This window comes from Engystomops pustulosus, chromosome 1 (genome assembly GCF_040894005.1).
Source record: "Engystomops pustulosus chromosome 1, aEngPut4.maternal, whole genome shotgun sequence".
NCBI lineage: Eukaryota > Metazoa > Chordata > Amphibia > Anura > Leptodactylidae > Engystomops > Engystomops pustulosus.
The window spans coordinates 267,762,816-267,906,994 of NC_092411.1; the positions used below are offsets into that span (position 1 = coordinate 267,762,816).

At 43.7% G+C, this 144,179-nt stretch overlaps 3 protein-coding genes across 3 annotated transcripts; all 3 read left to right on the forward strand.

Annotated features, from left to right (window-relative positions):
- Nucleotides 1-5,723: 5,723 nt before the first annotated feature.
- Nucleotides 5,724-25,133, forward strand: MAN2B2 (mannosidase alpha class 2B member 2). The gene is made up of 19 exons (XM_072126117.1): nt 5,724-5,913; nt 7,410-7,556; nt 7,872-7,977; nt 8,177-8,349; nt 9,581-9,696; nt 10,269-10,446; nt 10,697-10,892; nt 11,439-11,629; nt 12,750-12,903; nt 13,182-13,303; nt 15,964-16,232; nt 16,499-16,690; nt 16,949-17,198; nt 17,313-17,423; nt 17,509-17,701; nt 18,670-18,807; nt 19,929-20,038; nt 23,476-23,593; nt 24,893-25,133. Exons 1-19 carry the CDS (start codon nt 5,794-5,796, stop codon nt 24,976-24,978), a joined length of 2,970 nt encoding a protein of 989 aa, XP_071982218.1. The 5' UTR covers nt 5,724-5,793; the 3' UTR covers nt 24,979-25,133.
- A 607-nt stretch (nt 25,134-25,740) lies between these two features.
- On the forward strand, nt 25,741-96,962 carry LOC140126676 (uncharacterized). The gene is made up of 6 exons (XM_072146440.1): nt 25,741-25,814; nt 29,881-30,080; nt 79,846-80,223; nt 83,023-83,118; nt 84,456-84,565; nt 96,404-96,962. Exons 1-6 carry the CDS (start codon nt 25,741-25,743, stop codon nt 96,533-96,535), a joined length of 990 nt encoding a protein of 329 aa, XP_072002541.1. The 3' UTR covers nt 96,536-96,962.
- LOC140112977 (immunoglobulin superfamily member 6-like) lies at nt 33,794-45,504 on the forward strand. Its single transcript, XM_072132619.1, has 4 exons — nt 33,794-34,165; nt 35,015-35,116; nt 41,258-41,335; nt 45,153-45,504. Exons 1-4 carry the CDS (start codon nt 33,976-33,978, stop codon nt 45,179-45,181), a joined length of 399 nt encoding a protein of 132 aa, XP_071988720.1. The 5' UTR covers nt 33,794-33,975; the 3' UTR covers nt 45,182-45,504.
- Nucleotides 96,963-144,179: the final 47,217 nt, after the last annotated feature.

Sequence of the window (144,179 nt, forward strand, 5' to 3'; positions counted from 1 at the left end):
CCAGCCTGATGTTGCCCCTCTAACTGCATTGCCTCTTCTCCATTTGCCCTTAGTCAAGAGGCAATTGATGCATTTCATAGCCTTAAGCTGAGAAATCCTGTCTACCCCGGCCCTAGGCACATCCCACTGGATCAAACTTATGTTTTATTTTGCACTGAGTATCTAGGCCACCCCAGAGGTGTCGAGTCCAGGAACGTGGTGGCCTCCCCAGTGACCCACTATTAGGCCCGTTTAGACTCAGTCGTGAGGGGAGCCCCTCATGTGTCAGTAGCTGCAGTCATGAATCTGCTCAGCAAGGCCAGTGAGTTGATCCTAGATCACTCAGTTACAGTGCAAACCCCACATACCTTGCACAGTGTACTCACCCAAGTACAGCCCAAGCATCTGAGCAAAGGCCAGACAGCTCAGACTCCAGTGTGCACTCCTGATGCCCCAGGACACACTGATAAGGTGCACACTCTGAATCCTTCATTCTATCGCCAGTCTTCCAGGATTCAGAGAGGGGGGAGAGAAGGGTGATTAACCCAGATGTTGAGTTTTTTCTCATAGATGGCTCCAGGTCTGCAGGAGAGGACAGACGGTTCTACACTGGATATACAATGGTCAGTGGCGCACATGAGGTAGTACAAGCAGAACCACTCCCTCCACACAGGTCAGCGCAGGAGGTGAAGTGACGGCACTCAGGGAAGCGCTACAGCTGGGGGAAGGTAAAAGGGCGAACATCTATACTCAAGGTATAGGTCTGGGGTCTAAACACGACTATGAACCCTTATGGAAGGCTAGAGATTTCCTCACCTCTGCAGGGACCCCCGTTAAGCATGGCACGCTGGTTATAGTGCTCATGGATGCTCTCTTACTTCCACAAGAGGTGAGGATAGTAAAAGTTAAAGCACACACAATTTGGTAACTCCACAAGCCAAGGGCAAGTATGTGGCTGACGGGATGGCGAAGGCAGCTGCACAGATGGAGCCCGGAGACCGTCCTGATGTCTCAGCGCTGAGTTCTGAGCTAAAAGTTTGATCCACAGGTGTTCCAGTCCCTGGTGGCCCGAGTGTCATCAGAAGTGAAGGAAGTGTGGAGGAAAGCTGGAGCCCAGATGCCTATGGGACCTGGATGCTGGGAGAGAGGGTGTGCCTGCCCGGAGCCCTGCACCCGACAGTAAGTCAAGTAGCCTACGGACACATACACATCCAAAATGGCCATGCTAGTGCTCATAAACCGCAAGTGGTCCCGGGCGTTACTACCCCTGTCACTAGACTAGTGAAAGCCTGTATAGTCTGTGCCCGCCACAACCCGGGTAAGGTGGAAAAGACCCCACGGAAGGTGACACCCAAGCTGCTGTATCCCTTCCAGAGACTGCAGATGGATTTTATCCAGCTACCAAAAGTGGTACGTAGGAGTACGTGCCTGTGTGCATTGATCTCTTTCCAGGGTGGCCAGAAGCTTCTCCCATGACCAAGGCTACTGCCAGAGCTGCAGCCAAGAAGGTGGTGAGTGAGATTTTTCTGCAGGTTTGGACTTCCAGAGACCAAAGAGTCCAGTCGCACAACCCACTTCACTGGACAGGTAAAGACTGAAACCTTGTCCCTCCTGGGTGTAGAACAGGCCCTGCACACCCCATACCCCTTCCCGAATTAGTTGTGGGTTTGAGAGAATAAACAGCACTCTTAAGTTAGAGATCCATGAGGCCATGGAAGCAGGGAAACCATGGAGCGAATGCTTTCCTGCTGCCCACCATACAGTTAGGACCACCCCCAACAGAAAGATGGGATTGTCCCCTTTGAAGTATTTTTTGGCTATGCACCCAGACTAGGCCCCTACTTCCCATAGACCCTATAGCTGATGGCAGGAAACCAGGTGGAACATGCCACACAGTTGAGCCAGGCCTTGGAAAAGGGCCGCAAAAGTGTTTCTGATTCCTTTTTCAGATCCAGACAGAGACCTCAGGACGCATAACCTGCAGCCCGGAGACTACGTGGTGGTAAAGAGACACCAGAGAGAGAGTCTGGAGCCTCGCTACGATGGTTCTTTCCAAGTCCTGCTGACCAGTGCCACGTCTGTGAAGCTAGAGGGAAGTCAGCACGCTTTCCACGCTTTCTATTCCATGCTTACTTATTCTTCTTACTAGCTGGTCTCTTCTGACTGACTGTATGCTCAGGGACACCCCAACCATGACTATCACTGTATCTGTAGGGATGACCAGGATGACAACGTTTATATGGATACAGTGGGAGCACCAAGGGGGGCCCATGATGAGTACAAGGCCCACAATCAGATATGGGCAGGTCTAGAGTCCATTATTCCCCAGAGAGCTATGAGTAAAGATGTTGGTTGGGTTAACTGATTGTATTGTAATCAACAGAGATTTGTGATTGTATCCGAGATGCTTCCCAGAACCGCACGGCTTTGGACATGATCCTTGCTGAGAAGGGAGGAGTCTGTAAGATGGTGGGAGTGGCTTGTCGCATGTACATCCCGGATGACATCGCCCCCTATGGATCCATTACCCATGCACTTGAAGAGATTGAAGGACTGTCCAGGGAACTCAAGAGAAACTCTGGGGTGGACACTTTGTCCTTCACTTTGTAGTTGGGGGATTGGAAGGGTATCCTTTAAGTGGGGGTGATATTGGGGATTGTGATTTTGCTCTCGTCACTTATTGCGAGCTGTGTGGTCCCCCTCATCAAGTCCACCATGTCCCAGATGGCCGTCCAGGTGGTAAGAACCATGACAGGAGAAGTCCCGGTGTGGAGGATACCGTCTTGTTGAAGAACCAGCTTGTTAATAAACCCATAAACTATGGAAACACAATGATGTAATTTGAGTATGCAGGCCTGTAACCCCCGAGTGACTGGCCTCCAGGGGATCTGGTGAAGAGTTAACAAGTCCAGCAGGTAAGGGCTTAGCCTACCTGTATGTACCTGGAGTTTGAGGAGGTCACCCTGGACAAAGTTACAGGCCATGCAAAGCTCAAAAGGGGGGAATTGTTAAAGATATTACACTGGACTCGGACGCCATCTTACGTATTGTCGGACATTTTAAAGATTCAGCATTATTTCACATAACTTTGTGAAATAATAACTAAGTTTGGGTTTCATTCCTCAGCAAGCACACAAAGACTTAGTGCTCGCTAGCACCACCTAGTGGAAGGTATCCAGGTGGACATCTGGACATTTGGTTTATGTGAAGTTTCAGTATTTGCATGTAGCCAATAGTATTAGACTCCTTTGTGTGCTTACATCCAATAGTGTTACATTTCCTGGGTGAGAACACCCAATTATAGTTGCTGCTTTCCTAATTACACGCCTTATGTAAAGTGCCTTATGGTTTTCTATAAATGTCAGTCCCACAATAAAGTAGCAGTCTTGTTGCTAACTTCCTGCAAGGACAGGTCTTGTCTTTTCTTTCAAGTTAGTCACATTCCAGCGCTGGACACAGACTCATTTAATTTGAAAGTCACCTTACAATGATTAGGGGTTTGAGCCCCAGATATAAATCTATAAGAATGACGTTATTCGGATAAAGCTTGGGGAAGTAAGTGACAAGTACTGGCTCTGTTGAACATAACGCCCCCTTCCCCTGGCTGTAAGTCTATATTTGCATCAGTGGCATCTGCAACACCCTCGCCGATGCAATGGCGAGGGAGTGTTTGCGAATACGTCCCACCTGCATGTGCCCACATCACACTACATGGTCCTGACAGGACATAGGGGTATTGCAGTGGTTAATCCTGCCTGGCAAGGCAGAAGTTAAGTATTTTGTATGATGCAAGATGCTGTTGTCCAATGATATGTGTTACATCCTGTGCTTTGTGAGCTGAGATGTGATTGGAGGAGCAGCCACCACCTGACCAAAGGGAGGTAATAAAACTCCCTTGCCAGGAATGTCCTGGGTCTCAGATTCTGGAGAGAAAGAGGACTTTAGGAGAATCCTAGAGATCAGTGAGTGAGTGAGCAATCTCTGTCTGGCCCATACCAGAGCAGGAAGAGCCTAGCCCCTGCCTCTGAAGTGTGGAGCATCCGACTAGAGTTAGTGTAGTGAGGAAAGGGGTATTATCTTACCTTTAAAGGTGATACCTGAAGCCCTACAGGACAAGCTGAAGCTTCCTACCAGGACACAGCTGCCTTCCCAGCCTGCCCTCTACATCCAGGCTGGTGAACTATCTCCTGAGGCGCCCTCCAACTCACATCTCAGCACTCCATCTACTTGTTAAAGGCACGTTGCTGCGGTTCCTGCGGTTCAAATAAAGAACTGTAAGTTGTTTTCTTCAACTTCTGTCTCCGTCTGGTCCCTGCTAATACGGCTGCCTTCATCACCGGCACCCTGTCCATCACCCAGAGACTCACACTCGAGACATTAAGGGGTTGCCCCAGGGAGATCAGCTGTAGCAGCCTCTCCCTCATCATTTCTTGCCAACACCACCCTGCTGGAGACCTGCCAGGCTGTAGGACAGCCCTCCGGTTCCCAAGCACCGTGACAATAGCGTGCTTAGGCCGCAACCGCCAGCCACTCCGGTACTGCGGGCCCCGGCTGACTCCAGGCCTCACCGCAAAGGGCTAGGCCCCGGTGGGGGATGTTGCACATCTATTGTATCTTCATACAAGTCATTAGGTTTATTTTGAGAGTAGATTTCTTTGGTCACAGATGAAGGTATATAGTATAAGTATATAGTTATCATTATTTTGATAGAACAAGTGATGTCACCACTGATTGGCATCTACGGATCTGATGTCCTTTGGTAACACCGACCCAACTGGCCAAAGATATGACAACTGCCACAATGGCAGCCAGGGGGGTAACTAGGAGAGAATGGGGCCCCCTTACCCCTTTAAAATATGCATGTTACACTCATATATATATATATATATATATATATATACTTATACACACATACGCACAACATATAGAGCATATACACATAACATATATGCCCACATATAGTGCCATATACAGACGTACAGCATATACACATCACTTATATGTTATATATATATATATATATATATATATATATATATATTATGCTGTACAATGGTGCACATATTTCATTTATTAGTGTCAGGTCTGATGCAGAGCCCCCTGACACTGTGGGCCCCAAAACGGCTGCTATGGCTGCTACCACTGTAGTTACGCCCCTGATGGCAGCTGTACAAAGAAGAAAACACCGCACAGGCAGGTACCACCACACCCCTGGTGCACTGAGAAGCTCATGATCAAACAGTTAAAATCTCAACAAAACGAACCTTAAAAGTTCCATCCCAGTTTGCTTTTCCTATCATTTGTATCAAATCGGTGAAACTTTGCACTCATTTTCCTCAATGTTATATGTAAAAAGTTGCATTTGATCCATTTTGGGGGATTCTGCTGCACATGGCTCGAGAAAAAAAAACCCTTGCAAATAAAGGGAGCCCGCAGCGCCCGCTTCCATAGGGTGACTTATTTAATGACCTTTTATTCACCGTTACCACAGAGAAAACCTCCAATAGTTCAGTGTAACCTATTCCAGACCTTGTCCTTCACCATGATGTCTATTGTACATAAAACATAAAAATAACACTTAATTTACCCTAAAATCTGTTGTTCTTTATTGCTTTTATTATGGCTTCTATAAGGTGGACTAAAGACTGTTACTGAGTGAAATTTTGCTCCTTATTATATCCAGCCCTCACCTCACAGACTTTACTTCCTCATAGTGAAAGTAAAACGCCTATGAGCTCTTTTTCCTCCTCTGGCTTGCCGTACACTCCTATATGATACAATGTAGCAGAGCTGATTCCAGTTTCTGTCGGTACAATGTTGCAGCTGCTGCTCCTGTTGTGGTCCCTGGTTGGAGCTGTCACCTCTGCAGACCCCATCCAGGTGTTTGTCATCCCCCACAGCCATATGGACGTCGGTTGGGTGTATACAGTGCAGGTGCAGTATATATTCTGGATCTGCTATTTCCTGGATTGAACGTGTGGAATAGGGAAATCAGCTGACACAGGGCTCAGATCATATGACACAGGCAGATGAGGGGTTTCCTCATAATGAAAAGTTATAGAATGTTATTCTTTGAGATTTTCAAGAACTCTGCTTGCTGTCACACAACATTGTATACTAACAGAGAGCGAGCAGCAGTCCTGGTAATGAGATGAATGTGCAGCTGTGAGACGCCTAGTTAAAGTTTGTTTAAAGAAAAGTTCTACAATTTTCCTTTGATACTTTCTGTATCAATTCCTCAAAGTTTTCTAGATCTCTGCTTGCTGTTCTTCTTCATTGTTTGGTTCCTGTAGAAAGCGGTCCCTGGTCATGTGATCTCACATCACTGAAAGGCTTGTTACAGTAATCAGAGCTGTGTATTACAACAAGCGCCTGTGTGACATTACGAGACCAAGAATATAATGAGCCGTGCATATGTGTAACATCACATGACCAGGGATATAACAAACAGCGCACCTGTGTGACATCATATGACCAGGAATATAACGAGCCGTGCACTTGTGTGACATCACATGACCAAGGATATTATGAGCCGTGCACCTGTGTGACATCATATGACCAAGGATATAACGAGCCGTGCACCTGTGACATCATATGACCAGGAATATAACGAGCCGTGCACTTGTGTGACATCACATGACCAAGGATATTATGAGCCGTGCATATGTGTGACATCACATGACCAAGGATATAACGAGCCGTGCACCTGTGATATCATATGACCAGGAATATAACGAGCCATGCACCTGTGACATCATATGACCAGGAATATAACAAGCTGTGCACCTGTGTGACATCACATGACCAAGGATATTATGAGCCGTGCATATGTGTGACATCACATGACCAAGGATATAACGAGCCGTGCACCTGTGACATCATATGACCAGGAATATAACGAGCCATGCACCTGTGACATCATATGACCAGGAATATAACGAGCTGTACACCTGTGTGACATTACATGACCAAGGATATTATGAGCCGTGCACCTGTGTGACATCATATGACCAGGGCTATAATGAGCCATGCATCTGTGTGACATCACATGACCAGGGATATAACGAACCGTGCACCTGTGTGACATCACATGATCATGGACATATTTTTTTTTCTCTGGAAGTAAACATGAAGCTTCCTATAGATTGACAACAATTAAGGTCTAGAAAATCATGTGGAATCAATACAGAAAGTATATTGGAAAATTGTATAACTTTTCATTCCACAACTATCCAACTATTAATTATTTGTAGAAACTGGAACCCCCCTTTAAGGATTCTATCCTCTGCCAACAAGCAGAATTCTTCCAAATTTAAGCTCGAAATATAGTAAACAATTTTGGAAAATAACAGGAATATTTGGAGATTGCTGGTGTTTTTGGAAGAAATCCAGATTTCTTGTTACTAAAATGAATAGCATTGTGATTTCAGGAGAGCATGCACGCTTATGCTGGCAACGTCTACACCACCGTAGTGGCCGAGCTGATGAAGGAGAAGCATCGGAGGTTTATTGTGGTCGAGCAGGAATTTTTCCGCTTGTGGTGGGATACGGTGGCAGAAGAATTTCAGAAGCAGCAGGTAAGGTAGGGGTTAAAATAATGCTTCTGCACCCATCTTTGAATGGCTATGTGCAGATATGTCTCTCTTAAGCTCCCCCTAGTGGTGGCTGCAGATGTATGGGAATTGGAATTGGAAACGTACAATGTATTTGGTATTTGAGGCCATTTTTGGATGGGTCATGGGTGCCCAAGGATCATTGATGCACTTGGGGTTATAATAACTTCTATTGTACATATTTCTGATTTAATTATGATGGGAGTCAGATAACATTTGGCAGTCTCTTACATGTCTGTGTAGTTTCTTCCATCCTGATATTTCGTCTCTTGTGCCCAGGTCCATCAGCTGGTACAGGAGGGGCGTCTGGAGTTCATTATCGGTGGCCAAGTGATGCACGATGAAGCCGTCACCGCACTAGACGATCAAATTCTACAGCTGACAGGTACCCGCTCCATACACCATGGGGTGGGGGCATTACCATAATTCATGGAGGTAGTCACCACTTACAACCAATGAGGGTGTTGCTTTCATTCTGTGAAGGATCTCGGGATCTGATTGGTTGGCAGTGGTCTATCTTTTTATACAACCAGATAATAATTGATTGTTTATGGGTTACTATTAACTAATCTTTCTCTACGCAGAGGGCCATGGCTTTTTATATGAAACATTTGGGGTAAGACCACAGTTCTCGTGGCACGTGGATCCCTTCGGAGCATCCGCCACCACTCCCACCATATTTGCCATGTCTGGATTCAATGCTCACCTTATTTCTCGCATTGACTATGACAGTAAAGCTGCCATGCAGGATTCCAAGGTATGAATGTACAACTGTAATTTATGTCCTGACCTATATACAAAGGTGATGCAAGAAACCGAACTTCCATGTATGATTTTAGGAATCCTTTTACCAACAATATATCACAGTTCTGTGCTGGAACATTATTATAAATGTTGTCATTTTGTTATAGAAATGGTTCTCTTTAAAGTGAACTATTGATGATACAAGACTGCAGACAGTTACATTTATATTCAAGGATTGCAGCTGAACTAGGAGCACTCTTGTGCACTTCAGTGTACTGCTACACAGCCCCTCCACCGTGCTGTAGAAGCTACTGTTTGAATACTACAGCAGTTAGTCAGGGGGGATGAGCTGTGTTGTGTTCAGTAAAGAGATCTAACACACCTCTGCACCAGAGTGCGCCAAGTCCAGCTACAATCCCGGAATACACATGCATATTTTACAGTTCTGCTGCTACTGACAACACGCTTAGAGGTATGATCACACTGGGAAAATACCTAACACTTTCTGCAATTTTTTGTACGATGACAACCGCTGACAGATTCTATATAAGGGATTTCTGGGATATTTATATTAACACGTCATCAAAATCAGCAAGGATCCATTTTCACAGGAATAAAACTGAACCTTTTCCTGAATTAGGTCATCATTCTTTTTATTTCTCATCTGTTGAATCGTGATGTCTTATTACAGTATCTGCTCAAACCTAATGCCCGATGAGAGATTTATACTGTAGTATCCATACATACTCATGTCTTGTATAACTTGTAACATCCGTTTATGATTTATTTAAGCTTTTCAGCTGGCTGCTGATTTATCTACCGTAATAATTGATATACTTTAATACATTTGCTCTTATGTCCCGTTCTGTTCGTATTCGTGCAGAATATCGCCACCTGTGGCCATTTTTCACATGTCAGAACGCTGCCCCCATGTGGCTAGTTTTCATAGTCTTGTTTCTCTTAATCACTATTGTGTGAAACCCTTTGAGGAAGATATTACATCTATATTCTCCATGTTTAGGAAATAGTGTTCTGTACCCCCCCCCCTGGGTCTCTTGTGGGTTTCCGGGCTGCGGGCCAGACTGTCCTTCTGAACTAGTCTTGTTTCTTCTATAGAAAACAAGTGATTTCTTAGTTTGTTTGTTGTAATTGCCAGAAATGTTTTTTCAGAACAAGCCCCAAATCCAAAGTGTTCTGCAGCAGGAATTACTGTGTGGATTTGACTCTGTTTCCTCTTTTTGCAGAAGCTGCAGTTTGTTTGGCGGGGGTCTCGCACCTTATCCGAGAAGCAGGAAATCTTTACTCACGTCATGGACCAGTTCAGTTACTGTACCCCTTCTTATCTGCCATTTTCCAACAGGTACACTAAAAGAATCACTTTTTGACAAATCTGGGACCAAGGGCACCCTACCTGACACCCTACCGCTGCTAGACCTGTCCACCAACTACACCCAGCAGGATAGCCATACACAAACATCCAACTGCTCTTTCTTAATTACCTTAATAGAGCATCTTACCCTTCCCTCTCCATCCCTCACTTTTGGTGATGAAATGGTCTTCCACTTAATTTCACTTTATCTCTCTAAAATCGGTGCTAAATCTGTCTTGGTTTCCCAAGACATATTATCAGTGCCCTAAGGTATCATATAACAGCTACCCAAAGAAGTGGATGTAGAGCATATTAGAAGCTGAGCGAAATAAGCAGAGTAATTGGCACAGATCTCCTACTGCAGCTAGTAGTAAGTTTTCTGCCTAAGCACCTTGCTTTATATTCATCAGTACTGGTTAGTAAAATACCATATCAGGTTTTCTCTATCCACCTCTATGGGTCTATGCGCAGCCTGAAAATACAACCAAAGATAAGGCCTTATGCATTTTCACCCTGGTGATAGAATGTTGAATATATAATTATGGTTCCTCTCACTATTCTAGATCGGGATTTTACTGGAATGGAGTTGCTTTGTTTCCTGATCCACCAAAGGACGGTATTTATCCCAACATGAGCCTCCCAGTTACCAGTGACACCATACACCAGTATGCAAAAACCATGGTGGAGAATATACGGATGCGAGCTGCCTGGTTTAGGAGCAATGATGTCTTGTGGCCCTGGGTAAATAAGACCTTTGTCCACTTCATTTCCTTCATAATATTTTGAGAAAATTGCAAGAAGGAATCATAGTCCCTCCCCTCTGCTCTGATTGGCTGCTGGAGTATTCAAGTAGTTTCTCAGACACTGTGATGTAGCAAAATGCAGAGAGCTAAGAGCACAGCAGTGTTAAGTGTATAACAGTTTCACAATTTCTATGGTTAATTTATTATGTTGCTGTGTCTTTAACTCATTTTCCTGTTTTGTGTTGCAGGGATGCGACAAGCAGTTCTTCAATTCTTCTGTCCAGTTTAATAACATGGATTTATTACTGGAATATATCAACAGCAATCCAGAGTTCGGAGTGACTGTGCGGTATTCTACACTGGGGGATTACTTCCAGAGTATTTACAAAAGGAATATGACCTGGGAAGTACGAGGTAGTCAGGATTTCCTCCCTTATTCTTCAGGTACGTAGCCAACTACTACATTGCCCATAGATGGATAGATATTAAAGGGGTTGGCCACTTTTCAATAAATCTCTTCCATTAGACATGTCTCTGCGTCTTTGCCTCCTTTGAGAGCTTCAGCCTTTCCCTGTTCTCACCATGCTTCCCTCTGCATATATACACAACTTCCTCTCTCTCTCACTACTCTAGGCCGTCCTCATGGCGTCCCCCAATGTTTCTTTCTTCTCACAGTCTCTCTCCTCAATTATATCTTCCTGGACCTATGCAACTGGGATATTTCTGTTGTGGGCACCCACCACAATATAAGCAAATTGGAGGATCTGCACACAGTACAAAAGTAAGTAGCAGGACTGCTGACTCACTTGATGATAATGGTACATGGGCTACTTATGTAAAAGAGTGGCCAACCACTTTAATATACCATATCTGTACATAAGTATACAGACTCTTCTTTGATGTTAATGAAAACTATGCTGATTTTACTGTAAGTATAGAAGATGCACATCTTAATCGGTGACCATATGACTGTTCTATGTGTGTTTCTAGAGGTATTTCAAGCTTGGACTGGATTCTATGCATCCCGTAATGTCTTGAAAGGAGTAGCACGCCGGGCGAGCTCTTTGCTCTATGCTGGGGAGTCTGCATTTACCCAGTATCTGATGAAGCATCCATCAGGCGCAGTGTGCAAAATGTGGGCAATGGAACAACTGCGGGCTCTGAGATGGGCTGTCTCCGAGGTAAAGCTGATGTTGAGACTTGAATGTTATTTGATAACAATCTGATTGGTGGGACTCTCACCGCTCACCAGAACGGCACACAGCACTCTTATCTCTTCCATTCACTACATGAGTGCAAGAGATGGCCAAGAACTGTGCTCAACAATTACTGACACTCCCATAGAATTCTATGAAGCCTCATCCCTGACCTGCTGCTCCATTCATTAGTAAGAACAGGAACCCCAGTCAGACCCTCATCAATCACATTGGGGCAGATTTACTTACCTGGTCCATTCGCGATCCAGCAACGCATTCTCCATCGCTGATTCGGGTCTGTCCGGGATTCACTAAGGTAGTGTGTCCGATGTCCACCTGGTGTCGCTGCTGCGCTGAAGTCCGCCGGAGTTCACTGGAGTTCACCGAGCTATGCTTGGTGCAGGTAAGTGCGTGTCAAGTGACCCCTTTTTTTTTTTTTTTTAAATCCGGCGGTTTTTCCTAATCCGTAGCCCCCCAATTTCCGTCACATGCATGCCGCCGCCGATGCGCCACAATCCGATCGCGTGCGCCACACCCGGGGTAATTCGGCGCATTGGGCCCTTAGTAAATGACCCCCATTGTTTTTCCCTTTCCTGTGAATAGGGGATAGCAATTAAAATTGGTAGAACTCCTTTAAATGGGTTTTGCCAGAAATAATTTGAATGCCCTATGCACAGCATAATCTGTCCTGTGCTTAATTGATTTCGATGGGATTTCTATGAGCCGATGCCCGTTGATTCCCACTTCTGGCATTGATTCGCTGACCTTTTGATCAAATATTTATTCCGTATCCTGTGGATAAATATCCTGTATGAAAAACCCTTTTAAAGAATATTAGAACCTTCGCACTGTTCATGTTACTGTCTTTATGCAAGTAATCAACTTCCTGATATGTCTTCATAAAAAAATTCCTAATATTTTGCTACTCCTGTGCAACTGCTTCACCTGGGTGTCTGTCCTGCTGATTCTGATATAGATCTTACAGCATGCTGCCACAATCCTCATTCAGATGTTGTCCTTTAATTGGACTCGGGGCATAGTCAATGATTTTTCAATATATGAATAAGTAATGTATATACCGTAATATTTGAGTTCTGCTTTATAGGTCCAGCATCATGACGGCATCACAGGCACTGAATCTCCAAAGGTTGGCGATATGTATATAACACACTTATGCCAAGGAATGACTGGCGTACGGAAATTGATGAACGCCATCATTATGGACCAGTTCAGCTACGAGAAAAATGAACATCAAGAAGGTATTCTTATTCTCTGGATATAAAATGTGTAATGTGTTGTATAGGGTATAGTGTTGTAGACAGGGTACATGTGTATTAAGGATTTGTAGGAGGTGTAGATGTAACCCAGTGATATAAACTAAGCCACTAAGAGTTTTTCACTGTGGAATCAGTACAGCAGTGTTACATGGTAAGTCACGGTAAGTACACACAATATTCAGGCTACTGACTATAATATGGGAATAATGAAAACTTTAAAAGCTATCAAATAAATATAGAGAAAAACTTCTGTCTTGCAGGTCTCTTACATATTACTGTCTATAATCCTCTGGCGTGGAACCTGACCACGTATATTAGCGTGGCGCTGAATGCCTCGATAGTAGCAGTGTATGATGAGCTGGGTCAGCTAGTGCCAGCACAGGTATGGATGTATATATATATATATGGGTTTGTTTCCTGCCCGTCACATCAGGGGCGACTTCCAACTTCCTACCACATAAACCGACTTCCTTATTAAGTAAAACACTTGTGTATTTCACTCCTACAGTCCTCGTCTGCTGATGTTTATCGCTCTATTGCTTTAATTGATAATGGAATAACTTTGTGATGGAACTTTGTGTGTATTAGTTTCCTTTGTTTATAAAATTTGCAGTGACTGCCATAATATGGGCAGCTATTCTTATTTAGGTAGTTTAGTGTAAGGTATTTTTTTTTTTTTTTTCAATGAGTAGGTCTTTCTTATTGCTAAATTTATTTATTTCGTTTTTTTTTATACCCTTTTTTTTACTGGGACCGCCCTCTGACTTTAGACGTCAGCGGGCACAGGTACCGAGTCGACGTTGCTGCAGTTTTCTACTACTACCTCGCTAGCAAGACCCAGTTTCTGACACCCGGTGACCCTAGGGATATGCGTTTCATTACCGCTTCTCCCTTTTCCGCTCCTCACAGCATCGCTCTGAATGAGCTCGATGTATAGCGGAGCGGTGCGGGCAAGGCCGCCGCCTCCATAGTCTTGGCGGTCACGTGACTGCCGGTTCTAAAGGAGTTAAACAGAGCTGCTTGGTCTAATTAGACCCAGTGCAGTTCTGATCAGCACCACCAGTAACAGGTGATTATTTCCTCTGTAACTTAGGCTCTTATAGATGCCTCAGTTACAGGGTAAAACTTGTAGAAGAGAGAAAATAATGTAAAAAAAAAAAGTGAAAATGTCCCCCAAGGGTCTTTTATGACCTCATGGCTGACATATAAAGTAAAAAAACACACACAAAATCTAAACTATTCATAAAGATACAATGACATTTCCCTATTTAATAAAAAAAAAAAAACCCTGCTACACTACAAAAAGCATCGCCACAGTCGCCCCGTTTGCCCGAGACTATACATATTGGGGCAGATTTACTTGCCCGGCGCGTTCTCTGCACTGGATTCGGGTCCGGCAGGGATTTATGATGGTAGTTCCTCCGCCGTCCACCAGGTGGCGCTGCTGCGCTGAAGTCCGCTGGAATGCCTCGAAATACACCGGCCTATCCTGGATGAAGGTGAGTGAAATTTTCGCGACACAATTTTTTTTTTTAAATGCGGCGTTTTTTCCGAATCTGTTGGGTTTTTGTTCGGCCACGCCCCCCGATTTCCGTCGCGTGCATGCCGGCGCCGATGCGCCACAATCCGATCGCGTGCGCCAAAATCCCGGGGCAATTCAGGTACAATCGGCGCAAATCGGAAATATTTGGGTAACAGTCGGGAAAGCGCGAATCGGGCCCTTAGTAAATGACCCCCATTATATATCATTTTGAGTTCATTTGAAAATTAAAAAAAAAAAAAGTACTTTAAATTATAAAAAAAAGTCTTTTTTCCACTTTTAACCCCAAGTAAAAAAAAAAAAAAAAAAAAGTTTTTAACTTGTATTACCTTTTTAACTAGCTCTATGTGTCCCGATAAAAAAACACAGCAAAAAAAAAAAGTTATGGCCCTTAAACCAGCGCAATGCCCGGTGACTGGAGCCTTTTCAGGCTGCGTCACTAAGGGGTTAAATCTCTGCTTCTTTGCTGCTATTAATATATAACGACTTCAACAAACTTTGCATAAATCCGCAGTACAAGTGACTACACCTTACAAGGTAGCTAAAAGAGGTGTGGATTTCCTTATCCGAATCTGGAAAATGTATTTGCATAATTTCCCAGAATTCCCTAGTGGAGGATTAATGAGTCTCCATATGCCTGTAAGGCAGCCTTAATTGGGAAAGTCTTCGTTAGGTGAACTCTAACTTTTCAACCCTACACAAAAATTTGTAATATTTCAGAGCAGCTTCTCCTGGTCCATTCACTTTGGCTCTTATCATCTTCCATCTTTTCCTCCGCTTTGCTTTTCACTCTGTAATTTCTGTGAAGTCTACCTTACATGCAACAAGACAGAAACTCAGTGAGGTGTCAAATTACATGCAAACTCTATGGAGGAGGGAGGGGGATCAGGGAGTCACAGCAGCTAGCTCTTCAACTTGGCAATGACCGTTCCGGACAGGGCTGCATAAAAAAAATTCTAAAATTGAAAAGAAAACTGAATGAGCAATTCTCGCAAGTTGTATCCTGAAGTCTGCAGTAGGGAGATTTATATTGTATATACTCGAGTATAAGCCAAAGTACCTAATTTTAACGCAAAAACTGGGAAAACCTATTGATTCGAGTATAAGCCTAGAGTGGGAAATGCGTTAGTCACAGCCTACATAGCCAGTAGCCACTGCTCCCCAGTATACAGCTAGTGCCTGCCCCCTTAGTATATAGACGACATCATGATGTGTACGATGTAGCAGGGACCCGAAGATGGAGCTGGAGTTTCAGAAAACAGAAGAGGACCTGCAGGGGGCGTCATAAAGGTGAAGTAAAGAGGTGTTTTTTTTATAGTATAAGCTGAGTAAGGATTTTTCAGCACATTTTTTGTGCTGAAAAACTTGGCTTATACACAAGTATATACAGTACTTTAAATCTCAGTCTTTAGCAGTTTCTAATGTAATGTGGGGATGGTTCTTTTATGTGCTAATAAATGTTACATCAGCAATGTTCATTCCCTTTTATCATTCTCTTTTAGATACATAACTCCAGTGATCCCGGACATGCTTTTGACTTGTATGTACTTGTTACGCTCCCGGGTCTTGCCTATCGGAGATATTTGTTGAAGACTGATAATGCGGAGCCCAGCGGGGAGATCATCACTGTGGAAAGACAGATCAAGTTTAGGAGGCAATCAACAGGAAGCACCAAAAAACCCGACAAGATCAGGACGATGCCTTTGTCTAATGACTGCTACACTCTATGGATAGACCTCAGCACTAACCTGCTAGTCAGCATAACGGATCGGTAAGATGCTTGTGTCAAGACTAGAGATGAGCGGACCCCAACTTTAGGCTCGGTGTCCTCTGATCGGCAGCTCGGTCCTAACCCAGACATGTACCTTACCTTCTATAGTTGTCTCAAAGTTGGGTCCTTAGCCGTCAGTACATGTAATCATCAGTGCATTAGGCATTTGGTTGTACATTTGATGTTTTGTTGCCATCTTGGATACATCCTCAAATGTTATGTTAGGCTCCTTTTAGAAAATCACTTTTTTGAACCGTTTCTTGCAGAGAGAGAAACATCACCCTCCCAATAAGTCAGAATTTTATGGAGTACCATGCAAATGGAGATACCGGTGCCGGTCCAATATCTGACAACTATATGTTTTATTCTGATGGAAATGCTGCTCATGTAACAAAGTCTGTAGGACTGGAGATTGTGTCCGGGAAACTCGTGACAGAAATCCGACAGTACTTTTACAGGTAATGGATTGTATATGGTGCCTTTATGGGCTATACAGGACAGAGTGACCTTGTATATGTTCCTTGTGGGATCCATTGTTCTCCTGAACTGGTAGATAAGAAAATGATGAGAATTTGGTCCACAGTTTGGGAGGATAGGACCGACCGAGAGATTGATCAGGGGATAGGACCAATCAGGATCTTCGAGAAACGTAGCATTGGTTACTACACCATTGATTATCACTGATCAGAACTTCCCATGTATCATTCTTGTTACAGAGAAGAGAACCAGAAGAATTACATCTATGCAATATTCTCCAGACTCTACCAAGTCCCTGATGGCTACGACAAGACACTGACCTGCCGGCCCATAGAGCAGCAGTACAGAGTTGGACCTTTGGAAGTCAATCGGGAAGCCATAATCAGAATACAAACCAATATTCAGAGCAATAAGAGAATTTTCACTGATGACAACGCATACCAGATGCAAGTGCGGGAATTCAAGACCTTGAGCAATTTAGTCGCTAGGGTAAGAGGTGGGATGGAAGGAGTAAACCCGCTAAGTACTCAAGATCTTGATCAGCGATGGGTCAACCATGGCTGTTATTGTAAACCTGATATGAAAGTTGTTTTTATGTTTTAGAACTATTACCCGATGGTCCATACAGCGTATATAGAAGATGAGACCACAAGACTTGTCCTCCTAGCTGAACGATCACATGGAGTCTCCAGTCAAGACAATGGTCAAGTGGAGGTATCATGGGAAGCGCTTACCTTGCACGACTCTCTGTTGGAGATACGAGCAGTAGTTTTATTCAGTCTTTGTGCTTGTTGTGTAGATTATGTTGCATCGAAGATTGTGGAACAACATGGAGTGGGACCTGAACTACAACCTTACACTGGATGATACATCTGTAGTCAGGCCCACCATCTGGCTCATGGTGGGATCCAGAGAAGTTACAGACTCTTTGTACCAGAGGTTGGGATTGTGTTTGGAACAAAAACCGGTGGTGATGATGAGTCCATTATCAGGTACATTTTTATTAAAAAAAAAAAAAAAAAAAAAATTTCCATCACAGCTTCAACCATAGGGAATACTTATTTTTATATTTTAATACAAGAAAGGGGCAACGAATTTGAGCAAAAGTTAGTTTTCTTTTTTTTTTTAATGCAATTTTGTGTAGTTGTAAACATCATTTGATTGTTTGCTAATTGTTCTGAACCTATTGACACCTCTGTCTGTAGGATGTGATGTTGGCAGGGCCCCATAGCAAACATCTGAATGGGTTGTTCCACTTCCCCCTTAAAAAAAATATAAATATCTGTTTGCTAATACATGTGAGTTACAAACACATACATTTATACACTCCTATACAGGCAGTCCCCGGGTTACGTACAAGATAGGTTCTTAAGTTGAATTTGTATGTAAGTCGGAACTATATACTATATAATTGTAGGTCCAGCCCAAATGTTTTTGGTCTCTGTGACAATTAGATTTTGGGTTGTCATAAAAACAAGATTAAATCTTAATTGCAGACAACTGTGATAACTGTTACAGCTGTTTATTGTAGCGTAAGGCTAAAGTACAGTAATTTACCAACATCCAGAGGTCCGTTTGTAACTAGGGGTCGTCTGTAAGTCAGATGTTCTTAAGTAGGGGACCCCCTGTATACGCAATCCAAATGTTCATAAACATGCATACATACATCATGTACACAAAAACATACAGTACCATATACCTCCATTCAGTATATACACACCCAATATCCCAGATGCAAGGACCCCCTGACACTGCGGGCCCCATAGCAGCTGCTACTGCTGTAGTTACGCCCCTGGTTACACTGTTATACAGCCTGGGCAGTGTCAGAAGGGTAGAAACCTACTGCTAACCTATAGGCACAGTCTTTAAGGTTCTAAATAGGATAAAAATGTTTTTCTTTGTTATTATGAAAACATGTTCACACTTCCTAATGAGCTTATATGCATTAATATTTTGACAGGACGTGGAAAAGCTAAGAATCAAGTAGTGGCTGATGTTCCCGTTACTTTACCACCCAATATTCACCTTCAGGTCCTGAGTATTCCTGGATGGAAATACTCTTCAAACCACACAGAGCATATGCATAATGTGCATAGAGGTATGATGTCCCTAATATTCACCCCGGCCAGTGCTCACACACATCTCTGGAGTCATTCAACTAAAGGGAGTGTCTACAATAGACGAGGGGCGGGGCTTAACACTCTACTTGTCCTGCTGTAGGGGAGAGGCTCCTGCTGCAGGGAATCTTACAGTCACATAGAGATTTCTTTATTTTTTAAACCATGATACAAAACAAATAGGTTTAAATGAAAGGAGGAGAGAAACCCCTTCCCGTCGATGCTGTTTTTCGTTTTTGCGTTTTTTTTTTTTTTTGCAGCTTTTTTTTTTAATTTATTTGTGTACAATAAAGGGCTTATAAGGGCTTGTTTTTGGTGTAACAAATTGTACTTCCTATCTCCTATTTCATTTTCCATGCCGTGTACACGGAAGCTGGAAAAACATTTCAGTAGTGAACTTGAAAAAACACTTTTGCACCATTTTTTAATGGGCTTTTTTGTACCAAAAAACTGCCAAATTCTGACGCTATATGGAGTCTGTCATTGGCAATGATCATCGCCCCTCAGTCACAGGGAATCCATATCACAGCAAAGATGATGGCGCCCATATGCCGTCGGCTGTTTTCCTAAAAATGGGAGAACTACTTTGGGCATTTTTTTTGTGGTTTTTTTTTTTTTTGTGTGCCTTCCTCTGGATCAATACTGTATAATGTAGAATTAATAGGTTGGACTCAATGGACTTTATTTTCTATTCTTATTTACTATGATATTGTTACTCCATAGTATAACATTGTTTCATTAAAAATCAATTAGAGACACTCCCTCCCCTCTTATTACCGTATTTTTCGGATTATAAGGCGCACCATCAAATTCCTGCTAAAACGTCTAGGTTCATATATAAGGCGCACCGGATTATAAGGATGAATGACCAGCAGGTGGCAGACCTGTGCACAGTTCAAGGCAGCTATTGTCTGTAAGTATGGTTCATATATAAGGCGCACTGGACTATAAGGCACACCTTTTGATTTCTGAAAAAATCATGGGATTTTTTGTGCGCCTTATGGTCTGAAAAATATGGTACTGTCTTCTACAGGAAGGTTGTGTAAAAACCTAATAAAAAGTGATCTGTTCTTGTTTTTACTCTTTCTATTTTCCTTCCCAGCTAAAACACAGAGCGATACAGATTTTAGCAGAGTACTGTTAAGAATGCATCACCTCTATGAAGCGGACCAGGACCCCATCCTCTCCAAACCCACTACCATTAACCTCAAGGTACGGAGTATAAGGGTCTATACAACATAGGGGGATCACAATTCCCACTCGGTCCCTACACTTCTACTACCCCCACTGCTTAACACCCCATTTATACCTGAATACCTGCCTGTGATTGGGCAGTGGGGCACCCCTCAAAGGGAAGACGACTCAATGCGCTATAGTACAGGTCACCCAAAAGTATTGCAGATACTCCCCATCCATACATTACCTCCAACAAAAGCCGAAATAAATCATCTGTGCAGTGCTTAAGAGTAACAAAAAAACAAGGAAATTCACTTCACTGCAAAAGGAGACCTGTCAGCAGAACTTCCACACATGTAACTATGCAGATACGACAAGACTACATCCAACTAATGTGTCCTGCAGTTTCCAATTTCACTAGAGCAGCAGAAGACCCCTGCCTGTATACATTCTGCACGAATATTCTCCATGACAGTCTAGCCTTTCAGTGATAAATATATCTATCTAATCCTAGAACTTCTGCTAGCCCCATCCACCAGGACATCATCCACAATGCCCCACACCTAGAACTTCTGCTAGACCCATCCACAATGCCCCACACCTAGAACTTCTGCTAGTCCCATCCACCAGGACATCATCCACAATGCCCCACACCTAGAACTTCTACTAGTCCCATCCACCAGGACATCATCCACAATGCCCCACACCTAGAACTTCTACTAGTCCCATCCACCAGGACATCATCCACAATGCCCCACACCTAGAACTTCTACTAGTCCCATCCACCAGGACATCATCCACAATGCCCAACACCTAGAACTTCTGCTAGCCCCATCCACCAGGACATCATCCACAATGCCCCACACCTAGAACTTCTGCTAGACCCATCCACCAGGACATCATCCACAATGCCCCACACCTAGAACTTCTGCTAGACCCATCCACCAGGACATCATCCACAATGCCCCACACCTAGAACTTCTGCTAGACCCATCCACCAGGACATCATCCACAATGCCCCACACCTAGAACTTCTGCTAGACCCATCCACCAGGACATCATCCACAATGCCCCACACCTAGAACTTCTGCTAGACCCATCCACCAGGACATCATCCACAATGCCCCACACCTAGAACTTCTGCTAGACCCATCCACCAGGACATCATCCACAATGCCCCACACCTAGAACTTCTGCTAGACCCATCCACCAGGACATCATCCACAATGCCCCACACCTAGAACTTCTGCTAGACCCATCCACCAGGACATCATCCACAATGCCCCACACCTAGAACTTCTGCTAGACCCATCCACCAGGACATCATCCACAATGCCCCACACCTAGAACTTCTGCTAGACCCATCCACCAGGGCATAATCCACAATGCCCCACACCTAGAACTTCTGCTAGACCCATCCACCAGGACATCATCCACAATGCCCCACACCTAGAACTTCTGCTAGACCCATCCACCAGGACATCATCCACAATGCCCCACACCTAGAACTTCTACTAGCCCCATCCACCAGGACATCATCCACAATGCCCCACACCTAGAACTTCTGCTAGCCCTATCCACCAGGGCATAATCCACAATGCCCCACACCTAGAACTTCTACTAGCCCCATCCACCAGTGCATAATCCACAATGCCCAACACCTAGAACTTCTACTAGCCCCATCCACCAGTGCATAATCCACAATGCCCAACACCTAGAACTTCTGCTAGCCCCATCCACCAGGACATCATCCACAATGCCCCACACCTAGAACTTCTGCTAGCCCCATCCACCAGGGCATAATCCACAATGCCCCACACCTTTATTGCCTGACTTTCATGGGTCAGTTCCACTTAAATTATAGCTTCATGGAAATCTAATGAAAATATTATTAAAGATGGAAGCTGGTTATTTAAAGGGGTTGTCCACTTTCAACAAATAATTGATGGTTTGTGTAAGGAAAAGTTCTACAGTTTTCCAATATAATATCTGTATCAATTTTCCATGGGTTTTCTAGATCTCTGCTTGCTGTCCCGCTTTTGAAAGCTTCCTTCCAGTTGATAGAAACCTTTCCCTGGTCATGTGCTGTCACACAGGTGCATGGCTCAGAGAGTAATCAGATCAGTGTGTTATACCGAGCTGTGCACCTGTGTGACATCACATGACCAGGGAAAGGTTTATATCCACTGGAAGTAAACGTAGAAGCTTTCTAACTTGTATAACACATTACACAAACAATAGTAATTATTTGCTGAAAGTGTACAGCCTCTTTAATAATGGGGGAAAGTTTGCTTAATAAACCCACAATATGTTTTTCTTATCAACCCAGGTATTATCTGTTATTAAGTATAGTAGGGAGGTAGTTTTGTGTGGGTTTCCTCTGGGTCTTCCGGTTTCCTCCCACACTCCAAAACATACTGGTAGGTTGATTAGAATGTAAGCCCCATTGGGGGCAGGGACTGATTTGGCAAATAAAGAATTATTAGTATTACAATCCAACATGGACATGTACACTTGAAGGGACCCTGTCACCAGGAATGTATCTTTTAGCTGGTGACAGGTTACAATAGCCTATGTTATGCAGATTTTTTTAAAATGCCAGCATTCAGCTGGTCAGCATTCTGAATGATTACAGTAGTTTATAATAGTTTATTTCACATTACCTGGCTCCCTGCCAGGAGTGTGTAGTGAGTCCCGAGGTAAGGGGCAGCTGCAGCCTGTGTGTGCCTGTACCTATTACTGAGATCCCCACCGATCAGTTCAGCTATCACTGGACAACCCCTTTAACAGTTAACGGTACTGGCACTGATTGTTGGTGTCACTGGTGGGAAGGGGGGGTGGTCCCAGGTTCGGGTTTTATTATTTAGACGGGTCCACTCATCACTAGTAATAAGTAAGAAACTGATAGATTTTACTAAGAGAGAAAATTCAAGGATCAGGACTTATTAGTAACTTTTTAAAAGCAGGAAGGATATTGCATGTGAGGTCACCCTGGTCTCCTCACATCTGCTTGTCAGACCATCACCTTCTCAGACCGACCACACAAACTGCTGCTAATTGGGGGCACATGGATCATTTCCAGTTATCGTAACCTCCGCATTAGTTTAGACGAGAGCTTGTAAAGTGTAAAGGTCGCATTTCTGGTCCGCGGGTTCACAAAGAAAGATCTGTACCTATATTTTATTTGCATTGGCAGAATCTGAGAATCCTTTTACTTTTTTGCTTAAAAAGCAGACTGAGGGCTTATTTTTTGTGGGATAATTTTCACTGGTACCATTCTGGGGTAGCTGCAAGTTTTGATGATATTTTGATATTATTTTTTTTATTTTTTTTTTTTTTAATTTTATTCAGCGTTCACTTTGTGCAATGAAAAGCATCTTTTTTTTTTTTAATTCTAAATGATGTTTGCGACCTCTGCAGAATATGGCGACGTTATATAAATGCAGATTTGTTATTATTCTGTTTTGTGTTAGTTTCTTCTTGAAGGACTGGGCACGGTGCGGTTAGTGGAGGAACGCTCTCTTACCGGAACCTGGGACTTGGCCACTATGGAGCGGTGGAAGTGGAAGTCAACACAGAGGAAAGATAACGGTGCGGGAAAATATAAATTGTTGCATATTAATTTTTTTTTTTTTTTATCTTGTTCAGTAGAAATACAGATCTCATAACCTTGAAAGGTGTTATAAAACCCATCTCCACCCATTCACTCCTTCCTTTGAAGCCCCCTCTTTCCGTAGATCAAAGCGCGTTACATTAGAACCCATTAGCAGACCACAGCTGTAGATATACAGTATATACATTTCTGTTTTGCAAGCAAATAATCTGCAGTTGAGTTTTATCAAAAAGCTGGATGTTAGGTATATAAGGAGACAAGGCTTAAAGCTGCCGGGACCCAATGCTCAGTCTGTCCCAGACCACTTTGTATAGGTCTTCAAGTTGCACCACTTAAAGGGAATCTGTAACCACATTTTTCACATATACAGCTAGTGACAGGTTCCCATAGAGCCCTATTAACTAACTGACACCCTTCTTTTAGCTAAAAATTGCTTCCCTCACATCCCCATAAAATCAACTTTATGTTCTCTAACCTGGAATCAGAGGGGTGTGTTGTGCTCAGCCAGTCCCTCCCATCTAATCCTCCCAATGCCATATGTCTCCTCACCATTCAGCACTTCATGTCATGTGAAAAGTGTGATGTCATCTAAGGTCCTTTACTGTAACATGTAAAAGTCTACCCCACGTATGGATCTGATCATATGAAATCACAGCATGCTACCATGGACTACTCTTCCTCATGAATGCATGGAGGCTGCTGTGATTGCATGTGATCAGATGCATACATGGGGTACATTTTGGAAATGTTACTGGGTAAAAGAAAGAACCTTCGATGACATGACCCTGGTCACATGACATGAGGTGCTTAATGATGTAACAGAACTCTCTCTGTGTTCTAGGAAGGCACCGTGTAATACATTTGACATAGCTTATTCTACCCCTGATGATAATTAAACAGAGCTGTATATGTTTGTATATGTGAACAGGCAGTCCCTATGTACTAGTTCCATACAGCAACATATCCTAGCAGTGAGACCTGTCAAGGAGGACAAGGAGACAGGGCAATACAAGTAAAATTTAATATGCAGGACTCCATTAATATCATTGGACTCACATCAGGTGAGTTGTATATAAGTTTACAAACTGATTTTTTTTAACATTGCAGCCGTGGAAAGGAACTATTTATGGATATAATTATGGATACAATGATGTCGGATCCTAGTTTTGTATGAAGTATGCCCTTTAAGTAACCCCAAATTTATGAAGGAATGTTCCCTAGCAAAGGGAAATTGTAATAATATTTAACTCAAAGATTGTAATTGTTTTGTTTTATAGATAACAGTTCTAAGAAGAACTCGGAGGACTTTACTGTTACAGTTGCACCAAAGGAAATAAGAACTTTTTTTGTATATTTTCAGTAACCACCAGTTCCTGTGCTTCGCACAAATAGTTTAAGAGGAGCTTTCCACTCACTTGACGTTTCGGTGTTAAAAAAAAAAAAAATGTATTCCGCATGGTATAAGAGTGCTGGAGCATCTTTTCCTAGAACCTCCACTTTTCTGGAGCTGGGTGTTACCATTAGATGACGTGTCCTTACAAGCTTTCAAAGTATCCAATCAGTGCTGATAGTGTCAACATCGGGAGCGGTAACAGTAAAGGAACATTATTATGGAAAAAAAAACATGTCCAAGAATTCTTATTTTGGGGGAGTAATGCTACTAGTTGCTAAACTTAAATTTTTTTATTGTCTTTCGCACTACTGTATCTCTAGCTTTATAGAACAACTACCATCATATTTGTTATCCATGGCCTTCTTCCTTCTAAAAGCAACTTTTATAATTATGCTAATCAACTTTAAGGGCTCTGGGGTGGTTACTAGAGCAGATTCACAGACTATTACACTGTCTCTCCCTCCTCCATCTTCCTGTATAATCTAGCAGATGTAGGATGAGGGGGGAACTGCTTTGCTCATTGTAACAGCCTGTGAAGCAACAGCATGGTGGGGCTCTGGTAAGGCCCTTCAGACTCTGCATAATTATAAGAGCTCTTTTTAGAAGGATAGAGGCCAGGAATAACAAATATAAGAAGATTATCATAGTCACGGTGCCTGGATCTATGAGAGTCACTTTTCCATAGACATTTGTGAAATTTGACATCTCGGAAGTTTCTATTGAGCTAGCAAGATGGAAGTGATCAGAGATTTCATAGAAAAAGTCAATTTAATTTTGAAGGGAGGGAGTATAAATAAGCAGAAAAGGTAATGGCCACTGAAGACTATAGAAGCCGCGTCCTTCCTGGAAAACTTTCACTTCTTATGCCAAAACTTGAGTGACCAATGAGATGTATAATATTGTAAAAATAAAGTAAATTGTACATGGTATATTTAAGTCAATGATGCAAATACATTTTTCAATAAAGTTTTGACTTTTAGAATTTGATTTTTAATGTGTTTTTTTTGAATTCTTTAATAAGAAAGGACTTTTTATTCAGTGACGCTAGAGGACTTTTATCAAAACTGATATTTGTAGTGTGAGGGATTAAATCATAGCATCTATGATTCAAGCAAATTGGAGGACGTCTTCCTATCATACAGGTCTGAGATAATTCCTTTATTTATATAGTGCACGCAGATTACGCAGCGCTGCACAGAACTTGCCAAATCAGTCCCTGTCCCCATGGGGCTCACAATATAATCAACCTACCAGTATGTTTATGGAGTGTGGGGGGAGACCGGATGACCCGGAGGAAACCCATGCAAACACTGAGAGAACATACAAACTCTTTGCAGATGTTGACCTGGGTGGGACTTGAACCCAGCGCTGCAAGGCAGAAGCGCTAACCATTGAGCCACCGTGCTGCCATAGTAGGATTTCACAGAGCGCCAAGGTAGATGGAGCCGGTAACTACTAATTTGTTTTAGGGTTTCATCGCTTGGGTTTCAAATCAAATATGATCCATCTGTTTAAACAACCACTCCTCCATTTACCTGATCCTAAGAATGGTGGTCCCATATGTACGGAGTGGTGGGTCATTCTTGCACATTTAGAATATGAGATTGCCTGGTCTTCCCTTTCCACGTCCAATCAAGATGAACAGGACAGTGATGCTTGTATGTGATTAAAGGGGTTGTCTGGGGGGCTATAAAATAATGAATCACTTATACTCCCCTTCTCTGGATGCTCCACTTCTCCAACAGAAGTGTCTGTCACATGCCTAGCCCTGAATCCCCCTCCAAAGCTCTCAAATTTAGCTCCTTAGGAACTTTTGCCATTATAGTCAAGGGGGCTATAAAAATAATAAACCACTTACTGTATACTCGCCAACAATGGAAGTGCCCATCACTACTAGTGGCCGGCGGGGACATCCTGACCACTGCTCTGCACTTGGATGGCAGCAAACAGACTCTGGCAGTGACGGGCACTTCCACAGGAGCACCGGAGGAGGGGGGTATATTATTATTTTTATAGCCGTCCCTAGACTATAATCACGGATAGGTAGTGTTTTTCCAGGAGATTATTTTGGCGCCAACCACTCAGAATCAAATCTTTATATACCCTTAAGTTTCTTTATTGACTTGGGTAAGACGCGTTTCGAGCCCGACCTGGGCTCTTCATCAGTTACATGAGGCATACAGTATAACAGGGATGTCTGTCTTATAAACCTCTCCTGTTGGCGGGAAGATGATCCCCAGCTGACGTCAGTATTATGTCAATAAATACAACATATAGGGGCACATTTACTAAGGGTCTGCATACCGCATTTTCGGCGGGTTTCACGACTTTTTTCGTTTTACGTCGCATGTAACTGAGTTTTTTGGCGCACGCAATCGAATTTTGGCGCAATCCCGCCGACTTTCATGCGACTCAAATCGGGGGCATGGTCGTCGGAAAACCCGACTGATTCGGACTAAGCGCGGGATTTAACATTCAAAATTGTGTCGCAAGCCATGCACTTACATGCACCAGGAAGAAGAAGGTGAACTCCGGTGGACCTGATCGGGGAATCGAAACATGCAGGAAATTGGGAGCCGCATCTCCGAATCCTCCTTGGACAACGCACCTCGGGGATCGCGACGGGTAAGTAAATGTGCCCCATAGTGATTTGCCCATTGATAAAACTGACCCATAGTAATTCCCTATATCTCAAAATAAAAGCTATAGAAAAAATCCATAAAAACGTATAATAAACGCTAAAAACAGTCTCCTGTTCCCTAAAGTATTGATTAGTTCATCATATCAAACATCCCCCTTACAGTTATTTTATATGAGCCCCCCTTCACACCCTATAGAATCATGAGTGCAGCCCCCACTCACCCCCATGGATTTCTTCCCTACAACCTTATGTTGCCCCCCCCCCCCCCCCACATGCAGCTCTGGGCCCCGGCACTTGCCAAGGTATGCCCAGTGCTGGTGCCGACCCTGGATTTAGGGCTACTGTCACCTGACATGCCAGGTGTGTGTGGTATTGTAGAATAAGGTTCTGAAAGTAACTACATAATCTATTTGGCTTCCGGTTTCAACTACACTGTAACCACAACAGCACTAATTTTACTAATACCTATAAAGGTCGTCTGTAGCAGCTGACAGACAATTATCTTTGTTCTTGCCAAACTGCAAACATTTAAATTGGGTTATGTGCCTGACATGAAAGATGTGTACAAGTATGTGGATATCATGTAGAAAACGGTGAACCACTGTACTATACTCTGCCTGTGCTGGAATTTCTTATTGACCATGTAGCATTGGAAGAGCTCAGAAGGAGGAGCTCACTTCACAAAGCCCACAGTGCAAGGCTTTATGGGAATTTCAGTCTTTGCCTCAAATAAATTGCAGGAAATAAAAACTGAATGCAGGGACATGAAAACGGGTACGATTTTAATCATAACTGTTCTACAGCTTGCAGATGTGATTTCCCTTTTTTTGCTTAAAGATATTATTTGGAAAATAATATAATAAATAATAGATAAAATAATATACTTCCCATCATTTCCTAACTATGACTTTGCTGTTGGTTTAGCTGCTGGATCCCTCCCTCTAGAATAAAGTTCCCGATTTAGTTGCAGAGATTTTTTTTGGTTAGATTTGTTTTGTACTTTTTCCTACTGACTTTTCGACACTTTCTACTGAGGCACCGGTACCTTTATTACAGACCTTTTTCTGATCTGCAAATGAGTGGACAAAGAGTCAAATTCTGAATAGAAGTGTCATGTTTCTCCAGCCTGCCCACCTCCTTCTTTTGATTTGACAGCTCAGTGTCTATGTCTATGTATTCCTTTGGACTGGGACTCACCAGAGGATTTTGTCAAGGAGCCAGGTAAGTTAAAACACACAATTGTATTGTAATGCAAATGCACAGAGAAGGCAGAACGGCATTTTTGTAATTTAGGTTTAATGGTCTACTGCAATCTGTCTTTAGGGAAAATTAGGTCCTTACTTATAGGTTCCCTTTAATATTTTTTACGATGCCACCTAAAGAGGTCAATAGCTTTTTCAGTAATCACAATGAACCTCTACACTAGTAGCTTTACCTAAAGTTTATCCAAAGACCCTAGCCACAGGTACGTACTGGAAAGTACTAGCCACAGGAAAGTACTGACTATTAATCTTGACTCTTGCATATATACGCTTGAGTATAATTTGACCCGGGTATAAGCCAAGGTATCTAATTTTAACACAAAAAACTAGGAAAATCTATTGTCTATAAGCCTAGGGTGGGAAATGCATTGGTCAAAGCCTCCCCCCAGTATATAGCCTGCAAGCCAACCAGACCCCAGTAGTATATAGCCAGCCCAAGCCCCCAAGTATATAGCCAGCCCGCCCATGTCCCCCAGTGTATGGCCAGCCCGCCCCCTGCCCCCAGTGTATAGCCTGCAAGGCCATAACCCCCAGTATGTAGCCTGCCAGCCTATATCCCCCAGTATGTAGCCTGCCAGCCCATATCCCTTAGTATGTAGCTTTCCAGCCCTTGTCCCCTAGTATATAGCCAGCCCTCTGCCCCCCAGTATATAGCCAGCCCCCTGCCCCGAGTATGCCATGCGCATAAAAAAATAAACTCTGTACTGACCTTTCCGATGCCCCCAGCAGGTCCTCTTCTTGATTGACATTGACCGGTCATCTCGCACTAGCGATAACCTTCCTAACACAAACAAGTATTTGTAGTCTGTAACCACGAGGAAACCTAGGTCTTTAAACACAAAAACCGGTCTATAATAAAGGCTGTTTACATATTAATTTTAGATACGTGGGAGCTATAACAACATCTCTGTGTTCATACCCTTTAATTCCTAAGCAGTAACAGCCTTTTTTATATGGAAACCTGAATAGCAATGTAGCAGAAAATAGATTTGTACTTCTACAAAGATATAAAAAAATCAAAGGGGAAAAGGTGTTGTATGACACCAGGAAGGAGGTGGTTACACGTGTTCATCTCAACTGCATCTACTACGGTTTACAGAACAGCAAAACCTCAGGGCGCCTCATCATAGTCATGTGGATTTACATTACTTTCTACCTGTTCCTTCACAGTGAGTATTTTCTATGATTGTTGTTAGGGGTTAATATGCCAAATGTTTCCGTATATTTTATCCGAATACAAGGGCAGGTTGAGGAGATCCTATCCGGTTTTACTCAGCTCTTCAAGCCTTTACAGTATTTGATTTGCAGCTGAACTCATTTATGATTGTGTCTATATGTAATAACTAGAAAATTCAGAAGCCGCACAGTTTCAATCAAAGGGGCTCATTTTCCCAAATCCCACCAGGTCTTTTGACCTATTGTTTATTTCATTGACCCAAACCCTGGATTTTGTTTTATACTATTAAAAAAAACTATAAACACAGTTGAAAAAAATTACAGTAAGTAATAAATCTGAAGACTGCCTACACAATTTATAGAAAAGGAAACTGTCTCAGGTTAACCTACATTCTAGAATTCTCTTAAGTTAAAGAAATTCTAGTTCTGTGGGACTTCATACTTGCCTACTTTAGAACCTCCATTTATGTACATCCTATAGTACAGTGATGGCGAACCTTTTAGAGACCGAGTGCCCAAACTACAACAAAGACCCAATTATTTATCGCTAAGTGCCAACACAGAAATGTAATTTGTGATTTATACTCCATTCTCTGTCACAGTTTTCATTGATACCAGCACCTGAGGACACCAATAAAGCAGAAAATAGTCCCAGGTAGTCCTGTCACTTTAAAATAGCTCTGTGCACAGCAAGTCCTGGGCTGTCTGGGACTGCATGAAGATACCTGGAGTCATCTCTGGTGATGGCCTGGGTGCCCACAGAAAGGGCTCTGAGTGCCACCTCTGGCACCAGTGCCATAGGTTAGCCACCACTGTTATAGGGGAATGTTCAGATGTGATGGAAAGCAGATACTAATAATATAGTATTAGAATAAATTGTGGTAAAATCTATTTATCAAGCTACGCCAAAATTTGGGAGTAGAAGGCTGTCTGAAATACCTTGAGCTACATTTATCAAGGGTTTCAAATAATTTTTAGGCATTTTTCTGATTTGTGTGAAAAGGGACCATGACCAAGAGAAGCTTCTAACATGGCCTTGTCGGGATAAGTTGGCGTTCCAAAATGTGTATTTGGGCGTAGCAAACGAGACCAACTAATAGGTGGTGTAACGTATGACTTGACAGTCTTATACTTCTCCAGATTTATCATCCACCATCAGCACAATGATAACTCTGGTGCAGCTTAATCATACTTGGCGCTGGTCTAATGTTCTACGAATTGATAAGTCCCCCCCCTCCTTTGTGATCAACTAATTGTCAGGGATCCATTCTAAGAAGTAGTGGCTGTCCAAAGTGGAGAAGCCCTTTCCAAAGGTTCATCAGGGGTATCCATCTCCTTTTTCACAAAGTGCATTATGTATAGTAAAAATACCCAATGTTCCAGTGAATCTTTTTGCATTCGTCCCCACGCATGTAAAATAGCCACCAATATCTCAGGCTACTCTGTATGCAATGGGGGAATTTATTAAGACTGCTGTTTTGAACGTCAGAGTTAAAGTGCCCCCCCACCCCGGTGGCGGTCCACCCCTGTATCTACTAAGAGGCTTTGGTCTCTTAGTAAATATGGGTGCAAACTCTGCCAGTTCGGACCAGCAGAGTTTTTTTGCTATAGTCTATACTAAATATTTGCCTGTCCTGCTCCCCGCCCCAACACGCCCAAAGTGGCATGCGTTTCGGAAACAGGAAAAGTTTCAGGGAATGGGAGATTCATGTGCCTTCTCCACCAAAAAACTGTTGGAGAAGGCATAATGAATCTCCCTCAATGTGGTTTGGTAAGTTCACACACTCCCCTATGGTCTTCGGTGGACTAGAAGTGATAACAGGACTACTAGTAGTGTAGATTTGTACCGTGTTAGCCATGGGGAGCAGAAGAAGAGTGAAGAAATCAGGCGATACCTTTTTGAGGCTAACTGAGTATATTTGATGGTGAGCTTTCGAGAATACTAGTTCTCTTCGTCAGACATGATGTTATGCATGAAACAGAAAATTCACAGCATTTTATACACACTAAACAGTGATCATCAAAGGATATTAAAAAAAAAACTCTAAAACAACAGGGACATCTTATTTACAACAGGATGGCAATAAAAACATTAAAAACCTGTGGGGCGAGACACATGAGCCCTGGCTCTTATCTGCTTGTGGCCTCCAGGTCAGAGGTAGGAGGTCATGAAGCTGAATGTTAAGACCACTTTGCAAGGTGTTGAATCTCCTCATTAATTTATACTCCCATTCTTTCCTTTCCCTCTGTGTCTTAAAATGTCCCATTAAAACAGTAATCTGCAAATCCTCCATAGTGTGGTCCTCTCTGGAGAAATGTGCAGCCACTGGCAGATCTTTCCTTTCATTTTTATATCAGCTCTGTGTGAGTTCATACGTTGATGGAGTCTCTGACCTGTTTCTCCAACATAAAGGCCTTTGTTGGACACTGCTAACACATAATAAGGTAGACCACATTAGAGGACCTGCAGGAAAAGGTCCCCTTGATCTGATGTACCTGCTGTGATTGAGGTACAGGCACCTGGTCACCCGTGTGAATGTGCTGGCACGTTTTACACCTGCTTTGCAGGCAGGGTGAGGTACCATTTTCTGATGGGGGTCTCAGGGCACTCCGGACAACCAGTTAACAGGACTACCACAGGGAAGTTAAGCTAAATTAATATTAGCTTAGACAGTTCTAAACTGGTGTAATACTGGTGCTGTACTGTACCGATTCAATTGGTGTAGTTTAAGAGGCAAAAATGTGTGGTTGAACACATAGAACAGAGGAAACTCCATCCATTGTACCTCACCTTTGTGAAGTCACTAGAAAGACTTGTACTTGTGCTGTATGTTCAACCGCTCCTGGTTTGGGCTCAAAATAACTGAAGGAAATAACAAGTAAAACTGAAGTAAACTGGTTCTAAGATTGTCTAGTCTAGGCTAACATTGCGATTATTTGGCTTAGTTTGCACTTAAAAAGGCACTAAACTTGTTTGGCACACACGTATGACATCAGAAAAATGTGTACATGCTCAGTAATCCCAGCAGTGCTCTAGTGAAGAATATTGTGACCACCACATTGTTGACTAATCAGTAGTGGGGATAGTTACTGTTCCAGATCATTCCCACAGTATGACCAGATTCAGGAGTACTTGGCCATCGAGGAACCATCTGACCTGGTCAGATTAAAGGCGTTGTTTTAAGAAAACCGTGCTTTACATTGTCTCTTCCAAGACATTAACCAAAACAGTGAAACACTGTGAGAGCTACTCCTGCACTGTATGTTATCTAAAAGGCCACCATATGGTACTAGATATACATTGGTGGTCACCACTTTCACCTTTAAAGGGTTGAGGATCGGGAGCTATATCATTGACATAGCGACTATATATTGAAACAGATCATCTCTGATGAGGTAACTCCTTTGGGGCAAACACATAGACAAAAAGTTTGGAGGGGGCTCCAAATCACAACTCTAGGACCCAGACCTCACGTGACTCCTTATCTTGGCCACATATTGGATGTTTTGTCACATATGGGCCATTTCATTAGTGCACTCTAGAATTTAAAGAGACAGTTGAAGAAGTTATTAAAGGGTAAAAGTTTATTTGGGTGGTGATGGTCCCTAAGCTGGTGAAGACTCTGAATATGGAGAATATGGAGACCTCAGTCTCAGAAGTCTACTAAAACTTTGTCTCTATCATTCCGTTCTCCTACAGATACGGCCATAGGAGCGATAACCGTTATACAGAATCCATATATACTAAATATAACTAGTGGGGACACAGCCAGAATAAGCTGTCACTGGACTAGTGGAGATGTTCCTCGGGTCAGAGTACAATGGAGAAAGTATATATCAAGCCCTGGAGAAGATAATGGGACTGTTCTATGTTCTCTTCTGAGGACTATGGATGGTAACAATCCAGAAGAGAGAAAAAATAAAATAATTTGCAAAATGACCACAAATACAACAATACTGACCATAGAGGAAGCCACCAAGGAGGATGCCGGGCTGTACGTCTGTGAGTTCACCATAGAAATTCCAAAACTGATAAAAGACACAGGGGATGGAACATGGTTATATGTCCAGGATAAGGGTAAGTAAACAGAATTGTCCTATAATTGCCCTATACTATATAAAAGTGCACAAGCCCCTTCAAGATGACCTACTGGTCTATGGATGTCATAGTTGCTACCTGTGGATATTGATGCTGAAGCTGCTGTGACCTAATGGTCATTGGGACATCTTAAAATTTGGATCCTGTAGAACTATTGCTTAAGACCTGGGTCAATTTTAATTTTTTTTAAATTTTTTAGATTTTTGTTTGACGTTTTAATATTGTACAAAATATTTCAATATTGTGAAGCAATATCTTGTTTATATTGCCATATTTTGATTTTTGTATCTTTTTTTTAATATTTCCATGTAAGGTGTCATTTTTTGTAGGATGAGCTTTAGTTTTCATTGATACAATTTTGAGAAATGTGCAATCATTTTATCGCTTATCATCACTTTTTATTTATGATTTATTTTTAATGGTGGGGGAAAAGGAAAAAAAAAAGCAGTGATTTTAAAAATATTTTTTAGATTTTTTTTCCCCCTCTACTATGTTCACCATATGGAAATTATTTTTAGATTTTAATATTTTCCCACTTTCAGACAGAGGAATATCGAATGAAATTGTGATTTTTCTTTGTTTATTTTATATATAAGCCAGGGAAAGGAAACAGTTCTCATCATATTTTACTCCAATGTCAGGTTGTATAGTAACGTCTTTCTCTTCTGTTACTATTACCACATATGTATTACAATGGCTAATGTTGAAGGTCAGAAAGCTTTTTATCCTCAAGATCCCAACATAAAGCTATTTCTGTCTCCCCCTCTAGTTTTTAGTATTAGAATGAGAAATTATATTGCGGAATAAAAATTCTCTTTTTCTTTCCAGTTTTTGTTCTAGATATCAGATTTTTCTACCTGACTTTACTCCTCATTATTCCCATACTGATAAGCGGGTTCTGCGTCTACTACAAGAGGAAGAAGAAAAAAGGTAACTGACACCAAAATATTGTCACGTTCTTTACTTTATTTTCCCTTGATACACAGGCTGAGTCCTCCTAATACAAGGTGGGTGTTTAATGCATATTGCAGCAAACACCCGCCGGTGACACCACTAATCGGTGCTGGAAAAAAGCCAGTAAAAAGCAAGCAAAGAGTGGGTGTTGCCATATTGCCTTAGATGTGTCTCCATGATAGCCTCGGGTCTTAGTATGTTTTCTGGCCATTTGTTAAGGTGTGCCAGTGGCACTTTGTAATATATAGTCAGTAAAATCACCATATACTGAAATACTGTAGTGCGGAAGTACATGGTAGAATCAATCAGACAACCTCGGGTTAAAGTACCCTAAGGGGTCTGAAACATAGTAAAAAAAAAATTTAAAAAAAGTGAAAAAAATGTAAAAAATAAAATTAAAAATTCAAATCGCCCCATTTCTCTCGAACTCACATAAAAAATAAATAGTGAAAATCATAAACCTGTTAGGTATCGCCGTGTACCAAACTGTCCGATTTATCAAAATATAATAACTGTTATTCCTGATGTTTAACCCCCTACCGGAAAATAGCTGCCAAAGTCAAAAATGCTACTTTTATTTGCCATTTTGCAACATATTAAAAATGTGATCAAAAGGCCTTACAGTCCTGAAAATGATGGCATTGAAAATGTAATCTCATCTTGTAAAAAAAATAACATCACAAACGACTTTGTAGACTGAAATATATAAAAAAAAAAAAAAATCATTCCCGCCACAAGATGGCAAAAATAATAATTTTTTTTTACAGGAGGTTTTAAGTTTTTGTAAAAATATCTAAAAATTTTTATAAAATCTGTATAAATTTAGTATCCCTGTCCCAAAGAATATAGGAAAAAAGTCATGTGGGGCACACAGTGAAAGACGTAAAATCCAAGTCCACAAGAAAATGGCGCACATGCGTTTTTTTTCACCAATCTCACTGCATTTGGAATTTTTTTCCCGCTTCCCAGTACACGGAATGGAATATTAAATACCATCACTACAAAGTTCAATTTGTTACGCAGAAAACAAGCCCTCACACAGCTCTCTACACGGAAAAATAAAAACGTTGTAGATATTTGAAGGAGGGGAGGAAAATATGGAAATGCAAAAACAAAAAAGGGCCTGGTTGTTAAGGGGTTAAACATACCTCTTTTCTACTCTGGGGGCCTTTGTTGCTTCATTCTTCTTCCCCATTGGGACACTGTTTAAATGGCCATTGACGTCTTTAGGAAAGCTGTTTGTAAGTCTCCTACACCGGTGGTGGCAAACGTTTTACAGTCCAAGTGCCCAAACTACAACAAAAACCAACTTGGTTATTGCAAAGTGCCAACATGGAAATTTAAGCAATAACTTGTTGCTCCCTGCTTTGTTACAGCTTTAAATCGTATATTGGTGTCAAGAAGACACCAATACAGTATAAAGAGAGAGGGAAGAAATGGTTATTATTGTTCAGGGCCCCCTGAACAGGAAGAATTGTGGGGCCCAGAGCAGGAGCTCCAATGATCCAGCATTGTCCACACCTTCTCTCTCCTCCCATAGTCCCAGGCAGCCATAGATGTGTCTCTTAAAAATTGCCCTGATCATGGCACATCCTGGGCAGCCCGGGACTGCAGGTGGTCAGCTCTTTGCTGGGTGCCCAGAGAGAGGACACTATGTTGACTAATCATGAGTCAATTTTTTTCTGGTTGGAGGTTTCCTTCAAAGTTGGAGATGTATGACTGTAACTTGTAGCATTACTAAGTGATGTGCTGATCAGTTGCACTAGAAGAAGCCCTGACCTAAAAGCAAACACACCTGACCTAGAATTTATCTTCATTGTGGGTTTTCAAGCAATGTTTTAGCTCGCAAAAAAATCTTATATTTATACAGGACTGAGGCCACAAATAACTCAACACAGGTCAGCGTAGAAGTGTGATATCACAATGCAAACCAAGGGTCAGTATGAGAAACACTTGAAGAACACCTTCACATGGCCGCAAGCTAACCACATCTCTGAGAGCATAGAGGGGGCTATACAGCAAACCTCCGAGAAGGGACGTCAGGAAGATTCCACATAGTGGTGTATTAAAGACACAGATACAATTGATTGGCAGCACAGACAGGTCCACACTGGTCCAGCACAGATAGGTCCTGGTGCCGCCTGAATCATCAGAGCCATGGGTTCACAGCCGGGACTTAGACTATGGAGATGACATTGCAGGAAGTGGCAAATGATCAGCCGACACAGAGAAGACACAGACAAGATGATTCATTATTGTATTATGCTTGACACACATGTATCTTTGTTGTTTCTGTTAAATTGTCTAAAATTTGCAACTTTTCACTGTCATATTTGCTGTTGTTTTTCAAGTGCACCTTGTGCTTTATGTATCTTTGTTTTCCAGATGTTCTGTGCGACTTATTATTTATGTATCACTTATTTTTGCAACTTTTTAGCCGCAAATCTGCACCTGGTCCAGGGCAGGTGCAGAGGAAGGATTTTTTTTAATGGACCCTGTTTTAACATGTAAATTGAAATTATTTCACATGCTTTAAAAGCTTAAAATTTTACACATTACCCCGTTGGGCATTGAAAATCTGGGTTGTTTTTTTTTTTAAATTCATACTTTTTTTTGCATTTACATCTTTATGAAATTTTTGGTTACTTCTAAGGTCACACGTGGCGTTAACACATGCATTTTCAAATACTTAGAAACAGATTTTCCTAATTACATTGCTGTTAACGTGGCGTTTACAAAACACGTGTGTTAACACAAATATTAACACAATTGTTAACATCATGCTAACAAACACATTTATTAACACTATGATAACATGCATGTTAACACATGTATTTTGTAAACGCCATATGGACAGCGATGTAATTAGGCAAATCTCTTCTTCTCAGCTGTTGTAATGCATTTCAAAACTCATAAAAATATTTCATCATCTCCCTGGGGTGTAAATAGAGTGCTTAAAAATGCAGGCCACGGCCTCAAATCCAAAATTTACATTTGTGGCCACTCCTGTATATAACCCCCTCACATGGCTTGTATCCCCTCCTGTATATAACCCCCTCACATAGCTTGTGTCCTCTCCTGTATATAACCCCTCACATGGCTTGTGTCCTCTCCTGTATATAACCCCTCACATGGCTTGTATCCTCTCCTGTATATAACCCCTCACATGGCTTGTATCCTCTCCTGTATATAACCCCCTCACATGGCTTGTGTCCTCTCCTGCATATAACCCCCTCACATGGCTTATGTCCTCTCCTGTATATAACCCCTCACATGGCTTGTATTCTCTCCTGTATATAACCCCCTCACGTGGCTTGTATTCTCTCCTGTATATAACCCCCTCACGTGGCTTGTGTCCACTCCTGTATATAACCCCCTCACATGGCTTGTATTCTCTCCTGTATATAACCCCTCACATGGCTTGTATCCTCTCCTGTATATAACCCCTCACATGGCTTGTATCCTCCCCTGTATATAACCCCCTCACATGGCTTGTATCCTCTCCGGTATATAACCCCTCACATGGCTTGTGTCCACTCCTGTATATAACCCCCTCACATGGCCTGTATCCTCTCCTGTATATAACCCCCTCACATGGCTTGTGTCCACTCCTGTATATAACCCCCTCACATGGCTTGTATCCTCTCCTGTATATAACCCCTCACATGGCATGTGTCCACTCCTGTATATAACCCCCTCACATGGCTTGTGTCCTCTCCTGTATATAACCTCTCACATGGCTTGTATCCTCTCCTGTATGTAACCCCCTCACATGGCTTGTGTCCTCTCCTGTATATAACCCCTCACATGGCTTGTGTCCTCTCCTGTATATAACCCCCTCACATGGCTTGTATCCTCTGCTGTATATAACCCCCTCACATGGCTTGTGTCCTCTCCTGTATATAACCCTCTCACATGGCTTGTGTCCTCTCCTGTATATAACCCCCTCACATGGCTTGTGTCCTCTCCTGTATATAACCCCTAACATGGCTTGTGTCCTCTCCTGTTTATAACCCCTCACATGGCTTGTGTCCTCTCCTGCATATAACCCCCTCACATGGCTTGTGTCCTCTCCTTTATATAACCCCTCACATGGCTTGTATTCTCTCCTGTATATAACCCCCTCACATGGCTTGTGTCCTCTCCTTTATATAACCCCTCACATGGCTTGTATCCTCTGTTGTATATAACCCTCACATGGCTTGTATCCTCTGCTGTATATAACCCTCACATGGCTTGTATCCTCTCCTGTATATAACCTCTCACATGGCTTGTGTCCTCTCCTGTATATAACCCCCTCACATGGCTTGTACCCTCTCCTGTATATAACCCCCTCACATGGCTTGTATCCACTCCTGTATATAATCCCCTCACATGGCTTGTATCCTCTCCTGTATATAACCCCTCACATGGCTTGTGTCCTCTCCTGTATATAAACCATCACATGGCTTGTATGCTCTCCTGTATATAACCCCTCACGTGGCTTGTGTCCTCTCCTGTATATAACCCCTCACGTGGCTTGTGTCCTCTCCTGTATATAACCCCCTCACATGGCTTGTGTCCTCTCCTGTATATAACCCCCTCACATGGCTTGTATTCTCTCCTGTATATAACCCCTCACATGGCTTGTGTCCTCTCCTGTATATAACCCCTCACATGGCTTGTGTCCTCTCCTGTATATAACCCCTCACATGGCTTATGTCCTCTCCTGTATATAACCCCTCACATGGCCTGTATCCTCTCCTGTATATAACCCCCTCACATGGCTTGTGTCCACTCCTGTATATAACCCCCTCACATGGCCTGTATCCTCTCCTGTATATAACCCCCTCACATGGCTTGTGTCCACTCCTGTATATAACCCCCTCACATGGCTTGTATCCTCTCCTGTATATAACCCCTCACATGGCTTGTGTCCACTCCTGTATATAACCCCCTCACATGGCTTGTGTCCTCTCCTGTATATAACCTCTCACATGGCTTGTATCCTCTCCTGTATGTAACCCCCTCACATGGCTTGTGTCCTCTCCTGTATATAACCTCTCACATGGCTTGTATCCTCTCCTGTATGTAACCCCCTCACATGGCTTGTATCCTCTGCTGTATATAACCCCCTCACATGGCTTGTATTCTCTCCTGTATATAACCCCCTCACATGGCTTGTGTCCTCTCCTGTATATAACCCCCTCACATGGCTTGTGTCCTCTCCTGTATATAACCTCTCACATGGCTTGTATCCTCTCCTGTATGTAACCCCCTCACATGGCTTGTGTCCTCTCCTGTATATAACCCCTCACATGGCTTGTGTCCTCTCCTGTATATAACCCCCTCACATGGCTTGTATCCTCTGCTGTATATAACCCCCTCACATGGCTTGTATTCTCTCCTGTATATAACCCCCTCACATGGCTTGTGTCCTCTCCTGTATATAACCCCCTCACATGGCTTGTGTCCTCTCCTGTATATAACCCCTAACATGGCTTGTGTCCTCTCCTGTTTATAACCCCTCACATGGCTTGTATCCTTTGCTGTATATAACCCTCACATGGCTTGTATCCTCTGCTGTATATAACCCCCTCACATGGCTTGTGTCCTCTCCTGTTTATAACCCCTCACATGGCTTGTATTCTCTGCTGTATATAACCCTCACATGGCTTGTGTCCTCTCCTGTATATAACCCCCTAACATGGCTTGTGTCCTCTCCTGTATATAACCCCCTCACATGGCTTGTATCCTCTCATGTATATAACCCCTCACATGGCTTGTATCCTCTCCTGTATATAACCCCCTCACATGGCTTGTGTCCTCTCATGTATATAACCCCCTAGCGTGGCTTGTGTCCACTCCTGTATATAACCCCCTCACGTGGCTTGTGTCCTCTCCTGTATATAACCCCCTCGCGTGGCTTATGTCCATGTGGATTTGAGACATTTGCTACAAAAAGTCTCAAAAAGAAGCAAAAATTTGCGCTGCCAGGATAGGATAAACTGAATCACAAGTAAAAAGACAGGATCATACATAAGGTGCAAAAATGAGCTCCCAAATGTCTCAATTGTACATCAAAGTAAGAAAAATACTATGATACGTCTCCCCCATTGACTATATTTCATTTTTTAGAACTCTTTCTGGATCATGTGTATGGGAATATGAAAAGGAATGCAACAAGGCCGAGTAAGAAGCAGAATACCCCGAAAAGTAAGTTATAAAATTTCTCAAACGTACAGTATATAGATGAATTCTGCCTTGTAGTCACATGACCGCTGTAGCCAATCACATGCTCAGTACATTCTCTCATGGTGGGTTATGCTTGTTTAGGATATGAGATACATTGAGAGAACGTAAGAAATGAGCCCATTAAGAAATGAGCGGACCCAAAGTTTCTGATGGAGCCAAAGTTGACTCAAAGTTTTTCAGTGCGATTTATTGCCGGATTGGCGGCCAATCTGCCAAATTCATGCCCCCTAGCCAACTAGCTATGAGAAACCTCTGGCCAATCATAGCCATGGCTTGTTGGCCAAGGGTGTCATCTAGTTGCCAGATATGTCCAGGATGTACAGGACGCATCCGAACCCCGGACCCGTTCAGAAACTTTGGGTCTGCTCATCTTCAGCCCCGAGCAAAAAAAAAATCTAAGTTAGTCAATTATTTTAGGTACCTTACAATGACCCACAAAAAACTAGCCCCAATCCCTGATGAAACTGTCATTTTTTCGTCATTTTTCAATTTTTTTTTTATTTTCCTTCCCAAAAGATAAATACAAGCTAAACTGGAATAAATTACATATCCACCCAAAACAATGCCTTTCCAAAAAAAAAAAAAAAAAAAAAGCATGAAAAAAAATGTTAGTCCCAAAGGCCCCAAACAGGCCAGTTTCTAAAGGGTTAAGGGTGGTTAAGTGGTTAACACTTAACTCCTTCCTGTATCTCACTATAGATTTAGAGGAATGGTAGGAGGTGATGTATAGTTCAGCCCTGACCACAGTTTGTAGGTGGTTTTACAGTGTGAGTATTGCACAGAATATACAGGCAGTCCCCTGGTTACATACAAGATAAATTCTGCAGGTTTGTTCTTAAGGCAAATTTGTATGTAAGTTGGAACTGTATATTTTATAATTGTAACCTTAGCCAAAAAAATTTCGGTCTCTGTGACAAAATGTTGGATTGTCATAAGAATGAGGAGTAACAATAAAGCTTCATTACAGACACCTGTGATAACTGTTACAGCTGTTTATTGTAGCCTAGGACTAAAGTACAGGAAATTACCAACATCCAGAGGTCCGTTTGTAACTAGGGGTCATATGTAAGTTGGCTGTTGTAGGGGGCCGTCTGTACTGCAGTCTATTAATGTATGTAAGTGATCAGTGGGTTACACAGTTGTGCCATTTTCTCTTGGCCTTTTGTTTATAGTCCAATTAACACATCCAGGCCCGTATGATCACAAGCATACTAAATCTATATAGTTTTTATTATGCTTTAAAGCGAACCTGCCACCAGTAATGTCATATTTAGCTGTTGACAGGTTCCAATAACCTATGCTGTACTGATTTTAAAAATGCCTTTGTCAGCATTCTGAATCATTTCAGTACTTTATAAAACCTTATTTCACATTACATGGCTCCCTGCCAGCAGTGTGTGGTGAGTTGTGAGTGGGGTAAGCTGCAGCACCCTCTTAGTTTCTTCTCCTCTTGAGCAGGCAGGGGAGAGGGGGATGGTGTGTAGAAGAGGAAGAATGCATGTAAAGATTTAGACATGGGTTTCAGCTTTCCTTACCCCGGGACTCACCATACGGCACTGGCATAGAGACAAGTAATGTGAAATAAGGTTTTCCAAAGTACTGAAATGATTCAGAATGCGGACAAAGGCATTTTTAAAATATTGGAACCTGTCACCAGCTAAAAATGACATTTCTGCTGACAGGTTCACTTTAAAAGTTAAAAATTAAATTTATCTTTTGAAACAAATCTCTAAATCACCATATATTGAAACACTGCCTTTTAATACTTTGTTATACAAAGCTACGCATTTTCATTTCAACACCATTTTAGAAAAAATGTTTTCCAAGTTTTTACAGGTGTTGAAATTTTTAAAAAGTGGCGATACAGACATTTGAACATGGGGATATTAAACATACAGTATGTTTGTTCTTCTAGGGAGGGGGTCTTCTGTATATTTAGGTTCTTTTTGGTGAGTTTGGTGAACTCCTTGGGCGACTGCCTGGGTGCCCACAGAAATGGCTCCGAGTGCCACCTCTGGCACCCGTGCCATAGGTTCGCCACCACTGCCCTAAAGTGTTTGAACCTAATGGGGTCTGATTGCTCACACAGTATACTTCAATACAACTGCCTCTGGCAGGATGTAATAGGGACCAATCCAAGACAGCCCTGGTAGCCTAACAGTGCCAATAGATTGTGTTAAATAAGTTGGCTACTTTTCAATCAATCTCTCCCATTAGACAGGTCTCTGCATAAAGGCACATAGGCAATTTATGTTAAAGAGTGACCAACTACATGTTATTCAGGATGGTGATAGGTTTACAATCATGTCTACCTAAATAGTGGGTAATCGACCTGTAAGTAATCACAATGTAGTCATTCTAGGATGTCCCCTCTTGCTTTCCTTAATTAAAAGAAAAGCAAATAATAGATACTGTTTCTGCAATGAAAAGGTATACAATTTTCCTATGTTCTTTTATCTGTATCAGTTCCTCTAGTGACAGATTTCTAGATCTGCTTTTTGTCTCTAGGAATCTTCATTCGTTATATCCCTGGTCACTGGTCATTTGATGTCACACAGGTGCACAGCTTGTTTTATTTCCCTGGTCATGTGATTTCATGCAGGTGCACAACTATATACATTATAACACACAGCTCTGATTATTCTCTGTGTTATATCAAGCTGTGCACCTGTGTGACATCACATGATCAGGGACATAACGAACTGTACATCTGGGTGGCATCACATGAACAGGGATATAATGAGCCATGCACCTGTATGACATCACATGACCAGGGATATTATGAGCCGTGCACCTGTGTGACATCACATGACCAGGGATATAATGAGCCGTGCACCTGTGTGACATCACATGACCAAGAATTTAACAAGCCATGCAACTGTGTGACATCACATGACCAGGGATATAACGAGCCATACACCTGTGTGACATCACATGAGCAGAGATATAACGAGCCATACACCTGTGTGACATCACGTAACCAGGGATATAACAAGCCGTGCACCTGTATGACATCACATGACCAGCGATATAACAAGCCGTGCACCTGTGTGACATCTCATGACCAGCGATATAACAAGCTGTGCATCTGTATGACATCACATGACCAGCGATATAACAAGCCATGCACCTGTATGACATCACATGACCAGCGATATAACAAGCCGTGCACCTGAGTGACATCACATGACCAGCGATATAACAAGCCGTGCACCTGTGTGACATCACGTAACCAGGGACTGTTTTTTTTTACCCACCGAACGTAAACACTAACGTTTTCTGTTGAATTCCAGAGATCTAGAAATCTATCAGGAATTTTTACAGAAAGTACATTGGAAAATCGTATAACTATTCTTTCCCCAAACAATGTCAATTATTTATAGAGAACCCATCACCTCAAATAATACCTTACAGAAGACAGTAACGGTGTTTCCTTGGTTCCTGAGTTTCTTCTGTTCGTTACAGCTTTATTGACCCTCTTTTTTTCCATACATCCAGTGAAGGAGGTGGGAGCACTTTTGGATCCAGTCAAGCTTCCCAGACTCCTCCCGGCTGCTCTTCTTGTTAAACCTACCCCCCTGCACGCCATTGGCACTGCCCACTGCACCTGCTTGTTGGTGGCGGGATAACTGGGACCCTCACTTGTCATGAAAACGGTGGAATCCCTTGTACCTCCGAATAAATGGAGTGATTAGTGGCCTTGATTCCTAGTGCACTGCACCCCTGGTACCTAAAGGTGTTCCTTATATCCTTAATACAAATATTTTTTTTCTTGCAGAGGAAACGAAGAAGAAGACGTCTTCATAGCACACGATCACTGGATACATTGCCTTGTACTTCAGCACCGACCATGGAGCAGTAACTTGTACATAGTATACAGCTACCGACCTCACAGCCTGTACTACGGAAGTAACAAATCCTGAAGAAGGAATCCATTGCTTGCTCCAAAATCTATAGAAACAATGAGGTGAACTGAGACAATCGTCTACAATGTCAGCAGTTGTGAAGGAATATGTATTCATATAAGGGAACTGGAACCTCATCTGATGAAACCTTCAGTCAAAGACCCATGCGGATGAGTGGATGTGGCCAACAAGAGCTTTGTCTGAATCAGCTCATCCGTAAAAGGCAAAGTCTTCTGATGTGCTCTGGAAATTGATCTAGTAAATACTTCTAATTTTTTTTTAATAAAAAACAAAAAAAAAGTAAATGGACAACTGAGTGTTACAGTTGGGGGGTTGTCTTTACACCATCTGATATGACTGTATGACTGTAGTATTAGCCCAGCAGCCCAGAGGTTGCTGTTGAGTGAAGGACGAGGTGATGGGATGATGGTGGTTGTAGTAACAAGGCGGATGATTAGAATCCTCCTCTGTGCCCAGTTCTGATGTTCTTGTGTCTCGGTGGCTAGCTGGGTCCCTCTCCTGGGTGCTGAAGTTGCCAATGATGAAGGGTCCACATTGATGTAGGATGATAGTGGCACAAGTGTTTTTCCCCCCAGTGCCAGATATAGGAGCACATTTAACAGCTTTGCGCTAGTTTTCTGTCGGACTTTGCACATTCTTTCTAAAACAAACTGCTTTCACGGGTATTTAGGAAGTGTCCGCACCACATTTGTGTCACACGCGACCCTTTTGTGGTGCAGCTGCACTAGGCACCATGCGACACAAATTAGGGGGCCTACTGATGGCCAGTCGGACCATGCGTCAGATTTAACATGCAAGTCCAATAGGAGTGTGTCGCACCCACCATGTTAAAGATAGACCAGAAAAAAAGTGGTGCACTCTGTTGGGCCAGTTCAGGGAGCGCCAGATTCATGAAGAACGTCAGAGACTGGTTATCACAACCAAATCCAATACCAAATAGCCTTGTGCAATATAATCAAATATGTCACAGAACCAAAGCAATGCACAAAAAACGGCCGTTTTTTGTGCATTGCTTTTGTTCTGTGACAGATTCATGAAGAACGGGCGCCAGAAATCATGAATCTACCCTGAAATATACACAGACAAGCCACACTTAGGGGCATATTTAACAGGACCTCTGCGCACCGCCAGTGGCGCAGAGGCCCTTAAATAATCGCAAATGCTAGCTTATTGCTAGCTTTTGCGATTATTTTCCCAAATCCGCCAACCAGGTGCCATGATTAAGGGTGCGTGTAGCACCTGAAACGCGTAGGCTTAAATCCCATAATATGTAATAACTGGTGTTGCCATTGGGTTGTCATGTCCTACATTTTTAATCGAAAAAATAAAGATGGAATGAAATTTTAATCAAGTCACGCCGGTGCCGGAGTGAATTTGTTCTTTCTATAATGCTTTATACTTGTCATTCTCTTCTCTTTGGAAGCTGCTTCCACTCTCCTGCATTTATTTACTAAAGTGGCATCCAATATGTACTATCCACCATTCCCAGTTGTTGGCACATGTGGAGATGTGACATGAGGTGGGTTGAATCACTTGCCTCAGGCAGCACCACCTGGAAGATCATAGGGGGCGTCATAAAGGGTGCATCTATCTCTTACAAAGCAGGAACTGCCACTTAAAAATAATGGCCCACGCTTATCAAAAACAGTGCAAACTGCACGAGGTGCACGGATTTATGAATTCTTTATGAATTTGGCACCCCTTTCACTGCTCCAGTCGGACACTGTATGATAAATGTGTTGCACAGTTCGACTGTGCACCGCAACGCTACTTTCAGTGCATAATTTTGTCTTGCATCAGGTATAGTGCAGACACTTTATAAATACATGTGCAGGCAGTTTGCACTGCCTGATGTCAGTATATGTGGGAGACCCCACTTACTGAGAACCCACTTACTAAAATATTGCCTCATACATTTGGAGGGGGCAGCAGAGAGTTTATGTTCACCCCTGGCTGTGGGTTGTGGATTTCTCTGGACCTCTCTCCTCAACTTCCCCTCTCACTTCCTCGCTCATCTCACTACTGCAGACTACTCTGATTAAAACTACATCTGATGGTTGGTTTTACTGATGGATGTAGCTCCTTCCACGTTCTGGAAACATCTGGATGACCAGCCAATCAAATCCTTCCAGCTCTCAGCCAAACCTGCAATAATATGAAACAGCCACTAGGAGTCCCCCTAGGGACAAATAACATTTCCATTACATTACATATCAATACATACCAGTACATTAATCATATCAGTATTATTATATAATATTTAGTAATCATTTCTGGGTCATTATAACTGTATCAGACAGTGAAGGGATAAATGCAATGCAGATAAATGCCACATATTGTTTCATGATGGCAGGTTGTCTTTAAAACCCTTTTTTTTAAAATGAAATTTGGATGATTAACGGAATATAAAATAAAATGAATGTTTCATGTAATTTTTGTCCCATTATTTCAAAAGAACAGTTAGAGGGACACATTAGGGCAGGTTTACAAACACAATGGGGCAGATTTACTTACCCGGTCCATTCGCGATCCAGCGGAGCGTTCTCTGCGGTGGATTCGGGTCTTCCGGCGATTCACTAAGGCAGTTCCTCCGATGTCCACCAGGTGTCGCTCCTGCGCTGAGGTCCGCCGAAGTTCACCGGCCTATTCCTGGTGCAGGTAAGTGTGTGTCCAGCGACATTTTTTTTTAAAATGCGGTGGTTTCTCCGAATCCCTCGGGTTTTCGTTCGGACACGCGCCCCGATTTCTGTCGCGTGCATGCCGGCACTTGCCGATGCGCCACAATCCGATCGCGTGCTCCAAAAACCCGGGGAAATTCAGGGAAATATTCGGGTAACACGTCGGGAAAACGCGAATCGGGCCCTTAGTAAATGACCCCCAATATATTAGATTTAGAGGGGAGATTTATTAGTAATGTATGAAAGCAGAACTGTTCTAGATGCCCAGGCAACCAATCAGAGCTCAGCTTTCATTTTCAGCTTTTCAATGCTCTATTGGTGCTGTGGAGTGCCATTGGCTCTGTCGTGGTGGATATATGTCTTACAGGATTGTCACTAAGAAGTCATTTTAACAATTTATTCACAGAAAGGAAAAAATGTCTGCATCTGCCTTGTAATAGGGTGAGTTTATTGGATCTATAGTGACATACTGGTCCTCACAGGGACATTTCCTTATTACAATAGGGGAAATACAAACATGACAGGGGTCGTGGTATATTATGGGGTCAACTTAACGTGTATCCTAACAACAATTGCTGTCTGATAAGCTAATAGAAGTGTCTTCACTAGGAAGTTTTGGGAGAGTGATCAATCTGATACACCCAATAGACTTAGGAAGGGACCAGGAAAAGTTTGCAAACAAATTGGGCAAGAACTGAACTGAAACTTACAATAAAAATGTCATATAGTATCACACTATCAGTATATTCCTGTAACATAACAATAGTAACATGTATGGAGCACATAATGCAGGGCTGTCACATATACTGATACCCCTGATGCTCTCCGACCACAGCGCACTACAATATGACAGCGCTGATCAGTGTCACACAAGGGCTTTGTACTGCGGGTCTGGTGTCCTGATAGATTTCCGGTAACAGGAAACCACTGACAAGGGGGGACATTAATCATAGTGGGTCTCAGCTTCGCCTATTTTTGCGCCTGGTTTGTTCTTGTTTTTTGGCTTGTGATCTATGATGGATCTAGTTCTGCCTTAGTAAATGCGTTTTGGAATTGTCGCATGTCCGATTCATTTGCGCCTAATTTTCCGCCAAATTTGTCTCTAATTTTTGCCTTACCAAGTAAATCTCATTGGGGCAGATTTACTTACCTGGCCCATTTGCGATCCAGCGGCGCGTTCTCTGCGGTGGATTCGGGTCTTCCGGCGATTCACCAAGGTAGTGCCCTGAAATTCACCGGTCTATTCCTGGTGAAGGTAAGTGCAAGTCCTGCGACACTTTTTTTATTTTTTGCAGCGTTTTTTCCGAATCCGTCGGGTTTTCGCTAGGCCACGCCCCCCCCCCCCCCGATTTCCGTCGCGTGCATGCAGGCGCCGATCGCGTGTGTCAAAATCCCGGGGCAATACAGGGTAAATCGTCGCAAATCGGAAATATTCGGGTAACACGTCGGGAAAACGCGAATCGGGCCCTTAGTAAATGACCCCCATTATCTCATAATAATGGAATGAGATTTAACAAATGTGACAGAACGTTCAGGGCTTCATCTCAGAACATCAAAGCCTCATTGTGATGTAACTGCAGGGACTAAAAGTTACAGATATTTAAAAAAAAAAATAAAAATAAATCTTGCTCAAATGAGTCTTTGCCCTTTTTATTATAATGTACAGGAAATGGAGTCTGATAATATTCTTAGATCTGTACAATAAGACAATAATCACTCCCAGAGATGATCCCATAGACAATGATGAAGTCATTACTGGAGAAATTTTACATTTTAAAACTGCTCCGAAGTATTTTCCATGTTGCATAGAGAGAATTTTACATTTGGCAAACGAAAACCAATGTTTTTAGTAATGAAAAGTGACGTTTTTTTGAAGTGCAGCTGCTCAGAATAGGTGCATTTTTGCGCCTTTTTAGGTGCAAATTAGTGATAGTGATAGATGCCGAGCAAACATCTATATAGCAGGCACTCAGATAAGTCAGATAAGGCGCACGGACTCAGAACCACTAAGTGCTGCACTTTGCCGTGCGCCAGAAAATGGCGCATAAATTCACCAAATTAACTAACTGCGCCAGATTTTTGCGCACAAAAAACGTCAAAAGCTGTCTAACAAACTATGATTAATGTCCTTCAAGATGTAATACTGCTTTCTTACATATATTGCCTGGAATGTATCATATCCCCTATGGTATAACAGTATCTAATGATTCCGCTCTCTAGAACACTGACAGGTCTCTGAACATACAAAATTTAAAACAGAAACCCAAATAATACAGATCTTTTGAGCTATCTTGGGGTAATCTTCTTGTATTTGTTATCCTTGGCTTCCTTCCTTCCAAAAATCAACTTTTATAATTATGCTAATTAGCCTGAATGGGCAGAATAAGAGTCTGAGCTGCTGGGGGGACACGATATAAGGGGGAAACAATGTGGGAGAGCTGCTGGGGACACAATGTAAGGGGGAGAAGGAGGGCACCATACTTTGTTGAAGTTTAGTAAGGGGTATGGTAAAAGGTGTGGCATAGGGAAAGAAACATTTGTGGAGCACTGTGTGTTAATTCATAGTTTTGATACCTTCAGTGTGAATCTACAATTTTTATATATATGTCTTCACGGTGACTCAGTGGTTAGCATTACAGCCTTGTAGCACTGAGGACCTGGGATCAAGTCCCAAGGTCAACATCTGCAAAGAGTTAGTATGTTCTCTCCGTGTTCTCTCCGGGTTTCCTCTGGGTCCTCTGGTTTCCTCCCACACTCCAAAACATACTGGTAGGATGATTAGATTGAGTGTCCCATGGGGACAGGGACTGATTTGGCAAACTCTGTGCAGCGCTGCATAATCTTTGTGTGCTATATAAATAAAGAATTATAATTCATAGTATATATATTATAATCTGTAAAAAGGAAATCAAATCAGCCAAAATACAAAATGAAAGACAGGTAGCTAAAGATAGCAAAACAAATCCCAAGAAATTTTTTAAGTATATCAATCCAAAAAAAAATGGGTCACAACAGGTTGGACCCCTTTATTCTGAAAATGGGGCATCGGTGACTGGAGACCAAGAGAAGGCGGAGATACTTAATAGGTTTTTTAGCTCCGTTTATACAATAGAAGAGAGAACTTCTGACGTGAGTGGTGCCAGTGCGGGTCATGGATCGTGTGATATATTAGATTGGCTGAATGTAGACATGATCCAATCTAAGCTCAATAAAATCAATGTGTACAAAGCTCCAGATGGGTTACACCCCAGAGTTCTTAAAGAACTCAGTTCTGTTATTGCTGTACCGCTGGCTAAAATCTTCAGGGATTCCGTAATGTCTGGTGTGGTGCCAAGTGACTGGCGCAAGGCAAATGTGGTGCCAATATATAAAAAGGGCTCTAGAACTTCGCCAGGCAATTACAGGCCTGTAAGCTTAACTTCCATTGTGGGGAAAGTGTTGGAAGGGTTAGTAAAAGACTACATACTGGAGTATGTGACATCAAATAGTATAATAAGTGACAGCCAGCATGGGTTTACTAAGGATAGAAGTTGTCAAACTAACCTTATCTGCTTCTATGAGGAGGTGAGCAGATGCCTGGATGGAGGAGCAGCTGTGGATATTGTGTTCTTGGACTTTGCAAAGGCATTTGACACTGTCCCTCATAGACGCCTGATGGGTAAAATTAGGGCTATTGGTTTGGCAGAAATCATTTGCAATTGGATTGAAAACTGGCTGAAGGATCGTATCCAGAGAGTTGTGGTCAATGATTCCTACTCGGAATGGTCACCAGTTATGAGTGGTGTATCTCAGGGTTCTGTGCTTGGCCCACTACTATTTAATATATTTATTAATGATATAGAGGTAGGAATTAATAGCACTGTGTCTATTTTTGCAGATGACACCAAGCTGTGTAGTGTAATACAGTCTATGGGGGATGTTCATAGGCTGCAGGTGACTTGGACAAACTGAATGTTTGGTCATCCACTTGGCAAATGAGGTTTAATGTGGATAAATGTAATGTTATGCACCTGGGGGCCAATAATCCAAAGGCAAAATATGTCCTTGGGGGAGTAAATCTGGGAGAGTCCCTTGTTGAGAAGGACCGGGGGGTACTAGTAGATCATAAATTGAATAACAGCATGCAATGTCAATCAGCTGCCTCTAAAGCTAGTAGGATCATGTCATGTATCAAAAGTGGAATGGACTCTCGTGATAGGGATGTAATATTACCACTATACAAGGCACTGGTTCGGCCACACCTGGAATATGCTGTGCAGTTCTGGGCACCGGTCCATAAAAAGGAGGCCCTGGAGCTGGAGAGGGTTCAACGTAGAGCCACAAAAATGATAAGGGGTATGGAGGGTCTCAGTTATGAGGAAAGATTAAAACAACTAGATTTATTTAGTCTGGAAAAGAGACGACTACGAGGGGACATGATTAATTTATATAAATATATGAATGGTCCATACAAAAAATATGGTGGTAAGTTGTTTCAGATCAAATCAAAAGACGAGGGGGCACTGTCTCCGTTTGGAGAAACCAAGGTTTAATCACCGGGGACGACAGGGCTTTTTTACTATGAGAACGGTCAATCTGTGGAATAGCCTGCCTCAGGCGCTGGTCACAGCAGGGACGGCAGAGAGCTTCAAGAAGGGTCTAGATGCCTTTTTACAGCTAAATAACATTGATTGTTATGCTATATAGGATTGTTTTCCCTAAATCCCTTCCTCATCCAATCCCTACCCTTCCAAGTTGAACTTGATGGACAAGTGTCTTTTTTCAACCGTATAAACTATGAAACTATGAAATATATTATTTAGGAGCACAGTGTGGGGCATACGTTTTATCCATAGATTTTATAAAGTAAGTGATGATATTTGCAAGAGTGGAATGTAAAGATGTGCTTTAAAAGTCAAAAGTGACAAATTCTGCCACGATAACTCACAGGCGGGAGAAGTCATAATGAAGTTCTGGACCAGATGGAGCAGATTATTGCTAGATGCCACAATAATCAAGCATACGTAATGTGAGTTTGGGTGTCATGAATTATTGTTCTTTGGTTGGGGTTCGGTTTGCAAAGACCATGAAATAAAGCCATCTTTTAGCTACATCGAGTGTGGTGTGTACCCTTCCTACATCCCTGTGCTGTCATTTATACATGTGCATTATAAGGATGCAGTGTGCAGTGTAAGGACGTAAGTTTAAAGTCAAAAACACCCGGGTGCCAACATCTGCAACGAAAATTTGAAGGCAGGAGAAGTCGTCATGAGGTTCTGGGCCAGATGGAGCAGATTATTGCTAGAGGCCACAGTATCCAGCATATGTAGTGTTAATACGGGTACCATGAATTATTAGTTGCACTGTATTTTGGAACTTGACCTACCGGAAAAATTGAGGTCTCAATAGAAAAGGTAACTTCTGTTTTGTTCTTTAACCCGGTAAGAAGTGTTAACAAAAGTTATTCTATCAGACTTGGGTCTCAAAGGTTTCTGTAATCTATGGGGCTTTGTGGAATCCATATTAGTTTTGCATTCTTAGCAATAGTCAGCAGGTGGCGCTATAGGTCAATAGGAAAACATTTTCTACTTTACTTTGTAAATCAGGCCAAAAACTAGTAAAGAGAATTAAAAACTTTTATGTGGTCATGACTTGTATTTACAGAATGTGTTTTCTTTGAGTTCCAAGAAAAGTGTGTGAGAGTACTTGCAAGAATTTTAATAACCACCCAGCTTTCCAAGAAAGAGATAGAACTTTCATGTAAGAACTTGCAGAACATTTGTGTCAACTTGTGCAAAGGAAAGGGTCTATGAATTGTTTTTCTCATATTGGGCATTTATGAGAATCCTTGAGGAGTAAAATGTACCATTTCTTGATCTTTAGGGATGGGAGCAACTGGGAGTCCTGCTAACTGTTCCTGTTATTGAGTATTCCCTGGGTACAGGACTGGAATTCTAAAATGAGTATTTGCTTCAAATACCTGCGGAGGTACAGAAATGATCTCTTCAAGGTGACCAGTGCACCCCATTAAGAGCTCTGTGGCCTCTTTAGTAGTCAGGTGGTCTGTATCCGTTGAATCTACTTCTAAGACCGGGAGAAAATAAACATTACCCATTTAACTCCACATTAAGGCACTTTAGTTACAATAATACATAATCATACCCATAACATTATCCCTATCACCATTATGAACACAACTATAAGAAATGATGACACAAGACTTCCGGATGGGCAGAAAGGTCGCAGCTAGAGATGAGCGAACATGCTCGTCCGAGCTTGATGCTCGGTCGAGCATTAGGGTACTCGAAACTGCTCGTTACTCGGACGAATACTTCGCCCGCTCGAGAAAATGGCAGCTCCCGCCGTTTTGCTTTTTGGCGGCCAGAAACAGAGCCAATCACAAGCCAGGAGACTCTGCACTCCACCCAGCATGACGTGGTACCCTTACACGTCGATAGCAGTGGTTGGCTGGCCAGATCAGGTGACCCTGGGATAGACTAGCCGCTGCCCGCGCTGCTCGGATCATTCTGTGTGTGGATGCCGCTAGGGAGAGAGCTGCTGCTGGTCAGGGAAAGCGTTAGGGTGTTCTATTAGCTTACTGTTAGGCAGGAGTGATTCTACAAGAACCCAACAGCCCATCTTAGGGCTACAATAACGTTCTACTTTTTTTATTTTAATTTGCATCTTTTACCATTTTGTGAGGAATTAGCAGGGGGACTTGCTACCGTTGTGTTTAGCTCTTAGTGGCACACATATCCATAGCAAAGACCGAAGTGGGAAAATTCAGTAGGGGTTGGATTTCTATTAGGCAATAACTCAGTGTCATCTCATCTGGCATAGTACTGTGCTTCCTTTGATACTTGGCTAGAAAATAGCCATAGGAGAATACAAACAGCTTCTTGAAGCCTACAGTAGCGTTCTATATATTTGATTTCTGGTTGATCTGCTGGTGGCTGTAGTTTCTGCAGTGCATGTACTTGCCAATTCTGAGCAATTTGTAGTGAGACTTGCGACCGCTGTGTTCTGCGCTTAGTGGCGCACATATCCATAGCAAAGGCCGAAGTGGCAAAATTCAGTAGGGGTTGGATTTCTATTAGGCAATAACTCAGTGTCATCTCATCTGGCATAGTACTGTGCTTCCTTTGATACTTGGCTAGAAAATAGCCATAGGAGAATACAAACAGCTTCTTGAAGCCTACAGTAGCGTTCTATATATTTGATTTCTGGTTGATCTGCTGGTGGCTGTAGTTTCTGCAGTGCATGTACTTGCCAATTCTGAGCAATTTGTAGTGAGACTTGCGACCGCTGTGTTCTGCGCTTAGTGGCGCACATATCCATAGCAAAGGCCGAAGTGGCAAAATTCAGTAGGGGTTGGATTTCTATTAGGCAATAACTCAGTGTCATCTCATCTGGCATAGTACTGTGCTTCCTTTGATACTTGGCTAGAAAATAGCCATAGGAGAATACAAACAGCTTCTTGAAGCCTACAGTAGCGTTCTATATATTTGATTTCTGGTTGATCTGCTGGTGGCTGTAGTTTCTGCAGTGCATGTACTTGCCAATTCTGAGCAATTTGTAGTGAGACTTGCGACCGCTGTGTTCTGCGCTTAGTGGCGCACATATCCATAGCAAAGGCCGAAGTGGCAAAATTCAGTAGGGGTTGGATTTCTATTAGGCAATAACTCAGTGTCATCTCATCTGGCATAGTACTGTGCTTCCTTTGATACTTGGCTAGAAAATAGCCATAGGAGAATACAAACAGCTTCTTGAAGCCTACAGTAGCGTTCTATATATTTGATTTCTGGTTGATCTGCTGGTGGCTGTAGTTTCTGCAGTGCATGTACTTGCCAATTCTGAGCAATTTGTAGTGAGACTTGCGACCGCTGTGTTCTGCGCTTAGTGGCGCACATATCCATAGCAAAGGCCGAAGTGGCAAAATTCAGTAGGGGTTGGATTTCTATTAGGCAATAACTCAGTGTCATCTCATCTGGCATAGTACTGTGCTTCCTTTGATACTTGGCTAGAAAATAGCCATAGGAGAATACAAACAGCTTCTTGAAGCCTACAGTAGCGTTCTATATATTTGATTTCTGGTTGATCTGCTGGTGGCTGTAGTTTCTGCAGTGCATGTACTTGCCAATTCTGAGCAATTTGTAGTGAGACTTGCGACCGCTGTGTTCTGCGCTTAGTGGCGCACATATCCATAGCAAAGGCCGAAGTGGCAAAATTCAGTAGGGGTTGGATTTCTATTAGGCAATAACTCAGTGTCATCTCATCTGGCATAGTACTGTGCTTCCTTTGATACTTGGCTAGAAAATAGCCATAGGAGAATACAAACAGCTTCTTGAAGCCTACAGTAGCGTTCTATATATTTGATTTCTGGTTGATCTGCTGGTGGCTGTAGTTTCTGCAGTGCATGTACTTGCCAATTCTGAGCAATTTGTAGTGAGACTTGCGACCGCTGTGTTCTGCGCTTAGTGGCGCACATATCCATAGCAAAGGCCGAAGTGGCAAAATTCAGTAGGGGTTGGATTTCTATTAGGCAATAACTCAGTGTCATCTCATCTGGCATAGTACTGTGCTTCCTTTGATACTTGGCTAGAAAATAGCCATAGCAATAGGATAGCATTGTTTGGTTTTAAAAACTCAAAAAAAAACAAAAAACACAAAAAAAAAAAAAAAACACAAAAAAAAACAAAAAAAAGTAAAAAAAAAAATAAAGTTATAACTCTCATTTTAAAAATGTTTAACCCGAGGGCTAGGGGTAGAGGACGAGGGCGGGGACGTGGGCGTCCAACTACTGCAGGGGTCAGAGGCCGTGGTCCTGGGCGGGGTGAGACACCACCTGCTGATGAGGGAGCAGGGGAACGCCGCAGAGCTACACTCCCTAGGTTCATGTCTGAAGTTACTGGGACTCGTGGTAGAGCACTGTTGAGGCCAGAACAGTGCGAACAGGTGATGTCGTGGATTGCTGACAATGCTTCGAGCAATTTGTCCACCACCAGTCAGTCTTCCACGCAGTCCACCCATGTCACCGAAATCGCCACTCCTCCAGCTCCTGCACCTCAGCCTCCTCCCCCCCAGTCTGCCCCCTCCCAGGAAAATTTGGCATTTGAACCGGCATACTCTGAGGAACTGTTTTCTGGACCCTTCCCACAGTCACAAACCACTTGTCCGGTTGCTGCTGAGCAATTTTCCGATGCCCAGGTTTTCCACCAGTCACAGTCTGTGGGTGATGATGACCTTCTTGACGTAGTGGAAGTGTGTAAAGAGGTGTCCGACGATGAGGAGACACGGTTGTCAGACAGTGGGGAAGTTGTTGTCAGGGCAGGAAGTCCGAGGGGGGAGCAGACTGAGGGATCGGAGGATGATGAGGTGACAGACCCAAGCTGGGTTGAGAGGCCGGGTGAACACAGTGCTTCTGAGACGGAGGAGAGTCCTCGACCTGAACAGGTTGGAAGAGGCAGTGGTGGGGCCAGACGGAGAGGCAGGGCCAGAGCTGGTGCATCAGCGCCACTGTCAACTAGTGAAGCTCCCGTGGTGAGGGCTCTTGCGGCGAGGGCTAGATCTTCAGAAGTGTGGAGGTTCTTTACGGAAACACCGGATGACCGACGGACTGTGGTGTGCAACATTTGCCAAACCAGGCTCAGCAGGGGTTCCACCACTACTAGCTTAACTACCACCAGTATGCGCAGGCATATGAATGCTAAGCACCCCACTCAGTGGCAACAAGCCCGTTCACCTCCGGCCGTGCACACCACTGCTCCTTCCCCTGTGTCAGCTGCTAGTCAGCCCCCTGCCCAGGACCCTGGCACAAAAACCCCATCGTCGCCTCCACGATCCTCCACAGCATCCACCAGCGTTCAGCTCTCCATACCCCAGACGCTGGAGCGGAAACGCAAATATAGTGCAACCCACCCGCACGCCCAAGCCCTTAATGTGCACATCTCCAGATTGCTTAGCCTGGAGATGCTGCCCTATAGGCTAGTAGAGACCGAGGCCTTTCGCAACCTCATGGCGGCGGCCGCCCCTCGGTATTCGGTCCCCAGCCGCCACTACTTTTCCCGATGTGCCGTCCCAGCCCTGCACCAGCACGTGTCAGACAACATCATCCGTGCCCTGACCAACGCCGTTTCTGACAAGGTCCACCTGACCACGGACACGTGGACGAGTGCTGCCGGGCAGGGCCACTATATATCGCTGACGGCACATTGGGTTAACTTGGTGGAGGCTGGGACCGAGTCTGACCCTGGGGCTGCTCATATACTGCCGACGCCGAGGATTGCGGGGCCTACCTCGGTCCAGGTGTTTCAGGCCTACTATGCCTCCTCCTCCTCCCACCCCTCCTCCACCTCCTCCTCCGAACTACCATCCGTGGGCACGGCGCCATCAGTCGGTAGCTCTAGGCACAGCAGCAGTGCCGTCGCTAAGCGACAGCAGGCGGTGCTCAAACTGCTGAGCCTAGGCGACAAAAGGCACACCGCCCAAGAGCTATTACAGGGCATCACGGCGCAGACTGATCTGTGGCTGGCACCGCTGAACCTCAAGCCGGGAATGGTTGTGTGTGACAACGGCCGTAACCTGGTGGCGGCTCTGCAACTCGGCAGACTGACACATGTGCCATGCCTGGCCCATGTGTTAAATCTGATAGTGCAGCGTTTCCTCAAGACATACCCCAATCTGTCTGATTTGCTCACGAAGGTGCGCCGCATCTGTGCGCATTTCAGGAAGTCCAGCCCAGATGCTGCCACTCTCAGGGCAGCGCAGCGCCGCCTCCAACTGCCCGCTCACCGACTGTTGTGCGACGTGCCCACGAGGTGGAATTCAACACTGACCATGTTATCCAGAGTTTACCAGCAGCGCAGAGCGATTGTAGACTGCCAGATGTCAACTTCCACCAGAACTGGTAGTCAGGTCAGTCAGCTTCCTCAAGTCTACAATGAGGAGTGGACGTGGATGTCTGATATCTGTCAGGTGCTGAGTAACTTTGAGGAGTCAACACAGATGGTCAGTGGCGATGCCGCCATCATCAGCCTCACCATCCCGCTGCTTGGCCTGTTGAAAAACTCTCTGGTCAGCATGAAGTCGGAAGCTTTGCGCTCGTCACAAGAGACGGGGGAAGAATATTCCCTTGTTGATAGCCAAAGCACCCTGAGGTCTGTTTCTCAGCGCATATCGGAGGAGGTGGAGGTGGAGGAGGATGAGGAGGAAGAGGAGGAGAATGTTGGCGAGACACAAGAGGGGACCATTGTTGAGTCCTTCACTGTTCAGCGTGTATGGGCAGAAGAAGAGGAGTTGGAGGAGTTGGAGGAGGAGGAAATGGACAGTCAGGCCAGTGAGGGGAGTGAATTCTTACGCGTTGGTACTCTGGCGCATATGGCAGATTTCATGCTAGGCTGCCTATCCCGTGACCCTCGCGTTCAAAGAATTTATTCCAGCACCGATTACTGGGTGTTCACTCTCCTGGACCCACGGTACAAGCAAAATCTTCCCACTCTCATCCCTGGAGAGGAAAGGAGTGTGAGAATGCATGAATACCAGCAGGCCCTGGTGCACAAGCTGAAACAGTATTTCCCTTCTGACAGCGCTAGCGGCAGAGTGCGTAGTTCTGCGGGACAAGTAGCGAGGGAGAGTAGGCGAGCAGGCAGCTTGTCCAGCACTGGCAAGGGTACGCTTTACAAGGCTTTTGCCAGCTTTATGTCACCCCAGCAAGACACTGTCACCTGTCCCCAGTCTCGGCAGAGTAGGGCTGATCTTTACAGAAAGATGGTGAGGGAGTACGTAGCTGACCATACCATCGTCCTAAATGATCACACAGCTCCCTACAACTACTGGGTTTCAAAGCTGGACATGTGGCACGAACTGGCGCTCTACGCCTTGGAGGTTCTTGCCTGCCCTGCCGCTAGCGTCTTGTCCAAGCGGGTTTTCAGTGCAGCTGGTGGCATCATCACCGATAAGCGTACACGCCTGTCGACTGACAGCGCTGACAGGCTGACGCTTATTAAAATGAATAAAGGCTGGATTTCTCAGAATTTCCAATCTCCACCAGGTGAAGGAAGCTCAACCTGAATAATTGATCCACTCCTCCTCCTCCTCCTCATTTTCCTCCTTCTCCTCCTCTTTGTACAGTAAAGCAGAGGAAACTGGCTATTTTTTGACAGGGCCCACTGGCTCTTGCTATAGTACTTCATGCATTTAATTTTTCTGGAGGGCCACCTACCCGGTCCTCTGTTTGAAACAATTTTTGTGAGTGCCACATACAGGCACTCAATCTATTCCATTTTACTGCAGGGCCACCTACCTGCTCCTCTGGTTTGAAACATTTTTGGGACTGCCACATACAGGCACTCAATCTATTCCATTTTACTGCAGGGCCACCTACCTGCTCCTCTGGTTTGAACAATTTTTGGGACTGCCACATACAGGCACTCAATCTATTCCATTTTACTGCAGGGCCACCTACCTGCTCCTCTGGTTTGAACAATTTTTGGGACTGCCACATACAGGCACTCAATCTATTCCATTTTACTGGAGGGCCACCTACCTGCTCCTCTGGTTTGAAACATTTTTGGGACTGCCACATACAGGCACTCAATCTATTCCATTTTACTGCAGGGCCACCTACCTGCTCCTCTGGTTTGAACAATTTTTGGGACTGCCACATACAGGCACTCAATCTATTCCATTTTACTGCAGGGCCACCTACCTGCTCCTCTGGTTTGAACAATTTTTGGGACTGCCACATACAGGCACTCAATCTATTCCATTTTACTGGAGGGCCACCTACCTGCTCCTCTGGTTTGAAACATTTTTGGGACTGCCACATACAGGCACTCAATCTATCCCATTTTACTGGAGGGCCACCTACCTGCTCCTCTGGTTTGAAAAATGTTTGGGACTGCCACATACAGGCACTATCCAAATTAAATTGTCTCCATAGCAGCCTCCACACGTTGTCTCCATTGCTACCTCCAAAAGTCGTCCATATAGCTGCCTCCATACATCGTCCCTTTATCAAACGAGGTGTGTCAGGCAGAAATTTGGGTTGTTTTCATGGATTCCACATCAAAGTTGTTAACTTTGTCGCCACCCTGCTGTGTTATCCACAAAATATACTGGCAAACTTTTACCATTTAGGGATATTATTTCAGCGCTTCTTGCGCATCTGTTTACATTCCCCTCACCCGGCATATCCTAAACTTATAAGAACGCTACTACACTTGATCTTATACAAAAGGTTCTTAGAAGTGCTGTTTGGGGAGTAGCCTAGAGACAGGGGCTTGGATTGGCGAAAGCTCGCCTGGCAGCGGAACGCCAGCTCCATGCGCATCATGCGCTTCTTGCGCATCTGTTTACATTCCCCTCACCCGCCATATCCCAAACTTATAAGAACGCTACTACACTTAACTTGGTGCAGGCTGGGACCGAGTCTGACCCTGGGGCTGGTCATATACTGCCGACGCAGAGAATTGCGGGGCCTACCTCGGTCCAGGTCTCAAAGGCCTACTATACCTCCTCCCACCCCTCCTCCACCTCCTCCTCCTCCGAATTACCATCCGTGGGCATGGCGCCATCAGTCGGTAGCTCTAGGCACAGCAGCAGTGCCGTCGCTAAGCGACAGCAGGCGGTGCTGAAACTGCTGAGCCTAGGCGATAAAAGGCACACCGCCCAAGAGCTATTACAGGGCATTCCACATCAAAGTTGTTAACTTTGTCGCCACCCTGCTGTGTAATCCCCAAAATATACTTGCAAACTTTTACCATTTAGGGATATTATTTCAGCGCTTCTTGCGCATCTGTTTACATTCCCCTCACCCGCCATATCCTAAACTTATAAGAACGCTACTACACTTGATCTTATACAAAAGGTTCTTAGAAGTGCTGTTTGGGGAGTAGCCTATAGACAGGGGCTTGGATTGGCGAAAGCTCGCCTGGCAGCGGAGCGCCAGCTCCATGCCAAGATCCAACTAACATAGTTTTAACTGCAGCACCTTTAATCTACTACTAGTTCACTGCCTCCATACATGGTCCCCTTATCAAACGAGCTGTGTCAGGCAGAATTTTGGGTTGTTTTCATGGCTTCCATGTTAACTTTGTCGCCACCCTGCTGTGTAATCCACAAAATATACTGGCAAACTTTTATCATGTACCGATATTATTTGAGCGCTTCTTGCTCACCTCCTTTGGTTCCTCTCTGCCACCCATTGGTTTGAAGCCTGAGTCCATTTAGGGTATGTCGCCATGACACTCTCTAGCCTGCTGCCGCTGCCTCTGCATGCCGTCCCCTATAGTGTCAGGGTCAATTATTGGATGTTTTAGATGCTATCTAGCTTCATTCTGTCACTCTGTCATGGCCATGCTGTTGCCCATAATTTTGGCATAATGGTGCGATTAAGCAGCCTCAGAGGCATCCATGCATGCTGCCCCTGCTGTTTCCTGTCCATTTCCGTGGTGTTTCCATCCTTTTCTGAGGTTCCCAGGTGTTTGGCCAAGCTTCCCTGTGCAGAGCCTTGGTCCCCTTGAAAAATGCTCGAGTCTCCCATTGACTTCAATGGGGTTCGTTATTCGAGACGAGCACTCGAGCATCGGGAAAAGTTCGTCTCGAATAACGAGTACCCGAGCATTTTAGTGTTCGCTCATCTCTAGTCGCAGCTATTTTTATTGCTGATATTAATAATTTAATATTGTCAAAATCAACCGCAATCTCTGTTAGTTTCTTTGGAAACCATAGCTGCCCGAAGCCGTTTGCCCAGAAGTCGAAGCGCTGATTCGGGAGTCCGGTTGAGCAAAGTCCACATCAATTCTCTTTTCTGCCACTAGGAGCTCCATGTACTCCTACCCGGAGCTCCGACCCCCACCCAACAGGAAGAGGGCTCACTCAATGCCATCCTTCCACCCCGACAGAAACATTCTAGCCCTACATCATTTGTGCAAACACCATCCGAGCACATCAAGGGGGGGATCATCTCCCAATTCACTGTGACACACTACCACGCCAAACAGTGTCGGGTTTCCTTAGGCCCACCAGAGGAAATCAATTTGGGGGCCCACTCTTCATTATCCCCCAGTAAATATTCCCTAGCAGCCTCCAAATTGTGTTGTTTTCTGATGGACCTATGGGGTTCAGTATTGGGTTGAGCCAGGGCCCACCGGAGGATCCTCTGGTACTCTGGTGGGCCAGTCCGACACTGCCTATTAAAGCCTGTCATATGCTTATGCGAAAGGAAAGTGTCTCATACTCAGATAGATGAACTCCCAACAGGACAAACACTCTCAGAAAACACACCCAAAAGTTGCAATCGGGCCCAAGAGGCCTAGGGGGCCCATATGGTATACTGTTACATCACTGACTAAAGCAAACGGTCACAACACCTGACACTGTGTTCCCTTTCCTTAACACTTTGACTGGGCCTAATATGTTATATCTAATAGTACTGCCCTGATTGTGGTCCTGCAAAATCTGTCTCTTGCTTATATAGACGAAAATCTAGAATGGTATGCAATTTTCCACCTATGTACTTATTCAGAGGAGCTGCAGTCTAAAGGAGAAAGTCTCAAAAACTCCTCACCGTTATTAACAAAAATACAGCATTTCACAGATATAATTCCTGTTATTCCATACAATAGTCCATACAATATTCTGACTATGGTTATATTCTCCTCATGAATAGCTTCTCTTGTCTGCACACTGCAGTGCTCTCTGCCTCCTGTTTCTCCCCTGCATTACAAGACCAGCTCAGACACAGGCACTTCCGGCCAACAAGCAGCAGTGTGCAGAGACTTACTACCTACAGGCAGATACGGTAGAGCATAGCAGTACTGACTGTGTGTTTTATAGGTGTGGTAGCAGAGCTGAGTGTGTCATTGTGTCTTATATCCACCTCATGACTCTGCTCTGTCTCATCTCTCTTGCTATGTGTCAGATACTAGTGAGTTTTCAGAAGCTAAATAAAAGTGATAGATAAACCCTGTGCAACATCCCCCACCGGGGCCTAGCCCTTGAGGTGAGGCCTGGAGACAGTCGGGGCCCGCGGTACCGGAGTGGCTGGCGGTTGCGGCCTAAGCACGCTATTGTCACGGTGCTTGGTACGGGGGAACCGGAGGGCTGTCCTACAGCCTGGCAGGTCTCCAGCAGGGTGGTGTTGGCAAGAAATGATGAGGGAGAGGCTGCTATAGCGGATCTCCCTGGGGCAACCCCTTAATGTCCCGAGTGTGAGTCTCTGTGTGGTGGACAGGGTGCCGGTGATGAAGGCAGCCGTATTAGCAGGAACCAGACGTAGACAGAAGTTGAAGAAAACAACTTACAGTTCTTTATTTGAACCGGCAGGAACCGCAGCAACGTGCCTTTAACAGGCAGATGGAGTGCTGAGATGCTTTTGGAGGGAGCCTCAGGAGATAGTTCACCAGCCTGGATGTAGAGGGCAGGCTGGGAGGCAGCTGTGTCCTGGTAGGAAGCTTCAGCTTGTCCTGTAGGGCTTCAGGTATCACCTTCAAAGGTAAGATGCTACCCCTTTCCTCACTATACTAACTCTCTTCAGAGGCAGGGGCTAGGCTCTTCCTGCTCTGGTATGGGCTAGACAGAGATTACTCACTCACTCACTGATCTCTAGGATTCTCCTACCCCAGAATCTCTCTGAAAGTTCTCTAGAACATTCCTGGCCAGGGGTTTTATTACTTCCCCTCTGGTCAGGTGGTGGCTGCTCCTCCAATCACATCTCAGCTTACAGAGGACAGGATGTAACACAGATCATTGGATAATAGCATCTTGCATCATACAAAATTAACTTCTGCCTTGCCAGGCAGGATTCACCACTGCAATACCCCTATGTCCTATCAGGACCATGTAGTGTGATGTGGGTACATGCAGGTGGGACGTATTCGCAAACACTCCCTCGCCATTGCATCGGCGAGGGTGTTGCACCTGTACTATGACAATCTAAGCACATTGTCAGGGACCATAGCACAAAGAGATCATGAAGTGTCTAATGCCTGCCCACACTGACCATGACTGGGTGATAAAACTGAGTAAAATTGTAAAGTAAGGTTTTAAAAGGATCTTTTAAAAATTTCATAACTTTGTTTAATGGGCAAACCCCTTTAATGACAGGACTGAAATTACACAAGATGTGATGGTTTAATGGCCATAACCATATTTTGTGTGGACCAGAAGATGGCAAAATCAAAAATATATGGCCATTACCTTATTTTGTGTGGACTGCCGAAAAAAGATTTACTGCAATGTCCCTAGACACATAGGGGCAGATTTACTTACCCGGTCCATTCGTGATCCAGCGGCGCGTTCTTTGCGGTGGATTCGGGTCCGGCCGGGATTCACTAAGGCAGTTCCTCCGACGTCCACCAGGTGGCGCTGCTGCACTGAAGAGCATCGGAACGCACTCAAGTTCACCGGCCTATTCCTAGTGAAGTTAAGTGCAAGCTCCGCAACACTTTTTGTTTTTTAAAAGCGTCGGTTTTTCCGAATCCGTTGAGTTTTCGTTTGGCCACACACCCCGATTTCCGTCACGTGCATGCCAGCGCCAATGCACCAAAATCTGATCGCGTGCGCCAAAATCCCGGGGCAATACATGGAAAATCGTTGCAAATCGGAAATATTCGGGTAACACGTCGGGAAAACGCGAATCAGGCCCTTAGTAAATGACTCCCATAGTCTGAAAAATAGTAAAAATTAATTTATCATTAAAAAAATTGAATCACCCCCCTTTCCCTAGAACTGATATAAATATAAATAAACAGTAAAAATCATAAACACATTAGGTATTGCTGTATCCGAAATGCCCGATCTATCCAAATATAATGAGGTTTTTTCACTGCGTTTAACCCCCGTAACGGGAAATAGCGCCCAATGGCACTTTTTTGCCATTTTGAAAAATATAAAAAATTATATAAAAAGTGATCAAAAGGTTGTACAGTCCTAAAAATAGTAGCATTGAAAACATTATCAAAAGTCACACAAAATGGCACCACCCACAGCTCCGTACACCAAAGTATGAAAAAGTTATTATCGCCAGAAGATGGCAAAATCAAAAATGTTATTTTTTTTGCACAGGAGTTTTTAATTTTTGTAAATGTATGAAAACATTATAAAACCTATACAAATTTGGTATCCCTGTGATTGTACCGACCCTAGGTATAAAGTAGATGCATCATTTGGGGCGTACAGTGAAAGACGTAAAATCCAAGCCCACAAGAAAAAAACACAAATGCTTTTTTTCAACATTTCCTCTGCATTTGGATTTTTTTTCCAGCTTCTCAGTACACGGCATGGAATATTCAATACCATCACTATGAAGTGCAATTTGTTACGCAGAAAACAAGCCCTCACACAGCTCTTTATGTGTAAAATAAAAAAGTTATAGATTTTTGAAGTTGGGGAAAAAAAAGGATCAGGACGTTAAGGGGTGAAAGGGAACCTGTGACCAGGGACCTCATTTTCACTAATGACAAATTGTAAAAGCCCATGACACCTGCAGTGCAAAAATGTCTCTCTGCCTTTTCTAAGCATTTGCATTACAATATAATTGAACTCTTGCACCCTGACAAAATCCTGGGGTAGTCACAGGGGCTGGGCTTTGTTGCATTTAAAAAAAAACATGTGACTTGTTTGAGCTACAGGCTGCCTCCATGTTTGTGCTCCTGTACAGCTCATCCCTCCCCCACTGATGTCAGGCTGACCAGACTGCGACCTCTGAGAAGGAGCAGGAGGTGAAGCTGTACAGGAGCACAAAGGTGGGGGCTAAGCTCTGAGAAGTGAGTAACACAGATCAGGTCACATGCTGTTTTTTGAAATGCATCCAAACCAAAGCCCAACCCCTGTGACTACCCCAGGATTTTGTCAAGATGCAAGAGTAAGTTATAACACACAATTATATTGTAATGCAAATGCTTAGAAAAGGCAGAGAGGCAGATTTGCACTGCAGGTGTGAAGGGCTTCTGCAACCTGTCTTTAGTGAAAATGAGGTCCCTGGTGACAGGTTCCCTATCACCAGGAGGAAAGGCTGTATGCAAATTAACACCTAAGGGGCCTAGTGGTAGATGCCCTTTAAGTTTGGGGAAAACTGGAGGGGCTTTCATTATACAAGTGTCTAAAACAAGGAAGTAAGTGCCCACAAAGTTCTGTGAGCTGTATACAGTGTATCCTGCCTTGATCAAGTCAAATGATAGCACCTTCAGATTTCATTGGTGGACCTGGCCCACAAACCAGTGTAAAGCCTAAAGACTAGAGTGAATTTATGTAATTTTTTTAAGATCCCTCTTTGCTGTCAGTGAATGGAAATCAGTAAAAACCAAACACTTCCAGATTTACACACACAAGTTGTAAAGTGAAAGTACCGCGCTTAGACATATTCTACTTGCGGAAAGGTGAAACCATAAAATTTCCATAAGTTACATGTGAGAAGAGACAAAGTAAATGTGATGAATGGTTTTAGCCACATTAATACACAGAGCAAGCGGATGAGTCCAGGAACATCTACAGATTTTACTTCTGACTTCTTATTATTTTGGTTCATGGTTTTCTGATTTGTATTTTAGTTGTGAATTGTGATTTAACATGGAAATCGGAATAGTGAGGTGAGCTGCCTAAAAATATTTTGTAAAGGGAGCCCGCTATTCAAATGAACCCACCCAAAATAAATACTTCATTAAAAAAAACTATGATAGAAAAAATTGCCCTTATCCCTAAATAGTTCCTCTCCACGGCTGCAATGCTACAAAATCAGTTTGTAAACTTACATGCAACTCACCTGATATGAGTCCAGTGATATAAATAGGGTCCTGCATATTAAAATTTACTTTCATTGACCTGCTCTGTTACAGCATTTGGCACCTAAAGCCATGTGACCAGGGTGACCAGGCTGCTGTCATTTCATGTGATTAGATACATACATGGGGCAGACGTTGTAGATGTAACAGGACCTTAGATGACATCACCCTGGTTTTTCACGGTTATTACCCCCAATTTTATCATAAACTTACAAAGGAGTTTACGTTCTTTGTTAAGGGGAGGAGCAGAGGGAGGTTTTTTGATCTAAAGTTATGGTTAGAAATTCCTCCCCCCCCCCCCAACCTCATAAACCAGGATGGTACTTCCTTCCTAAGAAAAAATATTTTCCTATAATTCCCAAGTGGCTATAAGCCTCCACACGTCTACAAGGCAGCCTTAATTGGCAAACTCTGTAAGAAGAACTCCTTCTAAAGATACTTAAAACTCTGATACCTCCTTTGGGTAGACCCATAGTGATGGGAGTGGGTTCCATCACCTTGTTTACAAGACATTCTTACACAAGGCAAGATAAAGCGGCTGCGCAGTGTGAAACGACTCTCTATTACCCCCCGCCTCCATGTCCATCCTGTGACTGCTTACGTATGTTTTACTGAAACGATGATAAAAAGAAAATTTTATTCAGAGAGTGATGCTCATGTTTTCTGTTCTCTTTTGATGACATCACCCTGGTCACATGACATGCTGAGGAGAGATGTAGAGGAGGAGTAGATGGGAGGGACCCGACAAGTAGGACATACCCTCTCTGATGCCAGGGAATACATCATAAAGCCATACCTCTCAAATGTCCCAGTCCTGGTTTTCAGCCGCTCTCCCGGGCCGTTGGGAGATTGTGCCTGGAGGTGGGATCAACACCTGCTACCTCTCCTGTCTGAAGGAGCAATTTGAGATGGTAGCTCCTCCCCTCAGCTGGCCCTGCCCCTTCCTCCAGGTCACAGCCTGGGAGAAGTGGAAGTGAGACTGCTGCAGAGGCATGAGGGAAGGTAAGTAACACTTTTTTTTCTGTTTAATACCCTAGCACAGCTCTGGGACCACATTAAGTGAAAGATGGAGTACAGGGGGCAACAAAAGAGCAGGATGAAGGACCGGGGGCCATAGGAAGGGAAGGATGGTGTACAGGTTGCCACAAAAAGAGCAGGATGAAGGACAGGGGGCCATTAGAAGAGCAGGTTGGAGGACAGGCGGCAACAGAAGGAGCAGAATGAAAGCCAGTGGGGCGCAATATGAGGGGGATGGAGGACAGGGGGCCACACCATGTAAGGAGAGGTAGGAGTACAGTATTATATATAAGTTTGGGGAGATAAATACAAGTGGAAAATGAAATGTAAAGGGAGGATAAAATTAAAGAGGGTCATTATATTTTGACGAGTTGCATTAGGGGGTATTATATGGGTCCATAGTTAGGGGCCTTATACTATGTGGGGGCCATTAAGGTCAATATTATACTATTCTTGCGGGTGGGGCAATGGGCAGGCAATGGGCGTAGTTTCAAAAAAGGGCTAGGGACTTCTTGTCCCTATTTCTTTCCCCCAAAAGGTGTGAGGTATGCATAGAGCTAATCTATGTGGATGTAAGGGATACAAATCTTAGCTAAAATAAGTATGTCACTTAGATGATAGGACTGTCAGTATCTGTATTTGTAAAAATGTGGTGAAGGGTTCCTTTAAGAATTAGAGGCCTAGTAATGTACATGTTGAATACTGCAGAATTTATCTGGCAAGATACAAAATATTTTTTATTTTTTTTACTATTTTTAGGCATTCCAGCGTATCCTAGCGCATAATGCAGCTAGCACCTGGTTTTTAAGAGGATGGCTCAGCCATGAGTTCTCTTATTCTCCCCTTTCCGCGCCACAATATAATAATAAGCGATGTACAGTTTTCAAAATGTTTTCCTGCTGCTATGAGATGAATCAGAACTTTTCCAACTGATCCAAGGATTGTCCATAAACAAGGCCTACCATGACTATAGGTAAATCACAGCCTGATAAGGGTGACAGCTCACCAACTCCTTGTTGGTGTTTTCATGGTAGACATTGAAGGGGTTTCTTCAGAAGACTTTAGCAGGATATAGGGTTCTGTTGAAGCCGGGGCTCCGCTTTGTTTTTCCAGCCTGGTATGGCTTTAACACTCAGGATCAGAAAAACTCCAATCCTGGGTATTTAACCACTAAGAAGCTGTGGTCACCTATCAACCGCAACATCTATGTGGCTTGAGAAGAAGGGGATAATGGAGAAGGCCAGACACGTACAGAGTAGGGGGAGGCCAGCATGACAGGGCCTGGAATAAGGGAATGGTTGCCAAGCGGGGAAGCCTAGGTGGCGGGAGTTACAAAGGGGAGGGTAATAAGAAGCTAGGAAGAAGTAGCCAAATCGAATCGCCATTTTAGAGTCCCGCCCACTTGCCCATAGGTGGGGGGGGGGGGGTGTTTGGGTTAGTCTAGTAACTTGTCACGGCAGCGGAAAGGAGAAGAGGAAGGCCCTTGGAGTTGGTGGAATTGGAGAGGAGGAGGAGAAAATAGGGATAGATTTTTCCCAACAAAATGAAGTTTGTTACTGCCATCTGGCAGTTCTGGGCTCCTGCTGGGTGGTGTCCCAAGGAGTGGCTGCAAGAGGGATTTTCAGAAGACGTCTACAGGGGAGGTGGGTGCCCCCTGAACGCGGGGTAGCGGTTGGGGGTAATTGAGAAGAGGGGGGCATATTGGCCATTTATTTGGAGCTCCAAGAACCTCCTTCTGGGGTGGATGCAGGGAGTAGCATGGATATTGCTAGGATATTGACAGGGTAAATGTATATTGTTATGAAAATGTTGTTATACGTTGTTTTGTAAATAAAGTGGCTGCGGTGGCCAAATTTATCCAATTTTTGTGTCATGTGTTTAAAGGGGAGCCAGGTAGCAGTTAAGAGATGAGAATAAGATATTGACAGTGCCCAAAAAAACTCCTGCAACATTGCTGTGTAAAACCTACATAGGACAAAGAATATGATGTGTTATGCGTTGTACCTTGAAAACATTTGGGTAGAGTATTAAAAAAATATATATAAAACACTCCTTACACGGTGATATATCAGCAAAACTAACGGGGAGCTAAAAGTGCCTCAAAAGTACTCAAAAATATACAATTATAGAATATGTGAGCTGAGGTCTACAGTGCATGAAATTCTCAACTCTAGCCACAATGTTCCACCCTAACTTTTCATGTGAATAACCTAAATAAACCGCTCCACACGTCAATCAATATCATAAAAACACCCTTCCTGACCAGCTACAGAAACTAACAAAGTACAAGGTTTCATGGGTACAACTACTTAAAGGGAACATGTCAGCTCCTGGGGTAAAAAAAACTAAATATATGGTGTTTGTACGCTAAGAGTCTTCTAGCGTAACATTCTTGAGAAAATCTTCAGTTCTGGAATCTATACAAAGCGGATGCTTAAGGAGGATGAACTCCTTACATGTTCCTTACATTACTTGGATATTATTTCACTAATAATTGTGTAAGGAGATTAGTCTATCCAGGGTTTGTCTGTAAGAAGATAAGTCATTAGAAACTTTAACAACTTCTCCTTATCTATCAGCTTTTATATCAGCTAAAGCAAAATAAGCAAATTCAATGTAAAGCAAGCAACAAAGGGGTTAATCCTTAGACTACATTAAAAATAACATTATGTGATAACACTGACCTACATCTAGGCAGCATCTTATCAGATGGGGAGGAAGTTTCCCATACGCAGTCTTGTTACTGTGATTTTGCAGATGATAGTAGACGTGGGAGAGTAACCTTGTCAACAGGACCAAGACTACAAAACATTTTGAGGTGTCAGTAGTGGCCGGGGACGGAAGACAGAGAGACGTGACCTGTTACTTGTTTATCTGATGTCTGTATACTCAGTACTGTGCAGACAGGGCTACATACATTCACCGCTCCACCAGCTGTACGTGTTGTACGTTTTTTGGTCTTTTTACACTATGAATGTATCTTAAAGGAGATTTCCAGACCATAATTAATTAGTTATTAGTAGTTGATTGGTGGATGAAGGCACTGGGCACTCACTTGGTGATTCATTTTTTTACAATACAATCGGAGACAGTAGGGTATCCTTTAGCCCCAACTTGTATTGCCCTTACACCACTTATAGTACCTCTTTTATGGAGCTCTTCTCATTATAAAAAAGGTGGCATTTAAAGACGTGGTAACCTTCTGTTGGACCACAATTTAAATCCCCCCTTTTTTCAGACCCCCAACTAATGCTCCCCTTTCCGTAGCCCCCTAAATGAGGCTCCCCTTTCTGTAACCTCCACAACTTATTTTACCCTTTCTGTGCCCCTCTAAATGATGCTGCCCTTTCTGTAGCCTCTTCCACTTTATGCCTTCAATACCCCAACCTTATGCCCCACTTTAGGTGGCCCTCCCACTTGATTTTCCCATTTAGGTAGGTCCTCCACTCTCCTGTACCACCCCACACTCTCCCTTCAACCATTTCTTGCCTTTTTTTGTAAAATAAAAAGCATATACTTACCTCTCCATGTTCCCCTGCAGCAGCCCTCCCTTGTCTGCTGCCGCTATGTGTGGCTCTGAAGATTGCAGATGCAAGGACATCATCTCATTGGACCTGCCGAGCAATGCTGCATGCATTAGTGGCAAAGGCTCAATATTGATGACAGGTGCTCATGGCATCAGAGGATGCAGATATGTTAGGGCAGCACGGTGGCTGAATGGGTAGCACTTCTGCCTTGCAGTGCTGGGGACCTGGGATCACGTCCCACCCAGGTCAACATCTGCAAAGATTTTGTATGTTCTCTCCGTGTTTGCATGGGTTTCCTCCGGGTCCTCCTATTTCCTCCCACACTCCAAAATATACTAGTAGGTTGTTTAGATTGTAAGCCCCATGGAGACAGGGACCGCTATATAAATAAAGAATTATTATTATTGTTGGCTGTCACATAGAGACCTTGTGTGGACCCAATTCGTGAACCTTTAGCAGCCACTGTGGAGTGTGCTATGGCAATAGTCCTGCCAGTGGATGTAGCTCTTATTCACATCAATGGCAGCTGAGAGTTGTCCCGCCACCACCATCACTGATCAACTATTACTAATCCATTCCAAGGATAGATCATTATTAGTTCTGGGCTCTCCCCCATAATCTCATCTCAGAGATCTGCCCTTCTCTCTCAATGCGTATCTCACAAGAAGATTAAGAGATGACAGGGAGAGGAGGGGGATGAAGATGCAGTAAATGGTAAATGAAGGTAAATGTCCATCTAATGTATATAGTTTTAGAATGAAATGTTGATGATCATAGACATCAGTGATGCCAAGGCAGCGGTTTCTGAGGGAGGCTCCAACCTCAAGGGGTCCTTAAATAGGTTTTGTATTTAGGGGCTTTCAGGTAAACCACTTGTGATGTTCTGATGTAGTTAGTAAGTAAAAAGCATAGTCCACACAGCTTACTAAAAATGTCTAAAAATAAAATACTCCAGTAATAGTGTACACACAGGTACATCAAATATCTACATCTAGCACTATTGCAAGAAAGATGAATCAGAGGAGGGAAGTAACGTAAACTACAACACAAACCAGAACAGGAAGTCTCAGTGCAAAGACAAGCGAAATGTCCCGAGTGTTTACTGCATTCACATCATGAAACTCGGAATATGACCAGCTCATAATTATGTCACCAATGCCGATTATATTTCTCGCATTTCTTCATATGGCTGGTGGTAAGTGATTACATTATTGCCCACAACATGTAAATAGATAGATATATTGATAGATAGATAGATAAACTTTTGTAGATAGATAGATATGAGATAGATAAATACATTTATTAGATGTATCGACATGTCAATAGATAAAGGGGGACATTATTCCTAGTTTGTTAGACTGTTTTGCACGTTTTTTGTGCAAAAATCTAGCGCATCTCGTTTTGCGCCAATTTCTGGTACACGGCAAAGTCCGGCACTTAGTGGTTGTGAGTCCCTGCGCCTTATCTGACATAGTGAGTGCGTCCTATACAGATGTTTGCACGGGATCTATCACTAATTTGCGCCTAAAAAGGTGCCGAAAAGGCGCAAAAAATGCACCTACGCTGAGCAGGTGCACTTTAGAAAAAACTCACTTTTCATTACTAAAAACATAGATTTTCGCTTCCCAAATGAAAAATTCCCTCTATGCAACATGGAAAATACTTCAGCGCACGGTAAATTGTAAAATTTCTCCAGTAACGACTTCATCATTGTCTATGGGATCATCTCTGGGAGTGATTATTGTCTTATTGTACAGATCTGAGAATATTATCAGTCTCCATTTCATGTAAATTATAATAAAAAAGGAAAAGACTCATCTCAGCAAGAATTTTTTTATTTTTTACATCTCTGTAACTTTTAGTCCCTGCAGTTACATCACAATGATAGTTTTTTTGGGCAGAGATGACGCCCTGAACGTTCTGTCACATTTTCTCAGTCTCCTTTCATTATTGCTCACAAATTAGATCTAACAATATGAGACAAATTTGGCGCAAATGAATCGGACATGAGACAATTCCAAAGTGCATTTACTAAGGCAGAACCAGATCCATCATAGATCAGGAGCCAAAAAAGAGAACAAACCAGGCGCAAAAATAGGCGAACCTGAGACCCACTATGATTAATGTCCCCCAAAGAGATAGATTGATGATAGATAATATAAATGTAATGTTAAGTTTAAAGCTTATATAGATCCGGGGTTAAATTATCCACAATGATTCCTTTTTCCTAGTTGATTCATTTACATATTAGTTCACAATGAAGTTGCCATTATGTTATTTAGGAGTGATCCTTACAGGTTGTCAGTGATGTAGCTGGTGATTTTCAAATTTCAGTACAGGCGGTCCCTGACTAAACAGAGATCCACCACCAGGATGAAAGATTGTAAACCAAGCACGCTTACATGCTGCTGTGTGCCCCATCTTTCAGGATCTGCAGTTTTTTACCTTCTTATGAGCTTGTTTTTACAAAATAGGGCTTAAAAATTATGCTAATACGACTGATGGGTTCCAGGCTCCATAGATGTTAATGAAGCCCGCCCCCCCCCCCCGCATCATTTTAAAGCATTTTTTAAATAAAAACAAGGGCATAAGAGGGGGGACACACCTGCATGTAAGTGTACTTGGTTTACACTCCTTGATCCTGGTGGTAGATTTCCTTTAAGACACTGACTTACAGAGAACCCCTAGTTACAGACGGACACCTCTGCCCCCTGTGACCTCTGGTGAAGCTCTCTGGATGTTACTATAGTCCCAGACTGCAATGATCAGCTGTAAGGTGTCTGTAATGAAGCTTTATTGATAATACTTGGTCCCATGACAACACAAAACTTTGAAATTCCAATTGTCACTGGGACAAAAAAAAAATTGTCTGGAGTAACAATGATAAAATATACAGTTCCGACTTATATACAAATTCAACTTAGGAACAAACCTAAAGAACCTATCCTGTACATAACCCGGGGACTGCCTATATTAACAAATATACTGCAGAGCATAAGTACGTTAACACCTTCACCTTTTTTGCATTTTGCTTTCCACTTCCCGCATTCCACATATCCTTTTTTTTATTTTTTCATTTACTGAGCCATATAAGGGCTTGTGTTCTGTGGGACAAATTGTACTTCCCATTACTAACATTATGGGGCAGATTTACCTAACCGGCCCATTCGCGATCCAGCGGCGCGTTCTCTGCGGTGGATTTGGGTCTTCCGGCGATTCACTAAGGTAGTTCCTCCGACGTCCACCAGGTGTTGCTGCTGCGCTGAAGAGCATCGGAACGCACTGGAGTTCACGATCCTATACTTGGTGAAGGTAAGCGCGTGTCCCGAGACACTTTTTTTTTAAAAAAATGTGGCGGTTTCTCAAAATCCGTCGGGTTATCGTTCGGTCACGCCACCCGATTTCCGTTGCGTGCATGCCTGCGCCGATGCGCCACAATCCGATCGCGTGCGCCAAACACCCGGGGCAATACAGGGAAAATCGTCACAAATCAGAAATATTCGGGAAACACGTCGAATCAGGCCCTTAGTAAATGACCCCCTATGTATTCTGTGCTGTGTACTGGGAAGCTGTAAAAAATTGCGAAATTGACCAAAATACGCGGCTGCCCCATTTTTTAGCAGGCTTTGGTTTTTACCGATACAAATTACTCATCCCCTTTTTGCTTTAGGTCAATACAGTTGGGCAGATAATTTTTCGCAGAACAAGATAATGTTTTCTATGATAATATTTGGCGACTTTTTAAGTAACTTTTTATTGGTGGCAAAATGGAAAAAAGTGGCAATTTGGACAATGGATTGTTTGGTACAGTTATTTATATATAAGCGGTCCCCTACTTTAGAACACCCGACTTACAGGCAACCTCTAGTTACAAACGGACCTCTGGATGTTGGTAATTTACTGTACTTTAGCTTTAGACTAAAATAAAGAGCTATTAAATGTGTCGGTAGTTAAGCTTTATTGTTAATCTTGGTTCTTTTGACAATCCAACATTTTTTAAAATCCAGTTGTCACAAAAACCAAAAAAAAATTGTCTGGGCTTACAATTATAAAATAAACAGTTCCGACTTACATACAAATTCAACTTAAGAACAAACCTACAGAATCTATATTGTACTTAACCCAGGGACTGCCAACATGTTTCTGACTTTGTTAAGAGCAGATCCTGCCGAGGGGGCACACACCAGTATGTCAATGCGCTTGGTTTACAATCCTTCATCATGGTGGTAGATGTCCTTTAAAGGAAATCTAATGAAGGGTTTGAAGTTTATTAACCCCTTTCAGCAGACGTGTGACATACTATTACATCACACGTCGGCTGCAAGTGAATGGAGAGGGCTCACGGGTTGAGCGCTCTCCATAGCCGATAAGTCTTTGCTGCATATTGCAGCAAACACTTACTGACAACTACCACCGATTGTGGGTGTTAACCTGTCCGTCGACGCTGGCAACCCTGCTGGAGGCTTAAAAAAGATAGCGGCGCCCATCTTGTTGAAGATTGTCACTCCCCGTGACGTCATCGGAGGGCGGCAATTGGTTGCCATGACAGCCTTGGGTCTTCCAAAGACCTGAGGCTGTCTCGTTTTAACCCATTTTGGTGGAACTGTTGGAAATTGGAACTGTTTATAAGTAGGTTTGGGGCCCCGGTTCTGAAAATTACATCCATTTTCCACTATCAGCTCTACTTTTGGAGATCTGGCATTGCCACCTTACGTAGAATATGCTGTCCAAACTAGTGATCACTCAATATTGTGCTAAAGACATTTTGGAAATGAATGTCATAGTTTGTGGCTGTAGACTACAGATTTTTCCATCAGGCCACTCATTTCCATCATCCATCTTACCGTTCTTCCATTGTACTTCTTGATGGAAACGCTCAACATCTCATAAACTAGATCTGATAGAAGGTATTTTTGCAATAAGCAGCTTAAAAATACCCAGAATCAGGTGAAAAACTCCAGGTATGACATAAAAATGTCTTATTTGTACCCCAGTGTTATCGAACAGGATCTGCAAAGTCTACTTAGTGTCCCATCTGTAGGATGAATGTTATAAAGAAGATTGTACAGTGTCCTATCTGCAAGTAGCAGGTCATGGAGTAGGAGCATCTGATTTGCGCAGTTCCTTTTAAAACATTCAGATGGGACGCATTATAGCCCCCCCCCCATGTCCATTTCTCCAATGTAAAAATATCTGTATCAATGTAAAAAAATCTGATGTAAGTTACTGTGCCACAGCATTATAGAATCTCCGATTATCAATGTATCGAACAGAATTGTGAATGTAGCTCTGGAGTAGAAATCACGGCTGTAATTCAGGATCAGTAGAAGATGAACAATGTAAAATTTTCTAAAAGTTCTTAAGTTTCGATTCAAAAATATCTGCAAAGTATTCACAGGTCAACAGATGCTTTAAGGGCACAAAGCGCATTGATGGCTCTGGTTTTCCATGACATTACAGAAACTAAGTGGAACATTTGTGGTTTACGCTATAATGATGTATATTTTTAGATTATGTGTCTTGTGGATTGACGCATTCGCTTTTTATTAAAGAGAATCCCACAGCTTGTTTAATAATAATTCCTAATCCACTTTTATAATTAACATTAGTTGTTCCACTCACTTTTAAAAGTTGATAAAAGTATACCATACTGCAGTGGTCCCCAACTTTTTTTTGTCAAGGGACCAATGACCAGGGACATACATTTTCTCCAGGGACCAGTGGGTGGGGGGATGAGGTCTAGTTTCATAGTTTCATAGCCAAAAATGTATGTTTACATGCCCCACCATAACCCCCAGCATGCCTAGCTTATATTGTTCCATTTCCTGAAGAAATGCCCCCCCCCCACTTATATTGTCCCCTTTCCTGCAGCATGTCCCCCTCCTATGTCCCCTTTCATTTAGCTTCCCCCATCCTCTGCTTCCAATGTCCCCTTTCCAAGCTGAACTCTCGCTCGCCGTCAATAGAGCAGTGCATTAGCATGGAAATTAAGTAAAGGAAGAGAAGACTGCTGCAGGGGAACAGGGAAGGTGAGTATTTTTTTTTTTTTTAAAGAGGTCGCAATGGCCCGGGACCTGATGTTCCACATCCCAGTCTTGGGCAGCAGCCCGATGGTTGGGGAACACTGCCACACTGTTTTCAGAGAAGACCATAACAGTGGAGACCCCAGAGCAGAAAATGGTAATAATAAAGAGACCCCAGAGTAGATAATAATACTGGAGAAGACAAATAATACTGGAAACCCACTAGCGTAGACAAATAATAATGAAACCCCCAGAGCAAACAACGAATCATACTAGAGACTCCCAGTGCAGACAAATAATACTGGAGACCCTATGGCATTCTAAGTATACTGGAGACCCCCAGAAAAGACAACTAATAATACTGGAGACCACCAGAGCAGACAAAAAATAAATGAATCCTCTCCTTTCCTGGCTCCTCTTCTGCTCCCTGCACTGCACTGCAGCTTCTTCTCGCCTCTATGTGCCCCTCTGCTTGGTGTAACCCAATGGTTGTATGCAGCGGCATCAGGAGCAGGAGAGGACCCAGGAGCAGTGCCAGGTAGCGGTGAGTGCAGCAGAAAAATCCTCACTGCTTCTGGTTTCTCACTCTGCTCTGGGTCTTGACTCTTGATGCTGGTGTCAGGACTCAGGAGAAGCAGGAGAGGACCTGCAGTGCAGAACATTTGTCAAGTACTTACTACTACTGGGTCTTCTCCTGCTCCTCGAGATATTCTGCTCTGTTCTTACTGCATTCAGAGCGGACTGACAGGAGAGGAACCAGGAGCAACGAGGACTTCTCAGATGCACTCTCCACTACTGGGCCTTCTACACCAAAGAACACTTCCATCAGTTAGTGCTCATTGGACTTGGACTATCAGCAGGGTGTGGGACGCAACTCAAGGCTTGACAGGCCACATGTCTTTCAGACCATGGGTTGTGCACCTCTGTTCAAGGCTTTTAGTTCAGGTGAATGTATGCTGAACTTTATGTACATGCTCAGTAGTGAAGCTTCTTTGCTACAGATGAAAGGCACTGGGAAGGAGTGCTGGTACTTAGAGCTGCTAGAGTGACCAGGAAAACAGGATTGTGGAGTTTGAATCGTGGAGTTGAAATTGTCACGTTTTGGGTGGAGTTATGGAAATTGAGGAATCAGAGTTGGACTTCACAGCCCTGATATATCCTGCTCCTTCCACCAAACTTGCATTGATCCCGATCTCTGTTCCATGTGCAGATAATGATGATGACTCCCTGATTCGATGTAATTTTCTGGCAGGGAGCCAAATAAACTTTTATCAACTTTTAAAAGTGAGTGGAAACAGTAATGATAATTATAAAAGCAGATTTGGAATTAGTTTTAAATAGCCTATGGGAACCTAGAGCCTCTTGGTGAATACGATTGCCGGGGGCAAGAAGGGGGGGGGGGGGATGGGGGAGGAATATAAAGCTGGTGTTTTAATGAGTCCCCCCCACTGTCTCTAATTTTTTGACAATTTATGACAACTCTGAATATTACCATGTTATTTTGTTCTTATTATTTCTTTATGATATGCTTCTCCTACAGATACGGCCCTGGGGGCGATAACCGTTATACAGAATCCAAATATACTAAATATAACTATTGGGGACACAGCCAGAATAAGCTGTCACTGGACTAGAGGAGATGTTCCTCGGGTCAGAGTACAATGGAGAAAGTATATATCAAGCCCTGGAGAAGATAATGGGACTGTTCTATGTTCTCTTCTGAGGACTATGGACGGTAACAATCCAGAAGAGAGAAATAATAAAATAATTTGCAAAATGACCAACAATACAACAATACTGACCATAGAGGGAGCCACCAAGGAGGATGCCGGGCTGTACGTCTGTGAGTTCACCATAGAAATTCCAAAACTGATAAAAGACACAGGGGATGGAACATGGTTATATGTCCAGGATAAGGGTAAGTAAACAGAATTGTCCTAAATGTAATGTCTTATCTATAATTGTGTGCATACACATCTATGACCAGCTACACCATGTATTGCATGTATTGTCAACAAATAAAGGGAAATAATGCAAATGCCAGACTTCTCATCCCTTAGAACCAAAGGATCACACATTGAAATGTATCAAACTGGATCAATTATTGGGAGTCCAGAAATAATTTTTTAAACTTATGTGCTTAAGGGCTGTATCTTGTAATGCATTGTACATAACATCCTTTTCCTTTATTAGATTGAAAAAAAAAAGACAATGGTGGCCTCAAAACACGTAAAGCTTAAAGAGAACCCGTCATGCAAAATAACCCCCCTAAACTAAATATATTTTCATAAACTGCCATTAGAGAGCATTGCCTCTATCCCTTCATTGTCCGTCTACATGCCTGTAAACTTAAGCAATGAGGTCCTAAAGCTGTATGCAAATGACCTGTGAAATGTCCAATGAAGCATTAGCATATTCAAGCTGTCCACTCTATTCATGAGTGGGAGGCACAGCCACACCCCCAGTGCATGACTGACAGCCTGTATAATGGTGTGAGGCTGTATAATGATGTGCTTCCTGGTGCTGGTGGCCACGCCCCCTGCAGCCTGTGTGTGCATGTGTGTGTGTTTAGGAGAGATACAGCAGCTCCAGGCAGCCATGTTACAGCAGGACATGTCAGATTCATGTGTAGCTGATGTCTGTGTCTCTCACCTGTATATTAGGAGGATGCAGCATGTCAGCAGATGCTGCACAGACACTAGCAATGCTTTACTATACATTACACACAGACATGAGCAGGGGGAGGAGAGGGGAGGGGTAACAGGGGTGACATCACTGCCTCTGACCATGTGACCAGCCTCATTTATATGATAAAAAATAGATGATTTTACAATGAATAATGTATGAAATAACTAGATAAAGGCTGGGATGGGATCCTTGTGAGCTGCTCCAACAGGTAGAGGTGACAGGACCAGTGGCAGAGACCTGATGACAGGTGTCCTTTAAAGAGAACCCGTCAGGCAAAATAACCCCCTAAACTAAATATATTTTCATAAACTGCCATTAGAGAGCATTGCCTCTATCCCTTCATTGTCCCTCTACATGCCTGTAAACCTAAGCAATGAGGTCCTAGAGCTGTATGCAAATGACCTGTGATATGTCCAATGAAGCATTAGCATATTCAAGCTGTCCAGCTTATTCATGAGTGGGAGGTACCGCCACACCCCCAGTGCATGACTGACAGCCTGTACAATGATGTGATGTGTAATGGTGTAATGCCTCTGACCATGTGATCAGTTTCATTTACATAATAAAGAATAGATGATTTTATAATGATTAATGTATGAATTGACTAGATAAAGGTTGTGATGGATCCTTGTTAGCTGCTCCAACAGGTAGTGGTGACAGAAATAGTGACACAGACCTGATGACAGGTGTCCTTTAAAGGAAATCTACCATTTGCTTTTATGCATTTCGAACCAAACATTCCTTGATAATGCTGTAGCTACACTGATGCAGAAACATATCTTGGTTAATCCCATTCAGGACCTTGAGAAAGCTGGATTTCATGCTGCTCGCAGTTCATAAATACATTAAACGGAGCTGTCTGCACTGACCAGAAAGGACTAATCAACCTGAGCTGGATCGCAGTGATTGATTACATCTGCCTGTCAGGCACAGCACAGTGATTACATCAACCTCTGGTGCAGTGTATTACTAATGTAAGAGGAAAGCACCGAGCCCCAGTTCACGGATGGCACGGACTTGCCACATCGTCACCTGATCTCCGATCGTGGGTGTTAACCCCTTACATACTGCGGTCATGCATGACCATGGCATGTAAGGGGCTACTACAGTACATCACACTCCCCTGCGATGCTTACCATGGGGGTCCGTGGCTCCGATGGCAGCCGATAAGTCTGATAAATGAGATTTTTTTCTACATTAGTTTTTCTTCATTAAAATTGTAAAAACATATTTAAAAGACTATTTGAATGCGCTATCACCGTAATCGTAGTTATCTATAGAATAAAGATAATAAATTATTTTTCTGGTATGGTGCATGGCCCCCAAAAAATACAAAAATAAAAAATACAAAAAGGAAACCAACATTGATGATTTTCTTTTCCTCCATACATTTAAGAGTTACCGTATATACTCGAGTATAAATGTGCTGAAAAACCTAACCTCATCTTATACTCGAGTCAAGAAAAAAAACAAACAGTGTACTTACCTTGTGACGTAAAAGAGTGGACAACCCCTTTCAAGCTGATATCTCTAAGGCTCTGCACAATGGGGCAGATTTACTTACCCGGCCCATTCGCGATCCAGCGGCGCGTTCTCTGAACAGGATTCGGGTCCGGACGGGATTTATGAAGGTAGTTCCTCCGACGTCCACCAGGTGGCGCTGCTGCGCTGAAAAGCATCTGAACGCGCCGGAATACACCGAGCTGGACCAGGTGAAGGTAAGCGCTTTCCAAGCGACACATTTTCGGTTTTTAAATGCGGTGGTCTTTCCCGAATACGTCGGGTTTTTCCTTCGGCCACACCCCCCCCCCCCCCAATTTCCGTCGCTTGCATGCCAGCGCCGATGCGCCACAATCCGATCGCGTGCGCCAAAATCCCGGGGTAATTCAGGTACAATCGGCGCAAATCGGAAATATTCGGGTAACACGTTGGGAAAACGCGAATCGGGCCCTTAGTAAATGACCCCCAATGTATTATCTACGCCGCTCCTGATATGCAATTTAACTTAATAAATATTTCTTTTTTGTAGGTTCATCAAATCCCTGGTTTGCACTTAGTGGCCTCCTCATATTTCCCCTGGCGGTTCTCATAACATACATTGTGTGCAGAAGAAAGAAGAAAAAATGTATGTGGTTTACAGTATATATATAGTATATAGTATAGTTTATATTGTATTTATATAGACGACTTTAGGAGAATTTAGCTTATTCAACTAGCTTCTTCCTTTTCCAGTCACAGGAAACACTATTTCCCAGCATTCCTAGTTAAATGGGCATTTTTCATGGTGGGATAAAGGCCTTGGTCAAGTTCTTGGTTGACAGGAGGTCAATAGTAGATGGAAAAATAATAACTATAGAAATAGATTTACTGTATTTTTATCCAATATTCGGTAATAGGATCTAAATCACCACCACCAAAAAATCCTCAATGCAACTTTTTAGAGACTTTTTGTCCCAAAAAACCCCCGACAAGACCAATGGTAATTAACCCCCAGATTTATATGACTTATATTCCAAGAGTTATATCCCACATAAAGGGAGATTTATTAGTTCTTCTACGCCAGAAGCCAAAGTGTAGAAACACTGAAATAATTTCTAATTCTTGCTCGCTGGGTGTGGAGGGGGAATAGAGAGGAGCGGCCGTCTGCGTGCTTTTTAATAACGTGCAAAACATTTGTTTGAAGGTTTTTATGCAAAACTATGCCCGATCGTACAATGGTCATACACCCGACATATACATTATGGGGTTATTTATCATTAGGCGGCTCCTTGGGACAGTTCTATGTCTATTGGCCCTTTAATAAATGTTCTTATGATCTATTTTCTGTCTGTGATTTTATTTTCAAAAAGTCCCCAATAAGGCTCAAAATGCATAAAAAGTCCCCTTTTATGAGACTTTTTGCAAAAGCTTCAAGTCCTGAATCTGGCTCAGCACAGTGTTGCACTAGCAGTAGTTCTATGTTAACTCCAGATTAATGAAGAGGTGTATATAGTCCTGTGAGACTTTTTAGCCGTGAATAGTCTCAAAAACCCTCAATTTGACTACTTTGAGAATTTTTAACGCCAAAAAAAAGCCTAGGAAAACCAATGATAAATAACTCCCTATGTGGCCTAAACTTTTCTGGTCGCAGTGCAAGAACCGGAGTATGATAAATTCCACCCACATTTTTTTGGCAGGGATTTCTGGCACCAAAATCTAGAATCCTCAATCCCATTAACTTCAGTAGAAAACTATTATGAGTCTGTTTGATGTGGGCAGCCTTTTCCTTGCACAGTTTATGAAAACCACAGTGAGGGGAAATGTTTTGGAAGAGGTTTTTGGGAAAAGCAATACCTTGCATGGCAGAAAACTTTTTGCCCATTTGCTGCATGCTCTGAACTTTTTAAAAAAGTAGTAACGTGAAAGGCGCTCATTTTTCTCACCGCAGTCCTACATTACATACATGTGTTTCTTTCATTCAAGCTAAGAAAATCCCACAGAGGAGGAGGCAAGAACACGTGGAGCTTAACCAAATGCATCACGATGCCGACGAAGCTGAAGAAGATAGCAGCTCCTCAAACTCAGTCCAATGGGTATTTATAACAGCTTCCAAATTTTTTGAAGAATTTGTGTTAAATTTCTCAAAAGCCAGAATGTTCTTTTTTTCGCACATTTTTGCATATTCCTTTTTTCTGCATAGTGGGCCACCTCTATTAAAGCCGCTGCGCCAGTTTTCTGTCAGACTTTGCATGTTATCTTCAGTGCAAACTCCTTGCACATGTATTTATAAAGTCTGATACCTGATGCAACACAAAATTCTGCACTCAAGGGGGCGTTCCGATGCCTGTGCGCCACATTTATCTACAGTCCTACAGAATTGTGTTGCACGCCCTATGTTAAAGCTGCACCAAAAAAAGGTGGTGCACTCTGCCGGTGCAGTGCAGGGGGTGCCAGATTCATGAAAATCCTATATCTGGCACCCCCTGCACACTACACAGGTAACTGCACATAGTACAGACTGCACTGTTTTTGATAAATGTGGACAGTATGCCTTATAAGTGGCCATAAAAGGCATCTTGAGACACTAATGGGATTTTCTGGTCATTTCATGCATTCTACTACTAATGACCTATTCATAGGATAAGTGATTAGCAGGTCTTCGGTGGGGTGTGACAGTCAGCATCTACACTATGGTCAGAGGTGGAAAAATACAGTGTATCAGCAAGAGGGCAAATGTACAGGCACAGCTCTCATAGAAGTGAAGGAGATTCCAGTTGCAGGAGATAAATCCCTACAGTATGTCACTAGAGGAAACATATTGGGTGTAATGTTATAAGTTTGGCATTTTGCCTCTTAGTAGTTCCTGAACTCTTCTCCATCAGGTGGGACCTGTTTAGACTTGGCGAACCATGTAGACCAGGTTTGACATGGTGAAGAATGTAGCTATAGTCTCCCCCAGTTTTCTGGCAGAGACTACAGTACATAAAGTGGGACAGGGCCTTCACGCCCATGCCCAACCCCTGCCTGCCCTGATTACGGCCCTATCACACCCAATATGGCATGTGGGGCAGAAAAGCAGAAAAACTGGTGGGATGGGGCTTATTACATGTATTCTTCGCTAAATAACTGGCAGAGAAAGCATAGTATAACCCCCAACCCAGGGGGATGGTGTGGAGTGGAGTGAGAATGCATCAAGGAGGCATAGGCACACAAGCACACAGGCTGCTTCAACTGAAACCCCTCCCCCTGAACTCAGGTAATGTGAAATAAAGTTTTATAAAGTAGTGGCAGAATGCTGACAAAGGAATTTTCTAAATCATCATAGAATATGCTATGGGAACCTGTCACCAGCACATTCCTGACTGGCCTCCTGTAGATTTGTACAAGAGGCACAGCTACACCTAGCACCAGGATAACATAAATGCTCTTGCAAACTAGACCCCAATCCCATTGCTTGCAACCTTTAGTTTGCTGTGATGTCTGACTTGATGAACTGATGAATTCTAAAGCTTTGGCGCTAAATAAACAGCAATTTCATGATTGTCTTGTATTACTTTTTATTTCTTTACTGTATTCACCTTGCAAATAATTTAAGTTTAGTCCTATACTACAGGCTGTTACAGTTGTCTTGATACCAGACATACATAGTTTTATTATTTCCTTATTTCAGTGTAGAAATCTTTAATGGAAAAATGCTATTTTTGTGTTCTTTTTAAATTTCATTTAGTTACTGCTAGAGATGAGCGAACACTAAAATGCTCGGGTACTCGTTATTCGAGACGAACTTTTCCCGATGCTCGAGTGCTCGTCTCGAATAACGAACCCCATTGAAGTCAATGGGAGACTCGAGCATTTTTCAAGGGGACCAAGGCTCTGCACAGGGAAGCTTGGCCAAACACCTGGGAACCTCAGAAAAGGATGGAAACACCACGGAAATGGACAGGAAACAGCAGGGGCAGCATGCATGGATGCCTCTGAGGCTGCATAATCGCACCATTATGCCAAAATTATGGGCAACAGCATGGCCATGACAGAGTGACAGAATGAAGCTAGATAGCATCTAAAACATCCAATAATTGACCCTGACACTATAGGGGACGGCATGCAGAGGCAGCGGCAGCAGGCTAGAGAGTGTCATGGCGACATACCCTAAATGGACTCAGGCTTCAAACCAATGGGTGGCAGAGAGGAACCAAAGGAGGTGAGCAAGAAGCGCTCAAATAATATCGGTACATGATAAAAGTTTGCCAGTATATTTTGTGGATTACACAGCAGGGTGGCGACAAAGTTAACATGGAAGCCATGAAAACAACCCAAAATTCTGCCTGACACAGCTCGTTTGATAAGGGGACCATGTATGGAGGCAGTGAACTAGTAGTAGATTAAAGGTGCTGCAGTTAAAACTATGTTAGTTGGATCTTGGCATGGAGCTGGCGCTCCGCTGCCAGGCGAGCTTTCGCCAATCCAAGCCCCTGTCTATAGGCTACTCCCCAAACAGCACTTCTAAGAACCTTTTGTATAAGATCAAGTGTAGTAGCGTTCTTATAAGTTTAGGATATGGCGGGTGAGGGGAATGTAAACAGATGCGCAAGAAGCGCTGAAATAATATCCCTAAATGGTAAAAGTTTGCAAGTATATTTTGGGGATTACACAGCAGGGTGGCGACAAAGTTAACAACTTTGATGTGGAATGCCCTGTAATAGCTCTTGGGCGGTGTGCCTTTTATCGCCTAGGCTCAGCAGTTTCAGCACCGCCTGCTGTCGCTTAGCGACGGCACTGCTGCTGTGCCTAGAGCTACCGACTGATGGCGCCATGCCCACGGATGGTAATTCGGAGGAGGAGGAGGTGGAGGAGGGGTGGGAGGAGGTATAGTAGGCCTTTGAGACCTGGACCGAGGTAGGCCCCGCAATTCTCTGCGTCGGCAGTATATGACCAGCCCCAGGGTCAGACTCGGTCCCAGCCTGCACCAAGTTAAGTGTAGTAGCGTTCTTATAAGTTTGGGATATGGCGGGTGAGGGGAATGTAAACAGATGCGCAAGAAGCGCATGATGCGCATGGAGCTGGCGTTCCGCTGCCAGGCGAGCTTTCGCCAATCCAAGCCCCTGTCTCTAGGCTACTCCCCAAACAGCACTTCTAAGAACCTTTTGTATAAGATCAAGTGTAGTAGCGTTCTTATAAGTTTAGGATATGCCGGGTGAGGGGAATGTAAACAGATGCGCAAGAAGCGCTGAAATAATATCCCTAAATGGTAAAAGTTTGCCAGTATATTTTGTGGATAACACAGCAGGGTGGCGACAAAGTTAACAACTTTGATGTGGAATCCATGAAAACAACCCAAATTTCTGCCTTACACACCTCGTTTGATAAAGGGACGATGTATGGAGGCAGCTATATGGACGACTTTTGGAGGTAGCAATGGAGACAACGTGTGGAGGCTGCTATGGAGACAATTTAATTTGGATAGTGCCTGTATGTGGCAGTCCCAAACATTTTTCAAACCAGAGGAGCAGGTAGGTGGCCCTCCAGTAAAATGGGATAGATTGAGTGCCTGTATGTGGCAGTCCCAAAAATGTTTCAAACCAGAGGAGCAGGTAGGTGGCCCTCCAGTAAAATGGAATAGATTGAGTGCCTGTATGTGGCAGTCCCAAAAATTGTTCAAACCAGAGGAGCAGGTAGGTGGCCCTGCAGTAAAATGGAATAGATTGAGTGCCTGTATGTGGCAGTCCCAAAAATGTTTCAAACCAGAGGAGCAGGTAGGTGGCCCTCCAGTAAAATGGAATAGATTGAGTGCCTGTATGTGGCAGTCCCAAAAATTGTTCAAACCAGAGGAGCAGGTAGGTGGCCCTGCAGTAAAATGGAATAGATTGAGTGCCTGTATGTGGCAGTCCCAAAAATTTTTTAAAACAGAGGACCGGGTAGGTGGCCCTCCAGAAAAATGGAATAGATTGAGTGCCTGTATGTGGCACTCACAAAAATTGTTTCAAACAGAGGACCGGGTAGGTGGCCCTCCAGAAAAATTAAATGCATGAAGTACTATAGCAAGAGCCAGTGGGCCCTGTCAAAAAATAGCCATTTTCCTCTGCTTTACTGTACAAAGAGGAGGAGAAGGAGGAAAATGAGGAGGAGGAGGAGGAGTGGATCAATTATTCAGGTTGAGCTTCCTTCACCTGGTGGAGATTGGAAATTCTGAGAAATCCAGCCTTTATTCATTTTAATAAGCGTCAGCCTGTCAGCGCTGTCAGTCGACAGGCGTGTACGCTTATCGGTGATGATGCCACCAGCTGCACTGAAAACCCGCTCGGACAAGACGCTAGCGGCAGGGCAGGCAAGAACCTCCAAGGCGTACAGCGCCAGTTCGTGCCACATGTCCAGCTTTGAAACCCAGTAGTTGTAGGGAGCTGTGTGATCATTTAGGACGATGGTATGGTCAGCTACGTACTCCCTCACCATCTTTCTGTAATGATCAGCCCTACTCTGCCGAGACTGGGGACAGGTGACAGTGTCTTGCTGGGGTGACATAAAGCTGGCAAAAGCCTTGTAAAGCGTACCCTTGCCAGTGCTGGACAAGCTGCCTGCTCGCCTACTCTCCCTCGCTACTTGTCCCGCAGAACTACGCACTCTGCCGCTAGCGCTGTCAGAAGGGAAATACTGTTTCAGCTTGTGCACCAGGGCCTGCTGGTATTCATGCATTCTCACACTCCTTTCCTCTCCAGGGATGAGAGTGGGAAGATTTTGCTTGTACCGTGGGTCCAGGAGAGTGAACACCCAGTAATCGGTGCTGGAATAAATTCTTTGAACGCGAGGGTCACGGGATAGGCAGCCTAGCATGAAATCTGCCATATGCGCCAGAGTACCAACGCGTAAGAATTCACTCCCCTCACTGGCCTGACTGTCCATTTCCTCCTCCTCCAACTCCTCCAACTCCTCTTCTTCTGCCCATACACGCTGAACAGTGAAGGACTCAACAATGGTTCCCTCTTGTGTCTCGCCAACATTCTCCTCCTCATCCTCCTCCACCTCCACCTCCTCCAATATGCGCTGAGAAACAGACCTCAGGGTGCTTTGGCTATCAACAAGGGAATATTCTTCCCCCGTCTCTTGTGACGAGCGCAAAGCTTCCGACTTCATGCTGACCAGAGAGTTTTTCAACAGGCCAAGCAGCGGGATGGTGAGGCTGATGATGGCGGCATCGCCACTGACCATCTGTGTTGACTCCTCAAAGTTACTCAGCACCTGACAGATATCAGACATCCACGTCCACTCCTCATTGTAGACTTGAGGAAGCTGACTGACCTGACTACCAGTTCTGGTGGAAGTTGACATCTGGCAGTCTACAATCGCTCTGCGCTGCTGGTAAACTCTGGATAACATGGTCAGTGTTGAATTCCACCTCGTGGGCACGTCGCACAACAGTCGGTGAGCGGGCAGTTGGAGGCGGCGCTGCGCTGCCCTGAGAGTGGCAGCATCTGGGCTGGACTTCCTGAAATGCGCACAGATGCGGCGCACCTTCGTGAGCAAATCAGACAGATTGGGGTATGTCTTGAGGAAACGCTGCACTATCAGATTTAACACATGGGCCAGGCATGGCACATGTGTCAGTCTGCCGAGTTGCAGAGCCGCCACCAGGTTACGGCCGTTGTCACACACAACCATTCCCCGCTTGAGGTTCAGCGGTGCCAGCCACAGATCAGTCTGCGCCGTGATTACCTGTAATAGCTCTTGGGCGGTGTGCCTATTGTCGCCTAGGCTCAGCAGTTTGAGCACCGCCTGCTGTCGCTTAGCGACGGCACTGCTGCTGTGCCTAGAGCTACCGACTGATGGCGCCGTGCCCACGGATGGTAGTTCGGAGGAGGAGGTGGAGGAGGGGTGGGAGGAGGAGGAGGCATAGTAGGCCTGAAACACCTGGACCGAGGTAGGCCCCGCAATCCTCGGCGTCGGCAGTATATGAGCAGCCCCAGGGTCAGACTCGGTCCCAGCCTCCACCAAGTTAACCCAATGTGCCGTCAGCGATATATAGTGGCCCTGCCCGGCAGCACTCGTCCACGTGTCCGTGGTCAGGTGGACCTTGTCAGAAACGGCGTTGGTCAGGGCACGGATGATGTTGTCTGACACGTGCTGGTGCAGGGCTGGGACGGCACATCGGGAAAAGTAGTGGCGGCTGGGGACCGAATACCGAGGGGCGGCCGCCGCCATGAGGTTGCGAAAGGCCTCGGTCTCTACTAGCCTATAGGGCAGCATCTCCAGGCTAAGCAATCTGGAGATGTGCACATTAAGGGCTTGGGCGTGCGGGTGGGTTGCACTATATTTGCGTTTCCGCTCCAGCGTCTGGGGTATGGAGAGCTGAACGCTGGTGGATGCTGTGGAGGATCGTGGAGGCGACGATGGGGTTTTTGTGCCAGGGTCCTGGGCAGGGGGCTGACTATCAGCTGACACAGGGGAAGGAGCAGTGGTGTGCACGGCCGGAGGTGAACGGGCTTGTTGCCACTGAGTGGGGTGCTTAGCATTCATATGCCTGCGCATACTGGTGGTAGTTAAGCTAGTAGTGGTGGAACCCCTGCTGAGCCTGGTTTGGCAAATGTTGCACACCACAGTCCGTCGGTCATCCGGTGTTTCCTTAAAGAACCTCCACACTTCTGAAGATCTAGCCCTCGCCGCAAGAGCCCTCACCACGGGAGCTTCACTAGTTGACAGTGGCGCTGATGCACCAGCTCTGGCCCTGCCTCTCCGTCTGGCCCCACCACTGCCTCTTCCAACCTGTTCAGGTCGAGGACTCTCCTCCGTCTCAGAAGCACTGTGTTCACCCGGCCTCTCAACCCAGCTTGGGTCTGTCACCTCATCATCCTCCGATCCCTCAGTCTGCTCCCCCCTCGGACTTCCTGCCCTGACAACAACTTCCCCACTGTCTGACAACCGTGTCTCCTCATCGTCGGACACCTCTTTACACACTTCCACTACGTCAAGAAGGTCATCATCACCCACAGACTGTGACTGGTGGAAAACCTGGGCATCGGAAAATTGCTCAGCAGCAACCGGACAAGTGGTTTGTGACTGTGGGAAGGGTCCAGAAAACAGTTCCTCAGAGTATGCCGGTTCAAATGCCAAATTTTCCTGGGAGGGGGCAGACTGGGGGGGAGGAGGCTGAGGTGCAGGAGCTGGAGGAGTGGGGATTTCGGTGACATGGGTGGACTGCGTGGAAGACTGACTGGTGGTGGACAAATTGCTCGAAGCATTGTCAGCAATCCACGACATCACCTGTTCGCACTGTTCTGGCCTCAACAGTGCTCTACCACGAGTCCCAGTAACTTCAGACATGAACCTAGGGAGTGTAGCTCTGCGGCGTTCCCCTGCTCCCTCATCAGCAGGTGGTGTCTCACCCCGCCCAGGACCACGGCCTCTGACCCCTGCAGTAGTTGGACGCCCACGTCCCCGCCCTCGTCCTCTACCCCTAGCCCTCGGGTTAAACATTTTTAAAATGAGAGTTATAACTTTTTTTTTTTTTTTACTTCTTTTTTTTTTTTTTGGTGTTTTTTTGTGTTTTTTTTTTTTTTTTGTGTTTTTTGTTTTTTTTTGAGTTTTTAAAACCAAACAATCCTATCCTATTGCTATGGCTATTTTCTAGCCAAGTATCAAAGGAAGCACACTACTATGCCAGATGAGATGACACTGAGTTATTGCCTAATAGAAATCCAACCCCTACTGAATTTTGCCACTTCGGCCTTTGCTATGGATATGTGCGCCACTAAGCGCAGAACACAGCGGTCGCAAGTCTCACTACAAATTGCTCAGAATTGGCAAGTACATGCACTGCAGAAACTACAGCCACCAGCAGATCAACCAGAAATCAAATATATAGAACGCTACTGTAGGCTTCAAGAAGCTGTTTGTATTCTCCTATGGCTATTTTCTAGCCAAGTATCAAAGGAAGCACACTACTATGCCAGATGAGATGACACTGAGTTATTGCCTAATAGAAATCCAACCCCTACTGAATTTTGCCACTTCGGTCTTTGCTATGGATATGTGTGCCACTAAGAGCTAAACACAACGGTAGCAAGTCCCCCTGCTAATTCCTCACAAAATGGTAAAAGATGCAAATTAAAATAAAAAAGTATAACGTTATTGTAGCCCTAAGAAGGGCTGTTGGGTTCTTTGAGAATCACTCCTGCCTAACAGTAAGCTAATAGAACACCCTAACGCTTTCCCTGACCAGCAGCAGCTCTCTCCCTAGCGGCATCCAGAGACAGAATGATCCGAGCAGCGCGGCCAGCGGCTAGTCTATCCCAGGGTCACCTGATCTGGCCAGCCAACCACTGCTATCGACGTGTAAGGGTACCACGTCATGCTGGGTGGAGTGCAGAGTCTCCTGGCTTGTGATTGGCTCTGTTTCTGGCCGCCAAAAAGCAAAACGGCGGGAGCTGCCATTTTCTCGAGCGGGCGAAGTATTCGTCCGAGTAACGAGCAGTTTCGAGTACCCTAATGCTCGACCGAGCATCAAGCTCGGACGAGCATGTTCGCTCATCTCTAGTTACTGCCAATACTGTACATGTTTTTACAGCTGTCACTAGGCTCCTGTACTTTACAATGATCTAACCTGTGTGTTGCATGGGTCTCCTGTGCCAGGTAGAGCAGTTGTTCTACTTACTTGTGTTACAGCTTTGATTGGGATGAGCTCTGATCCAGGGTGTTTAATTATGGTGATTTCCTTTAACCTGGGTGGCTTAGAGGTTAGGATTACAGCCTTGCAGCGCTGGGGACCTGGGTTCACATCCCAGGGTCAACATCTGCAAAGAGTTTGTATGTTCTCTCTTGCGTGGGGGTCCTCCGGTTTCCTCCCACACTCCAAAACATACTGGTAGGTTGATTAGATTGGGGACAGGGACCGATTTGGCAAGTTCTGTGCATCCCCGAGTAATCTGTATGCGCTATATAAATAAAATAACTATTATTATTATTAATCTATTTACAACCACTCCTGTATTTGCTGCATACAAATATGGCTGTTTCGACTTCTCCTCAAATTATACAAAGCAGTGGTTTTTACAGACAGGCACCCTGAGGAGATGACAGACATGGTATGTTACCACTTCCTCTATTAGAGCCAACAGGATTGTGTAAGCGTGGAATTACACAGTATTGGTGTAGCAGTTTTTAGAGTTTGAATGAAGAATGGATACAAGAGAAAGTAGAATGTATATTCCTAAAACTTCATCAAAAACTGCACATCAAAAACACAAAAAGGGGGAATTTATGAAGCACTGCATCTTAAAATAATAAGTCACTAAACAAAGAATTCTTAGCTTTTTTCAAATTTTTATGCAGCTCCCTCTTCATTATAATAATAATAATAAATAAATAATAATAATTCTTTATTTACGGTATAAAGCGCCTACAGATTACGCAGCGCTGCACAGAGCTTGTCAAATTGGTCCCTGTCCCCAATGGGGCTCACAATCTAATCAACATTAGCATGGTTAAACAAAAAGACAAAATAGAATGGATGCTCACCTCCAAATCCACATGGCACAGTAAATCCTCAACCAGTCTTAGGTATAGGATGCACGGGTACAACCACTGGCCACTAGGATTTGCTAATAAAAGAAATGAGAGAAAGGGGCAGAAAAGTGCTGGCCCACTCCACCACTAAATGCACAACTCCTTCATGCCTGCTACTATTAGGAGGAATAGGTACAATTTCTGACCGTGCCTATTTCAGAGCTTGTATGCCAATTTTTAGTCATACAAACCCTTTTAATCTGCCCCTGTGTGTAAATGGAGGGAGTGACATGAAAAGTAACTCTACAGTGTTTCAGTCTTCATTTAGAGCAAACAGGATAGTACCATTTCTGTGAAAGCACAAATCACAAAAATAAAGTGCCTTTAAATTCATGGATTGAAGGGTTAAATGTGGGATAAGTCATTGTGGCACCAAATAATATAAAACTGGTCAAAAGAAAGATTTTATTAATGGAATATAATTGGCTAAACAGATGTGTTTTAAGATGGATGAGGAGAATTAACCTGATCGTATAGGTTGTGCATTCCAGTGAAATACTGCAGCTTGAGAAAAGCCTTGCAGACAAGACTTGAGATTATGGTGGACGGTAGTTTTCTGACTATTGGCGAGCATGAATATGAACAGGACTCCAATTTAAGCCAGAGATGAGGGAGTTAATTTAGGAAGGTGAAACACTGTGGAAAACTTTGAGGAAGAGAATAAATAGTTTTAATCGTATTCTGTAACATAAGGGGAACCAGTGTAGTGACTAGTGAAGGGTAGGGGCGTTGGTGTGATGGCTGGACAGCAGGATGTATCTGGCTTCTGCATTTGGGATGGATTTTCGAGTTGAGAGATTAGTGATGGGTGAACTGAAAAACAGTAAAATACAGTAATAAAGATTAGAATAAATTATTGATATTTGAGGTTTTTTTAATTGTTTCTACACTTAGTATATGGCAGAGTCATATTAATTACTCTGCTAATTATTAAATATAGTGAGCAGGGAAAAGATCCAAGTCTAATATAATCACACACCACAATGGAACCATTGGGTTTGGGCCGGTTAGTAGATAATGGAAACATATGAATATCAGTTTGTTATTCTAGACAAGGTGTTAGTTATCATAGTATGTGTGAAAGAGGAAGAAAACTTAGTAGACTATAGATCGAGTCTAAATATTTCAGTTATGGGAGAAGTGACAGGTAGAGAAAGTGATTGGATGAAGGGTAATTGCATGGGGGCCATTGATGTGGATAGTAAGAAGAGAGGAAGAGGGTGTGCATCTGACCCTATTGCAATTCAAACCTGTATAGTCTATGGGAGAAAATTTATTACATATACAGGCAGTCCCCGGGTTACATACAAGATAGGGTCCAGAGGTTTGTTCTTAAGTTGAATTTGTATGTAAGTTGAAACTGTATATTTTATAATTGTAGTACCAGACAAAAAAAAAATTTGGCCCCGGTGACAATTGGAGTTTAAACATTTTTTGCTGTAATGGGACTAAGGATTATCAATAAAGCCTCATTACAGACTCCTTACAGCTGATTATTGCAGCCTGGGACTATAGTAAAGCATCCAGAGAGCTTCACCAGAGGTCAGAGGGGTCTGTCTGTAACTATGGGTCATCTGTAAGTCGAGTGTCCTTAAATGGCACCTACCACCACAAATCTACCTATAAAGGTAGATCAGGTGGTAGGTGGATCAATGGGACGTGAGGATAGCCCTTTTAAGGGCTAATCCTCGCATCCCCGCACTTTTTTGGAAACTTTTATTACCCTAATTTTTATTACCCAAATTTTCTTAGGTTACACGAGGTTACACGAGGCGGCTACTCCACGCCCCGGTAGCCACTTTACCCCTCCTACTCACCATCTTCGGCGCGCAGCTGCTCGTAGCTGCGCGCCCTCGTCTGACGATCCTGCCGTCTGCGCATGCGCAGAACAGCAGGCCCGCGCCTGTGCAGCCTCGGCTTCGGAGCAGCGACCGCGCAGGCGCGGGCCTGCTGTTCTGCGCATGCGCAGACGGCAGGATCGTCGGACAAGGGCGCGCAGCTACGAGCAGCTGCGCGCCGAAGATGGTGAGTAGGAGGGGTAAAGTGGCTACCGGGGCGTGGAGTAGCCGCCTCGTGTAACCTCAGATGCGGCTACTCCACGCCCCGTAGCCGCATAAGAAAATTTACATATTAGGGTAATAAAAGTTTCCAAAAAAGTGCGGGGACGCGAGGATTAGCCCTTAAAAGGGCTATCCTCACGTCCCATTGATCCACCTAGCAACCGATCTATCTTTATATGTAGATTTGTGGAGGTAGGTTTCCTTTAAGTAGGGGAGTGCCTGTATTTGATAATTCTGTGGACAGTGGACAGCCGTATAAATCATCATCGTCATCTTAGGAAATCCCACTAAAAATTATGTTTTTGTTTTACATTTTAGGCAGTGTCAACGCTTTATGAGTCTTTTGATTATTTTGCAATGAAGCCTCCAGATAATAAAGCAGCCGCCTCATCTACAAGCAACTCGGCCCAGACTGGAACCAAGGAGGAGGCTTCACTTACCGCTATGTGATACTTACACCGTGTTTGCACATTGTTGGGAAGCTGCAGTCTATTATGAGTGGGTCAAGAAGTAGCTTGGGACGACCAAGGATCCAAAATACACAGAATTACCAGGAACTGGCATCAAAAGTTCAAGTTCTTTGCTCTTGAATAGCTCAACATATGACACAGATTTTCTTACATTACACCTAATGGATGACAGAAACCAGTAGTAGGGTCAACCTACTTACTTATTGGACCCCTGTGCAACTGCCTGAGGATTGACCACCCCTGGGGTGGATGAGCAGTTCCATGACCATCAATAGACCACTCCGTTTATAACAAGTCATGTTTGTTTACTAACAAGATGAATTCACTTGGACAATTCTCTTCATGGTGGGAATATTTAGCGCTGATATAACTTGAATGTATTATGAATGTGAATATAAAAATCAAATACCACTAGTACTCAAGGTTCTCTCAAGGTTCTATATATATATTTATTTTTATTTTTTTTTCTATATAAGAAAACAGGACCCAAAGACACAAACATAAAATGGAGCGATGGGAGTAACCTACCATTAGATACCCCCATTTTCCATGAGAACAAGTTGAAATCGATCTGCCAGACCCTAAAGTGGTTTTCCAGGGACAACGAGTTAGTCCCTATACTGTGGATAGGGGATAACTTAATGATCTGTGAAGGTCTGAGTGTAAGGACCCCAATGGATTACGAGAATGTGGGTCAGTTGTACCCTAGATGAATAAAGCAACAAGGAGGTCCAGCCTTTCAGCCAACATTTTAAGGTTTGAAAACCAAAAAAGCCCAAATATGCAGTCTCACACCGCCCCCAAAATTAAAGAACCAACAAAACCAAAACAAAGAGCTTTAAGAATAATAAATGTACTTTATTAACATACCAAAAATAATACAAGTAAGCAATTTCCAGTGAATGTATCTAGAAGTATGAACATAAGGAGAATCAAGGTGTCCCAGATGGAATGTGGGACCACCACAGAGTACCTATGACCCCCCCTCCTCCATGTGCCCCAAAATCTGCCAAAAAACAATGTGTTTATTCAAATAAATACTTCGTCAAAAAATAGGACTGGTAAAGGGAAGATAGACCCAAATGCACCTAGGTAACTTTAAAAAAATTGGAGGTACCATCCGTTATAAATAAATGTCAATAGTGCAGGTCACACTTACCCAAAGGCATGGTAAAGGTAGGCAAAGAGGCGGTCAGAGGGGAGGCCAGAAGATACACCCCGACGCGCGTTTCGCACTGATGCTTGTCAGGAGGTAACATTTTATGGTTTGCCTAACATTAATCTAATATCTACGTCCAATTTAAACTAGCTACACATACCCATCCACCAGCGAATCTTTTGGTGTGTTGGATATCATCAGAACAAGACTAGAGTCATATGCAAATTAACTACCTTTTTGACCACTGTTTCTACAAGAGATCAGTGACCAAAGTTGAAAGCCATTTTGATGTTCTTTATTTCACTGCTTAGGTCAAATTTTTTCAAATCAGATTTACACATGACAGCCTCAAAATTTTTGGATGCCATTTAGACACCCATTGCTGTGGGTTTAGCAGCAGCCTGAAGGTTAAACAATTTATTTTAGCATTAATTTGCTAGAATGGACGCGGAGGGAACGCGCCCGAATGCCGAAACCGAACCCTACACACTCCTCATCTCTAATTCTGACCACTAGGTGATTCTGCACAAAAGTTATTCTGCACCATAGGGGTAGGGGCAAAACAACAAGTAGTAACATAGATATCGTTTCTAGGAAGAATAACAGAGGAAGTACCGTAGTTACTTACTTATCGTTATGAATGTATAATAACCGTGACTCTTTCTCGTCATTCTGAGTCGTTCTATATATTTTATTTATAGCATTTTTTCTATGACGTTTAAAATTTTTATTGTATGAAATTTCATAAACCTTAAATCATCTCAGTGTCTTGAAACGTAAAATTGGGATAACATGGTAACTTTCTACAAGAAACAAGGAAATTGTGTACATTTTGGTAAACAAGGATGGGTTGGAGATGATGTATGAGGTATTTATGTTTTTTTTTAAATAATAGTATAATATGTTACATGTTATATTGAATTTACTTAATATACAAGGAAAAGGCGAATAAATACAAAATAAAAATCTAAAAATCAAAGATGGAGGATGGAGTTGTGGAGCCAGAAAGGCAAAATACAGATACAAGATCATACAGGAGACTCCATTGTAGTAAATTTGCGTCTCTTGCATTTTGTAGTATCATTCCGTAAATGGCAATCAAGGTGTCTGCATGTTATTATCCTAAGGTCAGGGGGATCCAGCAATGACAGACAATCCTGACCACTGTCTGGGAGATTGGGTGAAGTGCTGACAAGGCATTTCATCTGATCTCTGAGAGAGCAAAACCTCTGCACTCCTCCTAGCATCCAAACAGTACAGTACAAAGACCTTGTCTGACATCATCCGATCATGTGACAGTCTCAAGTCACATGAACTGGGAAGCAGGGCTCTGATTACATGTCTATCCTCTGCAGCTACAGATGATGAGTAGCTGGGAACTGCAGGAGAAGGGGAGGACAGTGTTATAGAGGGAATAAAGATCAGATGGGGCAGCAGTGGAGTTATTAAATATAAGGGGTTAAAAGCTGATGCTATATACTGTAAGTGTGTGAGGGGAGATGTGGAGGGGGTAAACTAAGGATATGTTGGCGGTTTAGTAATTATAAGTGATTCAGAGCTAATGGTCTATGGGGGTGGGAGGTTCTATGTAGCAGGGCTATGTGTGTTTGTGCGCAGATGTAGCAGAGCTATCTGTGTGTATGTTACAGAGCCATTTGTGTCGAAACTACTGTAAATATGTTTATGTGATAACCAGGGAATTTTAATTGGCGTGAAATAGAATTCCTTATATATTTTTTTATGTCCAAGTATGGGGTGCGTCTTATTCTAAATTGATTCTCAAAAATTCTGTAGTTCCATTAATTTTTTTTTAAAATACACATTAAACTAGACAATGGGGAACATTTATTTTGTGTTTCTCTTTCTTTTGATTAATAACCCCCATAGTCATTGATGATAAAAACTGAGTCCTTTGTTCAACGATGAATAGTTTCTATCACTCATGAATAAAGTAAACGCTTACATTAGGAATTTTTATTTTATCCACGGTACATAAAAGTCACAGGGCCATAAAACTTCACTTTTTTAACACTATTTTTGCTTTTGAGAAAAGAAAATGGAAACTTGAAAAAACTCAGCTTCAGACAATAGGAAACTATGTGGTTTGTGCCTGTGGTTGAGACTTCATCAATATAGACCCCTGTTAGACCCTTACACAGGACTAGAGCGTCAGCCGTCTCTGTCTAGTTTCTCTACTTTTTCCATCCATGCTCAGAGCTGAGGTTTTTCTGATTCATAATGACGTTTTTATCTTGAAGCCAGTGGCGTAACTAGAAGCTGATGGGCCCCAGTCTGTGCCAGCCCCCCCCCCTGACTATAATGTATGGTTTATAGTAATAGTCTTCTCATAAGGGAAAGTGACACCATAAGGGCCTCCTAAACCACTTGGGCCCAGGTGCGATCGCAACCTCTGCACCCCCTAAAGTTACGCCCTTGCTAGAAGCGACAATTGCAATCACTTCTACAGCTAATCAGTCATCATCACTCTGTAGGTGAGAGGCAATCATAAGACTGGACTCATAATAATCATATAGTACAATCTTTATAGTATGTTGTAATAATCTAAGGTGATACTGGTAACACTGGGGAACAAATAAATCACATGAGTTTTGCACCTGATTCTGAGCTGCTAATTCCGAAAATATCTTCCATTTCTCTCTAGCTGCTTTAGTTTACGAGATATTGAGGATTTTAAATAATAAGTACGATGGAAGAACGGCCAAGGCTATATGGCAAGGGCAGAATGTAAACACCGGAAGGCACCAATAGCCCAACATTGAGCTGTATACCACACTCATGTGATGAGATAGAGAGAAACAACAGAGCACAAACACAAGTATTTTACAAGGGTGTTATTAGGCCACATCCTGGCAGGAAGCGGCCACTAAACATCTGAAAAACACATTTGACATAGTCAATACTCCTTTCTCCTTTCAAATCATTAATAATATAGAAATTCTCATTTTACCAATATCTTTTTGAAATGTATCATGAAAAACATCAAGTACATTCGGAAGGGTCAAATGTGTTTCCTTTGGTTCTTTCTATATTGTGTGGCCATTAGTATCAATGTAAATCCATGCCCACATTTGGTTTTCAGAAAGTCTTTCCTAGGCCTCCTTTTATTCTGTATACTTGCACTCCAGTTACTGCTTGAAATGTGCATTTTACACTTTTAGGAAACTGAAAATGGTGTAAGATGTTCAAGTTGCCTGAACAACCATTTTGGCATATCCATTACTACTAGTCACAGAACTCTTACCTTCTGTACTACCTGAAGAGTGAACTACATGGGGCTCATTTACTAAGGGTCCGAATCGCGCATTTTCGCCGGGTTTCCTGAATATTTCCGATTTTGGCGCATGCTACAGAAATCGGGGGGAGTGGCCGTCGGATTCGGAAAAACCTCGGTATTTAAAAAAGAATTTGTGTCACTTGACAAGCACTTACATGCACCGAAGAGAAGAAGGTGAACTCCGGCAGACCTCGGCGCAGTGGCGACACCTAGTGGACATTGGGTGCACGGACCCTAGTGAATTCCGGCAGACCCGAATCCTCGCCGGAGAACGTGCCGCTGGATCGCGACAGGACCGGGTATGTAAATCTGCCCCCATGTGTGTCATATCCACTTGCTGAGGAGGTGATTTTTATATCATGAAATTTCATACATTTGACATAATGCTTTCTATTGTCTCATTTCCCATTTGTCACATTCCCTGTTTGTGGTGTGGGTCCACGTGGTAGACAAGGGAGGTTTTAATAATGTCTCTTTGATTTCCCATTAGCCTTCTCAAAACTTTTCCAGGGCTAGACATCTCTGCCAGAGATTATGCCTTATGACTCACTACTTCTGACTCGCCTGACTTTCACATTTTTGTTGTATTTTAATTCTGTACCTTATTTGATTGTGGGTCTTTGATTTTCCATTAGCTTTCTAAAACTTTCCTGGGGCTGGATATCTCTGCCAGAGATTAATGCTTTGTGATTCACTACTGCTTATTTTTTTTGGAGTGATGGCTGCCTGCCTCATCTGACTTTCACAATTTTTATTTATTTGAATTCTGTACCACATTTGATTTTGCGTTGGACTGTAAAACTTCTTTATACTCCCTAGTTTACCTGCCAGCTCCATACATCAGCAGCTGCTTCTAATGTGGTCTTGGTGTGTAAGAATGGAAGGTGACTGAATACAGTCATAGGACACCATTCCACTTGTATTGTCTCTGTAATATCCTTTGAATCATTTTGATTTAATACAGTATTCAGATGCAAATCTTCATGGCCACATTTAGTTTCACTGATATCCTGAACACACTGAACCACATTTATTAAACTGGCGGCGCCAGTTTTCCATTATACTTTGTACTGAAATGAACGTGCAATGTGCTTACACGTGTATTTATGAAGTGTCTGCACCAGTTTGGTGGAGCGGCTGCACTGTGTCTGCCGTGCCACAAAGTTATGCATCTACATTTATTACAGCAACTCAATAGAAATCTGACATGCACTTGAGTGCAGAGAAAATTTTTTAAACACGATCAGTTTAAACACGATCAGTGCGTGCAGGGTGCACTGGATTCTTGAGGACCGTGCACCAGTCTTCATACTCCAGTCTTGGACATTAGTGAGGCAAACTTCACCTGTGTGGAGATAATTTGCCATAAATGTAGTCATATGGTATCTTACAAATGAAGAATGGCTGTCCTTGGATACAACCAACACTGCTGAAGAGACTGCACAAAAAAAATAGATTTTGCATATGGCATGCGTCGCCACTCCTTTCAGACTGCATCGGTGGAAGAAATGTTTATTTATGGGACATGAATGAAATTGTATGTGAATGCCAAGATGGGAATACTCCTTTAAGGTCATATGAAGTGGGGAAGTAGTAACAACTGAAAATTAATCAGAATAAAACATGCAAATACAAGCTACAGCAGCATATAGAATATCACAGTACAATAATTGCAAGTATCAAGCAAAGTTGACCTGTAGTAATAGTCTGAAGGCAAAGAGGGGAATTTGTAGGACAGAAACGAAAAACTGGGGGAGGGGATGGAAGGAAAGATTTGGCTTTTACAAAGATTTAGATACTGTGATCGTCTATACTGAATGTTAAAGGATCAAAATCCACATAGCATAGACCATAAAGAAAATATAATAAATAAAATAGGATAAATTATGTTTTATACACCTACAAGGCATACAAATACCTTGAATTGAACACATCACAGCAGATATACTCCCCCATGACATCAAAGGGGCTTTGCTGTTGGCATTTAAAAGGTTCACATTCGCAATCAGTGGCAGCACGGATCAAGGGTATCACCATTAGGTGTTCGGGATTGGTTACTCAATCTGAACTTTTGTTCAAGGTTCAGCCAAACTCTGCGAACCCGAACCTGTACTGGTCTGCTCATCACTAATAATGATGAAAGGGGCTAATGGGGGTTAAAACCAGAAAGATATAGCTTTAGTTTATTTCCCTCTTTTTCCCATGCAACAGTGGCCACCAATGACTTCTGCTTACAGCCAGTTATTTCAGACCTGAGAGTAAACCAAAGTATAAATACAGACCTAGAAATAAAAACAACCCCCCCCACCAAAAAAAATAAGAAGACCCTATATCCATTTAAAATCTACTTTAGGTACAAAGCAAATTCTCCTAAACAGATTCCCCTTGTAAATAATTTCAGACCAGTAAACACCAGACCCCATAAAATTACACAGCAAATCACTTCCTCGCACTTCTTGCGCCTTACTCTCCGCAGATATGGACATGTTACTTTGTTGGTATAGACCGTTCAACATTAACGGCATCTACACTCCTACAGTCATGTGACCCCCATCTATCCTTGGTGGCATGAGATGGGCAAAAAACATTGAATTTTAAAAAAAAACTACGGTGATTTTAACTTTGCAATATGCAAAAACTGTGGGTCAACAGATGTAGGGGTCAAACTGTCCACCAGAGTCCTAAATTTATTCATTGAGTGTTTTAATCTCCAAAAAGTTCTATAAACACAAAACGGCACTAAACAACACCACATCCCTACTGCACATTTATTCTTTGAGGGTTCTAAATTGTAAGTTCCAAAAAGAGATCAGTAGAAGAGAAGATCACAGGTCCCCATTAGCTGCCCCGTGATACTGATATAGCATATAGCAGTGTATATGGAGCACATATCAGTTTTTACTTTACTGTTTTAGAAATGCTCCTTTTATTCTTAGCTTTTAGTAATTTTTTTTTTTGGTCATCACATTGTTTATTTATTAAATAATATTACTTCATGGCAAATATCTGTCTATTGCATATTAAATCTTGTATACAAAGTGAAGTGATTTTGGCAGCATCTTTTAGGATACCTAGAATGTACATTTGACCCTCTGGGACACCCAGATTATTTCTGCGAGTTACACATCACCCTAAAAATGCGTTAAAGCGTAACTGTAAATTTACTGACAAAAAATAGTGTTAGCACAGCTGGAGAGAGAATTTAACAACAATTTCTAAGATACCTGTATCATGCTGCTGGTTTCTTTCTAGCCTAAGATATAGCATGGTAAATCTATCAGTCCTTCTTATAGATATTCCTGAAGTGGGCGGCACATCCTGGTTAGGCCAGAGCACCGAGGGAATTCAAATGAACCAGGACAGCATGTTTGTAATTGGCTGACCGGAAGCATTTGATGAGTCACACGGCTGTGAGATCACTCAAGGTCCTGATTTCTTCCACGCTTGTAATGTCCCTCCCAATAAGACCCCTAATCCTCATCCTATACAGTTTCCCATGGTTACCAGAAAGCATGGAAAATGGAGATTAGCCTGGAGGGAAAAGGTAAAACAATGCAAATAAGTCCACAAGTGCAGAATTAAATGAAGATAATGGGCACAAGACCAACCAACTCTGCAGGGTTAACTATCTGTTAGGCCATTCCTAATAGATGCCTTTCAGGGATATGTAATGCATAATTAGTGCAGTGATTTGTATAAGTGATTAAATCATCTCATGTCAGTGTCCCATTGTGGGACAAAGTAATTTAAAAATGTTTAAAAAAATAAAGTTTTATATAAAAACCTAAAAAAAAAAATCTAAAAAATAACACACAAAAATTGCCCGCTTCCTTTAAAAAATAAATAAATAAATAAAATCACATATTTTGGACCTCCACACACAGGCTACAAAATTAAAGTATTATTTACCGCCTTTACGACAAAACACTTTAAAAAAATAAATGGAAATCAATACCAAAATGAACACGCGCGTCAAAAATCATTGTATGGCAAGGACTAGCGGGCAGAGACCACTCCGTAAAAGGTGGGTGTTTGCTGCATGTTTTGAGTGCTAACCATGTAAATGTCCCTGACAAAGCTGCTGGATTCATCTTGGCGGCGCTTGCTTGCCAATATATTGGATCTGATCTCTGCCCCACTTGTGAGGTCAATGGCGGGGCAGCAATTGCTTTCTGTGACAGCTTGGAGTCTTTGCTAGTCGCCCAGGCCTGTTATTCAGCCTGAGCCTCTGGGAGACGCTTGGAGATCCTCCCTCTTCCCAAACATTGCTTGGCACATCTCTTCTTTCTCCTCTCACAGACAGCCGGCACGCTCCAACTGCTATCTGCGCATGTGCTGCATTGCACGACAGCGAGACCGGTACGCAACCTCCATAGTGATGTCAGATACTTGGCGTGACAATCAGTGATTGGGAGGTGGCAGGGTTTTTTTTTTTCAAATTGAAGGAAAAGGAGCGTTTTACTGAAAATGGAAGTGGTACTGGGCTCTGTGATGAACACGCCCCGGGGACACGCCAGGTAAACTTTAATATAATATAATAAGGCACATTTACTTACTTGTCCGACGAAGTTCCCCGAAAGTGCATTGTCCAACGACAATGCACGCTGCCGCAATACACTAAGATTGTGCGCCCGATATCCTGCATGTGTCGCTTCCCCGCTCAGGTCCGACAGAGTTCACTTCTTCTTCCCGGTGCATGTAAGTGTATTGACTTGCAACACAATTTGAAAGTTAAATCCCGCGCTTAGTCCAAATCAGATGGATCGTCCGACAGCACACCCCCCGATTTCTGTTGCATGAAAGCCAGCGCAGCTGTGCCAAAATCCAATCGCATGCGACACAATCCCAGCGCAGACACCTGTTAAATACCTGTCACAGCTGCGCAAAACCTAAAAATGGCTGAGAGTCCAACAAAAGTGAGCAGCGCAACCCTTAGTAAATAAGCCCCAATTTATAAGGACAGAATTTTTATAAAAAAACTGTTTATGCTATTAATTGTCTGTGGGGAAGGCTAAAAAGGGGGCCTGGTGACAGGTTCCCTTTAACAAATGAATATATACATAGATTTAAACCAAAAACCAATTGGCGCTCCTTCTCTACTGCTCCCTATTCTTTGCCCAAAAAGTTTTTAAAATCGGTTTGTTTCTAACAAACAGGTAATGGTCCCTAAAATAATTAAAATCTAAGAATTTTCAAAAAAAAATTAGAAAAATTAGTCTTTTCTAACACTGTAATAAAAGAAAAGAATATTTAAAATATGATGTCACCAGCAAAGATAAGGTAAATTGGGGTAATCCAACCTGCCTAAAAAGCATTTAAAAGCAACGGATTCGGAAAAACCGCCGCATTTAAAACAAAAAAAATGTCACGGAGCTTGCACTTACCTTCACTAGGAATAGGCCGGTGAACTTGAGTGCGTTCCGATGCTCTTCAGCGCAGCAGCGCCACCTGGTGGACGTCGGAGGAACTGCCTTAATGAATCCCGGCCGGACCCGAATCCACCGCAGAGAACGCGCCGCTGGATCGCGAATGGACCGGGTAAGTAAATCTGCCCCATTGTTTTTTTACCTGCCTAGCAAAGTTCCCTGCCGACTGCGTTTTTCAGTGTTGCTTCTGATTTATCTATAGAAATATGGAAGTATGTTGCCTGATCATCCAGGGACACTTAAAGCAGTCTGAGAAGTAATATGTTGGTTTAATACATTCTATCCCTTCATTTATTTAGTTTTTTGCCCGGTACCAGTACTCCGTTCCATTCGACCAAGGTGTTTTTATATTAGCAGGAGACTGCATATGGTGGTCGCCTACTTTCTCCCAGCCAGTGTCTGAGACCACATGGAACAGTGAGTATTCAATGCCTGTTCACACATGGTGAGCCTTTTTTTCTGTTCACATGGTGCGGTATTGCATGGCGTCCACTGCTTCTGTGGTGCGGTGCTGGTGGGAACCTAGGGCCCGGAGCCATGGGGGCTATGCCTGCTAGTATGGGTGCTGGGGGGCAACCCGGTCTCGCTCCCTGCCGGTGCTGTGCTACAGTGGGTTGGATGCCATGTGATGCCACACAGAATAGCGTAGGGACCCACTACAACGAGGTCACCCGGAAGAGGTTAGAAGCTTATACAATGTGATCAAAATGTAACTAAGAACCTTGAGTTGTTATATAATGTAGCCTAGCGGCAGTAGATCATTGTGTGATGTGTGGATGTGCGGTCCAGTTCTTTTTCTCTCCCCATGTTGGTAAAGTAACAGAGACAGAAGGACATGGGTGTCATGCCCATATGGTGATGGGTACAGACTATCACCGTTACATTACTAGTTATTGATATACACTACTGACTTGTACAATGTTGATCGGCAGGTGCACCCTGGTGTGTCACCACCTCATAATCCGGCCTTACAAGGATTAACTGAGCCGAACACAGGGATTCATTCTGAAGACATCAGGAATGCAGCTATTTGCATGTTACACCCAAAATACTATTGACTTAATGATAAATATTACATGTTCCCAGTATATGTAATACTATCATGTATAGTACTATGAATACTTAATAATCCATTTTGGATTACAAAAATCGGCCTGGACAAACCGAGAGCCAACAAGACTGAGCTGGATACTGCAAGCGATTCAGTTTTATAAAAAAAAAAAAAAAAAAAAATACAGTCTACTGCAATGTTTTATAATTTTTTGTCCAACTTTTGATCCCCACCTTTAATAATCTATGATTTCTGTGCACAGAGCTGCGTGAGGGCTTATTTTCTGCGTAACAAATTTTACTTGTCAGTGATATTTATTTTTCTATGCCATGTACTGGTCAGCCAGAAAAAAAATTCCAAATGTGGTGAAGTTGTGGAAAAACTAATTTGCGTCAATTTCTTGTGGGCTCACTGTGTGCTTCAATTGATATGTCTAATGTATTCTTTGTTTCATTACGATCACAGTGATACCAAATTTATATAGGTTTTATTGTGTTTTAATATATTTTTCAAAAATGAAAACAATGGGGAACAAGATCAGAGCACTCTGTACTATGTGCAGCTACATGTGTAATGTGCAGGGGGCGCCAGATTCATGATTTCTAGCGCACGTTCTTCATGAATCTGACGCCCCCTGCACTTTCTGGCGCACACGACACTTTGAGGCACACACTGCACTATTCTTCACGTCACACAAATTTCTGCACTGAAGGGGGCGTTCTGGTGCTCAGTTGGACCGTGCACCAGATTTAACATGCAAAGTATGACAATATTGGGGTTTATTTACTAAGGGTCCCGCAGCCACATTTTCGCAAAGTTTCCAGACTTTTCGGGGATCGCACCGGGGATTTTGTTGCACGCAATCGGATTTTGATGTATTGGTGCCAGCTTTCATGCGCAAGAAATCAGGGGCCAGCCGGACGATCCGACGGATTTGGACTTATTGAATCACGGCAGATGTGCATTCCAGTGGACATTCCGGATCGGGGATCGCGCAGGACCGGGTAAGTAAATGTAGCAAAAAAAAAAAGCGGTGCCCACTGTCAGGGCAGTGCAGGGAGACCAAGATTCATGAACAACCTGTACCAGAAATCCTGAATCTGGTGCCCCCTTCAGACTACACAGACAAAGGGGCATATTTATCAGGACCGGAGGGCGCGGATGGCCGGGAGTGGGCCGGCGCGGGACGTTACTGTCCCCGCGCCTGTGCACTCGCTGCTACCGGCGACTTTTCATATGGCTGGCCGTAGGATAAACGCTGCGCAGCCGGCTGCCCCGATACATCAAGAGGTGGAAGCCTCTTGATGTATCCGGCTCCGAATATGCAGCGGCGGGGCTATCATACGCTGGCGCACGAGCGTCAGCGTATGATAAATATGCCCCAAACTGTACATAGTACAGACTGCACGGTTCTTAGTAAAAGTGCCCCAGTGTTTTCCATCTAGAGACTGGTGAAACCTGAGACACATTGGGGCACATTTACTAAAAACACAGTGGGCCACATTTATCACTTTTGTGCGCCTAAGTGTAGTAGTTGCGCCTATATTCTGGCGCACTGTTTTGCCAGAATTATCACAAGCTACAACCATCTGTGATAAGTATATTTTCTGCCTCTTATTAATCACTTTACTTTAACACAGTTTAGGCGCAATTCAGGCACATGTGATCCTGCGACAAGCTCCTCTCTGCTTCTCCCACAGCCCAGAATGAAGATAACACTCACAGCAGCACCCAGGTGTGTGACACCCAGCACCCAATGACCTCCTCAGCAGTGGCTTCTCCTGGAGGGGATCCCCCAGTGCTGGTCTACTGGTGCACCCCTGTAATTCTGCACAATATCCCCCTCAGACACTGTGCAGAATTACATGGGGGACACTTGTTTTTTAGTATCTGCAACATTCTGCAAACTTGTGCAAAGTTCTCTTCTCTCTTGCTGTGAGCTCAGCGTTTTGCAGAATATTTTGTAAATAGAAGGTGATGAACTGTAAATAGAGTCTGCAGCTCCTGTCTGCAGAGTATCTCATGTATCTATTATATGTTCCAGTGTCTGGCTGAGCTTTGCTGCTAGAAATGAGCTCTTCTGCAAAGGGGCTCAGTGCTTTCTTCTCAGATAACGCCACCTTCGGGCTGGAGTGTTTTTGCGCCCGTTTTTGCACCTAAATGAAAACGTTGCAAGTGATGAATATCATTAGGCGCAGCAAAACATCTGGATTGGTAAGATAGATGAGGGAAAGCTGCTTATTTTTGCTGCGTGGCTAGTTTGGCGTTTAATCGCAAAAATGGCGCAAAAACGGTGCGCCTGAATGAAAAGGCACAAAAACAACCGAAAAAACGAGTGATAAATGTGGCCCAGTGTGTACTATGTGCAGTTACCTGTGTAGTGTGCAGGGGACGCCAGATTCAGGATTTCTGGTGCACGTTCACCCGCGATCACCAGGATAACACCCGCTATCGTAAGTCTTTACTGCATTATGCAGCAATGACTTACCGGCTATGGAGAGCGCTCAGCCCGTGAACCCTCTTCATGTACCCGCACCTGACAGCGCAATACTATTAGTATTAAAGGTGTATTCTCACCTGGGCATTGACATTTGATTTTATGCATCTGCCATTTAAATAAATTTCTTCAACTGAATATTATTTTAAAAAATGTTCCAGTGCAAAGCTATTTTCCCATAAATGTAGTCTTAGGAACAAGATTGCTTTTCTTGGATACGACCACCTCTGTTGGAGGGATTGCCCAAAAAAACATATAGTTTTTGCATATGCAATGTCTGGGAGTTACTGCATGTCCCAGCTGACCTGTGGTAATGTATTCTGAATCCTGGTGGTCAGGCAGCATTCAATAAAGCATGTGTGGCCACCGCTGCCACAGTGCAGAGGAGGTTGTAACCCAGGACAGCTATCTTGTTTCTAAGGGACAACATGGCTGCATTTATGGGAAGTTATCTTCACACAGGTGTTAATAACATGCAATTGAAGACATTTATATATAGCATTAATTTAATTAAATTAAAATTCCCAGTTGGGTATACCCTATTAAGATACTTCACTAGAATCCCTTTAAAATAGTCAGGTTTGGCTGCTTTTATTATACACTATACTTATACTTATACACTATTGTGTATGACATGGTTTATAGTAGCTGAAATCTCAATCACTCAATTTGTTTACAAGGTTTAATATTCCATGAAAGATATTCAGCACAAAATTATATGATACAGTTTATAGAAATTGACTAGCAGGGAACTACCTAGCCAGGCATATTTAGTATACGCTGGAGCTGTGTGCATATTATGATGCCCATGCCCCCTGGTACTTTTGGATCAGGAGGTTCCAGGGGGCAGCTTCAATGTGCTGGATCAGTGGCCCACTGCATGGCCCAGCACCGCCCTCTGCATGCGCAGGCCCACCGCACGGCCTGGCAGCGCCCTCTGCATGCGCAGGCCCACCGCACGGCCCGGCACCGCCCTCTGCATGCGCAGGCCCACTGCACGGCCCAACACCGTCCTCTGCATGCGCAGGCCCACTGCACGGCCCGGCACCTCCCTAAGCATGCGCAGGCCCACAGCACGGCCCGGCACCTCCCTAAGCATGCGCAGGCCCACTGCACGGCCCGGCACCTCCCTAAGCATGCGCAGGCCCACAGCACGGCACGGCACCTCCCTAAGCATGCGCAGGCCCACTGCACGGCCCGGCACCGCCCTCTGCATGCGCAGGCCCACTGCACGGCTTGGCACCGCCCTCTGCATGCGCAGGCCCACTGCACGGCTTGGCACCGCCCTCTCCCTGCCCAACTGGCCTAATGGGTAAAGACCCTGTAATTCCCTGCTCTGTGCCAGAAATAGCAAATAAATCATGGCTTGTATTATACAAACTGTGATAAATCTACCCTATTGTAATTATAGAAGCTGAAAAAACTAGGGAGATGGAGCATTAAAGGGGTTGACAAATTATTGATATTTTTTATTTTTAAGTAAAAGTTATACAATTTTCCAATAAACTTTCTGTATCAATTCAGTATAAAAAGCTTCTATGCTAACTTATAGAGGATAAAAATCTGTCCATGGTCACACAGGTGTATGGAGCAGTTATTATCATAGTGAGTAATCAGAGCCATGGGATACTAACAGCTCGTGCACCTGGGTGTCCGTCACATGACCATGGACAGAGCTTTGTCCACTGAAAAAAACACAGAAGTTTTCTATAGTGGGACAGCAAGCAGAGATCTAGGAAACTGTGAAGGAATTGATACAGAAAGTATATTGGAATATTGTATAATTTTTAATTACACAATTAATATCAATTATTTGGTGAAAGTGGACAACCCCTTTAACCCCTTCCCGCCGGGTCCCGGTGCATGGAGAGGGCTCGTGGGCCGAGCCCTCTCCATAGCTGGTAAGTCTTTGCTGCATATTGCAGCAAAGGCTTACCGGTAACACCGCGATCGGTGCATGGGCGCCGCCATCTTGCTGCGGATCGTCGCTCCCCGATGACGTCACGGGAAGCGGGCGATCCGTTGCCATGACAGCTTCAGGCACGAGGCTGTCTTGTTCTAAAGATATAAAATTAGTGATATACTGTTTATCAAATGGCGAGAGCCTCTCACCACCTCTTCATGGACTGGAAATAAAAGATATCCCCGACTCCTTGCATCGCCGATCGTCCTCCTTTAGTGGGTTGAAACACAATCCTCGTCTCGTTACCGTGTCCGCGGTGTGTTCCCGATCCTACATCAGGAGGTATGCGAAAGGAGAGTGCAAATTGCCAGGTTAAAAAGGGAAATAGTATTTATTATATATACTCACACATTCCAATTTAAAAACGCGCATATAGTAAAAGCATAAGACGCCTAAAACACCTCACCCGACCCAGGTTTCGCCTATTCAGGCTTCTTCTGTCTTGTTTTAACCTATTCTTTACAATGTGCTAATTGCACATTGTAATGAATGAGGAGGAAAATCCCCATATACTGCCATACTGTAGTATGGCAGTATATGATAGGATCGATCAGACAACCTAGGGTTAAAGTACTCTAGGGAAGTGGTGGCGAACATATGGCACGGGTGCCAGAGGTGGCACTCAGAGCCATTTCTGTGGGCACTCACACTATCGCTCCAGGACAGAGTTCACCAAATATGACCAAATCCACCTGCAGTCCCAGGCAACTTAAGAGATGCTGCTCTCAGCGCTATTTTAAAGTGACGATTCATTGGCTGTTTGAAAGTGCAGGAAAAGTGAGAAGGTGTTGAAAGAACCGCGTCATCTTTGGAGGTCCTACTGCTGGACCCACCATTCTTCTACAGAGAGACCCTGGAGAGAAGCTACAACGAGTATGAATTTGCCCTCCTTCTTTCAACTGTGTTGGTGGCCTTAGGCCCCTTCCACACTGGTGTTTTTCACGCGCGAGTTCTGCGCGTGCTTCTGACGCGCAGAACTTGCATTGCACTCTGTCCCATTGTTTCCAATGGGTCTTTCCTCATTTGCGGGTTTTTTCACGCGCGTTTGTTTTGACGCGCGTCAAAATCGCAGCATGCTCTACTTTTGCGTTTCACGCGCGTTTTTCCCGCCCCATTCAAGTCTATGGAGATGCATCAAAAACGCATTGCACGCGCAATCATTGCAAGTGCAATGCGAGTGCAATGCGTTTTAAACGGATGGGTTGCTAGGTGACATGAATAATTCCCCTGCTCAAGATCGAGCATTTAATTAAAAAAACACAGTGAAGAACAGTGAAGAATAGAATAATAACAGTGAACACAGTGAACACAGGATCATTTAAGTGGAAAACACAGTAAAGAACACAGTGAAGAATAGATTACAGATGTCGGGAGATACGCGCAGAACGGTGCGAACAAAATAGCATATGTGTGTGAAGAACACATTGCAGATGTATGGAAACATCTGCAATGTGTTCTTCACATACATATATATTGTTCTTCACATGCTATTTTGTTCGCACCGCTCCGCGCATATCTCCCGACAAGTAAGCAGATGTGCCGAACATCTGCAATCTATTCTTCACTGTGTTTTTCACTGTGTTTTTCACTGTGTTTTTCACTTAAATGATCCTGTGTTCACTGTGTTCACTGTTTTTATTCTACTCTTCACTGTTCTTCACATCTGCTAACTTGTCGGGAGATAATATACACAGGGAACAGTGAAGAATAGATTGCAGATGTTTGTATACATCTGCTAACTTATCAGAAGACATTCTTTTTCAATTATATAAAACATTTTATTCCCGAACCATGGTCCCTTTGAAAAAGTCCCATTGACTTAAAAAACATGCGTGAAAAACGCACCGAAAACGCAAAAAAACGCGAACAACACGCGCGTGAAAAACGCAAAAATGCTAATGACTCCAAGGAAAAATGGAACAAAATCGCAGCTGAAAACATCAGTTTTTCACGCATTGCACCCTGACGTGAAATGCAACGCTAGTGTGAAAGGGGCCTTAGGGGGTCGATACGATTGAAAGAGGAGTAGCAATAAATTACTGCTTAAAATGCCATGTTGGCACTTCATGGTAAATACGTGGATTTTGGTTGCAGTTTGGGCACTCGGTCTCTAGAAGGTTCACCATCACTGCCCTAGGGAGTCTGAAAAATTGTAAAAGTAAAAATAAAAAAAAAGTAAAAAAAAAAAAAATTATAATAAAAAAAATTTAAAAATTCAAATCACCCCCCTTTCCCTAGAACTGATATAAATATTAATAAACAGTAAAAATCATAAACACATTAGGTATCGCTGCGTCCGAAAATGTCCGATCTATCAAAATATAATAACGGTTTTTCACTGCGTTTAACCCCGTAACGGGAAATAGTGTCCAAATTCGAAAATGCCATTTTTTGCCATTTTAAAAAATATTAAAAAATTTATAAAAAGTGATAAAAAGGTTGTACTGTCCTAAAAATTATAGAAATGAAAACACCACCTAAAGTCGCAAAAAATGACACCACCCACAACTCCGTGCACCAAAGTATGAAAAAGTTATTGGCGCCAGAAAATGGCAAAATCCCCCAAAACATTTTTGTAAAGGAGGCTTTAATTTTTTTAAACGTATGAAAACATTATAAATAGAGATGAGCGAACATGCTCGTCCGAGCTTGATGCTCGGTCGAGCATTAGGGTACTCGAAACTGCTCGTTACTCGGACGAATACTTCGCCCGCTCGAGAAAATGGCAGCTCCCGCCGTTTTGCTTTTTGGCGGCCAGAAACAGAGCCAATCACAAGCCAGGAGACTCTGCACTCCACCCAGCATGACGTGGTACCCTTACACGTCGATAGCAGTGGTTGGCTGGCCAGATCAGGTGACCCTGGGATAGACTAGCCGCTGGCCGCGCTGCTCGGATCATTCTGTCTCTGGATGCCGCTAGGGAGAGAGCTGCTGCTGCTCAGGGAAAGCGTTAGGGTGTTCTATTAGCTTACTGTTAGGCAGGAGTGATTCTCAAAGAACCCAACAGCCCTTCTTAGGGCTACAATAACGTTCTACTTTTTTTATTTTAATTTGCATCTTTTACCATTTTGTGAGGAATTAGCAGGGGGACTTGCTACCGTTGTGTTTAGCTCTTAGTGGCACACATATCCATAGCAAAGACCGAAGTGGGAAAATTCAGTAGGGGTTGGATTTCTATTAGGCAATAACTCAGTGTCATCTCATCTGGCATAGTAGTGTGCTTCCTTTGATACTTGGCTAGAAAATAGCCATAGGAGAATACAAACAGCTTCTTGAAGCCTACAGTAGCGTTCTATATATTTGATTTCTGGTTGATCTGCTGGTGGCTGTAGTTTCTGCAGTGCATGTACTTGCCAATTCTGAGCAATTTGTAGTGAGACTTGCGACCGCTGTGTTCTGCGCTTAGTGGCGCACATATCCATAGCAAAGGCTGAAGTGGCAAAATTCAGTAGGGGTTGGATTTCTATTAGGCAATAACTCAGTGTCATCTCATCTGGCATAGTACTGTGCTTCCTTTGATACTTGGCTAGAAAATAGCCATAGGAGAATACAAACAGCTTCTTGAAGCCTACAGTAGCGTTCTATATATTTGATTTCTGGTTGATCTGCTGGTGGCTGTAGTTTCTGCAGTGCATGTACTTGCCAATTTTGAGCAATTTGTAGTGAGACTTGCGACCGCTGTGTTCTGCGCTTAGTGGCGCACATATCCATAGCAAAGGCTGAAGTGGCAAAATTAAGTAGGGGTTGGATTTCTATTAGGCAATAACTCAGTGTCATCTCATCTGGCATAGTACTGTGCTTCCTTTGATACTTGGCTAGAAAATAGCCATAGGAGAATACAAACAGCTTCTTGAAGCCTACAGTAGCGTTCTATATATTTGATTTCTGGTTGATCTGCTGGTGGCTGTAGTTTCTGCAGTGCATGTACTTGCCAATTCTGAGCAATTTGTAGTGAGACTTGCGACCGCTGTGTTCTGCGCTTAGTGGCGCACATATCCATAGCAAAGGCTGAAGTGGCAAAATTAAGTAGGGGTTGGATTTCTATTAGGCAATAACTCAGTGTCATCTCATCTGGCATAGTACTGTGCTTCCTTTGATACTTGGCTAGAAAATAGCCATAGGAGAATACAAACAGCTTCTTGAAGCCTACAGTAGCGTTCTATATATTTGATTTCTGGTTGATCTGCTGGTGGCTGTAGTTTCTGCAGTGCATGTACTTGCCAATTTTGAGCAATTTGTAGTGAGACTTGCGACCGCTGTGTTCTGCGCTTAGTGGCGCACATATCCATAGCAAAGGCTGAAGTGGCAAAATTAAGTAGGGGTTGGATTTCTATTAGGCAATAACTCAGTGTCATCTCATCTGGCATAGTACTGTGCTTCCTTTGATACTTGGCTAGAAAATAGCCATAGCAATAGGATAGCATTGTTTGGTTTTAAAAACTCAAAAAAAAACAAAAAACACAAAAAAAAAAAAAAACACAAAAAAAAACAAAAAAAAGTAAAAAAAAAAATAAAGTTATAACTCTCATTTTAAAAATGTTTAACCCGAGGGCTAGGGGTAGAGGACGAGGGCGGGGACGTGGGCGTCCAACTACTGCAGGGGTCAGAGGCCGTGGTCCTGGGCGGGGTGAGACACCACCTGCTGATGAGGGAGCAGGGGAACGCCGCAGAGCTACACTCCCTAGGTTCATGTCTGAAGTTACTGGGACTCGTGGTAGAGCACTGTTGAGGCCAGAACAGTGCGAACAGGTGATGTCGTGGATTGCTGACAATGCTTCGAGCAATTTGTCCACCACCAGTCAGTCTTCCACGCAGTCCACCCATGTCACCGAAATCGCCACTCCTCCAGCTCCTGCACCTCAGCCTCCTCCCCCCCAGTCTGCCCCCTCCCAGGAAAATTTGGCATTTGAACCGGCATACTCTGAGGAACTGTTTTCTGGACCCTTCCCACAGTCACAAACCACTTGTCCGGTTGCTGCTGAGCAATTTTCCGATGCCCAGGTTTTCCACCAGTCACAGTCTGTGGGTGATGATGACCTTCTTGACGTAGTGGAAGTGTGTAAAGAGGTGTCCGACGATGAGGAGACACGGTTGTCAGACAGTGGGGAAGTTGTTGTCAGGGCAGGAAGTCCGAGGGGGGAGCAGACTGAGGGATCGGAGGATGATGAGGTGACAGACCCAAGCTGGGTTGAGAGGCCGGGTGAACACAGTGCTTCTGAGACGGAGGAGAGTCCTCGACCTGAACAGGTTGGAAGAGGCAGTGGTGGGGCCAGACGGAGAGGCAGGGCCAGAGCTGGTGCATCAGCGCCACTGTCAACTAGTGAAGCTCCCGTGGTGAGGGCTCTTGCGGCGAGGGCTAGATCTTCAGAAGTGTGGAGGTTCTTTAAGGAAACACCGGATGACCGACGGACTGTGGTGTGCAACATTTGCCAAACCAGGCTCAGCAGGGGTTCCACCACTACTAGCTTAACTACCACCAGTATGCGCAGGCATATGAATGCTAAGCACCCCACTCAGTGGCAACAAGCCCGTTCACCTCCGGCCGTGCACACCACTGCTCCTTCCCCTGTGTCAGCTGCTAGTCAGCCCCCTGCCCAGGACCCTGCCACAAAAACCCCATCGTCGCCTCCACGATCCTCCACAGCATCCACCAGCGTTCAGCTCTCCATACCCCAGACGCTGGAGCGGAAACGCAAATATAGTGCAACCCACCCGCACGCCCAAGCCCTTAATGTGCACATCTCCAGATTGCTTAGCCTGGAGATGCTGCCCTATAGGCTAGTAGAGACCGAGGCCTTTCGCAACCTCATGGCGGCGGCCGCCCCTCGGTATTCGGTCCCCAGCCGCCACTACTTTTCCCGATGTGCCGTCCCAGCCCTGCACCAGCACGTGTCAGACAACATCATCCGTGCCCTGACCAACGCCGTTTCTGACAAGGTCCACCTGACCACGGACACGTGGACGAGTGCTGCCGGGCAGGGCCACTATATATCGCTGACGGCACATTGGGTTAACTTGGTGGAGGCTGGGACCGAGTCTGACCCTGGGGCTGCTCATATACTGCCGACGCCGAGGATTGCGGGGCCTACCTCGGTCCAGGTGTTTCAGGCCTACTATGCCTCCTCCTCCTCCCACCCCTCCTCCACCTCCTCCTCCGAACTACCATCCGTGGGCACGGCGCCATCAGTCGGTAGCTCTAGGCACAGCAGCAGTGCCGTCGCTAAGCGACAGCAGGCGGTGCTCAAACTGCTGAGCCTAGGCGACAAAAGGCACACCGCCCAAGAGCTATTACAGGGCATCACGGCGCAGACTGATCTGTGGCTGGCACCGCTGAACCTCAAGCCGGGAATGGTTGTGTGTGACAACGGCCGTAACCTGGTGGCGGCTCTGCAACTCGGCAGACTGACACATGTGCCATGCCTGGCCCATGTGTTAAATCTGATAGTGCAGCGTTTCCTCAAGACATACCCCAATCTGTCTGATTTGCTCATGAAGGTGCGCCGCATCTGTGCGCATTTCAGGAAGTCCAGCCCAGATGCTGCCACTCTCAGGGCAGCGCAGCGCCGCCTCCAACTGCCCGCTCACCGACTGTTGTGCGACGTGCCCACGAGGTGGAATTCAACACTGACCATGTTATCCAGAGTTTACCAGCAGCGCAGAGCGATTGTAGACTGCCAGATGTCAACTTCCACCAGAACTGGTAGTCAGGTCAGTCAGCTTCCTCAAGTCTACAATGAGGAGTGGACGTGGATGTCTGATATCTGTCAGGTGCTGAGTAACTTTGAGGAGTCAACACAGATGGTCAGTGGCGATGCCGCCATCATCAGCCTCACCATCCCGCTGCTTGGCCTGTTGAAAAACTCTCTGGTCAGCATGAAGTCGGAAGCTTTGCGCTCGTCACAAGAGACGGGGGAAGAATATTCCCTTGTTGATAGCCAAAGCACCCTGAGGTCTGTTTCTCAGCGCATATCGGAGGAGGTGGAGGTGGAGGAGGATGAGGAGGAAGAGGAGGAGAATGTTGGCGAGACACAAGAGGGGACCATTGTTGAGTCCTTCACTGTTCAGCGTGTATGGGCAGAAGAAGAGGAGTTGGAGGAGTTGGAGGAGGAGGAAATGGACAGTCAGGCCAGTGAGGGGAGTGAATTCTTACGCGTTGGTACTCTGGCGCATATGGCAGATTTCATGCTAGGCTGCCTATCCCGTGACCCTCGCGTTCAAAGAATTTATTCCAGCACCGATTACTGGGTGTTCACTCTCCTGGACCCACGGTACAAGCAAAATCTTCCCACTCTCATCCCTGGAGAGGAAAGGAGTGTGAGAATGCATGAATACCAGCAGGCCCTGGTGCACAAGCTGAAACAGTATTTCCCTTCTGACAGCGCTAGCGGCAGAGTGCGTAGTTCTGCGGGACAAGTAGCGAGGGAGAGTAGGCGAGCAGGCAGCTTGTCCAGCACTGGCAAGGGTACGCTTTACAAGGCTTTTGCCAGCTTTATGTCACCCCAGCAAGACACTGTCACCTGTCCCCAGTCTCGGCAGAGTAGGGCTGATCTTTACAGAAAGATGGTGAGGGAGTACGTAGCTGACCATACCATCGTCCTAAATGATCACACAGCTCCCTACAACTACTGGGTTTCAAAGCTGGACATGTGGCACGAACTGGCGCTCTACGCCTTGGAGGTTCTTGCCTGCCCTGCCGCTAGCGTCTTGTCCGAGCGGGTTTTCAGTGCAGCTGGTGGCATCATCACCGATAAGCGTACACGCCTGTCGACTGACAGCGCTGACAGGCTGACGCTTATTAAAATGAATAAAGGCTGGATTTCTCAGAATTTCCAATCTCCACCAGGTGAAGGAAGCTCAACCTGAATAATTGATCCACTCCTCCTCCTCCTCCTCATTTTCCTCCTTCTCCTCCTCTTTGTACAGTAAAGCAGAGGAAACTGGCTATTTTTTGACAGGGCCCACTGGCTCTTGCTATAGTACTTCATGCATTTAATTTTTCTGGAGGGCCACCTACCCGGTCCTCTGTTTGAAACAATTTTTGTGAGTGCCACATACAGGCACTCAATCTATTCCATTTTACTGCAGGGCCACCTACCTGCTCCTCTGGTTTGAACAATTTTTGGGACTGCCACATACAGGCACTCAATCTATTCCATTTTACTGGAGGGCCACCTACCTGCTCCTCTGGTTTGAAACATTTTTGGGACTGCCACATACAGGCACTCAATCTATTCCATTTTACTGCAGGGCCACCTACCTGCTCCTCTGGTTTGAACAATTTTTGGGACTGCCACATACAGGCACTCAATCTATTCCATTTTACTGGAGGGCCACCTACCTGCTCCTCTGGTTTGAACAATTTTTGGGACTGCCACATACAGGCACTCAATCTATTCCATTTTACTGGAGGGCCACCTACCTGCTCCTCTGGTTTGAAACATTTTTGGGACTGCCACATACAGGCACTCAATCTATCCCATTTTACTGGAGGGCCACCTACCTGCTCCTCTGGTTTGAAACATTTTTGGGACTGCCACATACAGGCACTCAATCTATTCCATTTTACTGCAGGGCCACCTACCTGCACCTCTGGTTTGAACAATTTTTGGGACTGCCACATACAGGCACTCAATCTATTCCATTTTACTGCAGGGCCACCTACCTGCTCCTCTGGTTTGAACAATTTTTGGGACTGCCACATACAGGCACTCAATCTATTCCATTTTACTGGAGGGCCACCTACCTGCTCCTCTGGTTTGAAACATTTTTGGGACTGCCACATACAGGCACTCAATCTATCCCATTTTACTGGAGGGCCACCTACCTGCTCCTCTGGTTTGAAAAATGTTTGGGACTGCCACATACAGGCACTATCCAAATTAAATTGTCTCCATAGCAGCCTCCACACGTTGTCTCCATTGCTACCTCCAAAAGTCGTCCATATAGCTGCCTCCATACATCGTCCCTTTATCAAACGAGGTGTGTCAGGCAGAAATTTGGGTTGTTTTCATGGATTCCACATCAAAGTTGTTAACTTTGTCGCCACCCTGCTGTGTTATCCACAAAATATACTGGCAAACTTTTACCATTTAGGGATATTATTTCAGCGCTTCTTGCGCATCTGTTTACATTCCCCTCACCCGGCATATCCTAAACTTATAAGAACGCTACTACACTTGATCTTATACAAAAGGTTCTTAGAAGTGCTGTTTGGGGAGTAGCCTAGAGACAGGGGCTTGGATTGGCGAAAGCTCGCCTGGCAGCGGAACGCCAGCTCCATGCGCATCATGCGCTTCTTGCGCATCTGTTTACATTCCCCTCACCCGCCATATCCCAAACTTATGAGAACGCTACTACACTTAACTTGGTGCAGGCTGGGACCGAGTCTGACCCTGGGGCTGGTCATATACTGCCGACGCAGAGAATTGCGGGGCCTACCTCGGTCCAGGTCTCAAAGGCCTACTATACCTCCTCCCACCCCTCCTCCACCTCCTCCTCCTCCGAATTACCATCCGTGGGCATGGCGCCATCAGTCGGTAGCTCTAGGCACAGCAGCAGTGCCGTCGCTAAGCGACAGCAGGCGGTGCTGAAACTGCTGAGCCTAGGCGATAAAAGGCACACCGCCCAAGAGCTATTACAGGGCATTCCACATCAAAGTTGTTAACTTTGTCGCCACCCTGCTGTGTAATCCCCAAAATATACTTGCAAACTTTTACCATTTAGGGATATTATTTCAGCGCTTCTTGCGCATCTGTTTACATTCCCCTCACCCGGCATATCCTAAACTTATAAGAACGCTACTACACTTGATCTTATACAAAAGGTTCTTAGAAGTGCTGTTTGGGGAGTAGCCTAGAGACAGGGGCTTGGATTGGCGAAAGCTCGCCTGGCAGCGGAGCGCCAGCTCCATGCCAAGATCCAACTAACATAGTTTTAACTGCAGCACCTTTAATCTACTACTAGTTCACTGCCTCCATACATCGTCCCCTTATCAAATGAGCTGTGTCAGGCAGAATTTTGGGTTGTTTTCATGGCTTCCATGTTAACTTTGTCGCCACCCTGCTGTGTAATCCACAAAATATACTGGCAAACTTTTATCATGTACCGATATTATTTGAGCGCTTCTTGCTCACCTCCTTTGGTTCCTCTCTGCCACCCATTGGTTTGAAGCCTGAGTCCATTTAGGGTATGTCGCCATGACACTCTCTAGCCTGCTGCCGCTGCCTCTGCATGCCGTCCCCTATAGTGTCAGGGTCAATTATTGGATGTTTTAGATGCTATCTAGCTTCATTCTGTCACTCTGTCATGGCCATGCTGTTGCCCATAATTTTGGCATAATGGTGCGATTATGCAGCCTCAGAGGCATCCATGCATGCTGCCCCTGCTGTTTCCTGTCCATTTCCGTGGTGTTTCCATCCTTTTCTGAGGTTCCCAGGTGTTTGGCCAAGCTTCCCTGTGCAGAGCCTTGGTCCCCTTGAAAAATGCTCGAGTCTCCCATTGACTTCAATGGGGTTCGTTATTCGAGACGAGCACTCGAGCATCGGGAAAAGTTCGTCTCGAATAACGAGTACCCGAGCATTTTAGTGTTCGCTCATCTCTAATTATAAAACCTATACAAATTTGGTATCCACGTAATCGTAGTGACCCAAAGAATAAAGTAGACCTGTCATTTTGGGCGCACAGTGAAAGCTCTAAAATCCAAGCCCACAAGAAAAAGTCGCAAATGTGTTTTTTTCACCATTTTCTCTGCATTTGGAATTTTTTTACAGCTTTTTCCAGCTATTCCAGCCATGGAATATTAAATACCAATATTAAATTTTGAAGGTGGTGAGTGAAAAATGGAAGTAAAAAAACTAAAAAAGGCCAAGTCGTTAAGGGGTTAAGGGCTTTTTTTGTAAAAAGAAGCTAAAAGTAGTTCTGATTCTTCCAGAGGGGATACACATCAGTATGTCAGTGTGATTGGTTTACAACCCTTCATCCTGGTGGTAGATTTCCTTTAATATGGCCAGTCTTGTAGACAGAAGTGATTGATTTTCACCTTTTGGGCATCGTTAAAAATTGCAGTTCACATGTATTAAACTCCAGATTATTCGTCTACATAAACAATTTTAACCAAACCCAATAATTAAACAACACTGAAGCAGTTATTGTCATGTTACACCCAGTCTAACGATTATATAATGATGAGAACAATTTGTCTTTTATAATGACACATCCCTGATATATATATAGCGTCTCTGCCATTAATATTCCATTCTACCTACAACAATCTGCCTGGACGGAGCAAATAGCCCACATCCCGACCATGGCCAACAAAACCAAGCTAGAAGAGGCAATCACTACAATCAGTGATGTGTTTTATGAACCTCTTAGGCATGTGGGTACATATGTCTTATCCAAAGAGGAACTGACCACCATCATGGAGAATGAAATGCCTGGGATCCTGGGGGTGAGTTTTTATTACTATACGGTAGATCTTTATTATATATTACCATATGTGTTGTATTTTCCTGCATAGAGGGCGTATGCTACAAATATAAGAAAGTACATTTGTTTTAACCACTACGGGACTCAGCCTCTTTTGGCCTTTAGGACTCGGTTCCATATTTGAAATCTGCCCTGTGTCTCTATAAGTCACTATAAGCGGCACCGGGGATCCGATCCGTAGCGGGAACACCCTTACACGCCGCGGTCATGCTTGACCATGGCGTGTAAGGCATTAACACCCGCGATCGGAGTTGGCTCCGATCATGGGTGTTAGACAGACGCTGCTTCTGGTGCTGCGTTCATGAGCCGGTGCCAGAAGCGGGACGTTATAGTACGTCCCGGTGCGCTAAGTATCTAGCCGCAGGGACGTACTGTAACGTCCTGGTGCGCCTAGGGGGGTTAAAGAGTTTTACCATTACTAAATTTCCAGAGCCTAGGAAGTATGCAAATACTTTTTCCACAGTGTTAAATGGAAAACAATGCCTCCTTTTGCTACCTTCAAAGGAAGGCCCCTTACCCCCAGCCTAATAAATCATGACTATGAAGCCCACTAGTGCCTTGTCAGGGTAACAGTGGTGCCACGGGTCTTACAGAGACAGTTGTGCCACAGGATTGAGTCCAGTCTCTGGATGGTGTATTACACTACATTTTGTAGTAAGTTAAAGGGATATTCCCATTTCAGCAAATAAAAGTTTTTGTTTGTACAATAAAGAGTTATACAATTCTCCAATGTACTTTCTGTATCACTTCTTCATGGTTTTCTAGATCTCTGCTGTCATTCTATAGAAAACTTCTATGGTTACTTCCAGCAGACAGTAATCTGACCCTGGTCACACAGGTGCACGGCTCGTTATATCACACAGCTCTGATTACTCTGTGATACTAATGAGCCGTGCACCTGTGTGACCATGGTCAGATTTCTGTCCACTGGAAGTAACATAGAAGCTTCCTATAGAAAGACAGCAAGCAGAGATCTAGAAAACAGTGAGGAATTGATACAGAAAGTATATTGGAAAAATGTATAATTTTTCATAATAATAATATTATTATTATTAATAATTCCTTTATTTATATAGCGCACACAGATTACTCAGCGTTCCACAGAGCTTGACAAATCAGTCCCTATCCCCAATGGGGCTCACAATCTAATCAACCTACCAGTATGTTTTGGAGTGTGGGAGGAAACTGGAGGACCCAGAGGAAACCCACTCAAACACGGAGAGAACATACAAACTCTTTTCAGATGTTGACCCTGGGACTTGAACCCAGGTCCCCAGTTCTGCAAGGCTGTAGTGCTAACCACAAAGCCACCCCCAATAACTCCCCTAATAACATTAATTTGCCGAAATGAGAATACCCTTTAAGCACCTGATTACTAGCGGTCTCAGGACACCAATGACAATTATAAATAGAGGACACTTTTCAAAAGTAGAAAAAAAACCCCAATATAGTTAAATGTTTCAGCTGGTTAATATTTACCCTCGCTCTATGCCTCTTCATACATGACTATTATACCTCTCCACACCCCGAGGACCCTCACCAGCTAATAGCCCTATAAGATTCTCCAATAAGGATTTTTACACAGTCAAGGACAATAGGTAACTGTGGCTGCTGTCACTATAATGCTGTCACTGTCACATCAGAAAAAGGGCGTTTAAAGGATTTAGCACTTTTTTGTTAGCAGAATAAAAGTATATGGTACCATAACATCTAGATCTAATACTAAACTCAATGAAGTCTGCAGGCAAATTACAACCTACTATTGGGCCACCACTAAACTTAATTCTTGTGGTGATGTCGAGGGATTTATCTGCCTGAAGCTTTGTAGACTCCCTAATGCTACAAGTCCAGTTACAATCCTGGAATATATAACAACAAACATAGAGGTATTCTTATATAGACCTTAACTCGTCCAATTCAAAACATGTGCACAATTGGCTAAACTTAGCCATGTACAGGTGGTCCCCGACTTAAGAACACCTGACTTACAGACGACCCATAGTTACAAACGGCCCTCTGGATGTTGGTAATTTACTGTACTTTATTCCCAGGCTACAATACACAGCTATAACAGTTATCACAGGTGTCTGTAATGAAGCTTCATTGTTATTCCTGATTCTTATGACAATCCAACATTTTTAAAATCCAATTGTCGCAGAGACCAAAAAAATTTTGGCTGGGATTACAATGATAAAATATACAGTTCCGACTTACATACAAACTCAACTTAAGAACAAACCTACAGAACCTATCTTGTAGGTAACCCGGGGACTGCCTGTACATAGAAGTGTCAAAAGGAAAAACTATGACAACCTTGATATTCATACCAATAAATAAGCTATAGTCACTGCCTCCTGTGGAGGCCATAAACTAATACTTTGTGCACACTAGAGACTATTTCTAATAATATGAACTACAGCTCACTTTGTTTGTAACTTAAAGGGGTTGCTCACTTTCAGCAAATAATTTATATTGCTTGTTTAAGGAAAAGTTACACAATTTTCCAATATACTTTCTGTATCAATTTCTCAAGTTTTTTTAGATCTCTGCTTGCTGTCCTTCTATAGAAAGCCTCTATGTTTACTTCTACTGGACAGAAATCTGTCCGTGGTCTTACGATGGACACGCAGATGCACGAGCCATTATTATAAGAGAGAGTAATAGGAGCTGTACTATACTAACGGCTCGTGCATGTCCATGACATCTCCATGGACAGATTTATATCCAGTGGAAGTAAACGTAGAAGTTTCCTTTATCACGACAGCAATCAGAGATCTAGAAACCGTGAAGATTACAGAAAGTATTTTGGAAAACTGGATAACTCTTCCTTGCACAAACCATGTCAATTAAGGTATTTAAGAAGTGTCCGCGCCACTGTTGTGTCGCACGCTACCTTTTTTCGTTGCACAGCTGCGCTGGCCTCCATGCGGCACAGATTACAAGGCGTTCCGGAGATCAGTCAGCCGTATTTAACATGTAAAGTCTGTAGCACTCCCTATGTTAAAGATGTACCACAAAAAAAGTTGGTGAACTCTGTCGGGCCAGTGCAATGAAGCAACAAATTCATGATTTCTTGCACACGTTCTTAATAAATCGGTTGCACCCAACATTATACAAGGGCAGAGCGCTTTTAATGAAGTTTCCGACAATCTGAGTAAATGTGCCCCACTGTTTTTTTCGGTTATCTATTCAGTGCAGTTTTTAGCTGTCAATACGGGACATATGACCCATATGAGCCCTTATGTCATCATAAACTAGCTGTATCCGTATAAAATGATGGCAAATGATGACACTCTTTTGTCCTGCCCCAAATTTGGTCACCTGTTCAGCCCAGACACCTACGATGCACACGGCTGCAGGGGACACTGGGGGTGCACATCGATGTAGGGGAGACTGAGGATTTACATGGATGTGGATAGTAACATATCAGTGTCAGAAGCCAGGAATCAGAGTCAGCGCTCACGTGGCTTTAATATATAATTATATAGTAATTTTTATTGGGTGCATGGTCAGACCGTTTAATTAGTACTATGGATGAGGCCGACACATTATCGATTAGCGATTGTGTCTGGGTGAGAAGTATGTGAAGTCTTTTTCTGTTGTATGCTGGATATGCCATATATAATTTGAAAGTTAAAGGACACCTGTCATCAGGTCTCTGTCACTAGTCCTGTCACCTCTACCTGTTGGAGCAGCTCACAAGGATCCTTCACAGCCTTTACCTAATCAATTCATACATTAATCATAGTAAAATCATCTTTTCTTTATTATGTAAATGAGGCTGGTCAGAGGCAGTGATGTCACCCCGATTACCCCTCCCCTCTCTTCCCCCTGCTCATGTCTGTGTGTAATGTATAGTAAAGCATTGCTGGTGTCTGTGCTTTACCTGCTGACATGCTGCATCCTCCTAATACACATGTGTGAGACACAGACATCAGCTACACAAGTATCTGACATGTTCTGCTATATAACATGGCTGCCTGGAGCTGTTGTATCTCTCCTATACACACAGGCTGTAGGGGGCACCAGCACCAGGAAGCATATGGAGGAGACATTACACCATTATACCAATATACAGGCTGTCAGTCATGTCTATAGGGGTATCTCATACACACACAGGCTGCAGGGGGCGTGGCCTCCAACACCAGGAAGCACATGGAGGAGCAATTCCACCATTATACCTCACATCATTATACAGGCTGTCAGTCATGTGTATAGGAGTATCTCATACACACGCAGGCTGCAGGGGCTGCCAGCACCAGGAAGCACATGGAGGAGACATTACACCATTATACCTCACATCATTATACAGGCTGTCAGTAAAGCACTGGGGGGTGTGGCTGTGCCTCCCACTCATGAATAAGCTGGACAGCTTCAATATGTTGTAACAGCTGTAAGAGCCGTTAGAGATGCGACCATGCGGTCTGCCGGTGCACACTATGATGCGGCCGCTGATGACATGATAGTATGTACCGACCGGCAGAGTGCATGGCTGCGAATCTCTGCCGGCTGTTATAGAAGACCGAAGAAAGAAGAGGAGCCATGGGGGTTGCGGCCTAGACACGCTGATGTCACGGTGCTTGGTATAGGGACCAGAGGGCTGTCCTACAGCCTGGCAGGTCTCCAGCAGGTGGTGTGTGCAAGAAATAAGGAGGGAGAGGCTGATGTACTGAATCTACCTTGGGCAACCCCCTTAGTGTCTTTAGTATGAGTCCATCTAGGGACTCTAGGTGATGGATGGGGGAGCCCTTGGTGGTAACAGCCATATTCAGGGAACAGACGGAGGCAACGTTGTGCAAAATAACTCACGGTTCTTTATTAGAACAACTGCAGGCAATGGGCCAAACAATCTTGTACAGATGCTGGATTGTTGGAGAGTCCGGATTACTGGAGTGGTCATAGAAAGTGATCCTCAGGAATGGATCACCGGCCTGGTAGTAGATGCAGGCTGGGATGTAGCTGTATCCAGTTGTGGAAGCTGCAGCTATGAGTCTTCAGACTCTTGTCCTGGGATTAGCTGAGTATCAGCCCCGATGGTGCACAGACACAGTCTCTCTCTGGTCACTCTGTCTCTGAAGACAGACCTGTGCTCTCTAGGGAGAGCTGGTGGTAAAGAGGCCTAGCCCCTCCATGTCCAGGGGGCTTTATTATCCTGGTCAGGTTGTGGCTCACTCTCCAATCACACTCCAGTGTGCTAGAATTGGAATCGAATTGGTTGACGACTCACATATACTTAACCCTTGCCTGTTCAGGTAGAACCTACCGCTGCTAATGCCTAATAATGACTGCATTATCCCTAAGGCGAGTTTCGCAGGCTCACTTGCTAAGGAGATACAGATGGAGGGCCTCATTCGCAACTACTCCACTGCCTATGCGTTGGCAGGGGCGTTGTATATATATTTATTTATATGATCTTTGACTCTGATTTATGGCAATGTTCTAAAGTGCACACTGTATGCTTGAGTATATTCAGATATTGAGTTAAATCTTATGTTGCGTGAGATTTTATTTATTTGCGCAAAATGATGCATCTACTTTGAAGTGTTTTTTGGAAAAAAAAGGGGTCAGGATTTAGATGGAGTGGTGTGATTTAATGCAAAAAGGACAGGGCACTAAAAGTTCAGTGAAAGATAAGCCAAATAATTGCTGGTATAAAGCAGATGTATCACTGAGCATTAACCACTGGAAACAGAATATAGCATATAAACCCTAATAATAATGTCCAGGATGACCTAAACATTCTTTTAAAATTTTGCAGTAATTATAAAAAAAATCCTCTTATTATGGATTTTCTCAAATTTTTTACTTTGTTCTGTTTTTTTCTTGACCATTTCAACTGTACATGTTATGAGAGTTACCTCTAATACAATTTCCATCTCTTTCAGGCTGCTCAAAGAAACGAAATCCTAAAGAATATAAATGAGGACACAAAAACTGATTTAAAGGGCTTTATGGACATTATTTCTAATATTGTTGTAGAGCAAAACAAATTGAAAACACCTTAATCATTATTTAATACAATCTGTTGGTGACTCTGCTAAATTTCGTTATTTGGTTGACATCTATTTGTGTAGGATGCACATCCTGTATGTTGGAATAACATGAGTTGCTATCTAATGTCCAGGAGGCCACAGATGGTTTATTGGTTAAAGCTTATAGTAATTTACAAGTCTACTTTTTAGAATGATTTAGGATTTTAATGGGATCAAAGTGTCAGCATTGGTTTTCAGTTCTATTTCTTTTTATTCTCCCACCATCCCAGACCAACATAATGACTGCTGCTAAAGGACACGCAGATTGCTGAGATATCTTTGGCTGCTCTCAACTACAAATAATTCAGACCCAAACCCCTAATATAACCACAGTGTAAATGCAGACCCAGTAATAAATATAGCCTATCCTATACAAAGATGCCAGACCATCATTAATTATTATAGTTCCCAGACCATTCTCTCCTAAACAATAAATACCATCAACCACACCTGACCGGCACCAGGCACCTTCTCACATAATGACCAGAAACCATGTTACTTTTACTTACTTTAACAAACAGTGGGCTGTGGACCTACTGTGCCACCTATGAGATTTGGTATTGGGCTAATCCTGACACTCTGATGGCTTTAGGCACTTAGGTTGACATTTCATGGCAGAAGCAGGAAGGATTTCGACAAAGAAACCAGGCAATAAGCAGCAGAAACCAGGCAAGTACAACATGGACCATGCCCACCATGTAAGGTAACATGGTGGTGGGTACAAGCTCTTTGCACATTCTTTGCAGTGCAAAGTCAGCCAGCATGGGCCACATTTATGAATAGTGAGGTAATCTCAACTATGTGCAATTTGCCTCACTAGTGTGCAGAAGACCGGTGCGTGGTGTTCAATAATCTGGCACACCCTGCACGTGCCCAAAATGCTTAAAAGTAGTGCACCAGTTTCTGGTGCCATCAGTTTTACAGGCGTGCAACACAATTATGTCTGACTTCCGACATAAATGTGGCAGCCAGTGCGAATACACACAGCAACGCCCCTTTAGGTGAAAACACTCCATAAATACATGTGCAAGCAGAAACAGGTCTGGCGCACATTGCTTCATAAATGTGGGTCAATGCTGGCACAAACACTTTAATAAATATGGGTCAATCTGTTGGGGCAAAAAGAGGAGCCAACCTTAGTGATGAGCGGACCCAAACAGATTTAGCACCCACAGACTCTAAACCCAAATATCACTATTTGGGATCCGGGTTTGTGTTTTGGGGAAAGTGTGAAGCTGTTTGATTCACTGCTGAAGCAGCCAATCAAGTAGCTTCCAGCCCCTTAGCGACCACAGGCATGTACTCTGTAAGCAAGCCTGTGATTGGCTGGGCTGGACATGTGACGCTGCATGTCCAGACAGCATTAGGCTATATGCACACACATGTCCCAGCCGTACTGTAGCACGGAGGGCACACGTCGGCGCCCGGGAGAGGAAGAGGAGGTGGGCGCCGCTCACCCCCGCGCCTCTCCATAACGATATATGGTGCACGGTGCCGTATGCCTTGAAAAGATAGGACATGTCCTATCTTTTCACGGCTACGGAACAGTATGGTGCCGTACGTCCATTGCCAGCCTATAGGGGACGTATATACGTATACAGCCGTGTGAATGAGGCCTTACACATAGCAGATAGAGGCAGGGAGAGCTTGCTGCTCATCATAGGATCAGTCAATAGGACAGGGACTTGTGAAACAGCGGCAATTGCCCTGGCTAGGGCACTTAGATGTATAGAAGTGACTCCTTTAATTAGGGACAGGTGGAAATCCGAAATAATTGCAGTTATTATTACTGATTATTAGAATTTAATGCACCATCCAGTAAGTTCATGAAGGTCCTGTGCCTGTATAGTATTCAACTACCGAAAAATCTCTGTCCTTAACCCCTTAAGGACGCAGCCATTTTGTAGCTTAAGGCTCAGCCCGATTTTTTGGATTCTGACCTGCGTCGCTTTATATGGTTATAACTTTTGAACACTGTTACTTATCAAAACGATTCTGAGATTGTTTTTTCCCCACATGTTGTCCTTCATTTTAGTGGTAAATTCTGGCAGATAAGTTTTGCGTTTATTTACAAAAAAAAAGAAAATATGATAAATTTTTTGAAAAATTTGCCATTTTCGAAATTCAAAATCATTGCGTTTTCAGGCAGATAGATTTACCACCTAAATAAGTTGCTGAATAACATTTCCCATTTGTCTACTTTACATTTTCATAATTTCTGAAATGTCTGGATAATTTATTTTGATGTCACGCGGCTTACAAAAAGAATATCGCTTTTCCGGATTTTCAGAATTGACTATTTTGGGGATAAATACAGTTTTGAATGAAATTTTACATATTTAGCATCAAAACCCCCTATATAACCAACCCATTTTCAAATCTGCACCCCTCAAGCTATCAGAAACAGCATTTACAAAGATTGTTAACCCCTTGAGATCTTCATAGTAATTGAATCAAAATGGAGGTGAAATTTAGAATGGTCAAATTGTTCCCTTATACGTTCATTTAGCACTAAAATTTACACATTTCCAAAATATAAAAAGAAAACCCACCATACAATTTGTTCTGCAATTTCTCCTGAGTACAAAGACCCCCCACATGTGGCCATTACTTGTTTTATGGGCGCACAGCGAGACGCAGAAGGGAAGGAGAGCCCTGCAGCTGCCAGGATTTTAGTTTCCTCATTGGCCCCTTTTGAAGGCTATAAAATTTTTGCTTTTTCGTTATTTGGGCCATGTGATGCCATTTTTTTTGCGCGATGAGATGCTTTTTCCATTGTTACCATTTTGGGGTTGGTATCACCTATTGTTGAAAATGTAGGAACTTTTTTTGAGGGCAGGAGTAGAAAAGCATCAATTCTGTACTGGATTTTTTACTCTTTTTTTTTGGTGTTCACCGTATAGACTAATAATCATGTTATCTTTATTCTATGGGTTGATACGATTACGGGGATACCAGACTTGAATATATTTTCTTACGTTTTACTAAATTTGTCAAACAAAACCCTAATGTGGGGAAAAATCTATCATTTATGTATTGCCGTCTTCCAAGTGGCATAACATTGTTACTTTTTTGGCTACGGAGCTGGTTGATGGCTTGTTTTTTGCGGGACATGTTGTACTTTACACCAGTATCATGTCGGAGTACACATGGTTTTTTGATCACATTTTATAGAATTTTTTGTGGGATTGAATAGCTAAAAATCATAATTTTTGGAAGGTTTATAGCAGTTTTTTTTACGGCGTTTATCGTGGGGGTTCAATAATGATTTACTTTTATTCTACGGGTTGTTACGGACGCGGTGATACTATATATGTGGGGTTTGTGTTATGATTTAGACTTTTTTTTTAGTTATATGTCACTTTATATGTTTTGGGGGTTTTGGGCATTTTTAGTGATTTATTACTTTATTTTTTTATTGAATAACATTTTTTTTTTTACTTTTTCACTTTTATACCATGGGACATGAACAAGAAATCCTCTGATTGCTTGTTCATGATAATATTCTGCAATACTCATGTATTGCAGAGTATTATCAGTGTCAGCCTATACACTTGCATAGGCTAGCACTGTGCCAGTAAGATGACGTCACAGACGCCATCTTACCGGCAATTCTTGCAGGTAACTCTGGGGTCCAGATCGGACCCCAGAGTTACTATAGCAATGATCGGCGCCCCCCGAAAACGGTTCGGGGGGGCCGATCGTGGGGGAAAGACCCCCCAGAGGCATGTTAGATGCCGCGGTCGCGCTGACCGCGGCATTTAACGGGTTAAGCACCCGCGATCGGAGTCAACTCCGATCGCGGGTGTTACACTGGGGTGCCGGCTATCAGTCACAGCCGGCACCCCGTGTTTCCCGATGCCGGTTCGGCTCAGATCTTGAGCTGAACCGGCATGGGCTCAGCATCCGATATATCGGACGCTGAGCGCTAAGTCATTGAGCTCAGCGTCCGATATATCGGACGCTGAGCGTTAACGGGTTAATAATCATCACTTGACTGCAATGTTCCTCCTGTCAGTGAATAGCGCACATATTTACGTGCATTAGAAGAGTAGTGATGAAACAGAATAAGGCATATGAATATGTGCATCAGAACAGTAGTGTCCTCACAGGATAGCGTTCAGTAATATCTTGATCGTAAAGGTGCTCCTGTCAGTGAATAGCGTGCAGTAATGCCTAGAGCTTTTCAGTAAATCACTGGCACAGTTTCCCTGTTTCTCTATCATTAGGAAAACAGATTTGGCCCTTGAATAGTGGTCATCTTCCATTCAGATCTTCTCAATTCTGCACGGAATATAATCAAAGAAAACAGGCGAAGACTTAACACACCAACATTTTCAGGAAAACTGTAATGAATGGCGTCTGTAATGTCCAGGAGGGAGTATAATAATAATTCCTTATAGCGCACACAGATTACGCAGTGCTGTACAGGGTGTGCCAAATCGGTCCCTGTCCCCAATGGGGCTCACAATCTAATCAACCTACCAGTATGTTTTGTAGTGTGGGAGGAAACCAGAGGACCTGGAGGAAACCCACGCAAACATGGAGAGAACATACAAACTCTTTGCAGATGTTGACCTGGGTGGGACTTGAACCCAGGACCTAACCAAGGTCCTGTAAATGCTAAGCAAGGCTGTAGTGCTAACCACTGATGCTGCCCATATAACCGCCACTGAGCCATCGAAGTCAAGTGGAGTTCCTCTCACTGCCATAAAAGACGCAATGGGTATTCTGACGCATTTTTGGACTCTAAATAGGGCAATTGCCTTGCAAAACATGGTTTGGTGAAATACTTAAAATAATAATTGACAAAAAATAAAGAAATAAGAAAAATGTAAAATACTTCTCCTCAGTCCACTTCACCTGTAGCTTAGCAACAGGAGGCAGAATGTGACTCGCATGTCTCCTGACACTGAAAGCTGGAACATCAAATTCAATTCCAGATTAAAGGGGTTTTCCCACAAACTAAAGTTAGGCCCTATCCACGGGATAAGGCCTAACTTGCTGATCAATAGGGGTCTCAGCACTGTGACCCCCACAGATCGCGAAAACAAGGGGTCCGTCGGACCATCACCATCACCATAGACAGGGGGCATTCTCTACACCTAGAGGAGAGGCGGTTCTACCATCACCATAGACAGGGGGCATCCTCTACACCTAGAGGAGAGGAGGTGCTACCATCATCATAGACAGGGGGCATCCTCTACACCTAGAGGAGAGATGGTTCTACCATCACCATAGACAGGGGGCATCCTCTACACCTAGAGGAGAGGTGGTTCTACCATCACCATAGACAGGGGGCATCCTCTACACCTAGAGGAGAGGCAGTTCTACCATCACCATAGACAGGGGGCATCCTCTACACCTAGAGGAGAGGAGGTGCTACCATCATCATAGACAGGGGGCATCCTCTACTCCTAGAGGAGAGATGGTTCTACCATTACCATAGACAGGGGGCATCCTCTACACCTAGAGGAGAGGTGGTTCTACCATCACCATAGACAGGGGGCATCCTCTACACCTAGAGGAGAGGTGGTTCTACCATCACCATAGACAGGGGGCATCCTCTACACCTAGAGGAGAGGTGGTTCTACCATCACCATAGACAGGGGCATCCTCTACACCTAGAGGAGAGGCCATACTACCATCACCATAGACAGGGGGCATCCTCTACACCTAGAGGAGAGGAGGTTCTACCATCACCATAGACAGGGGGCATCCTCTACACCTAGAGAAGAGGAGGTTCTACCATCACCATAGTCAGGGGGAATTATCTACACCTAGAGAAAAGGAGGTTCTACCATCAACATAGACAGCGGGCATCCTCTACACCTAGAGGAGAGGAGGTTCTACCATCACCATAGACAGAGGGCATCCTCTACACCTAGAAGAGAGGCCATACTACCATCACTATAGACAGGGGACATCCTCTACACCTAAAAAGAGGAGGTTCTACCACCACCATAGACAGGGACATCCTCTACACCTAGAGGAGAGGAGGTTCTACCATAAACATAGACAGGGAGCATCCTCTACGCCTAGAGGAGAAGCAGTTCTACCATCACCATAGACAGGGGACATCCTCTACACCTAAAAAGAGGAGGTTCTACCACCACCATAGACAGGGTGCATCCTCTACACCTAGAGGAGAGGAGGTTCTACCATCACCATAGACAGGGGCATCCTCTACACCTAGAGGAGAGGCTGTTCTACCATCGCCATAGACAGGGTGCATCCTCTACACCTAGAGGAGAGGAGGTTCTACCATCACCATAGACAGCGGGCATCCTCTACACCTAGAGGAGAGGAGGTTCTACCATCACCATAGTCAGGGGGAATCCTCTACAACTAGAGGAGAGGAGGTTCTACCATCACCATAGATATGGGGCATCCTCTACCTCTAGAGGAAAGGAGGTTCTACCATCACCATAGACAGAGGGCATCCTCTACACCTAGAGGAGAGGCCATACTACCATCACTATAGACAGGGGACATCCTCTACACCTAAAAAGAGGAGGTTCTACCACCACCATAGACAGGGGCATCCTCTACACCTAGAGGAGAGGAGGTTCTACCATAAACATAGACAGGGAGCATCCTCTACGCCTAGAGGAGAAGCAGTTCTACCATCACCATAGACAGGGGCATCCTCTACACCTAGAGGAGAGGCCATACTACCATCACTATAGACAAGGGACATCCTCTACACCTAAAAAGAGGAGGTTCTACCACCACCATAGACAGGGGGAATCCTCTACACCTAGAGGAGAGGAGGTTCTACCATCACCATAGACAGGGGGCATCCTCTACACCTAGAGGAGAGGAGGTTCTACCATCACCATAGACAGGGGCATCCTCTACACCTAGAGGAGAGGCTGTTCTACCATCGCCATAGACAGGGGGCATCCTCTACACCTAGAGGAGAGGTGGTTTTACCATCACCATAGACAGGGGGCATCCTCTGTATATTAAATCTTTCTTTAGCAGACTGTATCCCACCCAAATCCTTACTACTTGTTGTCAGTCTCAAAATCCCCCTTCCACATCACCTGTAACTGCAACCACTATTAAAAGTTGGACACATTTGCATTCAGTGGATTACAACAAGGACACATTTCCATTGGAAGCATTGCCTATATCTCCAACTTAATTTATAGAAACACCTTCTATTCCGATTTCCACGTGAGAGCACATGAAATCCACCTTCTTGTAATTAAAAGTACAAAATTCCGAACCATGAACATCCCATATATACCAAGTTAAAAAATATATATACTCCCTTTAGTAATAGCTAGACCATAATATAACACAAAACTCTATAATCTAACCTATATAGACAATCTTAAACAGGTGGGTTTTCAGATTACATTTGATGGATTGGACGGTGAGGGACACTTTGACACATTTTTGTAGAGAGTTCCAGAGTATGGGGGAAACACGGGAGAAGTCCTGGAGACGGTTGTGAGAAGAGCAAATGGTAAAAGAGTGAAGCTGAAGATCTTGTGAGTATCGTAGATTATGTGTGGGATGTTAATAGCTGATTAAAGCAGAAAACATGGAAGCCACTCGCTCAGGACAGCATGATTGTAATTGGCTCATCTGAAGCATGTGATGAGTCACATGCTTTTGACATTACTGAAGGTCCTTTGCATCGAACTAACTTTCAAATGATGCAGGACAGCATGTTTGTAATTGGCCGCCCTGAAGCATGTGATAAGTCACATGCTTGTGACATCACTACAGGCTCTACAGACCATCTCAACAAGCCTCCTGTCATCTCAAGCAGTACTATACGGTTTCCCATGGCTACCAGAAAGCAAGGCAAATGGAGATTAGCCAGGGGGGAGGATAGGCGAGGTAAAACCTCTGCTAGCCGCTAAACACCTGCAGATAGCTAATTTTAAATGTACTTTAAATATGTGTCACAGCAAAGGGTTTGAATACTTATGACCATGTGATATTTCAGTTTTTCTTGTTCAATAAATTAGCAAAAATATCTACATTTCTTTTTTCTCTGTCAAGATGGGGAGCAAAGTGTACATTCATGAGCAAAAAAAAAAACTTTTTACCAATTGCCTACAATGAAACAAATAGTGAAAAATGTAAAGGGCTGTGAAAACGTATTCACATCTAATAGATCTTGTTTTGCAATGTTGCCATTAAACTCCAGATTATCGTTTTGAATATTCAACCTTTACCAAACCCAATAATTAATTTTGACGAACAACATTTTAGCAATTATTTTAATGTTACACCCATCATGTATCGAATTTACATAATGATGAGAATTATTTTTCTCTATAATTTTAAAATGGGACACAGTCTTGACATAAATAACATCCTTAATCCATTTTACCTCCAACATCCTGACCATGGCCAAAGCGCTGGAACAGGCAATCGATTTATTAAAAGATGTGTTTAGCCGATATACCAAAGAGGACACTTTATCCAAAGGGGAACTGAAGACTATGATGGAGAATGAAATGTCTGGGATCCTGGGGGTGAGTTGTTATTAACATACAATAGATATTCATTATTTACCACCATATTTGTTACATTTTTGTGAATATAGGGAATTAATTACAAAATAAGAGAGTGTATTTGTTTTAAAGGGGGTATAAAATTATCTCGTTTCCACAGGTTAGAATATTAATCATAATTATAGGGGCCCTGAGTGCCTCTAGCTAGGGAAGTGTTTGGCACATGTCCGACTAGTACTCCATACCCTTCCATGAGACTTGTAGGGACAGGACCACAGCATTGAATGGAGCACTAGATTCCATTCTTCTGATGCTGTATTACATTTTATAGAGGGATAAGTGTCTGATCATTAGGGATCTTCTTTATGTGTTCTCCGGGTAACAATCAGGGCACTAAGGACAAGCATAGATGAAGGACACTGCTACAAATTTTTGACATTTCACTTTTTAAAAGTGGAAGCTACCCCCCTTTATAGTTTAAGTAGATATGGTATGTTCATTTTTACACTTGACCTATTCCTCTTCATACATAACTATGATACCCCTCCACACCCCGAGGTTATATTCACTTCATCTTGAAGACAAGATTTTTAAATATACTCAGGATATCAAAACACCGAATTCACTAATTCAATGTTATTAACAAAAATACAACATTTCACAGATATAAGTCCAACCTGTCTCTATCAGTCCTGATGTTTATATTTTGGTTTTCCCTGGATACGACCATAAACTCCTGACTATGGTCGGGCAGATTCCTCTTATGAATAGCTTCATGATAGCTGAGTGATAGGAGCTAAAACAGCAATAAAACTGAGGAAAATTGCAAAGTAAGGGGTTAAAATTATCTTTACTGTGGAAACATCACTATAGGAATAGAATTTGAAAACTTTCTTTTATGGGCAAACCCCTTTAAAGTGTCATTTCATAAGAGTGTTATAAACATTTCTCTATTATTTTTCATTTAGGTTGTAAAGTGCCCATTAGTTACAGTAATATGTCTATGTTGCTATGGCAAATCTGTGTACTGGGTTGAAGACAGGTCTCTCTGCTTTCTGCTCTCTGTTGTTTGTTACACAGCTGTGAGTGGTAACAATTCCTGCTCTCTCACTGGCTGCAATATGCTATGAGCATTATTTTCAAAGATCATTCTGAAAGTGGAAGGTTTTTTTGGATATATACATAAGTCCTTTGTGTAGCGTCTTTTGCAACAACCCCCCCCCCCCCCATAGGGGATTACACACACTGGGGCAGATTTACTTACCCGGTCCCGCGGCACGTTGTCCGACATGGATTCGGGTCTGCCGGGATTCATTAAGGTTGTGCGCCCAATATCCAGCAGGTCCGCCGGAGTTCACCTGCTTCTTCCCGTGCATGTAAGTGCTGATCTTGTGACACAAATCGTTTTTTTTAATTCCACGGTTTTTCCAAATCCGTTTGGTTGTCCAAAGGCCACACCACCGATCTCTGTCACGTGAAAGCCAGCGCCGATGCGCCACAATCCGATCGCATGCGCCAAAAACCCGGGGCCATTTGGCGCAAAATGGCGCAAATCGGAGATATTCCGTAAAACCCGACGGATTCGCGGACTCAGGATCCTTAGTAAATGAGCCCCACTCTGCTGCAACTGACTTTTTCTATATATAGAAATATAGAATATATAATAAATCATTAGAGGGGCACTATTCATAAATAATTGGAGGGGTACTATGTAATATAATTTATTAGAGGTGCACTGTATGTGGTATGACGATCCCAGGTTAGGTTATTGCCAACAGTTATTATAAGTGTTGTCAGACCTAATAACACTTAAATCCCAAAATCAAAGCCAAACATGCCATTGGAAACCCTGGGAGACCAACCATAAGCCTTAAAGGGAACCTGTCACCAGGGACTTCAGGTTGCAAAAGCCCATTACAGCTGCAGTGCCAATATGTCTTTTTGCTTACTGCAGGAAGATACTTTGAAATCTGTCTGATGAACTCTGTACTGGGGTGATTATTACAGATGCATTGCCGGTTCTGAGTAGATGGTGTTCATACCTAGGAATTAATATATCATTAGAAGAAATAAATATATCATTAAGACAACTACATACAGTATACGACCACTAAGACTATAGGATATAGTTGACTGTATTTCACCTACGTAACTAAGGATCATCTGGACTGTAAAGGTTTGTAAAGGACTCGTCCAGCGGGCCGTTACAGCATGAGTATGTAAATGACTGCATGAGTCAAACATTACCACAAGCCTGCGGGCTGCTTCAGACCATACAATGAAATGGAAAAATTGAGGGAGAAAGACTAAAGCTGTCTAAAGGTTAGACATTGGAAAGTTACACTGGAGAGTCTTATACTACCCAAGTTTCTAAATGTCTAAAGCTGTAATTTAAATCTGGAGTGGTTGTAGATCTCACCATCTTTGCATTAGAGAGCTTACAGAGCCAGAATATGTGGCTATGAACCGTGGCCACAACTTTTAAGTCAGCATTAGAGTTTTTCAGGGCCTAAAGTGAGTCAGAATGTATCATTAAATTTACATTCTGCCAAACTCTGCCCGTTTGCATGGGGAAATTTTGAGCCATAACATCCTGTTTGAGGGACAGCTCTCCAAAGAAGGGGCAGAAACTCCTTTGACACTTACTTATATAAAATACAGATTTTGGTCACACAGTTATAAATATGGAGTTTTGCCACCCTGACTGTACACTTATTGTCAGGGCCGAACCAGCACCAGCCACACCTAGGCGGGGCCCAGAGCTGCTGGTGGAGCACAAATGGCCAGATCTTAGTCCCCAGCAGCCTGGCAGCACCTGGGTGCTGGTGCCACAAATTGCTACCCCGTGCACTGAGGGACGCCAGACTGCCTCTCTGCAGGGAAGGCACTGCACGGCTGCCGGCAGCAGTGACGGATGAAGTCAGGAAAATGGGAGCCCGAATTGAGGACTGAGGTGATCCTTTCTTTTTTACTGGTTACATTTTCTCCATGGGGGGGGGGGGGAGGGGGGGGGAGGAGAGCTGTATATAATGATTCTACGGGGGTTAGGGTGGTCTGTATATAATGAAACCATAAGGGGGATGAAGGGGGCTTATATAATACAAACCATGAGAGGCTGTATATAATATAACCATTTGGAATTATAAACTAGGGCATATTTTAGGGAACAGGGGACCGTTTTAGTTTCTTCATTTTTAATGCCATCATGTGAGTGCACTGAGGCTCTGTCGCCCAGGGGCCTTCTGAAACCTAGAGCCGACCCTGCTTACTGTATGAAGACAGATAGCGTTCTACTTTGACTCTGGCTCACCAACATTGGCACTACCGCCCTGAACCACTACTGAATGGAGGCTACTGGTTGTTCCTATCGGGCATCAATTGATTATTTAGTACAAAATGTAATAATTCCTAATATACAGATCCCTTTATGACACAGCATGACACAAGGCTGTGGCATTAATGAGAACGGGAGCCCCAGATACTCAGAGAACGGACTTTTCATTCTCACTAATGGGTGGAGGAGCAGGTCAAGTTTGTGTCCTGTATGTGCATTATGTATATGTATGTAGTGTATGTATGTGACTATAGATAGGTGTGTGTATGTATGTGTTAGTACATGTCTGTGTGTATAGAGTGGTACATGTATACTTATATAGTGAGTTATGTGCGATGTATGTGTGAGGTATATATATATATATATATATATATATATATATGTATATAGTAAAGTGTACGGTATATAGTATATATGGTATATTTATGTGTATATAGATAATGTAGGTATATATCAGTGTGGTGAAAATACTTTTTCATAGAAGTTCCTCCACACCTCAGCCACTTGTCTAATACAACTGAATCCCATATATGTATGTATGTATGTATGTATGTATGTATGTATGTATGTATGTGTGTGTGTGTGTGTGTGTGTATATATAGTGGTGTATGATCCAGAACACACATTTATTTACACTACAAAGCTTGTGATGGGGAACGAGCATCACTTTGCATTGTTTACATGCCAAACATGTGGCGCATGTTCTCTATCACAAGGGTTTGTGTGTAAATGAATATGTGATCAGGCAAAGCGCCTCCCTGCTGCCTATGAAATGTGTTTAAAAGCGTAATTCAAACACAGCATGTGAACGCGACCCAAGGGGTCCCAAGCGTCTAATTCAGACCAGGGCCAAGCGTCTAATTCAGACCAGGGCTCATGGAACCTAATCTGCCCCTGATCTCTGGGACTCCCATTCACTATTTAAGGGAGTGCATCAGATCAGCGATAGCTTAAATATTTGCTATAGGACCTGTCATTAAGGAGACTACGAACACCAAGAGGATTTAGGTATCAGTCATACAAAATTTATACAGGTTTTGTGACTAATCCATACATAGTAAAGGACCTACAATGACATCATGATTACATGACCATGAGTGTATAGGTTCTGCACCCTGGGAGTTGTTCATCAGGAGCAGGATCGGCTCCAGGTTTCAGTAGGCCCCTGGGCGACAGAGCCTCAGTGGGCCCCTTTGCAGTGAACTGCATTCAAGCATTCAAAATTCAGAAACTAAAACAGTCTCCTATTCCCTAAAATATTCCCTAGTTTATCATAACAAACAGCCCCCTCACGGTTATTTTATATAAGCCCCCCTCACACTCTATGGATTTATTAGACACAGCTCCCCCCCTCTCCCATGGATTCCCTATGTACAGCCTATCGTGGGCCCCCACAGCAGCTCTGGGCCCCGGCACTTGCCCAGTTATGCCCAGCGCTGGTGCAGGCCATGACCAGGAGTTTCGTAAATGTGATCAGAAAGGAGCACCGAAAGCTCTCCAGACAGTCTTCCTCTATCAACTGCGTCACCTCTGCTCCTTCTTTGGTGGGAATAGTTTAAAAATAGGGAAAATGTGGCTCCCAATGAGGCAGTCGGGTAGTTTGATGCAGACAGTTGCTTCCAGGCAGGAAATGGTGGATTAAATGCTCATGCTTTGATCCACATCAGTGACCATATTTTGTGCACTCATGTACAAAATATAAATGGTGAATTATGTTCATTTTTTTCTACAGTACCCCTTTTCCCCTAAAATCGGACATCCCCCGAAAATAAGACCTAGTACTATTTTGTTCAAGCTTAGAAATAAGGCCTCACCTGAAAATAAGACCTAGTGGTAGTCATTGCATCAGTCTACCTGTAGTATCTAGTGCTCTTGTTATCTTGTTTGGTATTCTTTGTTTTTTATCCGATTCTGTACCTATGCAGCCATCTTGGGTTTTACCTGGTTTGTTTGTCTCCGTTTGTCTGCCTGTATCTGTACCTGACCTGTATATAACCGCTTGATCTTGACCTGACCTGTGTATATTCCGCCCGTATCTGGATCTGGCCTGAAGACCTGCGTATATCTGTTGTTTGTCCCTAAGTATCGTTTACCTCCTAGTATTATTCCGCTTTCCCTGTCTCATTCCTGTGTTTGTATTCTGTGCACCAGTGTGAACACTGACCTATATCTATATTCCAGTTACCTGTCCGCTCCACCATCCAGCAGCTGTCAGACGAAGTAAGTCTTCCTTGTCATCTTGTAGGGTCGCTCAGGGACCGTCAGTTAGTTTCCTGATAGTGGGTTTACCCTTATCAGGGCGGTTTATCTGCTTTAGGCAGGGCCTTAGCCCGCAGGGACGTCGCAGGGTGAGTTCGCCACCACCTACCTAGTCTGACAGCTAGCGCCAAGCCTGGTTGTGGTTGCACGGTTTACTGGACAGGTACTGACAGTGCCTCTTTAGGAATAAGACACTTGGGGCATATTTACTAAGGGCTTTGCACCGCTTTGTGACACACTTTTTTCGGACTGTGCCTGTTCTTCAATGTTAAAACTGCTTGCACAGGTATTTAAGAAGTGTCAGCGCTGGGATTTTGCCACACGTGACCCTTTTTGTGGCACAGTTGCGCTGGCTTCCATGCAACAAAAATCGGGGGTGCCCGACGATCGCTCCGACTGATTCGGACTCAGCGCGAGATTTAACAAGCACTTGATGCACCTCTAAAAAGAAAGTGAACTCCGGCGGACCTGAGCGGGGAAGCGACACATGCAGGATATCGGGCGCACAATCTTAGTGAGTCGCGGCACAGTGCATTGGAGTCGGACAGTGCACTTTCTGTGAACTGCGGTGAGCCTGTAAGTAAATGTGCCCCACTGTCTTATTTTCGGGGAAACATGGTACAAAGTGCCTTTATATTCTT

Excerpts from the sequence above, each read along its gene's own strand:
- LOC140126676 (XM_072146440.1), top strand. The coding sequence starts at position 25,741 with ATGGAAGTGATCAGAGATTTCATAGAAAAAGTCAATTTAATTTTGAAG. Across the intron at positions 30,081-79,845 it reads TTTCTACCTGTTCCTTCACA|ATACGGCCCTGGGGGCGATA; the intron begins GTGAGTATTTTC and ends CTTCTCCTACAG. Across the intron at positions 80,224-83,022 it reads GTTATATGTCCAGGATAAGG|GTTCATCAAATCCCTGGTTT; the intron begins GTAAGTAAACAG and ends TCTTTTTTGTAG.
- LOC140112977 (XM_072132619.1), top strand. The coding sequence starts at position 33,976 with ATGGATGGTAACAATCCAGAAGAGAGAAAAAATAAAATAATTTGCAAA. Across the intron at positions 34,166-35,014 it reads GTTATATGTCCAGGATAAGG|TTTTTGTTCTAGATATCAGA; the intron begins GTAAGTAAACAG and ends TTTTCTTTCCAG. Across the intron at positions 35,117-41,257 it reads CAAGAGGAAGAAGAAAAAAG|AACTCTTTCTGGATCATGTG; the intron begins GTAACTGACACC and ends TTCATTTTTTAG.
- MAN2B2 (XM_072126117.1), top strand. The coding sequence starts at position 5,794 with ATGTTGCAGCTGCTGCTCCTGTTGTGGTCCCTGGTTGGAGCTGTCACC. Across the intron at positions 16,233-16,498 it reads CTAGTCAGCATAACGGATCG|AGAGAGAAACATCACCCTCC; the intron begins GTAAGATGCTTG and ends CGTTTCTTGCAG. Across the intron at positions 23,594-24,892 it reads AACACAGAGGAAAGATAACG|ATAACAGTTCTAAGAAGAAC; the intron begins GTGCGGGAAAAT and ends TTTGTTTTATAG.